A 105,392-nucleotide genomic window follows, 5' to 3' on the forward strand; every position below is an offset into this window, starting at 1 on the left:
GTGACCCCACATGTCCCTCTGGCAGATGCGCCCCTGATATGTAGCAAGCGCTTTACTCACTGGCAGGATTCACAAGGCGCATCCTTATGCAACCGGAAGCCAGACTGAAGATTGAGACAACAGTCTTCCAGGCTCAGCCCATCTCCAAGCACCTCCCTGCAGGATCCGAAGGTCTCGTCAAATATCTCATAGCAAAAACCGGCCTCTGTTCATGAAATAAAGAAGCAGGTTGAAACATTGCTACAAACAGCGTGATGGGAATCCCCCACACATGCAGACGCACCAGTGAATATTTATTTGTTTATCAGGAAAAACGCATGCACCAGTTTTTTCCCCAGAAGTCTGCTGGAAAAGCCTGGCGAATTAAAGCAACAAAACCAAACCCTTTCCTGCTTGGTGCTCAGAATTGCTAATGCGGTCATGGAAAGGGCCCCAAAGTTACCGGCAACTTATGGTGACCCGGTAAGGTTTTTAAGGCTAGAGGTAAACAGAAATCGTTTGCCATCGCTTGCCTTGATGTAGCAACTGTTTACTTCCTTGGTGGTCTCCCATTCAAGTAAAAACCAGAGCCAGCCCTGCTTAGCAAGCAGCCAATGGTCCATTCCACTTGCACAAAAAAAGATGTCTGCCTCTTTTCACTCTGCACACCCAAAATAAGACATTCAGGGGACATCTTAAAAAGAGGTGGTTTCTGGTGTGCTGTCCAGACAGCAAAGGTGTCAGACAGGAAAAGAGGCTGTTTCCCACTCAACCATTTTGCTCTCTGGTCATTTTCACCCTCAGTTTGCAACCAACTTTTTCTGTGCAGCTGAAGGGATTCTCCCTGCCACCATTTGCTGAAGGCTGCCCCATGGAGAAGAGACGTCTGAGGGGGGATATGATTGAAGTCTATAAAATTATGCATGGGGTAGAAAATGTTGACAGAGAGAAATTTTTCTCTCTTTCTCACAATACTAGAACCAGGGGGCATTCATTGAAAATGCTGGGGGGAAGAATTAGGACTCATAAAAGGAAACACTTCTTCACGCAACGTGTGATTGGTGTTTGGAATATGCTGCCACAGGAGGTGGTGATGGCCACTAACCTGGATAGCTTTTAAAAAGGCTTGGACATATTTATGGAGGAGAAGTCGATCTCTGGCTACCAATCTTGATCCTCCTTGATCTGAGGTTGCAAATGCCTTATCAGACCAGGTGCTCGGGAGCACCAGCAGCAGCAGGCCATTGCTTTCACATCCTGCATGTGAGCTCCCTAAGGCACCTGGTGGGCCACTGCGAGTAGCAGAGTGCTGGACTAGATGGACTCTGGTCTGATCCAGCAGGCTAGTTCTTATGTTCTTATGACGTTTGCTATGCAGGCTCCAATCACAGGCACATGTTCAGCCCAAAAAGTACATAGTTGTTCTGAGATGGTCCTGCCAGTTCTGGCCATATATAGTTTTCCTATTTTTTTTATTTTTGAGGAACTATTGTGACACATATATGAGAAACTTAGTCACTCAGAAGACCTGTCTACCTCCCACTGAGTAGCATTGGGTTGACCTGCCCTCTGCAAACCGACTGTTTTTTCTTTCTGTGCCGTAAGGAAAAAAAGAAGTTGGTCCACAGAGGGCAGATCAACCCAATCCTTCTCAATGGGTGACACACCCATCTTCCAAGCTACTACGATTCTTGTATTTGTGGCAGCTAAGCTACAGAGATTGAAAAAACATAGGAAAACTGTATATTGCTGGAATTGACAAGACCAGCTGAGTAGAACTCTACTTTTTGGTCAGAAAAGGCACTCAAGATCAGAGCCTGCAGAGCAAACATCCTGGGGCAACCTTCAGCACATGACAGCAGGGAGAATCCTTTCAGCTGCAGACAAAATGTCAGGGGCAAGCTCAGTGGCGTAGCCACCAGGGGAAGGGGGCACCAAAAATCAAAAATGTATTTTTAAAAATATTTTAGTGTTTTTACTTTGTCGGCCGGCAGGGGGCGCAGTTTTTAGACTAGCGGCACCAAAATTTCAGGTTCTCATCAGGTGACACTCCCAATGATACCACCCAAGTTTGGTAAAGTTTGGTTCAGTATGGATCTCCTGACCTAAACTTCACTAAACCTGGGTGGTATCATCAGGATAGTCTCTTGCTGATACCAGCCAGGTTTGGTGAGGTTTGGTCAAGTTTGATACCAGCCAGGTTTGGAGAAGTCTGGACACAGTGTATAACAGACTTCTCTCTGTGATAACACCTCTGCAGATGCCAGCCACAGATGCAGGTGAAACATTAGGAACAAGATCTACCAGACCACAGTCACGCAGCCTAAAAAACACACAACAACCAACATTGAAAGTGATGCTGGCGGGGCGGGGGGGGGGTGGATCTACCCTGAAACAGCATCATTTTCAATGTTGTTTAAACTAGGGAGCCCAGATTCTCCCTTTAAGGTGGATTTAAAAGGAGAATCTGGGCTCCCTTGTCTAAACAATATTGAAAGTGATGCTGTGGGGGGGGGTGGAATCCTCCCTGAAACAGCATCATTTTCAATGTTGTTTAAACTAGAGATCCCAGATGCTCCCTTTAAGGTGGATTTAAAAGAAAAATCTGGGCTCTCTAAACAACATTAAAAGTGATGCTGTTTCAGGGTGGATTCCCCCCAACAGCATCAATTTCAATATTGTCCAGATTTGTGAGTTGGGGCATGTTCTATAATGTGATTGTGACTTTGAGATGATACGGCGCAAAAAACTGTTCTTTTGTCGTAGTGGGGGAGAGCGGCCTTTGGTCGTGCAGAGGCCGTCCATACGGGGGGGTGGGGGGGGGGTGGCGCAAAACTTAGATTTTGCACCGGGCTCCATTTTCCCTAGCTACACCTCTGGGCAAGCTAAGGGTAAAACTGATCAGAGAGCAAAATGGTTGGGCAGGAAAAAATAAGGTGCCTTTTGAAGTCTGCATTCCACACAGCCAGGTAGGAGACATCTTGCAGGTGGTTTAGGGGGAAGAGATGCACTTTGAAGCGTTCTCCCGAAAAAGATGCCTTGAATTCAAATAAAGTGTCTTGAGGACGTCTTGGGAAGAAAGCTGCGCAGAGTGCCTTCCCAGGATGCCTTTTTTAGCATCCTCGGGAAGTCTTATGTAGGCTGTGTGGAATGAACCAATATCCGACAAGATCAGACCAGCCAGGACATCTGGGTCAGGGCTATGTGGATTAAACTTCCTATATTACCCATTAGCCAGTATTGAAATTGCAGAGGAAAAGACTGTTGTGCAGCTCTTATGAGTTTCCTGGTTCTATTACACGGCTCATTTAAGTTTCTGGATTCCGGAGCACAAGGTCGCCAGTTATAGCCCTGCAGAGAAACCAGCTGATCAGAACAAAATGACCACCATGCCTGATCCCAGGCTTTGAACAGAGGCTGGATGGGAACGAATCAGCCAGCAAAGCTTTCCATAACTGTGAAAAACCACAAAGCCGTATCGCTTCCATAATTTTGGCACAGCTTTCCAAGGCAGAGGGCTGATTCCTTGCTAAAAGCTGCAAATAAAGGACTAATAAAAGGAAACACTTCTTCACGCAACGTGTGATTGGTGTTTGGAATATGCTGCCACAGGAGGTGGTGATGGCCACTAACCTGGATAGCTTTAAAAGGGGCTTGGACAGATTTATGGAGGAGAAGTCGATCTCTGGCTACCAATCTTGATCCTCTTTGATCTGAGATTGCAAATGCCTTAACAGTCCAGGTGCTCGGGAGCAACAGCCGCAGAAGGCCATTGCTTTCACATCCTGCATGTGAGCTCCCAAAGGCACCTGGTGGGCCACTGCAAGTAGCAGAGAGCTGGACTAGATGGACTCTGGTCTGATCCAGTTGGCTTGTTCTTATGTTCTTATGTTCTTAACCAAACTAGAGACAACTACAAGAGTTGGCTCAAGACCTGGCTCAGAAGTCCAACCCTTTGCCTTAAATCTTGGAGGAGATGAGAGATTGTTACAGCCAATGTTTCTCTTCCTTTTCCCTTGCCTATCCTTCCGACTGCAGTGGACGGCGGTCAAAGTTCTGCTCACAACCTGAGTTTGATCCCAATGGAAGTCAGTTTCAGTATTTCTACCCCAACCTTCCCATCCAAAGCTGGGCTCAGGGTGGCTGACCCAGTTAAACAGAAAACATTAAAATCCAGTAATAAGTCAATTTTTTTCCTTTTTTATAGATGCATAGAAGATTCAAGATGGCTCTTTACATAGGGTCATTGACCCCATGCCTAAGTCTACACCATCCCACATCCCAATCTAATCCTTTCCACGAGAAACTTTCTGGGCAGAGGAAAGGGATGGAGGTTTGCACACTAAAGTGTCAGTTGGAAATTCAAGAAGGCCAGCTTCAGATGGAAAGTATGGACCTAGTGGGTGGCCTCAACTGGAAGAAGAAGAAGAAGAAGAAGAAGAAGAAGAAGAAGAAGAAGAAGAAGAAGAAGAAGAAGAAGAAGAAGAAGAAGAAGAAGAAGAAGAAGAAGAAGAAGAAGAAGAAGAAGAAGAAGAAGAAGAAGAAGAAGAAGAAGAAGAAGAAGAAGAAGAAGAAGAAGAAGAAGAAGAAGAAGAAGAAGAAGAAGAAGAATTGGATTTATATCCCCCCTTTCTCTCCTGAAAGGAGACTCAAAGGGGCTTTCCCTTCCCCCTTCACAACAACCACCCTGTGAGGTAAGTGCGGCTGAGAGAGCTCAGAAGAACTGTGACTAGCCCAAGGTCACCCAGTTGGTGTGTGTTGGAGCAGACAGGCTAATCTGAATTCTCCAGATAAGCCTCCACAGCTCAGGTGGGAGAGCAAGGAATCAAACCCAGTTCCTCCAGATTAGAGTACACCTGCCTCTAACCACTACACCACTGCTGCTCCACTGAAGCTCAGTGGAACATCTCTGTTTTATAAGCCCTGCAGAACTGATTAAAATCCCACATGGCTCTGGTGTCAGCCAGCAGAAAATTCCACCAGGTTGGAGCCAGAGCTGAAAAAGCCCTAGTTCTAGTTGAGGCCAACCTAATGTCTTTGGGTTCCAGGACCACCAGTAGATTACTATCAGAGGACTGCAACGTCCTCCAAAGGCAATATGGGGACATGCAGTTTCTACGATAGGAGGGCCCCAGACCGTTCAAAGCCTAAAGGTCAAAATTCAAGTTGACTCAGCCTTTGTTAGGTCCTGGACACTGAATCAACTAAAGAACTCTGTATTGTTGATTAGCAGCGTTCATTGGAAGGCAACTAAGCACCCAACTTGTTAAAACCAGTTCTGCCAAACCTGGCTTTTGCTATCCCCTTTATCCAAAAGTTGATCCCCCCTCCCGAATTCCCAAAGAATGTGAGAAAGAGTTATTTTGGAGCTTAGGTGTCCCAAAGTCGGTGATAGGTAGAGATATAGCCACCTGGCCTCCTGCCTCCACAGAGCAACGGAAACATCCCCTTTCCCCTGGGACCAGAAAGTGTCAGGGGTAAGCCTAGTTATCTACTCAGAGTGTGAAGCCATAAAATAAAGATCAAGGAAAGAATGTTCCGTTACAGCAGTGGTAACATATAGCAGGCTGGTTATGTATATCTTGTAGTGGTTACATTGAGTGGGAATGGATCTCAATCAACTAGGTGCAATCCCTGACAGCCTTCCATCCTTCCAAGGTCAGTAAAATGAGCACCCAGCTTGCTGCGGGTAAAGTATAGATGACTGGGGAAGGCCATGGCAAACCACCCCGTAAACACTCTGTGACAAATGTCCAGCTTGTTCAGATAAGTCTCATTTAGAAAAATTGTTAATTGATGAAAACTTGAATATTTTTAGGCATGTGGCAAATTTCTGTGCACCTGTGATTAAAAATCATGGCAACCTTGGTCATAAAACACTTTAACACAGAATTTTATAATTATGTAAGAAATGTCTTTCAGTTTAAATAATTTTACACCGACATTAGTGGTATATATAAATAACATAAAATAACCACTAAATTTAGATGATGGATGGATGGATGGATGGATGGATGGATGGATGGATGGATGGATGGATGGATGGATGGATGGATGGATGGATGGATGGATGGATGGATGGATGGATGGATGGATGGATGGATGGATGGATAGGTAGATAGGTAGATAGGTAGATAGGTAGGTAGGTAGATAGGTAGATAGGTAGATAGATAGATAGATAGATAGATAGATAGATAGATAGATAGATAGATAGATAGATAGATAGATAGATAGATAGATAGATAGATAGATAGATAGATAGATAGATAGATAGATAGATAGATAGATAGATAGATAGATAGATAGATAGATAGATAGATAGATAGATGGATAGAGGGAGGGAGGGAGGGAGGGAGGGAGGGAGGGAGGGATAATTTTCTTTTCTTTTGTCATTTTGAAATTAGTACTGTTTTATTCTATGTCTGTCTAGTAAACATTATGATGCAACAATAATAACCCTGTGCTCATACCAAAGAACTACCTTTACCTGGTTTTTTTTTTAAATCCTTCCAACTGCTATTCTCCCACCTGCTGTGTAATGCACCTGGAGTCCGGCTTGGAGAAGCTGTGCGTCATTGGGGATTTGAAAGGCATCAAATGCAACTCCAGCTTGTAATCTGAGTTTGTAAACCCCTTTGTGTCTCCTTACAGGAGAGGAAGGGGATACAAACTCTTCTTCTAGATTTACCCACATTCTTTGCTGCCCCAGTCTTCTACAGCTGCCATGGGAGGGGGAGGGGGATTGGATTTTTATTTTTAATTAGCGCTTGAGATATCATTATGATATCTCTCACCTTTTCTGCATTCTTCTTCTATGTCATCGTGACCCTTTCCTTGCGGCCACTAAGAAAACAACCACCATCCAAAATTTGATCCTAAACAATGTCAACCTGTTGTTTGTAGCCAAAGGGGCAGGTACCACAGGGAGAGTTGAGTCGGCAGGAATAGCTATATAGCCCAAAGGAATTCCAACTCAGTTACCAGTGGCCCTCTTTACCTTGTGTTTGGTAGCAACAACAGCTTGGAGATTTTGTTGCTGTATCGTTCCCCCTGCTTCCTAGGAGACTCTCTAGCTCAATTGAGACATAATGCAACACCACACTTAATTTTAATTACAGCTCCTTGGTGATGACTCTCAGGTGATCATGGACAACAACAACAACGACAACAGTCTTTATTAGGCAAATAAAATAACCTCTAGAACGTTTGTGATGTACAAAGCAAGAATATGATCAAAACACAGACAGAGAAACTGCATCTAGCATTAGACATTGCTTAGAAAGTTCGGTCACTTTTAAAATGATCATGCTAATCTTGGTGCACTTTGTCAAAAATGCCAATTTCATTGGCTTCCTATTTTTCCCTCCTGCCCCCGCACAAAAAGCCAACTGTATTCCAGCCGGAATTGCAACTATGGAAGTGCTCGAGAACAGGTTGTTCACATTTATACATCAAGCAGAATCACAGTTAGTCATAACTATGGTTAATAAGACAACTTTGAATTACAGCGTCTGATCCCAGTTCAACACTCCCTAATCATGTTTAGTTGGTGGGCCACATTTGGAGAATCGTAATAACCATCACTAGCTTAATCAAATCCTGGTCTCAACTGAGATCTAAATGGGATCTTAGACATGGTCTTGGAAACACTCATGCTTTGTGGGACCATTATACATATTGGCCAATTATGCACAAGGCATCTGCCGCGTGATTGGGGCAAACGTGCATCACCACAAGATTTCTTGTATGGACATATTTCCTCAAGCCCCGCTTTCACTTCGTATTCTCCCTGTGGCAAGCGAAATCACTCCTAGCACAAATTTAATTTTGCTTCGCAGTCAAAGCAGTCAGCGTTGCCAGGGAGCACAGATTAACCCCGGATCTCTTCCCTCCATCCACAGCCAGCCCGCCTACTCTCACCCCCCCCCCCCACACACACACACACTCCCTTGCCCTGCTTTGCGTGTTTTGCCGTCCACCTCTCTAAAAGCTTTTATTGCTACACTGATAGGAACAACGCAAGCAGAGTCTCTTTCTGGCTCCACTTCTGGCTCCACCTCACCGCCCTGCTTCTGCCTTCTCCTGTACACAGGAGGGCATTTTTAAAACTTTCATTCAGACAAGCTTCAGTTTTAAAAACAAGCCTCTCTTTGGCTTTTGCAAAGGAACAACGCAAGCGGTGGTCTCTTTTTGTCTCCGCCCCACCTCCCTTGCTCAGTCAATCTATCATGACCTGGTGCAAGGGTTGCCACTTTAAAAGAAATCGCACTTTCTCTGGTGCCTTTAATGTTTGCAATGTGAAGAACATAAGAAAAAGCCTGCTGGATCAGACCAGAGTCCATCTAGTCCAGCACTCTGCTACTTGCAGTGGCCCACTAGATGCCTTTGGGAGCTCACATGCAGGATGTGAAAGCAATGGCCTTCTGCTGTTGCTGCTGCTGCTGCTGCTCCCGAGCATCTGGTCTGCTAAGGCATTTGCAATCTCAGATCAAGGAGGATCAAGATTGGTAGCTATAGATTGACTTCTCCATAAATCTGTCCAAGCCCCTTTTTAAAGCTATCCAGGTTAGTGGCCATCACCACCTCCTGTGGCAGCATATTCCAAACACCAATCACATGTTGTGTGAAGAAGTGTTTCCTTTTATGAGTCCTAATTCTTCCCCCCAGCATTTTCAATGTATGCCCCCTGGTTCTAGCATTGTGAGAAAGAGAGAAAAATTCCTCTCTGTCGACATTTTCTACCCCATGCATAATTTTATAGACTTCATGTTGTCGTTTGCATCCCGATTGTGCATTTATGCACTGTAGGGTCACAATTCCCTCTGACCCCACTTATAGCGATAGTTGGACCATGAACAACAGCAATCTGAAAAAATGATTGTGGCTGGCCCTAATTTATCCCACTATTGAAGAGGGAAATATTGGATTAATGAACCGACCTCATTTCTTATGAACGCCTTTAATGTCTGCACCAAAATAATACAAATGCTAACAGTAATACTAATACCGCTAATAATGATCATAAATAAACTTCTTCCCCCTAGCATTTAGATCAGTGGCTGTGTTCTTAGGCGGCCAGCCAGGATGCTCTTAAGGACATAGGAGTTGAATTCCTCTCTATAACCTGCTCTCTCCCTCCCCTTACCTGCAGGGGTCTCCAGACCGCTCAGTGTCCAGACCACCACTAGCAGGAGACAAACCCAATTCAGTCGGGAGAGTTCCATTGCTGCTCTTGGTTGCAAACTGAGCAAAGATCTGGCATGGCTAAGAATGAGGAAATTTTAAGCCACAGGACAGGGAAGTCCCAGGCCAGCCTCTCCTGTGAACCTCCAGCTGACTCAGCCCCCTGGGAAATCCCTCCCTCCTAGGGATCCTGCCTGTTTTAAATCAGTAGGGCAGTGATGGCGAACCTTTTTGAGACCGAGTGCCCAAACTGCAATCCAAAACCCACTTATTTATTGCAAAGTGCCAGCACGCCAATTTAACCTGAATACTGAGGTTTTAGTTTAGAAAAAATGGTTGGCTCCGAGGCGTGCATTACTCAGGTGTAAGCTTTGAAGCAACCGTGCATCTCTAGGGTGAATCACGACCCTAGGAGGGTTTACTCAGAAGCAAGCCCCGTTGCCAGCAACTGAGCTGACTCCAGGTAAAGGATTGCGCTTTTGTTCTTTGCATGAAAATCAGGGGGTTTAACAGTGCTTAACAGGGTTACCTACACTGCTTCCCCAAAACTTGGTCTTAGGTTTAATGCTAATAATTGAACCCAGCGGCCCAGGCCAGCCTAAATGGGGGGGGCACTCTGCGCGTGCCCACAGAGAGGGCTCTGAGTGCCACCTCTGGCACCCATGCCATAGGTTCGCCACCACTGCAGTAGGGGATCTCTATTGTGGATTGGATTGTGCAACATCTGGAGGCTGGTCTGTGGCATTTGAGTGACAGAAACAGCTGGGCAATGCTTCCCTTTTATGATGGGTGCCCCAAGCATTTCGAGCAGGACAGGATAAGCGCAGGAATCTTCGAGCTGCTGGATATCTATGGTTGCCAACCTCCAGGTGGAGGCTGGAGATCTCTGAGAATCACAGCTGATCTCCAGACGCCAGAGCTCGGTTCCCTGGGAAACCGGGCTGCTTTGGAAAGGGGCCTCCATGGCGTTATACTCAGCGGAGGATTCTTCTCTCCCTAAAACCTGCCCTCCCCGGGTTCTACCCCCAAACCTGCAGGAATTTGCCAGCTGATTCGTTCCCATCCAGTGCCGCCAGCCCCCGCCCCAGAATGCCCGACCACACCCTGGTCACACACCCCTTGTGGCGAGCGCCTAGGGCATTGCACACACACACACACACCCTGTTGGTGGTACGCCACTTTTGGCTGCTGTAGGTTTCCAGGCTATGTGACCATGGTCAGATAGTTTTTGCTCCTAACATTTCACCCGCATCTATGGCTGGCATCTTCAGGCCATAAATAAGAAATAAAAACTACCAGTCCAGGAACAAAAGCCCTCTTAACAGGACACATGGCGTGGTGTAGTGGTTAAGAGCAGGTAGATTCTAATCTGGAGAACTGGGTTTGATTCCTCATTCCTCCACCTGAGGGCAGTCTTACCTGGTGAACCAGATGTGTTTCCACACTCCTACATTCCTGCTGGGTGAACTTGGGCTAGTCACAGTTCTTCGGATCTCTCTCAGCCCCACCTGGAAATAAAACCTGGAAATAAAACAGCAGCACTTGCTAAGTGTCCACCCAGTCCAGCTATTATTAACAGACCAGTTGTAGTGGATAGTTGGCAGTTACCACCAGCATGCTTATGCAAACACTTTTCAGAGCTACTTGTGGCAAATATTTACTCTTTGGAGCATCGGGGGTTTCAAATGTCACAATGCTGCAATTTGGAGAAGTGAAGGCCCCTTTTCGCTCCTCTTGCACAATGACTTCTGGGAACAACGACTGAATGATACTAATCGTAAAAGTCGGATCCAGCATCAGCCACCGGAGCAGCTGTTCGCAGTGACTGTTTCAGAATGAAAAGGGAGTGGAGAGAGGCTCGAGCCAAGAAAAGGGGATTAGGATCTGCAGAATGAGGAAGATGGCAAAGCATCAATTGGGGGGGGGGGGGTGAGAACCTCCTTGGCAGATCTCCCCTCCTCCAAAGCCGGAAACCCGATGAAATGTCACTTGATCAAATAAAACAGAGGTCAGTGAAAGGCCTCCGCTCTGCTCTAAAACTGGGGGGAAGCAAAAGGGACATTCTATCACCGTGAGGAGAGAGGGCCAAGAGCAAGACCAAGGCTCTCATCTTTCCTACAGTTTTAGGGTTAGAGCAATGAGAGCGAACCTTTTTGAGACCGAGTGCCCAAATTGAAACCCGAAACCCACTTATTTCTCGCAAAGTGCCAACACGGCCATTTAACCTGAATACAGAGGTTTTAGTTTAGAAAAAAACGTTTGGCTCCGAGGCGTGCGTTACTCGGGAGTAAGCTTGGTGGTAGTCGGTGGCCTTGCTTTGAAGCAACCGTGCAACTCTTCCAATGGGTGAATCACGACCCTAGGAGGGTTTACCCAGAAGCAAGCCCCATTGCCACAGCTTACTCCCAGGTAAAGGATCGTGTTTTAGTTCTTCGCATGAAAATCAGTGAGGTTTAACAGCGTTTAACAGGGTTACCTACACTGCTTCCCCAAAACTAGGTCTCAGGTTTAATGCTAATAATCGAGCCCAGCAGCCCAGGCCAGCCTAGATGTGTGGGGGTGGGGGGCGACTCTGTTTGTGCATGCCTACAGAGAGGGCTCTAAGTGCCATCCATGCCATAGGTTCATCATCACTGTGTTAGAGGAACTGAGAAGCAATGACTGAGATGCTGGTAGAGTTGATAGCCTCAAATTAGGGGCAGAATTACAACTGATCTCGAGACTACATAAATCACTTGTTTAATGATTATAATTATTTTTTTAGAAAGGTATTCCACTTCTTCTGGAGTGAATGGCTGCTTTGGAAGGCAAACTCTATGCTGGGGATCATTAGGAAAGGAATTGATAATAAAACTGCAAAGATTGTCATGCCCTTATATAAAGCAGTGGTGCGACCGCACTTGGAGTACTGTGTCCAGTTCTGGTCGCCGCATCTCAAAAAGGATATTGAGGAGATAGAAAAAGTGCAGAGAAGGGCAACAAGGATGATTGAGGGACTGGAGCACCTTCCCTATGAGGAGAGGCTGCAGCATTTGGGACTCTTTAGTTTGGAGAGGAGACGGCTGAGGGGGGATATGATTGAAGTCTATAAAATTATGCATGGGGTATTCATTGAAAATGCTGGGGGAGGGGGAGAATTCATCCAGGGGGCATTCATTGAAAATGCTGGGGGGGGAAATTAGGACTCATAAAAGGAAACACTTCTTCACGCAACGTATGATTGGTGTTTGGAATATGCTGCCACAGGAGGTGGTGATGGCCACTAACCTGGATAGCTTTAAAAGGGGCTTGGACAGATTTATGGAGGAGAAGTCGATTTATGGCTACCAATCTTGATCCTCTTTGATCTGAGATTGCAAATGCCTTAACAGACCAGGTGCTCGGGAGCAACAGCCGCAGAAGGCCATTGCTTTCACATCCTGCCCGTGAGCTCCCAAAGGCACCTGGTGGGCCACTACGAGTAGCAGAGAGCTGTACTAGATGGACTCTGGTCTGATCTAGCTGGCTTGTTCTTATGTTCTTATGAAGGTGAACTGCGTGGCATTACACCAAAGTCCCTCCCCTCCCTAAGCCCCACCTTCCTAGGCTCCACTCTGAAATCTCCAGGTGTTTCCAAACCTTGGGGCTGACTACTCTACTACAGATATCATGTCCACTGGGGGAAATGGCAGCTTTGGAGGGTAAACTTTATGGCACTATGCTCCGTTGAAGCCTCTCCTCTCCTCAATCTCACCCTCCCCATAACTTACCAGGAATTTCCTAACCCAGAGTTGGCAGCCTTAGATGCTAAGTTGCTAGCTGGCCAGGCAAATGGCCTGCCTTTCTCCTGTGCCTTGATCTGCAGAAATCAGCAAGGACAGCTTTAATGATGTTAATAGCATTTGTATAGCACTTTAACAGGGAGAAAGTGCTATACAAATGCTATATCAGTGATGGCGAACCTTTTCGAGACCGAGTGCCCAAACTGCAACCCAAAACCCACTTATTTCTCGCAAAGTGCCAACACGGCAATTTAACCTGAATACTGAGGTTTGAGCTTAGAAAAAATGGTTGGCTCTGAGGCATGCGGTTACTCAGGAGTAAGCTTGGTGGTAGTTGTTGGCTTTGCTTTGAAGCAACTGTGCAACTCTTCCAACGGGTGAATCACGACCCTAGGAGGGTTTACTCGGAAGCAAGCCCCATTGCCAGCAACTGAGCTTACTACCAGGTAAAGGATTGCGCTTTAGTTCTTTGCATGAAAATCAGCGGGGTTTAATGCTAATAATCGAGCCCAGCGGCCCAGGCCAGCCTAGATGTGTGGGGGGGGGGGGGCGATTTCCTCCCCACATGATGAACTCTGTTTGTGCGTGCCCACAGAGAGGGCTCTGAGTGCCACCTCTGGCACCCGTGCCATAGGTTCGCCATCACTGTGCTATATTATATTAACATGGGCTTTTCCGCACAATTCATTTAAAACATTTTAAGGCAGGAAATAAGGTGTTTCCTCCAAGGAGGTCTGCATTGTTTTTACCCCCAAAACATTTTATTTCCAGCCTCAGAATGTTTTAAATGAATCCTCTTTTAAAACAGTTCTCTGGTTTGAAACATTTTGAAAACATCTTCAGTTGCTGTGTGATCTGTTAACAATGTTTCCCAGGCTTCTCTGCTTCCCTGAACTTTGTCAGAACCAATACAGGTGGCATGCCGGCTCCCAAACATAACAATTGTTGCATATACAGAAATCATAGACAGACACCTTTGTAGCTTACAAAGGAATTATTTTATAATGAGCTGCAATGGGCGGTCAGCCCCTGGCTGAGTTTGACTTCATCGTGACTTCTAATTGGCCTCAAATGAACGTTGTTTATTAAATATTGTCAGAGTAAATTTCTGTCTCTCTTTCTCTTATTCACCTCCCCGTAACAGCCAAGGACAGTTTCATTCCTGCACCCTGCTTGTGTTCTCAGAAGAGTCCTTCTGAGCCCATTATAAATGTAATTTCTTTGTAAGTTCTATTTATGATTTCTGTTTATATGCAGCAGTTGTTATGTTTGGGAACATGCGTGCCACCCTGTATTGGTTCTGAGAAACTTATTGACTACTGTAAACCATAAACATAGTTGTACATACAGTTCAATTTGATATAGGAAAAAAAAAGACTATTTTTGGTCTGTGTTATAGTCTCTGTAGAGATATTTTATTTAGATGCTTTAATCTGAATTTGGAGACATTAAAAAGGTAAGTGGGTTCACTTGTTTAGCCATTTGGTGCAGAATGGGGTGTGGATAGCTAAAGGCTGAGGTCTAAGACATCTTGTCTAATGTAAGTTCATAGAGCAAAGCATATGTATATATATTGTTGATGCCATGTAATATGTAATTAAGAATAATGTTGTATGATATGTTATTATTTTTCGATTACAGCCGGTTGGCTCAATTAATTTATAATAAATTGCATGTTCCTGAAGAAGATGGATGATTGAAAACGCAAATACGCGATTGCGTTTGAATTGAACTGTTCATATCATCATTAATCGAGGCTTGCATTGCCACAGCGGAGAAGCTTGTAAACAGTGACGCTTGAATTTCGCAACAGCTGAGCAGCACTCGAACTCTTTGGCAAGAATTTGCCGGCACCACATTCTGTTATGGACTTTTGTGGTTTGCATTCTGCTGTTTTTGATACATAGCACTGAATAAGGAATCTAGCTTCTTATGAACTATACCTCTTTATATTTAAGAATTGTGATGCAATTGTACCAATAGTTTAAGAACTTATGTCAATAAGATACATTTCAGTTTTTGGAACGATAGTGGATTATTTATTTGACCATAATTGTTTATGTTTTCACTACCAGCCAGCTGGTGTGCTGCGCAATTTCCTGGGTTAATTAGTTTCACGCAGCACACCTGTTTGTGTTCATTTTGGACTCACATGAATAACAAAAGCCAAAACCCAGACCTTGGCAAATGAAAGTGCAATTGCTGGATTTGGCCACAAGAGGGAGGTGCCAAACCACAACACATGCCGTGTGTGGCAATAAACGAAATTCAGAAGGGGGCAGCTTGTGGGTAAAACGTCCAGAGCGTGGGTGCCCTCTGGTGGTTTATTTATACCCCTGACTTTCTCCCCAGTTGGGGTCCAAAGCAATTGACATAGTTCTCTTCTCCTCCATTTTATCCTCACAACAATTTTGTGAGGTCAACTAGTATCTGCATGCGTGCGTGCGTGCGTGCGTGCGTGCGTGCGTGCGTGCGTGCGTGCGTGCGTGCGTGCGTGCGTGCGTGAATGGCCCAAATTCACACAGTGAGCTTCCATGGCAGAGTGGGGCCTCAAACAAAGTTCTCCCAGGTTTTAGCCCGTTGCTTCGCCATCCAGGCCACATCTTCCAATCTAGAGGGACTTTGCGGCATGCTCGGAGTCACTCCAAATGGAAAGTGGTCTCAGATCTCTGGCAATGACTGCTAACACATATTCATTATATTGGCTTGAGTCATGCTGTCATGTTGCACAAAGGGGAGAGATGAGTCTTTCCTTTAATGTTGGTGTCGCTCGGTAATCGAGGGAGGATAATGGACAGTCAGGGGCAGATGTCAGCTCTGAGGCTCAGATTGCAAACTGTTGCAACCTGCTGGGATGGACACCAGAACCCACGTTTGTTTGCTCTGGCAGAGTTCCTGAAAGCTCTCCAGGGAGAAACCTGTGAGACTGGAAGCCACAGCCCTGATGCTGCTTTGGGTCTAGCACTACCTGCAGGACAGACTGTCCTAGGTTGGGGGGGGGGGGGCGCTGAGCCTTCCTCTCTTCTGCCAGATCTAGGGTTGCCAAGTCCCCCAGCCACCAGAGGGGAGTGAGGAGGTAGGGCTGCCAGATTCATGTTGGGAAACTCCTGGAGAAATGGAAGTTCAGCATAGAAAGGACAGGGGCCCCATTGGGGTACAATGTCATAGAATCCACCTTCCAAAGCTTCCATTTTCTCCATGGAAACTGATCTCTGCAGTCCAAAGATTGATGGGATTTGGCAAGTGCCAGTCACACAATCCAGTAATGAAGGAGTTAATTGTTGCATGCCAATTAGTTAGTGAGGTCAGAAGTCAGTGACCAGGTAACTGATACCTATTGGTTGGGTGGGCTACATGCAGGCCTGCACGCAGGCTTTAGATATATGTTCTTTGTTGCACTCTGCACGTGGTCAGTTAAGGTCAGTTCAGTCTATCCATAGCTTAGTAGCCATGTAATAGTCTAAGCAGCAAGCTGGCTGTTGGTGCTAGCTAGTAAGAAAGATGTTTATTGTTTTTCATCCAAGTTTCCCTTCCCTGTAGTAAGTAAACTTTATTTCAGTAAAGCAACTGGTCTCTGCCTCATTATTGCATTAAGAAGAAGAAGAAGAAGAGTTTGGATTTATATCCCCCCTTTCTCTCCTGTAGGAGACTCAAAGGGGCTGACAATCTCCTTGCCCTTCCCCCCTTACAACAAACACCCTGTGAGGTAGGTGGGGCTGAGAGAGCTCCGAGAAGCTGTGACTAGCCCAAGGTCACCCAGCTGGCGTGTGTGGGAGTGCACAGGCTAATCTGGATTCCCCAGATAAGCCTCCACAGCTCAAGTGGCAGAGCTGGGAATCAAACCCGGTTCCTCCAGATTAGATACACAAGCTCTTAACCTCCTACACCACTGCTGCTCCTGATGGAAGTTTAATTAACTCTGCTAATTAAGTATTTGTCCACACGACAAAGATGCACTGTAATTCCAGGGGTTCACCCGGCCCCACCTGGAGGCTGACATCTTTAGCCAGATCCCCAAGTTTTCCTCTGATCCTGTCCCCCCATGTTCCCCTCAACCTGCCTGTACATTTCCCTCTGCCCTATTTGTGATCCTGTTCACAAACCATGCCGGCACTGCCCGTGTCCCTTTCCCTGACGGTGCTGGGCAGCGCATGCAGCCGTGTGCACACAGGAAGTATTTGCAAGCAAGGGGGTGGGGAGGGGGGGTATTAACAGCAGAGGGCCCTGCCTGAAGCCCTAGAAACCACCCCATCTGAAGGCAGAGGTGGGATCCTGCAGGTTCTCACAGGTTCCTGAGAGTAGGTTACTAATTATTTGTGTGTGCCGAGAGGGAGTTGCTAATTGGTGATTTTGCCACGTGATTTTTGCCCTCCTCCGCTCCTCAGCAGTAGCGCGCAGAACTGGAAGCAGTCCAGCAGGAGGTGCACTGGCATGCATGGCAGCCTGCGCCCACGTGCATTCATTTCCCGCCCAAGGACTAGCGCAGCGGCTGCGTCCTTGCCACAGCCCCGCCCAGCAGTGCCCCATCCCTGGAATGCCCAGCCACACCCCCGTCGTGCCCCGCCCAGCCCCATTGGTGCCACGCCACTGTTTGAATCCCACCACCATGGGAACCTGTTACTAAAATTTTTGGATCCCACCACTCTCTGAAGGTATGCTGACGCCAGCCCTGCCTGCTTGGATGTCCTTCTTCCTAAACCCCCACCAACTCAGCAGCCCTAGACAGCCGACCCAAATTGATTGGCTGATCAATACCCCGTCTTTCTCCTCAAAGGGGACTTTTGTCATTCTCCTCTCCATGCCAGAAAGATCTGGACATGAGGGGGGGCGGGGGGGCTGGGCTGAATAAAGGTAAGGGATGAATCATAACAATAAAGGTAAGGGATGAATCATAACAAAACAGTAGCTAAGAGGGGGAGAACAAGGAACCCTCTGATTTCCCCTGTAATTTGATTAGCTGGATGGACCAGGGGTTTAATTCAATTTGAGACAGATATATGTTCAGTCACAGACTGCAATAGGCATACTTGGAGCTAAGGCGGATTCCGCACGGGTCAAAAACAGCAGGGTGAAAACAGTGTAAAAGGGTTTAAAACAGCATAAAAGGGTTTGCACCATTTCCCCCACCGTTTTCACACCCCTGTTTTTGGCCCAAAGCAGAATCCACCAAAGGTCTGCATCCTCTGTATCTATATCTCTAATATTCAATAAACACTTAAAACAGTGCGAAATAAGCTTTTATACTGTGTTAAACGTAACAAAACATAAACAAACATGCACACAGGCTTATAATCATGTAATAATTTACACAGAAATTCCTTAACAAAATAGTCCCTCTGCAAAGGGCTCACGGCAACAAATTAACACGAATAACGTGCACACGGGCGGTCGTTCCCTGGTTGTTGAATGACTTTGTGAAACCTTCACAGTGGTCCGTTATCCTGTGTATAATTAAGAAATAATTATTGTCAAAACACATTGACATTTGGCGTAGGAATCTTTGTGTAAATGATCACACAATAATAACCCTGCGTACGTGTCTTTTAGGTTAAGTTTAACGCAGTATAAAACCTTGCTTCTAATTGTTTCAGTGTTTATTGAATATTAGAGAGACTGGGATGACAGTGCCATTAGCCGTACAGGTGCGTGCTTGGCCTGCTAACTTTTGAGCAACCTTTCATTAGGACCGATCCTCCTGCTGAGGCATGGAGCTTTTCTGGAATTACCCCTGTGTCCAGACTACAGAGACCAATCTCCCTGAAGGAAATGGCTGCTCTGAAGGGTGGACTCTATGGCAGAGCTGAGCAAGCTGCTATCTGCGAGCCTCGTCATCTACATTCTGGGGCTAGCCTATGAAGCTTTCTTGGACTGACTCAGACCTATGATCCATCTAAATAAGTTTTGTGTATGCTGACTGGCCACCAGGAGCAGCAGTGGCGTAGGAGGTTAAGAGCACGTGTATCTAATCTGGAGGAACCGGGTTTGATTCCTCGCTCTGCCGCCTGAGCTGTGGAGGCTTATCTGGGGAATTCAGATTAGCCTGTGCATTCCCACACACGCCAGTTGGGTGACCTTGGGCTAGTCACAGCTTCTCGGAGCTCTCTCAGCTTCACCTACCTCACAGGGTGTTTGTTGTGAGGGGGGAAGGGCAAGGAGATTGTCAGCCCCTTTGAGTCTCCTACAGGAGAGAAAGGGGGGATATAAATCCAAACTACTACTACTACTCCTCTCTTCCTCCTCCTCTCTTCCTCTTCCTCTTCCTCTTCTTCTCCTCTGGGGTCTCAGGGAGGGCTTTCCCAACCCCTTGCATCCACATCCCATTGGATACTGCAGTATTATTGTGCTATAGTAATCATGTGCAACTGGTTTAGCTCCTCCAGAATCCAGCTCTGTATGATTGCTATAGCACTACATGTGAATGACCGCTATAGTACGACAATAGCAGTGGACCTGGATTTTTTGCTGCAGGCACTAAAATGTCTTGGACCATCTCTGTATTGTATTTTTAGTGTTTTGTCAGTTTTAAGCCTCCAGGGGGCGCAGTTTGTAGGCTAGCAGCATCAAAATTGCAGAGATTTGTTTGGAGACTCTCCTGATGATACCACCCAGGTTTTGTGAAGTTTGGTTCAGGGGGTCGAAAGCTATGGACTCCCAAAGGGGGTGCCCCATCCCCCATTGTTTCCAATGGGAGATAATAGGAGATGGGGGCTACACCTTTGAGGGTCCATAACTTTCGACCCCCTGAACCAAACTTCACCAAACCTTGATGGTATCATCATGAGAGTCTCCTAAAGATACCCTGAAAGTTTGGTGATGCTAGCTTAACAATTGCACCCTGACAGCAGCCACCCCCTAAATTTCCCCAGATTCTCTTTTTAAATCCACCCCCTTCGGCATGGATTTAAAGGGAGAATCTGAGGTCCCCAGTTTAAACATTGAAAGTGATGCCATTTCAGGGTGGGGGACAATCCATCCCAAAACAGCATCACTTTCAATGTTGTTTTAATTGGGGACCCCAGATTCTCCCTTTAAGGTGGGACCTTTCCCCACTCCCTTCCATCTCTCTCTATGTCAAGGCTAAGCACTCCTCTCATGCTGCTTGTGGCATCCCAGGCACGCACTCCAGAGCGTAAGCCTCCCACGACTCCTCCCGCTGCCTCTGTGCTGGTCGCCAAAAGTGCATGCCGCTCAGAAGAAAGCGCTTGGGATGTCAGCAAGGCTTGAGGGGGCGCGACAGCGGCAGCGTCGGGGCGGCTGCGCTGTGGCCGCCCCTGCCGTGGGGAGGGAGGAGGAACCCCGCGCTACTCTCCTCTAGTAGGGTGGGGCTTACGGTAAGTGGGGAAAGGCCCGTGGATTTAAAAGAAGAATTTGAGCTCTCTACTTTAAACACCATTGAAAGTGATGCTGTTTGGGGGTGGATTCCAGTATCACTGCGGGGGGGGGGGGGGGGCGCAAATCTCAGATTTTGCACCAGGCTCCATTTTCCCTAGCTACGCCTGTGCCCAGAGGGGAGGGCAGAAGGGGCTGCCGGCTGCCGGCTGGGAGCCCAGCTGGGGGTGGGGGCGGGGGATGGCAGGGCAGGGCAGGGGAGGGGAGGGGAGTTTGCCATCCCGGGCTTCGGAGAGCTGCTTTTATAAGCACTGAGCCCGGGGTAGGGCTTGGGAAGGCGTGGCTCCCCCCAGGGTCATGGGGGGTGGCCCCACCCCTGAAAACCCCCCCATAAAAAATCTATACCTACGTCCCTGGATCTGACTAGTCTGGGCCATCTCCATTGTAGTCTATTACCGCCCATATCCAATATGTCCTTGATCGACTCTAGCACTCTCCCCTGGCGCCCACTAGGGGCTCGAGTCTTTTAAACAAAACAGTTGGCACCTCACTATCTGTGTATATTTAGAAGTGGTAAGAAGCAGAGAGGCTCCCCAGATTCTGGAATGTGCCAGCATGGTGTAGCAGTTAAAAAGCACACGGACTCTAATCTGGAGAACTAGCCTTTGATTCCCCACTCCTTCACATGAGCGGCAGATTCTTATCTGGAGAACTGGGCTTGATTCCCTGCTCTTCCACATGAAGCCTGCCTGCTGGGTGACCTTGGGCTAGTCGCAGATCGTTCAGAACTCTGTCAGCCCCACCTGCCTCCCCAGGTGTCTGTTGTGAGGAAGGGAAGGCGCTGCTTTAAGGCTCCTTACAGTTGAGAAAAGCAGGGGATAAATCCAATCTCTTCTCCTACCTACAGCAGCCTGTCTATCTCTGAAACAGTCGGCTTTTACACACAACTGAAACAAAATTTGCGTGCTGACCGATATAGTTTGTAGAGGTTTATTTATTTGGATCTCTGGATTATTGTTAACTAGCACTAAAGCCCATTTTCAATTAAACTCAATGGTTCTAGATTAAATTCAATTTCAATTCAATGGCTCTAGAGGGAGGGAGGGAGGGACCCCCTCATCCTCCCCCCCCGCCCCGCCAGGAGAGCGGCCCCAGACCAACCTCCACCTCAGCCCCAGCTGGGCTTACCTAAGGTTGGTGCTTGTCATCTTTGTAAGGTAGGTCCCATGGTGGGATTCAGCCGGGTTCGCACCACTTTGCCAGAACCGGTTATTAAAATGGTGCTTGTAAACAACCAGTTGTTAAATTATTTGAATCCCACCACTGGGCAGGTCCTGCTGTTTGTTTGGGGCGGGGGGGGGGGGGAAGAGTGGTGGGGCAATGTGAGCTCCCAAAGGCACCTAGTGGGCCACTGCGAGTAGCAGAGAGCTGGACTAGATGGACTCTGGTCTGATCCAGCTGGCTTGTTCTTATGTTCTTATGTTCTTAATGTGCTGCCGTGACAGGCTGGGCTGCAGTAAAACCATTTTGCAGTATTCCACTGGGTTGCTTTTGGGGGCAGGGGAAGACAGCAATTGGGTGGCCAGTGGCAGGTTTGGCAGGGCAGCTTGTTGTTTGTGGCAGGGGGAGGCTCCTGAGTTGGGGAAAGTCTTCATGAGTCTTGTGCACTCGTTGGCTGGGGGTTCGTCGTTGGATATTCCATCCCTTAGGCAACTGTGTATAAGGATCCGATGGTAGTAAAGCAAATCGAGTATAGATACCTGTGGAATGTCCAGGGTGGGAGAAAGAACCATTTTCCTGTTAACAAGTGTAAAAGGGTGCAATTAGCAAGCTTGATTTGCACGTGTGGGTGAGATCCACCCATTTAACATGTGAGTAACCATGAAGATAGCACAATTAATTAGTGTGGCCATCTGCATTGTAGTAGCCTGGTCTTTTGATCCACTTGCTTTACTACCATCAGATCCTCTGAAGACGGCAGCCACAGATGCAGGCGAAACGTCAGGAGAAAATGCTGCTAGAGCACGGCCATACAGCCTGGAAACCACACAGCACCCCAGTGATTCCAGCCGTGAAAACCTTCGACAATACATGTGTATAAGGATTTTTTAGGCCAGCTGATGTTTTGATGGTTTTAATAATTCATCACTGTTTCTTTTTAAAACATGATACACAAAATAAGTTTTTAAAAATGACAGAGCATTCGAAAACATCGCCGTATCATATCAGAGTGAAAACAGAAAGGGATGTCACAAGGATAGCCGAGAACTAGAATGAAAATCAACAGGCAGAAGTAACTGGAGAATGTCAAACGCAGTCCTCTGCATAGGTAAGCCGGTTCTGGGTAAATATGGCAGAGTTTTTGCCAAGTGGCAAAGAACAATAGCTTCTTTCTAGATGAGAAAGCCTAGGGCAACAGTTTTTACCACTAGTCCATTCAAGAAGAAGAAGAAGAGGAGTTTGGATTTATATCCCCCCTTTCTCTCCTGCAGGAGACTCAAAGGGGCTTACAATCTCCTTGCCCTTCCCCCCTCACAACAAACACCCTGTGAGGTGGGTGGGGCTGAGAGAGCTCCGAGAAGCTGTGACTAGCCCAAGGTCACCCAGCTGGCGCGTGTGGGAGTGTACAGGCTAATCTGAATTCCCCAGATAAGCCTCCACAGCTCAGGCGGCAGAGCTGGGAATCAAACCCGGTTCCTCCAGATTAGTTACATGAGCTCTTAACCTCCTATGCCACTGCTGCTCCTTTCACCTTAATTTCCAGATGCATCCTTTCACCTTAATTTCCAGAGCATATATTAGGACAGTTGCCAACTTTGAGATGGAAAATTCCTGAAGATCTGGGGATGCTGGCAACACTAAGGATACCTTTGGCTGTAGGGGACACATATATGAGCGGGGGGGGGGGGGGGGTGACCTGGAAAACATTCCCTCACGTCCACACAATGGAGAAGAGCAGTGGTAATGCTAGAGCTCTGTCCGCCGGCCATTATCAATTTTCTCCCAGAGGAACCCACGATAAGCTTCAGAGGGGCACTAGAGCTCCCCGGGGCTCAGCTAGAAAAGCACTCATCTAGCCCCCTCGGGATTCATCCCTGCTCCAGCCTCTGAGATAACTTTCTGGGTCGATGATCCCAGTCAGCTGAGGCGGAGAAAAATCCCACTGCATTTGCGTTTGGCAGTTTGGCACGGCAGTAATAGAATCTATGGGCTACAGCTTTAATTATTGTCACTAGGCGAAATTAGAATAAAAAACCAGCTGGGCCTCTTTCGCTGTTTTGGTAGGACCAGAATTAGTCAGCAGTTTCCAATGCCATAGATGCTCAGCCCGAAACTTCCATGTTTCTATTGTGCAGGGGTGGTGGGGGTGGGCAAATAAATCCTCATTAACACAGACTTGGGGACTTCATATTCTAAACCTCCATCTCTTCCGTTTTGGAACTCCCTCCTCCTATTTCCGCAAAAGTTAAAATGTTCTCTTGGTCGTGCTGTCAGATAGTAATGAAAGGTGATGTTCAGTGGTGGGATCCAAAAATTTTAGTAACAGGTTCCCAGGGTGGTGGGGTTCAAACTGTGGCGTAGCGCCAATGGGGCTGGGTGGGGCATGACGGGGGCATGGCCAGGCATTCCGGGGGCGGGGCATTCCTGGGCGGGGCTGTGGCAAAGAGGCAGCCGCTGCGCTGGTCCTTGGGCGGGAAACGGATGCACGCAGGTGCAGGCTGCCACGCACGCTGGTGCATTTCCTGCTAGGCTGCTTCCAGTTCTGCGCGCTACTGCTGAGAGGAGGGGCGTAACTAAGGCAAAAATCACGTGGCAAAATCACCAATTAGTAACCCCCTCTCGGCACACACAAATAATTAGTAACCTAGTATTGTCGAAGGCTTTCACGGCCGGAATCACTTGGGTGCTGTGTGGTTTCCGGGCTGTATGGCGTGCTTCAGTAGTATTTTCTCGATGCTGGTTGCCAGATTGTGGCTGGCATCTTCAGAGGATCCTCTGAAGATGCCAGCCACAGATGCAGGCGAAACGTCAGGAGAGAATGCTGCTAGAACGCGGCCATACAGCCCGGAAACCACACAACACCCAAATTAGTAACCTACTCTCGGGAACCTGTGAGAACCTGCTGGATCCCATCTCTGGTGATGTGTGTATCTCTAGCATATGTCCAGACAGAGTTTCAGCAAGCACAACTTCTCTGACGCCTATGCAAATCTGTACCTGCTAAGCTATCCTTTGCCACACAACTACTGAAGAAAGGAGGCCATCTGTTCTTGCCTTCTTGGGTTCTGACTGGGGTTTCCAGCCTCCAGGTGAGGCCTGGAGATGTGGAATTACAACTGATCTCCAGACAACAAAGATCAGCTCCTTTGGAGAAAACAGTTGCTTGGGGGGGAGGGGGTTGAATTCTATGGCAATTTATCTCAACAAGCCATTTCCCCTCCCCAAACTCAACTTTCCCCAGGCTCCACTCCCTAATCTCAAGGAATTTTCCAAAGAAGAGTTGGCAACCATACTATTGACCCTCCACAAAGACATTAGGAATTCTGCTTCCAAGCCACAGGTCACAACACACTATATCACATTTGTAGCAACTTCATGGCTGTTATGGGACATTGTGGTGGTGGTGGGAAAAATATGACTCTGTAGGGTTTTCAAGGCAAGACACATTCAGAGGTGGTTTCCCATTGCCTGCCTCCATGTGGGCTGAGAGACTCCTGAGAGAACTGTGACTAGCCCAAGGTCACACACGCAGGCTTAATGCAGAGGAGTCCAACCCTGTTTTCCATATTAGAGTCCACTACTCTTAACCACTATACCACGCTGGCTCTCATGAGACTGTATAGCTATAACGTAAATAGAAATCATAATTAAGTGCCCTGGGCTTTCCCTCAATGAATCCTGGGAATTGTAGTTTGGTTACAGCTTACCAACCTGCCCGATGGAACCACAGTTCTCCGGGAAGAGAGGAAATTATCATTAATTTAAATTAAATTTATAGTCTTTAGATCAGGGTTGGCAAACTGGCAGCCTGTCAGATCTAGCCTGAAGGCATTTTTATCATGTGACCCTCCCAGTAGATCTACCAAATTTTAATTACAGCGTGATCAAAAATTTCTACGCAGCTTCACTCATGATAAGTTAGGAAACCGTCAGGTGGCTATAAATAGCAGGAACAAAGGAACGGAAAGGTGGCCAGGTTGTTCACTACATGGAAGAGACAATCCCTGCTTTGCTGTTCATTCTCTTCCTGTTCTGATGTGCAATCTGTAATGATGACTAACTGAAGTGTGAATGTAGGCCTGAGAACCTGTACTGGGCAACTGTGACATCCTGACAGACGAGGGTTGCCAACTTTGGTTTGGGAAATACCGGGAGATTTGGGGAGGGGAGAGTTTGAGAAGGGGAGGGATTTCAATGGAGTATAGGCCATCTTCCAAAGCAGCCATTTTTCCCAGAGGAACTGAAATCTGTCACCTGTAACAGTGGGAGATCTCAAACTACCTCACGGAGGTTGCCGGCCCTACTGACAGATGGGGACAGCACCCACATCTCTAAGGAGACTGATAACTTGTGAGGTGGTTTTATTTGGAGGCTCGATGTGATATTGGCCTTTGGACCACTGCCTAGAAGAAGAGGAAGAGGAGGAGGAGGAGGAGTTTGGATTTATATCTTCCCTTTTTCTCCTGTAGGAGACTCAAAGGGGCTTACAATCTCCTCTCCCTTCCCCACTCACAACAAACACCCTGTGAGGTGGGTGGGGCTGAGAGAGCTCCGAGAAGCTGTGACTAGCCCAAGGTCACCCAGCTGGCATGTGTGGGAGTGCACAGGCTAATCTGAATTCCCCAGATAAGCCTCCACAGCTCAGGTGGCGGAGCGGGGAATCAAACCCGGTTCCTCCAGATTAGCTCACACCTGTTCTTAACCACTACGCCACTGCTGCTCCCTAGAGAATAGGGTAGCCCATCAGTATAGAGACAGTGGCATTCACTGAAGGGGTTACACCCCATAACTTCACTCTTTAGAAGGAAGTTCAAGTAGCGGTTAGAGACTCTGCGATTGAACCCTGTCCAAGTGGACTACTGCAAAATGGTTTTACTACAAATCCTGCAAAATGGTTTTATGTGAGAGGTCCTAGAAGCACTAATAATATTTCGAGCCAGCAAAGATTCAACAAGATCAGGCATCACCTGGGAGCCAACTAGCGCGATATTACCTATTTCAAACTTGAGAATCTGCAGCAAACCATAAAGCTTGTGGGTGAGGTATAGGCTGCAGTATACAGTATTAATACCCTGTGGAGACTGAGAGACGAGTCTCACATTTTCGAACTGATGCTACTTAAGTGTCAGTGGAGACTGAGATGACGTCCCATATATTTGTATACTGTAATGATACTAGTTAAGTATCAGTGGAGACTGAAGAATAAGCCCCGCACAATCCTATACTGTGCTGAAACTTTGGAGATTTGCTTTGTATATAGTAGTAAAGTATGTAATAGTAAAGTATTTCAAAGCTTTTATAAGATATCCGGTCTTGCGACTGCCAGCTTTTGTTGGTGCAAACTGCTCTCAGAGGTCTGCAACCTGCGGCTCTCCAGATGTTCATGGGCTACAAATCCCATGCTGGCAGGGGCTGATGGGAATTGTAGTCCATGAACATCTGGAGAGCCGAAGGTTGCAGACCCCTGGTCTAGTTTAACCTCCAGGTGGATCCCAGAGATATCCTGGAATTAAAACTGATCTCCAGATTACACCGATCAGTTCCCCTGAAGACAATGGCAGCATTGAAGGGTGAAGTATGGCATTATATCTTCCCGATATACCTACCCCCCCAAGCCCCACCTTCCCTATGCTCCTCCCCCGGAATCTCCAGGAATTTCCCAACCCTACTCGAGACCCAGAACCTCCTCCCTCGGTCATGGCCCTATTTCTTCCAGTATGGCACCTCTGATGTTACAATTCCTATTCCCAACTTTTTTAATTAAGTACTTAAAGATATACGAAGAGCAATGTAAATGACCTGGAAGTAGGGGTGGGTAGCGTGGTGGCCAAGTTTGCAGATGATACCAAATTATGTAGTGTGGTGAGAACCGCAAAGGATTGCAAAGAGCTCCAAGCGGACCTTGATAAATTAGGTGAGTGGGCTCAGAAATGGCAAATGCAGTTCAATGTAGCAAAATGTAAAGTGATGCACATAGGGGCAAAAAATCCAAACTTCACATACACGCTACAGGGGTCAGTGCTATCAGTCACAGACCAGGAAAGGGATTTGGGCGTCTTAGTTGATAGTTCCATGGGAATGTCAACTCAATGCATGGCAGCTGTGAAAAAGGCAAACTCTATGTTGGGGATAATTAGGAAAGGAATTGAGAATAAAACTGCAAAGATTGTCATGCCCTTATATAAAGCAGGGTGCTGTAATCAAGCACTTGGAGTACTGTGTTCAGTTCTGGTCGCCACATCTCAAAAAGGATATTGAAGAGATAGAAAAAGTGCAGAGAAGGGCAAATGAGGATGATTGAGGGACTGGAGCACCTTCTTATGAGGAGAGGCTGCAGCGCTTGGGACTCTTTAGGCTGTGTAGGAGACGTCTGAGGGGAGATATGATTGAAGTCTATAAAATTATGCATGGGGTAGAAAATGTTGACAGAGAGAAATTTTTCTCTCTTTCTCACAATACTAGAACCAGGGGGCATACATTGAAAATGCTGGGGGGAAGAATTAGGACTAATAAAAGGAAACACTTCTTCACGCAACGTGTGATTGGTGTTTGGAATATGCTACCACAGGAGGTGGTGATGGCCACTAACCTGGATAGCTTTAAAAGGGGCTTGGACAGATTTATGGAGGAGAAGTCGATTTATGGCTACCAATCTTGATCCTCTTTGATCTGAGATTGCAAATGCCTTAGCAGACCAGGTGCTCGGGAGCAACAGCAGCAGAAGGCCACTGCTTTCACATCCTGCATGTGAGCTCCCAAAGGCACCTGGTGGGCCACTGCGAGTAGCAGAGAGCTGGACTAGATGGACTCTGGTCTGATCCAGCTGGCTTGTTCTTATGTTCTTATGTTCTTAATGTAGCACTTAGCGATCGATGTCACCCATATAGATTCACTAGCTAAGAGCTCTTTGCAGAAAGGAATGAGGTAAAAAAAAATTCCCATCATTGGGTGACATCATCCCTACGAAATCATCCGTACACCGCTCCTCCCTCACAGACACCAGAGTTGAACATGTTGCTATAAATGGCAGCATGGCATCACCAGAGGTCACTTGTCAGGGTGTTCTCTTCCCAGCTGATACGTAATCACTGCCCCAAATCCCACAATTCATAGGAGCTCAGAACCAGCCTGACCCTAAATGCTGGCACTGGGGAGAACAGGAGGCATATTATAGCCATATGTGGATGGGATATAGGGGGATATGATTGAAGTCTATATCCGGACAGGATATGGGGGGATATGATTGAAGTCTGTAAAATTATGCATGGGGTAGAAAATGTCGACAGAGAGAAATTTTTCTCTCTTTCTCACAATACTAGAACCAGGGGGCATCCATTGAAAATGCTGGGGGGAAGAATTAGGACTAATAAAAGGAAACACTTCTTCACGCAACGTGTGATTGGTGTTTGGAATATGCTGCCACAGGAGGTGGTGATGGCCACTAACCTGGATAGCTTTAAAAAGGGCTTGGACAGATTTATGGGAGGAGAAGTCGATCTATGGCTACCAATCTTGATCCTCCTTGATCTGAGATTGCAAATGCCTTAGCAGACCAGGTGCTCAGGAGCAGCAGCAGCAGAAGGGCATTGCTTTCACATCCTGCACGTGAGCTCCCAAAGGCACCTGGTGGGCCTCTGCGAGTAGCAGAGAGCTGGACTAGATGGAATCTGGTCTGATCCATAGTTCTTATGTTCTTATGTTCTTAAGTGAAAAATTTTTGGACAACCATATTGTTATATATCGAGAAACTGGTGAAGATTAATATTGGGATAAATAATGATTTAATGTTCATGGGTGTAATGGAGGCTAGAAGGGTAAATTAAAAAATATAGCTATATGTATAAAATATTGATCAAAGCAGCACATGCAACAATAGCTTCAGGCTGGAAAGAAAATTTAAAAATGGACAATCCAGAAATGGTTGGAATATATCTGGGAACAAGTGACACTGGACATTTTCGATATAATAACAAAAAATAAACTGTGGCAGGATAAACAGGGCGAAATTTTGAAGATATGGACAATATATGCGGACTGGATGAAAGAAGCTGGAGTCAATGAGGAGATATGGGAGAAGAGATTACAAAGAATGAACTTACTGCTGTTTGTTTCATAAAACTATGAAGAAAATACAGGGGGGAAAGGGGAAAATGTATTGTTTGAAAACGAATGAAGAAAAGTATTAATATAAAATGGAATATTCAAATGATACAATAAAAATAATAATAATAATAATAAAAAGAACCAGCCTGACATCAGTCCCCAAATTTATACCCCTTCAGCCTTGCCACATCCATTAAGGTCAGTCTCCCATGTTCAGACCCTTTCAAGTCTACAGTGCCGTTCTCTTTATCTACCCCAAGGGTCTGCAACCTGAGGCTCTCCAGATATTTATGGACTACAAATCCCATCAGCCCCGTCAGCACGGCCAATTGGCCATGCTGGCATGGGGCTGATGGGAATTGTAATCCATGAACATCTGGACAGCCACAGGTTGCAGACCCCTGATGTACCCCATTCAGTGTGAAATAAAGTGTGCCAGCTAGGATTTGACCTTTAGGCATGTGCCCATTTGTTTCTGGGCACAATTCAAATTTTCTGGTTCTTACCTTTCAAGCCCTAAACTGGGAATTTCCAACCTATGGCCCTCCAGATGGTCATGGATTACGATTCCCATTGGCCTCTGCCAAAATGGCCAATTGGCAGAGCTGATGGGAATCCGTGAACAGCTTGCAGTGGTGGCAAACCTTTGGCACTCCAGATGTTATGGACTACAATTCCCATCAGCCCCTTCCAGCATGGCCAATTGGCCATGCTGGAAGGGGCTGATGGGAATTGCAGTCCCTAACATCTGGAGTGCCAAAGGTTCACCACCACGGAGCTAGAGGACCAAAGGTTTTGGGTCAAGGATCTTGAAGGACCACCTCCTCTCATATTGTCCAGCCTCCTCTCCCAGTTAAGATCTGCCATATACAAGCCCTGTTCTCTGTACTCCTGCCTTCAGAGGTGAGGCAGATGGCAGCCGGCAACAGGGCTTTCTCAGTTGTGGCCCCTTGCTTGCAGAATAGCCTTCCTCTTGAAGCTTTCCTGGCTCTTACATTGATTTCTTTTAGATGCCAGGCCACAGTGTTTCTTTTCACCCAGGCTTACAATTAAGAAGTTGCTTTTTAAAAAAACACTATCCTAAGTTTTTAAACTGTCATGTTAAGTTGTTTGTGGTCTGTTATTACAGCCTATGTTTTTATTCTGGGCTGGAGCTTTAAAGCTAGATTTTAATCAGTGTCTTTTAATTTTGTGAACCACCTTGTGCTGGTTCTTCTAGAGGTGGCATAATTTTTTTCTAAATTGAAAAAAAAAATCTGGTACTAGAGAACCTATGCGTCTTGAGATCCGTACCTCAACCATCAAATAAGATGCAGGTATGTATATCAGATTTGAAATTATGACCACAATTTATCTTGTTCTGTTGTGTTCAGTTTTAAATTTAAGTGAAGTCCAATATCTACCTGATTATTTGATTACTTTCACAGCTGTTTGCAAGTGGATTTTGCCATTCCGCACAGCTTCAAAGAGCACTGAAAGCAGTTTGAAAGTGCATTATTCTGCATGTGTGGAATGAGCCTCTGACTACTACCGGTATGCCACACTGGCGCTCAAGTGTATGAGTTGGACATGCCTGGGTTCAACTAAGTCCTGTTCAGCTGTGAAGCTTGCTGGGTAGTTGGGGGCCAGTCCCCCCCTCTCCTTTTCAATCTGACCTACTTCACCAGGTTGTTGTGAGGAACACACGGCGTCAACAGCACGTATTGCACTTTGAAAAGGTTGGATATTTCATTATTTACTTCATTTATGCTAGGGGTGGCCAACCTATGGTGCTCCAGATGTCCATGGATTACAATTCCCATCAGCCCTTGCCGGCATGGCCAATTGGCCATGCTGGCAGGGGCTGATGGGAATTGTAGTTCATGAACATCTGGAGCACCATAGGTTGGCCACCCCTGATATATACCATGCTTTTCTCTCTGATGGGGATCCAAAGCAGCTTACATTGTGCTCCTTTCTTTTATTTTATCCTTACAATAGTCCTGTGAGGGAGGTAAGGCTGAGAATGTGTGACTAGCCAAGGTCACCCAGCCAACTTCCATGGCAGAGTGGGGAGTTAAATAATCAAATCCTTGTCTGACACTCTGGCCCCTTCCGCACACGCAAAATAATGCGTTTCAAACCACTTTCACAGCTGTTTGCAAGTGGATTTTGCCATTCCGCACAGCTTCAAAGAGCACTGAAAGCAGTTTGAAAGTGCATTATTCTGCATGTGTGGAATGAGCCTCTGACTACTACCGGTATGCCACACTGGCGCTCAAGATATATGTGAGAAATAAATAAGCACAAGAAATACTTATTTGAACCCAAATCCGTTATGAACCTGCTCTCCCCTTCTATTCTTACATGCTATCTTTTGTGTAAACATTTTTCTTGGTGGGTTCAGGAGGCTATTTACTTAACCATTAATGCTTATTTTGTTTGCCTGCCTTGTAAACACCTTAATAAATCTCTGCATTTAAAAAAAAACAGTGGCTCCTTCTCAGAAAATAAAAATATATTTAGCATTTATTCAACCCATCAAGTGCTCAGAAAATTTCCATATAGTATGTCATACTAGTCTTTCCAACAACTCTATTGGGTATAATATCATTATTAATTATTATTTATTTTTAATTTATTTATTATTAGTTTTATATACCGCCCTCCCCCTGAGGGCTCAGGGCGGTTCACAACAGGTTAAAACAAACATTAAAACATAATTTAATATCAATTATATAAAAACAGAACCCATTTTAAAATGTGGATGGCGTCTGACTACTCCCCTCCCCCTATTCAGTTTTATGCACTATATTATGTAGTAGTAGTTGTTGTTGTTATTGTTATACTGTTATTATTATTGTGCCCATAGTGCAGATAGGAACACTAAGGTCAAAGTTTGCCTCCTGCCACCTACTAAGATTCCAACCCGGGACTTCTTGATCCCTTGCTCCCATCCTTGCAGCCCGCTGCTGTGCAGGTCTACTTGGAAGTAAGTCACGCTGTGATTAATGGGGTGGATTTCGAGTCAGCATGCTGAGGATTGCATCCTCTACCACTGAAAAGGGAATTCTCACCCACTCCTAAACCCAGCCCTAATTTTTTCCCCCATTTTGTTTGCTGTCAAGTCAAAGCGGACTTACAGAGACCATATAGGATTTCTTGGGAGGTGATTTGCCATTGCCTGCTTCTCACATTGTTATTCCTGTTGTTCCTTGCAGGCCTCCCATCCAAATAGCAGCCAAGGTCAGGGCAGAGAGTATGTGACTAGCCCAAAGTCACCCAGCAAGTTTCCGTGGCAGAGAGGGGATTCAAACCTGAGTTTCCCAGATCCTAGTCCAACGTCTTAACCACTACACTACAACATCTGAACCACTTACATCACACTGACTCTCTGCCCTAATATATAGCTGCCATAGATAACATGACTTGCTATTTGTTCCCCAAATCTAACGTACCCATTTCCCATCCTTTGGGAAGGCAGGTGGTCTGAGTCCTTCTCCCCAGCTCAGCTGAGACCATCAACCTCTCCCTCAGAGCCAGGTGAGTAAGGCAAGGCATAATCAATATGCAATTAGCCAGCCCAACTAAGAACTGCAGTATCCCCCCTTCCCAGAAGGAGGACTGGGGAAGAGGCTGAAGTCACAGCCTACCGTCATCCCAAAATCATCCCCTGCCCCTCCCCCCATACATCATGACATCATCTGCGTCCCTTTGCCCACCCCCACAGAGCGGTGATCTCCATCTGGGCGGCCTCTTGCCTCCCCATTGGCTGAGCAGAGCTGCCTGTCATCCCTTGAAGTAGGCGGGCCCCACAGCATTCACCCTATACCTCCCCCCCCAAAAAAATCTGAGACTTCAGAGTGTGGCAGCTGGTAGCAGGAGTTGAGGAACGACCCCCACGAGAGACACCAAAGTCCAGCTCAGCTATAAGCAAAGCAGTGGGTGAGTGAGCTTGGATACCCCATTCCATCGCTCGGGATGCGGTTGCCGGGGGAGACGGGATGCAGGGAGGTGGGAGGGGAAAGCAGCTGGGCGGAAAGTTTCCCCGGTTTCATCTCGTCCTCTGTACTGACCTAATTCTTCAGCACCCTTTTCTTGCTACCTCTGCCATCCTCCCAGCCTACTGGGACATTCTTCTGTCCCTTCACCCATTCTCCCAACCCTGCAGGATCTATAACACCCCCACTCATCCTCCTGATTCACGGATACGGTCCAGGGATTTCCTGGCTCCCAATCCACCTTCTCAAAGCTCCTGAGGTCCCATTACTCATCCGAAAGAGGGAATACAACCCAAGCTCGCTTGCCCACTAGCCCTTCCAGGACATGAAATCAGATCTAACCTTCAGATTTCCATCAGAAAGAAGAGGTAAATGGGGAGGGTCTCCTGTGGATGACAGAAGCAGCTATATCTGCATTTGGGCAAAAGAGCATCTTAGAACTCTCCTAGACCGCTCTTAGTCAGTGTACCAAGATGAGCACGGGCTAGAAAACAGGACTTTGGACATTGACCAAAACCTGCAAGGTTGGACAGGAAACTGGATTTTGATCATTTGCAGAGTCCCACTGGGTACAACTATTTCCCCTTGTAGTACAGAGATGCCTAAACCCAATTCTCAATGTATCTACTCAGAAGAAAGTCCTATTGTGTTTAATGGGGCTTACTCTTACATAAGTGTGCACAGGGTTGCTGCCATGTTCAGTGTAATTAAAGGTTGCATTTTGACTTAATTTTCTCCAACCTGTTCCCCCCCACCCCACCGTATAGAATGACCGTGTAGCCTACTTAAAAGGCATTGTAACAAGCTCTTGGTTTCATTCCAAGTGCATTAGAGCTAACTGAACAGCCTCGGAATTGCTTTGAAGTGCACTGAAGGCAACAGGCAGGATTGTAACTCTGCTGTAATGTTTGCTCTGGTTAATAATGGCCAAGCACCCCTTCCCACCCACCCCTGGCTCTAATAGAATGAAGGGAAGAAGTTTCATAGTTGTGCTTTAGGGAATATACAGTCCTAGAGAAGGAAGAGATTTTACCTGAAGAAGAAGACTATCAGCTTGGGATGAGTTTCTGCAGTTGTGTTAATGCTCTGCAAGAAATATAGGGATTAGCTGAAGGGGGTATATACTGGGGGGCAGGACTTCCTGGATTTGTCCCAGAGACTAGGGCAGTGGTGGCGAACCTATGGCACGAGTGCCAGAGGTGGCACTCAGAGCACTCTCTGTGGGCACGTGCAAACAGAGTCCCCCACACACACACACACACATCTAGGCTGGCCTGAGCTCGATTATTAGCATTAAACCTAAGACCTAGTTTTGGGGAAGCAGTGTAGGTAACCCTGTTAAGTGCTGTTAAACCCCACTGATTTTCATGCGAAGAACTAAAGCGCGATTCTTTACCTGGAAGTAAGCTCGGTTGCTAGCAATGGGGCTTGCTTTTGAGTAAACCCTCCTAGGGTTGTGAAAACGAAAAGGTTCACCATCACTGGACTAGGGGCTTCCCTGATTTGTCCCAGAGACTAGGAATGTGGGTCCACTGGGAGATGGACCTATGGACAGCCCATAAGTTGTGAAAGAGGATGGAAGCCAAGTCTGCTATCTGGGCACAACTGACTCCTGAGACTCACCTGATCTGATACACACACACTCCGTTTCTTTCAGTTTTATCCTCTGAGAAGGCAAGAATGGAAATCACTTCACATTAGAGGAGGCGTGAAGGGCAACATGAGTCCTTTCAAAGGAGTAGGTCTTCTCAGAAGGTACCCACTGGCAGGGCTGTCTTAACAGCATTATAAGTCCCCAGGCAAAACAGTATGTGAGACACAGACACACACGTGTAGGTGTGGTAGCACAGGTTACCGTGATACAAAATCAGAGGCAAATGCAAATGTCCATCTGTTACCACTGAAAAAAATCTTTAATAGTGTTCATTATCTTTAGCAAAGCAAATGCTAAATATGCATTGTCCAGCAGGGGCGTAATGCCCATTGGACAAGGTGGGCAGCTGCCCAGGGCATCACCTTGTGGGGGGCATCAAAATGCAGGGTTCGTTTTTGGGTATTTTTTAGTGGTTTCCCATTTTTGGCCTGCGGAGGGGGGGGCAGTTGGAAACAATGGGGGATAAGGGCACCCCCTTTGGGAGTCCATAACTTTGGACTCCTTGAACCAAACCTCACCAAACTTGGGGAGTAGCATAAGGACAGTCTCCTGATGATATGCTGAAATTTTTGGTGCTGATATGTCTAAAAATGCACCCCCTGCAGGCACCAATGTCCTGGTGCAAAAAAAATTGGTCGTGGTGGAGTGGCCGCCCGGGGGGGGGGGGGGCATCCAACTCAGGTTTTGCCCAGGGCTACAGTTTGCCCAGGGCTGCCTCGTACGCCCCTGTTGTCAAGTAACAAATATTTGTAAGTATAGTATAGTATTTATTTATTGACAGCATCACAACATATGTAGATTAACATAGGGCCCTTATGCTCATGGGGCCCCCCAGCAATTGCCCAGAATGCCCATACATTGAGACAGCCTTTCCCAACTAGGGTGGAAGATCCTGATTTGCTTTAAAAGAAACAAACAAGGCCGTTGGACACCCAAGCCACGCTCCCTTTTGAGCCGGCATCAACAATTTGAAGCACATGGGATCATCAGCCGGACAAGGAAGATGACCCTTTTGGGGTCACCCAGTTGTGGTTTGTTCCATTAACCCTCAATTCGGGGTTTCGCTTCATTCTGCCGCCCAATCAAATCTTCATTGATTCAGCATCAATTTTTGCCTGCGCTCCCCTTTCCTTCGCCCTGCGGCTATGTGACAGGTCGCCGTTCGGAACAATTTTCCCAGTGCCCTTGCCTGGGGCGATTGGATTTCAAGGTCCCTGCCCCATCAGGAAATAACTCCCCACATGGGTGCTGTGTGGTTTCCGGGCTGTATGGCCGTGTTCTAGCAGCATTCTCTCCTGACGTTTCGCCTGCATCTGTGGCTGGCATCTTCAGAGGATCTGATGTTGGGAAAGCAAGTGGAGTATATATCTGTTAGAGTGTCCAGGGTGGGTGGGGAAACCTTGTCTGTGAGACAAGGTTTCCCCACCCACCCTGGACACCCACCCTGGACACTCTCTTCCGTGGCAAAAACCACCGCCGTTCTATGACAATCACTGCTGTTTACTCCCAGAAACAATTTAGTATAATTTTCTGTTTGCTGTTTTAATGCATGGCTTCCCCTCCCCCTCCCCCCCTTCACCCCACAACATCCTCCCTTGCAAAGCTGGTTCCCTAGATCTCTGTATTGTTCTCATTCTGCGTGTCCCCATTTTTCGCTCTTTATTACAAGACTCGTTGGGGGTCTTTTCAACCAAACTGCTCGAGGCGAAGCCAATCGGGCCCAAACAAGCAAGAAATCACAATGCCATCTCAACAATGAGATTCTTTTAAAGCAGGCAATTGGCACTAAAAGACTGGCCAATGCAGGAAATGCCTGCAAGAATAAAACAATATTTAATTGGTCGCTGGAGGTCAAATCTGGCCCCTGATTGATTGATTAGGTATATCTTTGTCTCACCTTTTCACCAAGGAACTCAGGATGGCATATATGGATCTCCCATTCCCCCATTTTATCCACACAACAACCCCTGCTGGGGACTTCAAACTGTGGCTCTCCAGATGTGCATGGACTACAATTCCCATCAGCCCCTGACACCATGGCCAAGTGGCCGGGCTGATGGGAATTGTAGCCCATGAACATCTGGAGAGCCACAGTTTGCAGACCTGCTAGCTAGACCAAGAGAACCTGACTGCTAATAATCAAGCCCAGCGGCCCAGGCCAGACTCTGCTTCACAGCAGAGTGTGACTTTCCCAGATCCTAGCCCAGTGGTGGTGAACCTATGGCACGGGTGCCAGAGGTGGCACTCAAGAGCCCTCTCTGTGGGCATGCGCAAACAGTCACCCCACCCCACCCCCACACACATCTAGGCTGGCTTGGGCCACTGGGCTCAATTATTAGCATTAAACCTAAGACCTAGTTTTGGGGAAGCAGTGTCGGTAACCCTGTTAAGTGCTGCTAAACCCCACCAATTTTCATGCGAAGAACTAAAGCGCAATCCTTTACCTGGGAGTAAGCTCAGTTGCTGGCAATGGGGCTTGCTTCTGAGTAAACCCTCCTAGGGTTGTGATTCACCTGTTGGAAGAGTTGCATGGTTGCTTCAAAGCAAAGCCACCGCCTACCACCAAGCTTACTCCCGAGTAACACACGCCTTGGAGCCAACCATTTTTTGTAAACTAAAACCTCAGTATTCAGGTTAAATTGCTGTGTTGGCACTTTGCAATAAATAAGTGGGTTTTGGGTTGCAATTTGGGCACTTGGTCTCGAAAAGGTTCTCCATCACTGTCCTAGCCTGACATTCTAACAAATTCACTATGCTCACTCACTTATCAAATGATTTATATTTATACCCTGTTTCTCTCCCTAATGGATTTCTTTTTAAAAAATATAACATTTATGTTCTCACTCATAAAACAAACAAACAAAACATACGAACACAAAGAAAACGAAACTCTCTGCACATCAAATATTGACTTCTAGCTAGTTAATCTTTGACTAAAAGTTATCTCTAGGTTCATCATGCATAAATAATTAAGACATTAATTCAATAGTTATTTCTTAAATGTTTTCAAATTGATTGCTAAAATGCTTTACCGTGTTATTCCCCCCATTTTATCTTCACAACCTCCCTGTAAGGTAGGCTAGAGTGACTGACCTAAGGTTACTGAATGAGTTTCTATGCCAGATTGTAGATTCAAACCAAGATTCCAGTCTGACACACTAATCCAGGGGTTCCCAACCTTTTCAAGACTGACAGAACCTTGGAATTCTGTCACAGGGCAGTGGGTGTAACCCCAAAATGCTTGCCACGGGAGACAGAATGAATAACTGAATGTCAGGGGATGAGGTTATACATGAATCTGATAGTAAACTCTCAGCATTTCAGGCCCAAGTACAGTTTAACAGGAAGCCTTGTTTAAAAAGCTTTTCTTGCATAGACACAGCTTGCCTTCAGTGATCCAGTGAAGATCTTTGTGCTATGGGGCAGCTGCCATTGAAGCAACTTTTACAAAACCCACACAACCAATCAGAAGCCCGCTGGACAAAAGCCCCACGTGACCTTCGCCCACTTCCTAAAAACACTTGGCCGCTGCCAGAAATATGTCAGCGGGTACCATGGCACCCATGAGAGGTTATGCTATAACCCAGTGATGGCGAACCTTTTCGAGATCGAGTGCCCAAATTGCAACCCAAAACCCACTTATTTATCGCAAAGTGCCAACACGGCAATTTAACCTGAATACTGAGGTTTTAGTTTACAAAAAATGGTTGGCTCCAAGGCGTGTGTTACTCGGGAGTAAGCTTGGTGGTAGGCGGTGGCTTTGCTTTGAAGCAACCATGCAACTCTTCCAACAGGTGAATCACAACCCTAGGAGGGTTTACTCAGAAGCAAGCCCCATTGCCAGCAACCAAGCTTACTCCCAGTTAAAGGATCGTGCTTTAGTTCTTCACGTGAAAATAAGCGGCGTTTAACAGCGCTTAACAGGGTTACCTACACTGCTTCCCCAAAACTAGGTCTTAGGTTTAATGCTAATAATCAAGCCCAGCGGCCCAGGCCAGACTAGACATGTGTGCGGGGGAGGGGGTGGTGGTGCTCTGTTTGCGTGTGCCCACAGAGAGGCCAAAGGTTTGCCGTGCCATAGGTTTGCCACCACTGCTATAACCACTTCACTCCTCACCGGTGTAAATGGGTAGGCTAGCAAACTAAATGTCCTCCTGGTCAGTTTTTCTGCCATTAGAAGCTGGCCATTTGGGTTTACCTAGATTGTTTTAACAGAAAGAGTTCAGCTTCTGTAGTACAGGAAGTTTAAGAGAGAATGCAGAAGAACGATGCCTCCAAAGTCAGGATGCCAATCTCCTGGTGGGGCCTGGTGATTACTTGGATTGATAGCTCATTTCCAGACTACAGAGATCAGTTCCCTGGAGAATATGGATATAAGGACATAAGCGCATAAAAAAGAGCCTGCTGGATCAGACCAGAAGCCATCTCATCCAGTGGTCCACCAGATGCCTTGGTCCACTCGCAGTGGCCCACCAGATGCCTTGGGGAGCTCGCACGCAGGATGTGAAGGCAATGGCCTTCTGCTGCTGCTGCTCCCGAGCGCCTGGTCTGCTGAGGCATTTGCTGAAGGGCAACAGGCATATTTGGTATATATAATCCTGTCAAGCAGCAAAGGGATTTAGCGGTATGGAAATGTGTAATTGTCCGGCACATCGAAGCTAAAAATAGTTATCTATCAATAGAGCCAGCCCGTTTTAACACCTCCGAAGTTCATGAAAAACATAAGCAGAGAACTTTACCCAACCTGAGAGAGAGATTTACATTTATATCACGCCAGTATCACAAATGGCAATTCGTGCACTGCAGCTTATGGTTTGTTACACACAGTTTGGTGGTTAGCGTCACAATATCTTTTAGAAGTCTAGTTCGAGGGAATTTAGGAACCTCACGGCTCTTGAATGTTCAGGAGCTACAGATTCCCATCGGCCCCTACCAGCATGGGCCAATTGGCCATGCTGGACAGAAACTGATAAGGGAATTCAGGATTCTGAGCATCGGAAAACGCAATTCCCTACCCCCCGGTTCTAATCGAAGCACATTCCTATATCATTTGGTTTACAACAGTATACAGAGCACAGAGAACATCTTTTCTCTTAGTCAGGCAGTCTGGCAGTCTCAGAGAGTGTGTGTGAGGGAACAGAACACTACCAACGGACTTTAACTGTCACCCTTAGAATGTTCGTGCAGCTTCCCAGAATTCCATGCTGCTCTTGCTGCTGCTGCATGCAAAGCAAGGCTGGAAATTCCAACATTTGCAATCTAAGATCAAGGAGGGTTAAGATTGGTAGCCATAGATCGACTTCTCCTCCATAAATCTGTCCAAGCCCCTTTTAAAGCTATCCAGGTTAGTGGCCATCACCACCTCCTGTGGCATATTTGGGTGGGTGGGCTGTTTTGTACCCCCTGAGATACCAGGGCTCCCCAGACTCCATCCTCAAATCCCCAGGAGTTTCCCAACCTGGGTCTGGAAACCAGATTCCAAAGCAAAGCGCTCTGAGGCTTTGACGGCACCAGAACTGGGCTGTTGCGCTCCAAACAGTTTAAAATAGATGACCGATAAACAAATAAAACTGCAGCCCATGGGGCTTCCTAAGAACATGTACTTGGCTATGGCCTATCCCAGAAAAAGATATTAGTAGGGTTGTATATTCCTCCATCCAGTGGTGGGATCCAAAAAATTTAGAAACAGGTTCCCATGGGGGTGGAATTCAAACCGTGGCGTAAGCATAATAGAGACGCTGGGACAGAGACGCGGCGAGGCGTGGCCGGAGCATTCAGCGGTGGCTGGCGGGGGCATTCCTGGGCGGGGCTGTGGCAAGGATGCAGCCGCTGCACCGGTGCTTGGGCAGGAAACGAATGCACACAGGCACAGGCTGCCACGCACGCCGGTGCACCTCCTGCTAGACTGCTTCAAGTTCTGCGCGCTACTGCTGAGAGGAGGGGCGTAACTAAGGCAAAAATCACGTGGCAAAATCACCAATTAGTAACCCCCTCTCGGCACACACAAATCATTAGTAACCTACTCTCGGGAACCTGTGAGAACCTGCTGGGTCCCACCTCTGCCTCCATCACAGAACTCAACATGCCGGACCTTCTTTGTTGTAGAACGCTCCTCCTGCGTCCAAGTGCCAACTCCGCCCTGCTCCCCACCCCCATCCATTTAAAAGTAAAATGACTTACAAATGCTCTTGTATTGAAGTCCCACGTTCAATAATGCACTGGATAATTGTTTTGACAAAGGCAGCACATAAAAATGTTTACATTCTAATGCAGGACTATTCTAATGCGGAAGCATACAATTTTCCCATCTAGTGCACCGCAACGGACAGTACTAACATCTCTTATGCTAAGTGCATAAGTGCACGTCTTTTGCTAGCACCTGGGGTCCTTCAAGTTGGATCCTCAGTGGTGTGGCCCTAGAACAGGTAAAATTATTCCAATACCTGGGCCTGAATTACCATTTTAGAGCAGGGTGGTTTACTCATAGGAATAAAGCCATAGTAACTAGTAGTAGTAAGACTGAAGGGCATACCAGTAGTAACTAGTAAAACTACTACAATGGCAATTCTACGCTTCTTTTACAGAAAAGGACACAAGTATCTCCCAGCAGCATTGAAAGTTTTTAATGCCAAAGTGTACCCACAACTTCTCTATGGCATTCCACTGGGAGCAGCAGTGGCGTAGTGGCTAAGAGCAGGTGCATTCTGATCTGGAGGAACCGGGTTTGATTCCCAGCTCTGCCACTTGAGTTATGGAGGCTTATCTGGGGAATTCAGATTAGCCTGTACACTCCCACACACGCCTGCTGGGTGACCTTGGGCTAGTCACAGCTTCTCGGAGCTCTCTCAGCCCCACCTACCTCACAGGGTGTTTGTTGTGAGGGGGGAAGGGCAAGGAGATTGTAAGCCCCTTTGAGTCTCCTGCAGGAGAGAAAGGGGGGATATAAATCCAAACTCTTCTTCTTCTTCATTCTAAATCCAGGCATGGAACTGGGACATTGAATGTATTCAGTCTAATTTCCTGTATAAAGCACTGGGCTTGCCTCATTCAGTGCCCTATGTCTGGAAACCAGACAGCATCTACTTGAAATCATGGCCTGGTGCATCACCTTTAAATACTGAACCTGCCTCTGTTGCACCTGTGAGAGCAAGAGTTTTTCATACCAGGCCCTGATGATACTGCATTCCTCAGAATGGTGGACCCATCTTGAGGGCTAGCTAGAAAGGATGGGACTTCCAGTAGACTCCTTAAGTTATGCTGCCAGGTAATGAAGAGTTCAGCCAAAATCAGAGACAAACGCTATGATTTAGAGTACCAGAGTCTGATTGATCAGGCTACCTTGGTGGCGAACCTGTGGCACTCCAGATGTTCATGAACTACCATTCCCATTGTAGTCCATGAATTGTAGTCCATGAACATCTGGAGTGCCATAGGTCCGCCACCACGGGGCTAGTAGATTCTGCTCACCTCTGTATCTAGGTATTTCTTTGGGGAAAACAAATATATCCATCTATTTATATTTATTTCCTGAACCCAAACTGTGACGTGCAGTCTCCTTGGCAAGATGTAGCAATCATGCCATCTCCCCTGAGATCTGGTAGGTAAATGAAAATACCAAGCCATGAAAGGCTGTGCATTTGTAACATGAATTGTGAAGAGCCAGTTCATCATATCCTGCACCATTGTCCTCTATATAATGCAGCCAGGAAGAAGTTCCCGGCTCCTCTGTTGATTGACAACAGCATTCTCACAGACCAACAGGAAATCCTCTTCCTTCTGGAGAATGGCTCAAGAGTTGACTGCCAGGTTCCTGTGTACTGTAATTGCAAGGCACTCTTAACGTAACTTTTAAAACATTTTATTCCGTTTTTAAATCATCCTTAGAGGATTTTTAATATAGATCTCTTTGTTCTTTTATACTTTTTTATTTTTTAAAGAATGTGTCTTTGTTGCTATCCGAATGCCATTAAAGGTTTCAGTTCAGTTCAGCACTAAAATCTTTTTCTGAGACAGAGTATAGTGTGCTTCAGTGAGGACATAAAAGGTCACTCAGAAGGGCTTTTGCCACATTTTGGACAAGTCAAGGCAGGGGGTGCATGGCCATCCTGCCGTAAACTGTGTATAAGGAGCAGCAGTGGCGTAGTGGTTAAGAGCAGGTGCATTCTAATCTGGAGGAACCGGGTTTGATTCCCAGCTCTGCCGCTTGAGCTGTGGAGGCTTATCTGAGGAATTCAGATTAGCCTGCGCACTCCCACACACGCCAGCTGGGTGACCTGGGGCTAGTCACAGCTTCTCGGAGCTCTCTCAGTCCCAACCCGCCTCACAGGGTGTTTGTTGTGAGGGGGGGAAGGGCAAGGAGATTGTAAGCCCCTTTGAGTCTCCTGCAGGAGAGAAAGGGGGGATATAAATCAAAACTCTTCTTCTTCTATATTCTCAAACCCACCACAGAACCCCTGAAAAGCCTGAGGTACACTCTGTTTATACAGAGATAGCATTGCAGTTCCATTTTAATGGTGCTGTTCCCCATTCCTAACCCTGGACTCATCCTTGGGTCTGCGGGGGGTGGGGGGAGCTGCCAGAACCCTGCATCCTGCCCTGCTTTGTGCAGCCCGCTCCAAGCTGCAAAGAATACCACAGAACCAGACGGATGCAAAAATTGTCTTTGAAAAACCTGCATTTTATTGCAGCCCCCCAGATGGGAGCTGATACAAAGGCAACTATTCCATCATTCAGTTACCCACCTATAATTATTGGGGGGGGGCAGTTTTGGGTGATTCCTGGAGATTCAGGGTGGAGAGCCTGTGAAGGGCAGGGTTTGGGAGGGAAGGGACTTTAATAGATCATCATCATCACCACCACCACCACCACCACCATCACCATTACTATTATATTGATACTAAAACAGATACATAGCAAACAAGATCAATATGCTGGATTATTTATATTTGTATACCCCTCCCCCGGAGGGCTCAGGGCAGTGAACAACAAGATATACAATAGAGCACAAAATAAAATCAATAATGCCAAAGTTAATTAAATAAATAAATATGGCTCTATATACATTAAAACCAACCCTATTAAAAATGCAGCTTCCAAATACCAACATAATAGATGGCGACCTACTATCAGATCCCCTAAAAGTCCCCTAAAAGAGGGGAGGAGGGGGCGGCAGGTTCCACCGATGTTATTGGGGGGGGGGGGCCATCAGCGACTGGCCTCTCCAAAGGCCCAGTGGAACAGCTCTGTCTTGCAGGCCCTGTGGAACTCATTAAGATCCCACAGGGCCTGCACAGCTGGAGGGAGAGCGTTCCACCAGGCAGGGGCCAGAGCTGTAAAAGCTCTGGTCCGAGTGGAGGCCAATTAGGGACATATGGGGCAAGATAATGCCACATAGTTCACCCTTCGAACTAGCCATTTTCTCCAGGGTAACTGATCTCTGTAGTCTGGAGATCAGTTGAAATTCTGGGAGACTCCCGTCCCCACCTGGCAGGTGGGGACGGGAGCTCGGGGTCCCCTGGCACTCCCCACTACAGGGGCGGTGACAACACAGCCACCCCGAGGCTGCCGCTGTCGCGCCCCCTCAGCACGCGTCATTCCTGGCGCTCTTCCAAATGGCATGGGGTCGTGGGGAAGCCCAGGCGCACGCCAGAAATGACAGCAGAATGAGAGCAGCGCAGGGGCATAGGGGGGTCGTGGCAAGTGGGAAAACGCCCTAAGAAAGCTTAATCCACAATAAAACTGGTTTAAATGCAGCTGAACTCCGATTCAGTTTACAGTGGTATCTGTCCAGAAATTCAAAGGGGTTGCAAAAATTCCTCAGAATTTGCTAATTCTCTGGGATTTTTCTGAGTCACTGCCTTTTATATTTCCCTCCTTGGAGCTGGGGGAAACATTGAAAGGTAGCTTTGAAAAAAAATAGTGGATGAGAGGAAGTCAACAGTTTTCACTGATGTGGGGTTATTTTTCTGGTGCAGTTCCTAAATCCTTCCAAACATAACCTCCAGTAACCTTACTGTTTAAGCTCAGAAATTTCTCCCAGCAGCTGTTCTTTCTCTGGATTAGCATCAGGGCAAAGCTGGCCTGAGACATCAAATCTCTCAATTGGACAATGCAATCTCTGAACTGTGATATGTTAAAAAGCAGCCACATAGACTACATCTACCACAGTGGTGATGAACCTATGGCACGGGTGCCAGAGGTGGCGCTCAGAGCCCTCTCTGTGGGCACGTGCAAACAGAGCACCACCACCCCTCCCCTGCACAAACATCTAGTCTGGCCTGGGCCGCTGGGCTTGATTATTAGCATTAAACCTAAGACCTAGTTTTGGGGAAGCAGTGTAGATAACCCTGTTAAGCGCTGTTAAACCCCACTGATTTTCACGTGAAGAACTAAAGCACGATCCTTTAACTGGGAGTAAGCTTGGTTGCTGGGAATGGGGCTTGCTTCTGAGTAAACCCTCCTAGGGTCGTGATTCACCCATTCGAAGCGTTGCATGGTTGCTTCAAAGCAAAGTCACAGACTACCACCAAGCTTACTTTTGAGTAATGCATGCCTCGGAGCCAACCTTTTTTTCTAAACTAAAGCCTCAGTACTCAGTATCCCCTTCGGGGATCGGGCGGTATACAAATTAAATAAATAAATAATAATAATGATAATAAAATAATAATAAATTGCCGTGTTGGCACTTTGCGATAAATAAGTGGGTTTGGGGTTGCAATTTGGGCACTCGATCTCGAAAAGGTTCGCCATCACTGATCTACCATGATCAATGTTGGACATTTTCCACAAAGATGAAACAGCCCCTCCATCCACACTGATGGCGGAAAGTGCCATCAAGTTGCAGCTGACTTATGACCAATAACCAACTCAGCATAGCAACCCCTGGAATTCTTTGGTGGTCTCCCATCCATTTATTAACCGGGGCTGACCCTGCTTAGCTTCTGAGATCTGGTGAGGTTATGTTAGCCTGAGCCACATAAATCAGGACAGAGATGTTCAGAGGTGGCTTGCCATTGCCTGCCTCTGCACAGCAACCCTGCACTTCCTTGGTAGTCTCCCAGCACTCCCCATAGAGAATAATGGAGGACAGCATTGCCCATAGGATAACATGGATATGGATATGTCCCACGTCGGTCTCTGCACTCGGCAGAGGCCAATTTGCTGGAGATCCCTGCCCCCTCCATGATGCGGCTGGCCTCCACTAGGGCCAGGGCTTTTACGGCCCTGGCCCCTGCCTGGTGGAATGCTCTCCCTCCAGCTGTCCGGGCCCTGCGGGACCTAAATGAGTTCCGCAGGGCCTGTAAGACCGAGCTATTCCGCCGGGCTTTTGGGGAGGCCGGCTGCTGATATATGTGCCCGTTAACAGCTAAGACCCGCTGTTCCCCTCTTAGAGGAGTTTTAGAGGAGTTTTAATGGTCGAACGCCATCTGCATTTTAAATGGTTAAGAAACTTGAGCGCTGCATTTTAACTTGATTACCAATATTTAGCATTGTATTTTGTTTATCCACTTGTTTGTATTCATGTTGTAAACCGCCCTGAGCCCCTCGGGGGAGGGCGGTATATAAGTGGAAGGAAGGAAGGAAGGAAGGAAGGAAGGAAGGAAGGAAGGAAGGAAGGAAGGAAGGAAGGAAGGAAGGAAGGAAGGAAGGAAGGAAGGACAGCACTGCCCATAAAGAATAATGGGCTACTTAGCTTCCAAGATTTTACAAATTAGGGATAGCCTGGGCCACGCATGCCAGATCACACAATTTTTGCAGAAGCTAAACTGTTTAAAATAAACAAATTTCACATTGCTCATTGTTCAGTGTTATGTTGTTTAGAACTGTGACGTTATTTAGAAATAACGAGATAGCATTTTTTGATCATCTGGCCGTTAGCTTATTTTATGTCTTGCAGATTTAAATCCTAGCCTTAGGAAGAACCCTGCCTTCATAAAACAATCAATACTGGTTTTTCTGTGAATGTTTGATGTATTATGTATGTACATTAAGCTTGCACTAGGGAAGCGTAGTGTGGCCAACTGCCTAGAGGAAAAACCCCGTGCCCCTTTAATAAAAGTTTGGTGGGATATTTTCCAGGTGAGGTCACTTCCTCCATTCCTTGAGAAATTACAGCTGCCTGTTTCACACACTGGTTCTTTTTGCACAACCAAATTAAAATGTTTCCTCTGAGGAGTTCCACATGGTTTTTAGCCCAAAACGCTTTGTTTCAGCCTCGAAACATTTTATTGGTGAAAATATTTTCACATGCGTATGTCTTTAAAATGTTTCCCAGCCTCACTGCAGTGCCCGGACTTCCCCCTTGGCGCCATTTGCGTCGTTTTGCCGAACTAAGTTTTGTCAGTTTTTCTTTTAAATTTGGAAGGGAGGTGATATCTTTGAAGCTACAAAGACGTGACCCAGTCGCAGCGTGAGGCTTTGAGGCATTGAAGCTACGAATCCACAGTGAAGTCAAAATAAAATGGAAGAATCACAAAATGATGGCCAGGAAGCATTTCGAGGGAGTGAATGCAGACAAAGGGGGGGGGGGGGTTTGAAAACGTTTTGCAATGTTTTCAGTGGCCTGTGTGGAAATGGCCACTGAATCTCTATTAAAGGGGCAGGCAGGGCTTTTTTTTTCTCCAGGCCTGTTGGCAACCCTTCAGGTCTCACCTGTCCCCTTGTTTGGGCTGAATATTTACCATTGTCTGCAGCAGCAGCAGCAGCAGGAGGAGGAGGAGGAGAGGAGGAGGAGAAGGAGGAGGAGGAGGAGTTTGGATTTATATCCCCCCCTTTCTCTCCTGTAGGAGACTCAAAGGGGCTGACAATCTCCTTGCCCTTCCCCCCTGACAACAAACACCCTGTGAGGTGGGTGGAACTGAGAGAGCTCCAAGAAGGTGTGACTAGCCCCAGGTCACCCAACTGGCGTGCGTGGAAGTGCACAGGCTAATCTGAATTCCCCAGATAAGCCTCCACAGCTCAAGTGGCAGAGCGGGGAATCAAACCCGATTCCTCCAGATTAGAATGCACCTGCTCCTAACCACTACGCCACTGCTGCTTCTGCATTGCGCCCGGCCATCAGGAGCATGAGAGGGGACTGGCCGCTCCTCCCATACGAAGCTGCCATATACTGAATCAGACTATTGGGTGCATCCAGATCATTATGCTTTACTCCGGGGGTCTGCAACCTGCGGCTCTCCAGATGTTCATGGACTACAATTCCCATCAGCCCTGCCAGCATGGCCAATTGGGGGAGCAATGGTGGATCATAACTATTTGGGGACACTCCTTGGAGTCTTTATTTTCAGGGAGATAGCCTCTGAGGGTTGCCAACACTGGATTGGGAAATCTTGGAAATTTGCAAATGGAGCCTAAGAAGGGACCTCATCATGATATAATGCCATAGAGTTCACCCATCAAAACAACAATTTTCTCTATGAAGATTGGTCTCCATAGTCTGAATTCAGAGATCTCCAGGCCTCACCAGGAGATTGGCAACCCTACCTTCCAGATACTTAGTCATCCCAAGGTGTCCTCCATCAAATGTCCTAACTTTGGCAAGAGTGCTCTTGTAGGGTAACTTCCATCGATTGAAATGGTCTTCTACATAACGGCTTAGGGACACTGCCGGATTTAGATGAATAGCCCTAGGCGATTTAGATGGATAGGGCTAAATCAGGGGTTGGCAACCTTTACCACCCAAAGAGTCATTTGGACCCGTTTTCCATGGCCCCAAAGATCTACCGAGCCAGAGAGGCGGCGGTTCGGCCCCTCCACTCACCTTTCCTTCCAGTGCTGCTCTGGAGGGCTGGTGGGACACACCCACGCTACCCTCTGAACACTGGGCCATGCAGAGCTGCAGTATAAGGCTGAAAGAGCCGCATGCGGCTCTGGAGCTGCGGGTTGCAGACCCCTGGGCTAATTGAATAGCTCTAGGCCCGTGGTGGCGAACCTTTGGCACGCCAGATGTTATGGACTACAATTCCCATCAGCCCCTGCCAATTGGCCATGCTGGCAGGGGCTGATGGGAATTGTAGTCCATAACATCTGGAGTGCCAAAGGTTCGCCACCATTGCTCTAGGCTATTCCACTTGTGGGGAGCCCTCCCAATCCCCCATCCACACAACCAGAGGAAGATGGGGTCCACAAAATGGGGCCCGCTTCAGTGAAGTCCTGGAAGGACAAAATCAATATAGAAATCAGTACTAGAGTTAAGTTATCAGCTTAAGACAGTATTATTCTGAAATGGAGTGCAAGGAAAATGACTAAAGGGTTGTTTAGAGACTGAAGTGCATTATGACAGCATGTGTAAGAAAGGCCTATGACAGTGTCAAAATATTATACCCCTCGGCCAGAGACCCCCTAGATTTTGAGGCCTCAGGCTTTGGCCTGCCAAGTCCATTGGTAAATCCAGCACTGCTAAGGGCACTGTCCTTCCATATATCACACTAGATAACAGCCCCAGAATCTTTTCAAGAGTTGTGGGGGGGATGAAGGTAGAGAAAAGAGTCAACAATTTTTCATTGGGCAAAACCTCATCTGCTCCCCACCCCCGCTTTGCCCTACGCCTCTGTAGTGCCTGCAGCTCTAAGTGTACATACATATGTAAGCATCATCTAGTTCAGTGGTTCTCAACTTGGGGGTCAGGACTCCTTTGGGGGTCGAACGACCCTTTCACAGGGGTCGCCTAAGACTCTCTGCATCAGTGTTCTCCATCTGTAAAATGGATAAATGTTAGGGTCGGGGGTCACCACAACATGAGGAACTGTATTAAAGGGTCGCGGCATTAGGAAGGTTGAGAGCCACTGATCTAGTTGCAGCCAACTCATGGCAACTCCAGCAAGGGGCTTTCAAGGCAAGTGAGAAGCAGAGGTAGTTTGCCATTGCCTTCCTCTGCAGAGTCTTTCTCAGTGGCCTCCCATCCAAGTACTGACCCTGCTTAATTTCCAAGATCTGAGGAGACCAAGCTATGCCATGCCGCTTTCCTTTTCCCTGAATAGAAATATGCAAAGCTCAGTTGATTAACACTGTACATTCGAGGAAGGAAGCTCTGACTCACAAATCTTATGTCTGAATATATCTGATCCGTCTTCAATGCAGGACAAGCATTTTGTTGCTATGGGCCATTTTATCCACTTGTGGTCTGCTTTGCATTGAGCATACCATACACTCCCTTTTGGGTTGGATTCTTTGCAACGCACGCATTTTCCCCTCTCCCAAACTCACTGCACCCAGATCAGAGAATCTCTATGGATGCGCAGAAAGAATGGATGGGTAAAATGGCAGATCAGCTGGCCATTTTGCAGCAGGAGAATCCTGGTTAAATTTTAAAAATTGGGGGGAAACCCACTGTGAAGCTGACAGCTATGGGATAACACTGCATGCATAAAGGACCATTGATTAACATGGCCACTGACCTTATTGTGATCACCCTCACAACAATTTTATAAGGTAGGCCACGGTCATTTCCATTAGCAACAGTAAGGAACTGAGACTAAGGCCCCTTCCGCACACGTAAAATAATGCGTTTTCAAACCACTTTCACAACTGTTTGCTAGTGGATTTTGCTATTCCACACAGCTTCAAAGAGCACTGAAAGCAGTTTGAAAGTGCGTTATTCTGCATGTGCGGAATGAGCCTTAGTGTCCATCAGAGAGTAACACCCACCCAAGCATCCCAGATAAAATTGTTCAAACCTTTTTAGCTTGCCTTTCTAACCTAATGGAGAACTGCACCTGCTAGCAGCCCATAATTTTCTAGTAAACCATTACAGAGGGAAATAAGCATTTTTTAAAACAGTAGCTTTCAAAATACAACAGCTGATCCATATGCCAGCAATAAAACTCGAAGTTTGTCGCTGCTGCTGCTCAGATCAGAGATTCACTGAAATGGCAGCATCTTGAACTGTTGCTGGAAATTTTACAAGGAAACTTCCAACTGGACCTCCCAGGGCAAAGTGTTGTAAAGTCTGGGCAAACGTCCAGCAAATGAGTGCCATAGACACATTCCTCCAACGACAGCAAACTCCCACACAAAAGCAGAGCCACAGACAGACAACCATGTAAATGCGTTCAATGCGCAGGCTGGCGTATTATTAACCACAAAATGCACAGAGCCGCAGCCTTTACAAAAGGAAGATGCAGAGGACAAGGTATAAAGATGAACAAGCATGACAAGAGATCTGAAATGCCTATTACCTTACACCCTAGAACAAGCCCTTGAATTGTGCAAGGTCAGAACCCTGGATAGCAACGGCTGCTCTGTCATGTAGAACAAGGTACCATAGCACAGCAACACGAAAGGGAAACAGCAGCCACAAACAAAGAAATGGGAGTTTGTTCAGCATGTGCGTGTGCACAAAATAATATGCAGAGATTCTGGGGCTTGACCATTGAAAGGGGGGGGGCTCTGGGGATTTTTCTGAAACTGGAGATCAATTGGTTTTTGAGGAACACACACCAATCGTTTTCCTTCAGCCTCTACCAACGGAAGGTATCACCAAATTCCAAAACAACAAAGACACTGTCGCTGTGGCTCTATTGACTCTCTTACCCATGTCCTCCTAGAGTGCCAAATAAATGCAGATGCGCGTCTCAGATTAATTCACCCTTTATTAGTGGTGAGGAAAATTTCTAACCCTACTGTTGCCATACGTTTTCTTCTTGGAGATTACAATGCTCATACAACACGTATGGTAGCTCTATACCTGACAACCATTTTAAAGTGCTAACTTATTCCTATTTTATTACTTTTAACTGTGAGTTGTTGTTTTTAAATATACTATACCAGTACACTAAACCAAATTGGTTCATTATTATTTGGCACAGAATCAAATCTTTAAATATCAAATATGATACATAAAACAAATGTAGAACTTCTTATAAAAGATAGGTATCTTCTCCAATTTAACTGAAACACACTGTCTAATATTTAGGCATGGTAGGATACCTATTGTTGTATTATTTTGCTTTTAACTTGCTAAACAGATCTATTTATATTGCAATTTTATATTAGATTGCTGTGTAGGGGTATTTACTGTCATTTGCTCTGGCTGTTTCTTTTTTTAAAAAATCTGAAGTGATCTGAATCCCTTGAAGTCAACCATCGAGTTATGTGGACTATTTTCTTGCTATTGAACTATATTTGAGACTGCAGATTGTGTCTGTGTAAATCTTGATCTATCTATGCCTATTAAAGGTTAATAAAGATAAAGAGGAACACACACCCTACTGTAAAACTTTTCTAGTACAGTGGAACCTCAGTTTTCATTGCCTTCGGTTTTCATCAATTTTTTCAATGAAAAATTTGTCTCATTTTCATCGATTAGCCTCAGTTTTCATCGATTTGCAGTAAGGTGCAGGGGTTTGTGGAGAAAAATCACCCGGACAAAGCTGTTGCGGGCCGTGTCTGCAACTTGTTTAATGCCAATGTCTTGCCCCATTTCAGACAAATCTTAAAGAGGCGTCAGAAACAGACCTCTTTGGACAGCTTTCTGGTGCGACCTTGGTCCACTGGCTCTGAAGCTGATCCTAGTGTTATTGTTTGTTACTGTTTTCAGCATTAAACACTATGTTTAGTCACCAAAAAATGTATTTTGGTATGTTTTTTGGAGTGCCTAGAACGGATTAATTGGATTTACATTGATTCCTATGGAAAAGTTTGCCTCGGTTTTCATCGGTTTCGGTTTTCATCGATTCTTTTCGGACGGATTACCAACAAAAACCGAGGTTCCACTGTAATTAGCGTGGCCAGCCTCCTGGAGATTTCCCTGCAAGTACAACTGATCTACAGATGACCAAGATTAGTCAAGGGTGTGACTACAGGAAATAGCACCCAGAGCAAACACTGAAATTGTGCCCTCCAACATATGGCTTTGCAAAGGTGCGGGGAGCCAGCAGGGTGCCTGCGAAGATGGGGAGAGTTCTCCACATCTCCATAGACATCCTTCCTGGTTTGCCAAGCTAGATCCCGGCTTTGCGAAAATGGGCGAGCCAGCAGTGTTACCTTGAAGATGGGGAGAACTCCATAGGCACCTCCCCTTTGCAAAACTGGATCCCGCCCCAGGCAGCTGGCATCCAGGACAAGAGCTCTGGCTTGCCCCACCCACATTATGCCCCGAGATCAAATTCCCCAGAGAGTGAGTCTATCGCAGTCAGTGGCGTATCCACCTAGGGACAAGGGGTACCCCTTGTCCCCAGGCGCCACTCTTCTGGTCACATGGGGTGCACAAAATCTGCCCCCCATGTGACCAGGAAGTCCTGCTGCCTTGTCGTTTTCACGTGCCTCAACCCCGTCCTGGTCCATGTCAGTCGAGGCACACAAAAACGACGAGGAAGCAGTCCCACCCCTTCCTGCTCCCCAAGCCCCACCCCCTTGCCTCAGTGCTTATAAAAGCAGGTCTTCGAGGCTGGGACTGCAGTCTCTTCTGGCCTGCCCCAAGAGGAGGTCAGAAGAGACTGCAGGCTGCCAGGAGCCCAACTGGCAGGGGGAGTGGGGGATGGGCACCCTAGACCTTGCCCATGTTGGCATGGGTGGGGTTGAGGGCAGTGGGGGTGTGCAGCCTGGGGGCATCAGGGGGTGGAGCTGGGCTGGTGGGGGGCAAAACCTGGGGGGCATCCTGGAGACAATTTGTCTCCGGGCGCGATTTACCCCCGGTACGCCTTTGATCGCAGTATAACCTGCTGCAGTCTCTTCCCTCCACAGACGCCATCCCCAAATCCTCAGATATTTCCCAATCCAGAGCTGACAACCCTACTTGTGGGGTGTTGTGTGGTTTCCAGGCTGTATGGCCGTGTTCTAGTACCATTTTCTCCTGACGTTTTGCCTGCATCTGTGGCTGGCATCTTCAGAGGATTTCGTCAGCCACAGATGCTGGCGAAACGTCAGCAGAAAATGCTACTGGAACACGGCCATACAGCCTGGAAACCACACAGCACCTCAGTGATTCCAGCCATGAAAGTCTTCGACAATGCAACCCTGCTTGTAGTCCAGTAGTCTAGGCTTAAATTAAAGGAAAAGAGGGAAAGAAACATTCTGGATAACTGAGGCCAGCCTGATCTTGCCAGATCTTTTGACTGCTAAGCAGGTTTAGCCCTAGTAAGCTCTTGGATGGGAGATATAAGAACATAAGAACAAGCCAGCTAGATCAGACCAGAGTCATCTAGTCCAGCTCTCTGCTACTCGCAGTGGCCCACCAAGTGCCTTTGGGAGCTCACATGCAGGAGGTGAAAGCAATGGCCTTCTGCGGCTGTTGCTCCCCAGCACCTGGTCTGTTAAGGCATTTGCAATCTCAGATCAAAGGGATCAAGATTGGTAGCCATAAATCGACTTCTCCTCCATAAATCTGTCCAAGCCCCTTTTAAAGCTATCCAGGTTAGTGGCCATCACCACCTCCTGTGGCAGCATATTCCAAACACCAATCACATGTTGCGTGAAGAAGTGTTTCCTTTTATTAGTCCTAATTCTTCCCCCCAGCGTGTTCAATGGATGCCCCCTGGTTCTAGTATTGTGAGAAAGAGAGAAAAATTTCTCTTTGTCAACATTTTCTACCCCATGCATAATTTGATAGACCACCAAGGAAATCCATGGTTCCTACACAGAGGCTTGCCGTGGCAAACCACCTCAGTGCCTTGAAAACCTTATGGGTTCACCAAGCCCTTCAGGGATGGGGCGGTATAAAAGTCTAATAAAATAATAATTAAAAAAAAGTTGGCTGCAAAAATAAATAACTAAAGAAATGTTCTAGCTGTAGTGTGAGATTCTCGGCAGGGTATCCAGCACACCGCTCATTTTGCCCCATTGTACGATTGTTGAAATATAGAGGTGGGCAAAAAATCTTCTCAATTTAATCATTGAGAAAAAGAGAGGATTTTGGTGCGAGTAGCCTCTCCCATCCCTGGGCATGCCCCCAATTTCTATTCTGTATGTTCATAGAAACATAAAATCCCTCTCCTCTTTTGCACCTGGTTCCCCACACTAATAAGCACAACACAAATGAACGCGCAGACACATGGACACTGTACATTACATGTATGCATAGCCATAACCTCACAAGCCCCATGCTAATGCACACTAAGCAAACACATTCTTACACTCACGTGCCCTATGGGTTTTGCTAGAAGAGGGTCAGCTCAGGGACTGGATTGATGGGGAAGAAAAAATCAATTATTCAAGAGTCCCAATTAATATTTATAAGCCTCCGGCACCAAACTGTCAAAGATGAGAAGGGGAAATGAGAGCAAACTACCGGGTGGCAGAGAGGGAGCCCTGATTTCCACTCCCTGGATCTATACCAATTAAAGTTGCCAACTGACCTGGAGAAAAGTTGTCCTGGCCCTTTAATAGGGATTTAATATAACGGGCAGCTGATGATTTTCGTGGTATGGAAGCAAATCACTTAATCTCCTTCAGCCTGTATTAAAGGGGCAGGACTTTTTTTTGGCCCAATGGCAACTTTATCTAATAGTCACCCCAATAGCTCCCAATAGTCACCTCTTAAGTCTCAACCCATTAGGACAACCCATTAGGACACAGGTGTCAAACTCGTGGCCCTCCAGATGTTATGGACTATAGTTCCATATAGTTCCATATAGTTATGGACTATAGCAGGAGATGATGGGAACTGTAGTCCATAACATCTGGAGGGCCACGAGTTTGACACCTATGCATTAGGACAGTGGTGGCGAACCTTTGGCACTCCAGATGTTATGGACTACAATTCCCATCAGCCATGCTGGCAGGGGCTGATGGGAATTGTAGTCCATAACATCTGGAGTGCCAAAGGTTCGCCACCACGGCATTAGGATATTAAGACAGACCCTTTTCACACATTACTGAGATTATACACTTCCCCTCCCTTTCCCTCTGCTGCCCCCTGTTGGCTTAAAATAATTTCATATGCATCTCTATGGGCATTAGACAAGGGGAAATACACCACACTGCCATTAGAATCATAGACTTGGAAGAGACCCCAAGGGTCATCAAGTCCAACCCCCTGCCATGCAGGAACACACAATCAAAGCACTCCCATTAGTTCCAGATCTGCTGTTGATGGGACAATAATTGCACCTCGCAGTTTGAGCCTGATAGAGTTTTGACAGCATCTAAGAATTGTCCTCATCTCTATGGTATTGACCACAGAGGTCGAGGGAATTCTTCATACCCCCACCCCCAAAAGCTCCTGAGATTGCCAAGTGATGGCCAGGCACCCTTAGATAATTGTGTAGTACACGGTCTGACACTATAACGTGTGAAGAGCATGAAGTCCATTTCCTGCCCTGCCTCCTATGCATGTAAAAATACGACAGTGTTCCAAAGCTTAGTTAACCCATATAGTTGTGTTGCTACCCTCTGACTAGGGCCGGGAGATCTCCTGGAATTACACCAACTCTTCAGGCTGCAGAGATAAATTCTCCTGGAGAAAATTGAAGCTTTAGGAGACAGGTTGAACTCTGCTCCTCCAGATGTTGACTGATAGTTCTCATCATCCCCCTGCCAAAGCTGATGCCAGTAAGCAGGATGATGGGAGCTGTAGTCCATACCATTTGCAGGGCCGCGAGCTTGACACCTGTGCTTTAGAGGGTGGACTTTATGGCATTATACCTTCTCTCCCCAAATTCCATTCTTCCCAGATCCTACTTCCCAATCTCCAGGAATTCCCCAATCCAGAGATAGCAACCCTACTGCCTTCAGAGCAAATACCAGCTGTGGGCTGGCTGGAATAAGGTGGAGAAAACAGTGTGGGGAGGGAAAGGTTAGCCCCGCTCCTTGTCTGCCATGACTGTGATCCCGTCTGTCTCTGTACTCTGTTTTATCTCTGAAACAATGCGGTAGATCCGTTCAGTGATTTCACAGTGTCGTGGCCTAGTTTGGCCCTTAGATGTAAGCCTTACAGAATCCAGCAGCAACAAACAGCACAGTAGTCATTAAAATTCAGTCTGCTTGCCAACTGCAGCTGAGTGGGAAGGTGAACACCTGGGGCCTCTAGCTTTGCCATGAGCCTGCAGACTGAGACACAAGGGGACACATACTCTGCCTTCCCCCCACAGGTTTAAGCATCTGGGAGGCAAGACCTGGGCTGGCAGTTGGTCCATGGGGTTTTCAATCTCCAGGTGGTGCCTGCAGATCTCCTGGGATTACAAACTGTCTCCAGGGTGACAGAGATCTGCCGCCTGGAGAAAACGGCTGCTTTGGAAGGTACACTGGTACATCTGCTTTGCAGGCAGGAGAGTGCCGGTTCGGTTCCCGGCAACGCCAGTTTAAAGGGACTCAGGCAGTAGGTGATGTGATGGTCTGATTCCCTAAATGGCAGCTTTGGGTATTCCTGTGCTTGTTTGGAAGGTCACTTAGGTCCCTTCCGGACATGCAGAATAATGCACTTTCAATGCACTTTGCAGTCAGAGGTGGGATCCAGCAGGTTCTCACAGGTTCCCGAGAGTAGGTCACTAATTATGTGTGTGTGCCGAGAGGGGGTTACTAATTGGTGTTTTTGCCACGTGATTTTTGCCCTAGTTACACCCCTCTTCTCAGCAGTAGCCATTGCAGAACTTTGAAGTAGTCTAGTGGTGGAGGGTGCACCATTGAAGGCATGCTGGTAAAGCCTGTGCTCATGCTGCATTCATTTCCCCTCACTAAGGATTCCAGCTGCTGCATCCCTGCCAGCCCCTGCCCAGGAAATGCCCCTTCACTTCAGAATGCCTGGCCACACACCCATCGTGCCCCACCCAGCCCCATTGGCGCTACGCCACAGTTTGAATCTCACCACCAGGGGAACCTGTTATTAAAATTTTTGGATCCCACCACTGTTTGCAGCTGGATTTTACTGTGCAAAATAGCAAAATCCTCTTGCAAACAATTGTGGTTGAAAGTGCATTATTCTGCATGTGCGGAAGGGGCCTTAGGAGGTCAGGAAGTGGTGCAGTTTTTGCCTATGCTGTTCCCATGGACCTGGGAGCAACCCCCCCCCCCCCACACACACACACACACGCACACACAGTACTTGTTCATTGTGCACAGAGAAGTTGCAAGAAAGGAAGACATTTCTCCTATTGCACTGGACTTATGAGATCAAGAAAATGGAACGGGGAAGAAAAGGCTGAAAGAAAGCTAGCATGGATAGATGGATGGAAAACTGTACTCCCCCTAGTAGCTGTGAATAGCCCTCCTCGTGTTGATTTATCCCGTTTCCACAGCTTTGGGCACCAGATGAAAACTGTCCTGGCTGCTTTTGGCTTATACCTATAAGTTTTCTGTGGACGTTCATGCACTTTTACACGCACTGAATATTGCAGTTTCCCTGCACTTTAGTGATCCTCTGCAAGTGGATCTTTACGCCATCTATATATTTGACTGAACGCTGCTTTTAATGGGGTAGTTTTAACATTTATAGAGCCACTGTTTAATGTTTATTTAATCCAATTTGATATTACTGATTTTATTGTGCTCTATTTCTATAGCCTTTGTTCATCACCTGAGTTCTTCGGGAGGGCGGGTTTTATAAATACAATTCACATAATAATAATAATAATAATAATAATAATAATAATAATAATAATACATAGTAAAATCCAGCTGCAAAGTTCATTGAAAGTGGATTGAAAGTGCATTATTGAGTACCTGTGACATTCCCCCCACCCCACCCCGCCGCCTTTCAGCAGATTTGGATTGTTCCACGGTTTTCATCTAAACTGTGTTTTTTCCCTCTTGATGTTCTGCCTCATGTCCTTACTGCTACCTCTTTGGATCTTAGGATTTATAGGAGTGTCTTTTATGGATCATTTTTTAATGTAAGCCACCTCCAACATTTAATTTGAGTCATTTCTTTATTACGTATTAAAATATTTATACCCTTGTGGATCATGCAGCTGGAGGTTCCAAAAATTAAAAGCAGACAAAATATGATTAAAACCACGTCTACCAGCCTTCTAAAGAAAAGGTTTTGCTGCTTATTTATGTATGGGATGTGTTTGTGAGATGATCACTGTGGAGGGGGGAGTATGCTGCCCACTTTCCACCCCTCACCAGAGGAACTTGACATGGATCTGAGATTGATGTGGAAACCACCCATGGTTAGAATGCAAGGGAGCAGAAGTTTCCCATAACCTTTGCAAAGGAGAGAGGATTCGAGCAGTTGTGACCCCTTTTTGACAAAATTCTCCCTTCTATTTAACTGGTTAAAATAATCTAGACTTGAGTCCAGAAGCACCTTTGAGGAGGGCAGGGTTTGGAGAGGCAAGAAACCTCCGTGGGGGTACAATGTCACATATTTCCCCTTCCAAAGCAGGGGGGTGGATCTGATATCTGGAAGTCAACTGTCATTCTGGTAGGTCGCAGTACTTACCTGGAGGTATACCTTAGAGGCCAAGAAGATTTGGGAGGTAAGTAGAAGTTTTCCAAAGCTCCTTTAGAGCAGAAATAATCTCAGGGTTTCTCCAAAGTAGACTACAGTCTCCTCCATCACCCCCCTCACAACACATAGCTGGCAGGGGTTGATGGTAACTGTAGTCCATAACATCTGAAGGGCCTCGAGTTTGACACCTGTGCTTTATTGGATACAAGAACTGATTCTTCATGAATACAAGAGAGTTTTCTCTGTGCAAAACAAACAAGTTCTGGGGTGTTTGTGGGGAGGGGGGGGGGGTCCCCAGGACCATGGGAACATTGAAGGTGAAAACTGTACCACATCCCAACTTCCTAAGTGACCTGCCCAAACAAGCACATGAACACCTAAAACTGCCCTAAACAGAATCAAAAGACTGGCCCATCAAGGCCTGCCTTTGACTCGTTTGTTTTGATGGAATGGGATAGAAGAACTTAGTTGCATGAATGGCCTTGCAGAAGACCATGGCTCTGAAGAGAAAGTTGCCAGCCATTTTGCCCGACGCAGACCTAGCAGCGGCGTAGCTAATGGGAGTGCAATTTTGAAAAGTGGCACTTTTTTCAACAGTTTTTTTTTAACTCTTTCGTTCACTTGTGCGATCAAAGTCTAACCTTATTTTTTATTTGGGGAGGGGTCGAGCTAATCGCATGCTTTTGAAAGAACTGTCTGAAGTCATGATTTGACCAACCTCCCAGTATTACTCATTACCTCCTTTCTGATGCTGGGTAGTTCCGTGGAGTTTCTCTTCTTCAGCCCAACAATAAAGTCACAACTACACCACTTTGTCCCCTATGATCAAGCAGGGGTTAGGGCAAGAGGTGGGATCCAGCAGGTTCTCACCAGTTCCCAAGAGTGGGTTACTACCATTGGTGTGTGCCGAGAGGGGGGGTTACTAATTGGGTCTGTTTTTCCTGCTAGAAATTCCATTAGGTCCAAAAACATACAAGTCCTTGTTGTTTCCTATGTGGCTGGTTAGCTTAAGGTAGAAAATGGGATAATTCTCCTGTTGGGCTGTTTTAAAACATGTTTTAGAAATATGGGTAAAGTTCCCTTGTTTAAGGAAAGTATCCCTTCTTTTGGATTTCTGTGAAAGTTCAAAATTAAGTATTTGAAAGTATTAAGCATTTGACAGGCAGTCAATTAGAGGAGAAGTAGTTGTTTGTAAGCGGTAGACCTATAGGACTCTGGCTATAATGAGTTTGAAATTAAGTGGACAGAAAGATAGCAGCTGGAAATTAGGAACTTTGCTTTTACAGTAAGAGTTTTTTACAGTAACACAGAGAAATTATTAATGCCCCCGCTCGAATGCCTGCTGGCCACTTCCCATCGCGGTTCTCCCCAGCTCCCATTGGTTGGCAACACTGTTTGGAATCCCCCACCACCATGGGAACCTTGTTACTAAATTTTGGATTCCCACCACTGGTTAGGTGCATGGTGCCCCCCTGGTCCCACACAGTCTGGAAAAAAACCATGAGAAAAATCTCCCACTCCAGCCCTCGGGTGCCTCCCACCCCCCCCCAGAGCCACAGACTCTTCTTTCCTCCCCAGCCCTTGGCCCATGCCAATGCCTCCAATACTCATTCTCTACCTCCAGCAGCTTCAGGAACTTCTGGTACAACACAGCCGCCTCACCTGCATAGAATTTACAACTGTCTCATAGTAGGCTGCTATCAATTATATATTGCAAAGGCAAGTTTAAGTTGCTTTTTCGTATTATGGCAAGGGTGTAATGTCTAGAAAAACTACCAGATTGTCTAGAAAAAGTACCAGATTGTCTAGGAAAAACTACCAGATTGTCTAGAAAAACTACCACAGCTTTTTTTCCTGATATGGAATGCCGTGGAAAAAAACACAAATAAGTGTTTTGATTTTAAACACAGTATAAATGTATAATGAGTTTAAAACTGTTTGGTATGTGTCACGGCACCTTTTATGCCAAGCCCCCCTAACTTTTTGGTAGAACCTGGCTAATGCCCGGGCTCCCGACACCTGGGACACCTCACCCTTTTGCCCCAGCCGTGCCCCGTGCTTTATTATATATTAAGATATTAAAAGAAGATGAGGCAGGTGCAGCTTGACACGGTAGAGTGATGGAAAACGGCTGCCAAAATTGGCTCCCCTCCAATCCTTCTCTGCGAGAGTTGTGTTTGCCTTTTGCATCTGGTCCACCTAGGTCAGCAGTTCTCAACCTGTGGGTCGAGACTCCTTTGGGGGGGTCGAATCTATCTCTTCATTAGGTCACTAAGACCATTATTGGAAAACACATATCGCATTGGTCTTAGGGAACCAGACACAAATAATTTTTTATGGTTGAAGGGCAGTGGTGGGATCCCAAAAAGCACTTTAGTGTAACAGGTTCCCATGGTGGTGGGATTCAAACTGCATGTGAAAAGCCAATGGGGGGCTGGGTGGGTAATGACGGGGCTGGGTCGGGCATTCTCGGGCGGGGCATTCCCAAGGGCTAGGCTGTGGCAAGTTCTAAGTGGCAGCCTACTACTGCTGAGAGGAGCTTTAGAGGTGTGGATTACAGTTTCTGGAATCAGGCACCTGCTCACAAACTTTTTAATCAGGTTTCTTAGGTCTTAAACCAGTGGCCTTCTAGATCCACTCTTTAACTCATCAGGGCTGTGGCTCAAGGGTTGAGCATCTGCTGGGCACGTAGGTGGTCCCAGATTCAATTCCTGCCATTTCCAGTCAAAAAGGATGAGGTAGTAGGTGATGTAAAAAAATCTCTACCTGACACCCCGGAGAGCTGCTGCCAGTCCGAGTAGGCAATACTGGCCTTGAAAGGTCTGACTCAGTATAAGGCAGGTTCGTAAATATTCATGGAGATGCGATTGTAATTATTTTTTGAAGACTTGTGTTACAAGTTGAACACATAAAGCTGCCTTATACTGAATCAGATAAGGTCATTATTGTCTACTCAAACCCACACTGGATCTCCGGGCTTTCATATAGTGGCGTAGTGGTTAAGAGCAGGTGCATTCTAATCTGGAGGAACCGGGTTTGATCTCCTCCGCTTCTGTCAGCTTTGAGCTGTGGAAGCTTATCTTAGAATTCAGGATTAGCCTGTACACTCTCCAACACATGCCAGTTAAGGGACCTTGGGCTGGGGTCCAATCAGCAGTTTTCAGAGCTCTTTCAGCCCCACCCACCTCACAGGGTGTTTGTTGTGAGGGGGGAAGGGCAAGGAGATTGTAAGCCCCTTTGAGTCTCCTACAGGAGAGAAAGGGGGGATATAAATCCAAACTACTACTACTACTACTACTACTACTACTACTATTCTTCTTCTTCTTCTTCTTCTTCTTCTTCTTCTTCTTCTTCTTCTTCTTCTTCTTCTTCTTCTTCTTCTTCTTCTTCTTCTATTACATGGTTCTTTTCTAAACTGGAGGTGCCAGCGATTGAACACAGGATCCTCTGTAGGCAAAAGAAGAAGGCAAAGAATTGGATTTATACCACACTTTTCTCTATCGTAAGGAATCTCAAAGTGGCTTACAATTCCTTTCCCTCCCCTCCCCACAACAGACACCTTGTGAGGTAAATGGGGCTGAGAGAGTTCAGAGAGAACTCTGACTGCCCCAAGGTCATTCAGCAGGCTTGATGCTAAGAAGTGGGGAAACAAATCCAGTTCACCGGATAAGAGTCCGCTGATCATGTGGAGGAGTGGAGAATCAAACCTGGTTCTCCAGATCAGAGTCCACCTCCTCTTAACCACTACACCCCACTGGCTCTCCATTCAGGGGCGGTCCCTCCCCAACAATTTCCCTTTAATCCTCCTTCTCCTTCCTTCCCACTCTCCATGAGATGGTCCAGGTGTGACCCACCATAAGGCATGCATTGCTTTCTCACACACTTTCAGCACACTTTGCAACTAGATTTTACTATGTGAAGTGGCCAAACCCACTTGCAAACAATCACCAAAGGGCATTGGCAGTACATTATCTAGCATGTGTGAAGTCCAGTTGTGGGTCACAGCCTACCAGTTGGAGGTCACTCAGTGGTCTGAACCTAGCAATGTGTCAACAGTGTACGCAGCATAGTTTCCCTGTCACAACCAGTGGGGCAATTGCTGCCACAACACATAGACAGAGGTGGGATCCAGCAGGTTCTCACAGGTTCCCGAGAGAGTAGGTTACTAATGATACCCCCCAGGTTTGGTGCAGTTTGGTTCAGGGGGGCCAAAGTTATGGACCCTCAAACCAGGTAGCCCCTCTATCTCTCCTATTAGCTCCTAATATTGTTAGCAATGGGGGATGGGGTATCCCCTTTGGGAGAGTCCATAACTTTGGACCTCCGAACCAAACCTCACCTCAACGCTGAAATTTTAGAAAGGCTAAGTGAAGCTAGCTCTAAAAACTGCAACTCTGCAGGCCAAAAATGGAAAACCACTAAAAAATACTCCAAAAATGAACCCTGCATTTTGATGTTTCCCCCACAAGGTGGTGCCTCTGGCAGTTGCTGCCCACCCTAGTCTAATCGGGCATTACGCCCCTGGGAGAGGCACAATTTCAGTGTTTGCACCAGATGCCATTTCCTGTGGATATGCCCCATCCATATCTCTTGCCCTGGGAGGATTAGCTTTCTACATCCTGTTGTATTTTTTCACACAATGGCTATTTATATTATAAAGCACTTTATAATATAAAGTGCTTTACTACAGTGTCCTTAGATATAGATCTTGTATTCATTTTTGTGATACTTAGTCTCTACATTAGGGGTATCTGTCAACCCCATTTGTTATGAGGGCCAGATATACTATAAATGTGACTTGGTTGGGCTGGGCCCTGTGTGTGGGGGGGGGGGTTGCTGCCTTGGCTGGTAAGCCCCCAGCAAGCACCCCAGTCCAAACTGGCACCGGGGGGGTTACCCCTGCTTGAGAGGGCTTATCAGGCTTGTGAGCCAATGAAAACACACATGCCCTCGCTCCCAGTCTGATCAATCATATTGATTAGATTAGATCAAATTGGGAGTGGGAGTGGGGGGGTTGCCTCAGCTGGCTCGCAGGCCTGGTGAGTCTTCTCAAAGGGGCAGATCCGCCCCCCAGGCCACATGTTTGACACCCCTGCTCTTCACGGTTGTTTTATTTGTGCTATTGACCTTCGTGGCACGAGAAGATTCAACTGCCCCTTTCCACGCATTCATCCTCTATTAAAGAGGCAGTTCATCTCTAGGCCTCTTGGCCACCTTAGACAAGCAGCTGTTCTTCCCCAGATTGCTCATCTCAGTGGTGTTTCCAGATGTTCATGGACCATCAGTTTTCGCCAGCATGGCCAAATGGCCATGCTGACAGGGGCTGATGGGAATTGTAGTCCATGAACATCTGGAGAGCCGCAGGTTGCAGACTACTGTTCCAGATGGAGAGTTCAGTCTGTGGCAACAGTGGGGCAAAATCCCCCAGCATCTCCCCGCAACAACTCACTACTTCCGTGACTCACTGTGGCTTCTACCCGGCCCGCTTTCCCTAAATCGATTTCCCATCGAGGCTCCTTTTACGACCAGCCCGAGCTGTCAGCTCAGGCCAAGGCAGGAAGGGACGGCAGGGTTAGGACGAAGATCACTCATGGGCACAGAATAAACGTGCCTCCCCAGGCCCGGTCAGTGACCGCAAGCAGCCAGCCCAAGCAGATGTTCCCCTCACAGAAATTCACAAGGGCAGTGGCCGCTGTAGAAGTCAGGGCCGGGTGGGTGTCGTGCTCATTCTGGATCGACACCTCCTTGGGGGCCCGGCCTACACCCACCCCTTTCTTGAAGTCCCACTCCGCGTCTGCGGTCTTCTCCCTTCTCTCTTTCTCTGTGACACATATCTATTTTTAGCTTTCTCCTTCACGACGCTTGGCTGCTGCCTCCGCTCTCGGCCCTGCTTGTGCAAATGAGCGCACGCTCCACCTCACAGGGCTAGATCGGGATCGCAGCACCTTCCAGGCCTGGTGCCAGCGCACCAGCAGGGCAGTGGCAGTTGAAGGGCGGCGAAGGAAGAATCCCACATCCTCCGCTGGTTTTTGAACCGGTCCCTCCGAGCTGTTCCTTTAAGATTCATTTGAGCCTCCTTCATCTTCCTGTTTCCACTCGTTAAACCTCCCCATCAAGTCAAGTTCTGGGCTGCGGAGCTGTCGCCACTTGGCTCCACACCTTGCTTTCCTTCTTGTGCTGCCCTTAACGGTTTCCAATCTCCAGCTAGGGCCTGGAGATCTCTTGGAAGTCAACCTGATCTCCAGATGACATAGATCAGCTCACGTGGAGAAAATGACTACTTTGGAGGGTGAATTGTATGGCATGGAGCAGCAGTGGCATAGGAGGTGAAGAGCTCATGTATCTAATCTGGAGGAACCAGGTTTGATTCCCAGCTCTGCCGCCTGAGCTGTGGAGGCTGATCTGGGGAATTCAGATTAGCCTGTACACTCCCACACACGCCAGCTGGGTGACCTTGGACCTTGGACAATCTTTTTCTGAGACAGAGTATAGTGTGCTTCAGTGAGGACATAAAAGGTCAACTCAGAAGGGCTTTTGCCACATTTTGGACAAGTCAAGGCAGGGGGTGCATGGCCATACTGCCATAAACTGTGTTTAAGGAGCGACAGTGGCGTAGTGGTTAAGACCAGGTGCATTCTAATCTGGAGGAACCGGGTTTGATTCCCAGCTCTGCCGCCTGAGCTGTGGAGGCTTATCTGGGGAATTCAGGTTAGCCTGTGCACTCCCACACACGCCAGCTGGGTGACCTTGGGCTAGCCACAGCTTCTCGGAGCTCTCTCAGCCCCACCCACCTCACAGGGTGTTTGTTGTGAGGGGGGGAGGGCAAGGAGATTGTCAGCCCCTTTGAGTCTCCTGCAGGAGAGAAAGGGGGGATATAAATCCAAACTCTTCTTCTTCTTCTTCATTACAACCCTCCCCTACTCGAACCGTTCCCTCCCCAGGCTCCAGAAATTGTCCAACCCAGAATTAGCAACCCTAGCTGCCCTCATGGCCAAAATCACACCCCTGCCTGCATATTTTGGATTGACTTAGGTCGGGCAGGGTGGAATCTGAGTATTCCAGCAGGATACACTTGTCAGCCCCTGCCAGCATGGCCAATTGGCCATGCTGGCAGGGGCTGATGGGAATTGTAGTCCATAACATCTGGAGTGCCAAAGGTTCACCACCACTGCCCTAGGGCACTGTTTCCTCACCACATGGTTATATTCTATAATGGTGGCCCTTGTGCTTACTGGGGACTGTCCCAATTCTAAGCATAAGAATCGTCCAGAAGAGCCATAGCCAGTTTCTGTGACAAATTGGATCAGGAGCCTAACTGAAGTAATGTGAAAATCAACACCAGCCTATGTTTACCAGAGCATCCTGTCCCTTTTAAGAACTGCATGAATTTCATTGTGGGTTTTCCCATCATGCCAGGGGCGGAACACCCACGGGGACACTTAGGGTCATATGTCAATATGAACTGCGATATCAATACCAGGTGTGAAGGACAGTTTAATATTAGGAATATATTATTGTCCCCCTGACCAAAGTGCACAAGAGGATTCTGAGATGGAAAAAGAAATTAGAGAAGCCAACAAAAACAAAAATGTAGTGGTAATGGGTGATTTCAACTATCCCCATATAAACTGGAAAAATGCATGTTCAGGTCATAGTAAGGAGAGAGCATTCCTGGATATGCTAAATGACTGTGGCTTAGAGCAGATGGTTGTGGAACCAACCAGGGGAGAGGTGATCCTAGATCTAATTCTATGTGGGACCCAGGACCTGGTGCGGGAAGTCAGTGTTGTTGAGCCATAGGGAACAGCCAATTTCACAATGCTGTCAGATTCAGTATCTCAGCATGCGAACAAGTGGCAACTACTAATGTAGTTACATTCGCCTCCAGAAAGGGAAATTTCTCAAAGATGAGGGGATAGTGCGCAGGGAAGCTGAAAGGGAAAATCAAGAGAGAGTCAAACTGTCCAGGAAGCTTGGAGGTTATTTAAAACACAGTAATAAAAGCTCAGCTGGAATGTGTTCCACAGGTTAGAAAAGGCAGCACCCAGTCCAAAAGAAAGCCCCCATGGAGCAATGCAGAGAGGTTGAGGAAATTATCAGAAAAAAGAAATTGTCTTTGAAAATGGAAGTCCAGTTTAATGGATGAAGAATATGAGAGGGAACACAAAATGGTGGTAAAAGAGAAGCAAGTTAGCTGTAAGGGAGGCAAAAGGATTATGAGGGAACGATGGCCATGTAACATCAAGACCAGCAACAAACAGTTCTTCAAGTACATCAAAAGCAGGAAGCCAGCAAGGGAAGCGGTAGGGTCTGCTAGGATGACAAAGGAACAAAGGGTGTGCTAAAAGATGGCAGGGAGATTGCAGAGAAGCTGAATGAATTCTTTGCATCTGTCTTCACCAAGAGGAGGTGAGGAACATTCCTGCACCTGAACCAAGCTTCTTAGGAGGCTTAATCCGAGGAACTAGCTTAAGATAGTGGTAGACAAGGAAGAAGTTCTGGCAGCCATTGATAAATTAATGTTACCAAATCCCTGGCCCAGATTGTATCTAACACCCAAGAGTTCTTAAAGAGCTCAAGCATGAAATTGCTGATCTTCTCACTTTAATATGCAACTTATCCCTGAAATAAGCCTCCATCCCCAAAGACTGGAAGATGGCCAATGTCACACCAATCTTTAAGAAAGGATCTAGGGGGGGGACCCTGGAAATTACAGGCCAGTCAGTTTGACATCTGTTCCTGGTAAATTAGTAGAATCTATCATTAAAGATAAAATTATTAAACATGTAGAAAAGCAAGACCTGAGAAAGAGTCAGCATGGTTTTTGCAGAGGCAAACTCTGTCTCTACAAACTTACTAGAGTTCTTTGAGGGTGTAAACAGGCATGTGGACAGGGTGAAACCGGGTGGACATTGTCTACTTGGATTTCCAAAAGGTTTTGACAAAGTTCCCTTACCAGAGACCGTTGAGAAAAACTCAGCAATGAAGGAATAAGAGGGGAAGTCCTCCATGGATTAAAAACTGGTTGAGAAACAGGAAACAAAGAGTAAGTGTAAATGGGAAGTTCTCACAATGGAGAGATGTCGGGAGTGGTGTCCCCAAGGATCCGCTTTGGGACCAGTGCTCTTTAACCTATTCATAACGACCTGGAAGTAGGGTGGGTAGCGCAGGCCAAGTTTGCAGATGATACCAAATTATGTAGGGTGGTGAGAACCACAAAGGATTGCTAAGAGTCTAAGCCGACCTTGATAAATTAGGGTGAGTGGGCTCCAGAAATGGTAATGCAGTTCAATGTAGCAAAATGTAAAGTGATGCACATAGGGCAAAAAATCCAAACTTCACATATTGCCATACGCCTACAGGGGTCAGTGCTATCAGTCACAGACCAGGAAAGGGATTTAGGCGTCTTAGTTGATAGTTCCATGGGAGTGTCAACTCAATGCATGGCAGCTGTGAAAAAGGCAAACTCTATGCTGGGGATCATTAGAAAAGGAATTGATAATAAAACTGCAAAGATTGTCATGCCCTTATATAAAGCAGTGGTGCGACCGCACTTGAGTACTGTGTCCAGTTCTGGTCGCCGCATCTCAAAAAGGATATTGGAGGAGATAGAAAAAGTGCAGAGAAGGGCAACAAGGCTGATTGAGGGACTGGAGCACCTTCCCTATGAGGAGAGGCTGCAGCGTTTGGGACTCTTTAGTTTGGAGAGGAGACGACTGGGGGGGGGGATATGATTGAAGTCTACGAAATTATGCATGGGTAGAAAATGTTGACAGAGAGAAATTTTTCTCTCTTTCTCACAATACTAGAACCAGGGGGCATTCATTGAAAATGCTGGGGGGAAGAATTGGGACTAATAAAAGGAAACACTTCTTCAACGTGTGATTGGTGTTTGGAATATGCTGCCACAGGAGGTGGTGATGGCCACTAACCTGGATAGCTTTAAAAAGGGCTTGGACAGATTTATGGAGGAGAAGTCGATTTATGGCTACCAATCTTGATCCTCTTTGATCTGAGATTGCAAATGCCATAACAGACCAGGTGCTCGGGAGCAACAGCCGCAGAAGGCCATTGCTTTCACCTCCTGCATGTGAGCTCCCAAAGGCACCTGGTGGGCCACTGCGAGTAGCAGAGAGCTGGACTAGATGGACTTTGGTCTGATCCAGCTGGCTTGTTCTTATGTTCTTATGTTCTTATGTCCCCAGGCGCACGCCGTCCTGTCACGTGGGGGACACAAAATCGCCCCCGTCCCTCCGCCCCTGTGCCGACTCAGCTCCTGGGTCAGTGTGGGGGAGGAGGGGTGTGCCATGTGGGTGATGATTTTGTGCCCCCCATGCCTCCCCTGTGCCAACTTGCCGCCCACACCCCTCCTTCCCCACGCCAACTCGAGGGTGAGGAGGGAATGTCGCCCGCGGAGGAGGGGTGCAAAATCACCCCCTCCCCCTTTCCTCCTCAGCCAGGCCTGCCCCCACCAGGCCACTCCTTCAGCTGGTGGAGTCTGAAGGAGCAGCCTAGCAGAGCCACTGCAGGGCGCCGCTCAGCCTGCGTCACCAGGCCCAACGGAGACTGCAGTTGAGCACCCCTCAGCTCCGCCCTGCCAGATTGCCTGGGACTGCCACCATCTTAGGTAAGTGGGGTGTAGGGGGCATAGCCAGAGGTGGGATCCAGCAGGTTCTCACCAGTTCCCGAGAGTGGGTTACTAATTATTTGTGTGTGCCGAGAGGGGGTTACTAATTGGGTCTGCTTTTCCGTCTCCACGCCCTCGCCTCCCCGAGAGGCATACTGCCTTTGAACGTGGAGGTTCCATATAGCAACTGCAACTAATAATATAACTCCCTGAACTGGGTTAATCCCTTTCAGGTCCTGCAATTCATGGATTCTCAGCCTTTCGTACCTTTTATCTCACCAGTCTCTATCAAAGAACCTGCGTGTTTCACCATTGCTGTGTTCAGATTTGTGAGTTGGGGCATTTTCTATAATGTGATGATGATTTAGGAATGACCTGGTGCAAAAACATTGGGGGGGGGGTCGTGGTGGGGTAGCTGCCCATGGGGGGGCATCCAACTCAGGTTTTCCCAGGGCTCAGGTTTGCCTAGGTACGCCTCTGCCCCCTTTGCTGAGGGGGGGCTGGCGAGGGAACCTGTTACTAAAATTTTGGGATCCCACCACTAAGCGTAGCTACCACAGGGCATGGGAGGGCGCCATTTTGCCCCAGGCACCATTTCCCCCTGCTACGCTTTGCATCATGCTACGGCGAGGGAAAAAGTCCCATCTGATGGAATTTTCCTCCTTGCCAGTGCAAGAGGACAAGGAGTCCTCCAAAAAGGGCATATGGATCCAAGAGTTGGCTGAAGGACCCCTATCTCTACTTGGGTGGGGCCCTGTCCATGCCAGACTTTCATAGTTGGGACATAATTCCCTATCAAATTTTACTCCCCCTTCCACCCAGTGCTACTCCCTTCCCCCATTTCAGCATCACAACAACCTTTGTTTTTATTTATTTTATTTTACTGGGTTTGCTATCCCATCCTTTCCCAGCCAAAGCTGGGCTCAGGGCAACCAACACACATAATTATACAATGTACAAAACTCAGTATCAAACATAAAAAGCATAAATGCTAAAAACACCAATGACTGGCTCAAAGGTCACCTAAGACACCTTATATGGCTGACGATGTCTGAACACTGGTCTCCTTAGGCCTAGACTAGCCACAACACCAATTAGAGTTGGTGGCTGCAGATGTCCTAGAGCAGTGATGGCGAACCTATGGCATGGGTGCCAGAGGTGGCACTCAGAGACCTCTCTGTGGGCACGTGTAAATGAAGTGGCCCCCCTCCACACATCTAGGCTGGCCTGGGCCACTGGGCTCGATTATTAGCATTAAACCTAAGACAGTGATGGCGAACCTATGGCCCGGGTGCCAGAGGTGGCACTCAGAGCCCTCTCTGTGGGCACGCACAAACAGAGTGCCCCCCCCACACATCTAGGCTAGCCTGGGTTGCTGGGCTCGATTATTAGCATTAAACCTAAGGCCTAGTTTTGGAGAAGTAGTGTAGGTAACCCTGTTAAGCGCTGTTAAACTAAAGTGCGATCCTTTACCTGGGAGTAAGCTCAGTTGCTGGCAATGGGGCTTGCTTCTGAGTAAACCCTCCTAGGGTTGTGATTCACCTGTTGAAAGAGTTGCTCGGTTGCTTCAAAGCAAAACCATCAACTACCACCAAGCTTACTCCTGAGTAATGCACGCCTCTGAGTCAACTGTTTTTTTCTAAACAAAACCTCAGTATTCAGGTTAAATTATTGTGTTGGCACTTTGCGATAAATAAGTGGGTTTTGGGTTGCAATTTGGGCACTCAGTCTTGAAAAGGTTCACCATCGCTGACCTAAGACCTAGTTTTGGGGAAGTAGTGTAGGTGACCCTGTTAAGTGCTGTTAAACCCCACTGATTTTCATGCAAAGAACTAAAGTGCAATCCTTTACCTGGGAGTAAGCTCGGTTGCTGGCAATGGGGCTTGCTTCTGAGTAAACCCTCCTAGGTAAACCCTCCTGAGTAAACCCTCACCCGCTGGAAGAGTTGCACGGTTGCTTCAAAGCACAGTTGCTTCAAAGCAAAGCCATTGACTACCACCAAGCTTACTCCTGAGTCATGCATGCCAACCATTTTTTCTAAACAAAAACCTCAGTATTCAGGTTAAATTACCATGTTGGCACTTTGTGATAAATAAGTGGATTTTGGGTTGCAATTTGGGCACTCGGTCTCGAAAAGGTTCTCCATCGCTGTCCTAGAGTTATCATTGGTCTCCAGGCAACAGAAATCTGTTCCCATGGAGAAAATGGCTGACGGTGGACTCTACGGTATTGTACTTGACTGAGGTTCCTCCCCTCTCCGTATCCCACTTTTTCCAGGCTCCACCCCCAAAACCTCCAGGTGTTTCCCAACCCAGAGCTGGCAACCCTATATGCCATACTCACTTAGTTCGAGGGAATTTGGTGAAGGAGGATACTGTCATGCCATTTGGGCCTAGTGACAAATGGGATCCAACTAGGGCAGTGATGGCGAACCTTTTCAAGACCGAGTGCCCAAATTGCAACCCAAAACCCACTTGTTTATCGCAAAGTGCCAACATTATTTATTTATTATTTATTTATTACTTAAACTTTTATACCGCCCCCATCCCCGAAGTTCAGGAACCGGTCACTGATGGCAATTTAACCTGAATACTGAGGTTTCAGTTTAGAAAAAAACAGTTGGCTCCGAGGCGTGCGTTACTCAGGAGTAAGCTTCGTGGTAGTCGGTGGCTCTGCTTTGAACCGTGCAACTCTTCCAACGGGTGAATCACGACCCTAGGAGGGTTTACTCAGAAGCAAGCCCCATTGCCAGCAACCGAGCTTTCTCCCAGGTAAAAGATCGCACTTTAGTTCTTCGCATGAAAATCAGTGGGGTTTAACAGCGCTTAACAGGGTTACCTACACTGCTTCCCCAAAACTAGGTCTTAGGTTTAATGCTAATAATCGAGCCCAGTGGCCCAGGCCAGCCTAGATGTGTGGAGGGGGGCCACTTCATTTGCACGTGCCCACAGAGAGGTCTCTGAGTGCCACCTCTGGCACCCATGCCATAGGTTCGCCACCACTGAACTAGGGGAAAGGAAGGTGCCACTTAGGCAGTCTGACTCAGAGGCGTAGCTGCAATGGGGATATCCATGGCAGCTTGTCCCAGGTGCCGCCATTGCAGTCACGTGGGAGGGGCAGGGGTGTGTTGGGGGCGTGTGGGGGTGTGGGGGTATTTCAGGGCAGGGAGGGCATGTCGGGGGCGGGGAGGGCGCGTGCAGGCAGTTCACGTCCTGGCACAGTTTCCCCTCCGTCACTGGTCTGACTGGGGTTACCAATCTCCAGTTAGGGCTCAGAGATGCCTTAGCACCACGGTGGCGAACCTATGGCACTCCAGATGTTCATGGACTACAATTGGCCATGCTGTCAGGGGCTGATGGGAATTGTAGTCCATGAACATCTAGAGTGCCATGGGTTCGCCACCACTGCTTTAGCATTACAGATGATTTCTAAACTATAGATATCCATTCCCTTGGAGAGAACGGCGGGGGGGCTCTATATAATTATGCCACACTGAGGTCCCTCCCTTCCCCAAACCCTCCCTTCCCCAAGTTCCACCCTCAGATCTCCAGCAAGTTCCCCGAGTTGGCAACCCTACAAGTCCACTAATAACCCTCCCTCAGGGAGGGAGCAGCAGTGGCATAGGAGGTTAAGAGATCGTGTATCTAATCTGGAGGAATCGGGTTTGATTCCCAGCTCTGCCGCCTGAGCTGTGGAGGCTTCTCTGGGGAATTCAGATTAGCCTGTGCACTCCCACATACGCCAGCTGGGTGACCTTGGGCTAGTCATAGCTTCTTGGAGCTCTCTCAGCCCCACCCACCTCACAGGGTGTTTGTTGTGAGGGGGGAAGGGCAAGGAGATTGTCAGCCCCTTTGAGTCTCCTACAGGAGAGAAAGGGGGGATATAAATTCAAACTCCTCCTCCTCCTCCTCCTCCTCCTCCTCCTTCTTCTTCTTCTTCTTCTTCTTCTTCTTCTTCTTCTTCTTCATAATCCATTACTTGGCTCGCCAAATCCAGCCCCTTTGAGTGAGCTTCTACAGTCCATTCAACATCAGTATCAAAGAACTTGGCTTCCTTCTTCACAGTGCTGCTGTTTCAGGAGAAGTCACACAGGGTGACCTCACCCTTCGACACAACGCTAGAAAGATTTGAGTCCGCCTGGATTTGATCCCTCTCCTTCCGTTAGCTCTTCTGTGCTGGGGCATGAGTTACTGTCTTCCCTTTTCGGGTTCTGAGATCTCCTCCCTTGCCACAGCAAATTATCCCTCCTCCTGCTGCATCCCGTAGTTGATCAATCCTGCGCTCCAGGGGGTCCTCCCCCTCCCTCGGAAATCTGTGAGGTTTGTCACACCCCAGCTGTTCCACAGAGAGGTTTATTTAGGTCACTCAGTACCCAGCAGGCCTTGCTCCAGCGGCTGCCAGCGTTTTGCATATCCCAGCTGCACAGATGGGACACATCAACAGCGCTGGAGTTCAGGAACCGGTCACTGATTTTGCTTCTCTGAGTGAGGAACTCATAATCGTGTCGCTCACCTTCTAGCTTCCAAAAGGGGAAAGGATGCACCAACTTTTCCTAAAATAGAAGTCCCTGCAAGACACCCTTAAAAAACTGGTAAATGCACATGACTCTTGGTGACGGCCCCGTTGGGATCCCAGCTCAGGATTTATTTATTTCATTCAGTCATTTATACCCTGCCTTCTCCCCCCCCCAAAGCAGCTGACGTCAATCTCCTCTCCTCTTTTTTATCCTCACAACAACCTTGTGAGGTAGGTTAGCTTAAGAGAATGTGTTCCCTCGAAGGAAAGAGCTGGCACAGCAAGTTGTAAGTAGCTCCCTCTCTGAAATTAATGTCTAGGGCAATGTTGTTTGATCCCATCTCCTAGAGTTGGAGTCTCCAAACTATGGTCTTTCAGATGTTTGTGGACTACAATTCCCATCAGCTCTGCCAATTGGCCCTGCTGTGAGGGGCTGATAGGAACTGTAATCCATGAACATGGAGGGCCAAAGCGCTAGACATAACCTCTGTTTAGATGTAACAATAAAGTTGCTTCTGTGGCTTGTTTGCAGATGATCGTTTTTGCTTGCATTTTACCTGCTGCAGTGGCACTTCCTAAATCCAGAGACTTGCACTGCAATCCTAAACAGAGTTACATTCTTGCAGCCAGGAGGAGTCCGAGTCCCCATCCTCCTGGCTAGGAGCTGGCATGGAGAAGAAGAAAGGAAGGACCCCAGGATCACCCAGTGAGGTTCCATGACCCAAGTGGGGATTTGAACCTGGGTCTTCCAATAACAACCTAACACAGAGCCGTAGCGAGGGGGAACTGTGCCCGGGGCATGTGTGCGTCCTGTACCCTTGCCATGCCCACACCCACGCCCATCCTTGCCGCACCCCAGCTACGCCCCTGCACCTGCGCATGCTCAGTGCGACACCCCCCTCTGTCCCCTTGGCGGTACGCCACTGGCCTAGCCCTCTTCGCAACTACACTACACTGGCTCTCAAAACGTTTCAATGCATGGTTCCTGATGCTTCAGGTAAGAAGCAATATGCTCCCCTGCAGAATTCTTCGTCACGGTGGGCGTTTCGGGTTGCCAGCCTTCCGGTGGAGCCTGGATCTTTGGGAATTACAGCTGATCTTCAGACTACACCGATCACTTCCCCTGGAGAAAATGGCAACTTTAAAGGGCAAATATGGCTCCCCCTTCCCCAAACGCCACCATTTCCAGTCGTAGAGTTGTCAGCCGAGGCTCTGAGCTCAACAAGATTGGAGACTTTGGTGCTACAGCAGCCATTCTCAACCAGGGTTCCCTGGTACCACGGCAACACTACCACTTCCCCCCCCTCATTTTTGTGGCGTCTCCCACCGGCGCCAGCAAGGACATGGAGCTGGCCCATGGGGCAGGACCTGCCACAAGGTCAGCAGCCACCCCCCCCCCCAATGCTTCCCTTCACCCTGGGAGGGGAAGGTGGGGTGTGTGGCAAGCAGGGGCAATGGGAGGGGAAGGTGGAGCGTGGCGGCAGGGGTACCGTGAGATATGAAGAGTGAGGTCAAGGGTACCCTGACCTCGAAAAGGTTGGGAAACACTGTGCTACGGACTCAGCCCAGGACTGGGGTAAATCCCCACCCTGCAGCGAGTCACAAGCAGGTGACTTTTGACCAGTCACTTAAACCCTGTTGATAAGTGACAGAGAATGGCCATTTATGCATGCACTGCTTACCCATGGCTGTTCCCTTTGCTGTAGGATTTTCCCGCAGCTTTTTGTTTGCACAGGGATTTCCCTCCTGCAAAATGTCCCTAGCCAAGCCAATCTGCCATTTTGCCCACCTATCATTTCCTTCGTATTTCTGTGCAACCTCCCTTTGTGGACGTTGGCTGCCACTGTTTTCTTGTGGTCATCTACCATTCAACATTACTTTGCTAGACCATGTCAACTTCAGCATATAAAAACAAGTTACAATTATTTGGGGTTTTTTTAAAAAAATAAACCTTTCTTATCCTTCTAAAATGGTGGCCCAAAGAGTGGAAGGAGCTGCTGTGGTGTGGACAGAGGAAGAAGAAGAAGAGTTTGGATTTATACCCTGCCTTTCTCTCCTGTAGGGAGACATAAAGAGACTTACAGACTCCTTTTCCTTCCTCTCCCCACAACAGACACCTTGTGAGGCAGGTGGGGTTGAGAGAGTTCTGAGAGAACTGTGACTAGACCAGCAGGCTTCATGTGTAGGAGCGGGGAAACAACCCAGTTCACCAGATAAGAGTCCACCACTCGTGTGGAGGATTGTGGAATCAAACCCGGTTCTTTCACGACTCTTAACCACTGCACCACAAGGAGTGAGAAAACTCATAGAAAGTTAAACACATTATGAGCTCATTTGCTTTCCCTGCAGTGGGAGAGGAAAAGTCACACATTAGGACCTTTAGAAAATCACAGGGACTGGCAGGGAGGGGGAAATGTGCATAACCAAGGGTCAAACCCATAGGGAATGGATGCTCACTGTGAAGGAGACCCCATATGCATAAAAGCCCAACATGTGTGCAATCTTTCGAGGCCCGGCCTCGACCCGGGCCAGGGCCTTTACGGCTCTGGCCCCTGCCTGGTGGAATGCTCTACCTCCAGCTGTCCCGGGCCCTGCGGGACCTTGGTGAATTCCGCAGGGCCTGTAAGACGGAGCTATTCCACTGGGCTTTTGGAGGGGCTGGCCGCGGTTCTATTGCCCCCCATTGAAACCGGAACTAACCTGCCTTTTCCATCTTGGTAGGGCCCTGATTCCATCCTGGGCCCTGCCTCTCCTCCCTTCTTCTCCTTTGGCTTTTAGACCGGGCGCCTGTGTGTGTGTTTTTACACAACCTTTGTTGTTTAATCTGTATTTATTGTTTCAATTTCTGCTGAATTTTAATGAGTTAGATTTTATGTTATATTGATTTACCGTTCTGGTAACAGTCATGTTGTGAGTCGCCTCGAGCCCTTCGGGAATGAGGCGGCCTATAAATTTAATAAATAAATAAAATAAATAAATCTGCATACAGCATACAGATTTTCCTTTGGCACGCTCACTGGGTAATTTTCACATTACATTCAACACATGTATGGCTAAACATGCCATTCAAACCCCAGATTTATCCAAGTGCTGACCTCGGTCACAAAGCGTACCTGCATTGGTTCTTTCCAACAGTCTTCAACCTTTGTAAGCCTGCAGGCCCCTTTGAAATCCTGACACGGGGTCGTGGACGCAATCACAAAGATGGCTGCCGCAGTAGGCGGAGCCAAGCACAAAATGTCAGGCAGTGAGACTGTGCATGACAGTCACTTTTCAGTATTTCAGGCAGAACTCTACTCAACGGGAAACCTTTTCCAATTAACATATTGTGGGGAAATATTTTCTTGCTTACAAAGGGTTTACCTTCAATCAGGCAGCGAAAGTCTTTGTACTGTGGAGGCAGCTGCTGCCAAAGCGTTGCTTTTCTTGTTTTAATCAGCACAGCCAATTGGACCACCACCTGGGCAAAATCCCCACCTAGTCCCACTTGACAGGCACCAAAAATGGTGTCATAAGAACACAAGAACATAAGAACATAAGAACTAGCCTGCTGGATCAGACCAGAGTCCATCTAGTCCAGCACTCTGCTACTTGCAGTGGCCCACCAGGTGCCTTTGGGAGCTCACGTGCAGGAGGTGAAAGCAATGGCCTGCTGCTGCTGCTGCTGCTCCTGAGCACCTGGTCTGCTAAGGCATTTGTAGTCTGAGATCAAGGAGGATCAAGATTGGTAGCCATAGATCAATTTCTCCTCCATAAATCTGTCCAAGCCCTTTTTAAAGCTATCCAGGTTAGTGTCAGCAGGCTATGGTGCCCATGAGCACCATGTTGTGAATCTACTGTGAGCATTAAAAAGGGGAAGAGGAGAGACCCTCTCTGCCATCTTGGTCAGGATAAAATAGCTAAATTAATTTGCAAAAGTGGAAATGAAAAATGAGGTCAACTTCACCTTGATTGGTTTTCCCCAGCAACGCCAGCCACCAGAAAGTCATGCAGCTGTTTCTCACCCCCGTGCACCCCACGTCATCTGCGGCCCTGTTCAAATGTTACAGCAAACACACGTACATCCGACGTGTGCGCGTGCGCATCTGTTTGTTCAAAAGAGCCAACATGCATTCATTCTACAAAAGAAACTGGGGACTAACTAGGTATCTAGGGCTGCTAATTCAGGACTGAACAGTTCCAGGAGATATGAGCGGGCACAGTCTGGAGAGGGGAGGGATTTCAGAGAAGTAGAATGTCCTGGGACTTTTGCACCCATTTGGTCTCCTTGTGTCAAGTGTACATTACCTTCAGGTCAGGTTCTCAATTGTCCACATGTTTTCCCCTCTTCAGAACTCACCATTCTGCAGATCAGAGAAGCTCTGTGGTTTTCAAGAGCGGGCAAAGCGCAATCGTTTTCCTGCCTGCGCAGGGAGAGCAAAAGCACAACAGTATGCGTTTTGCTTCCATCAGCTTTTCCGCTCCTCCGCACCTTCCGCCATCCGCACACACAGGAGCAGTTCCACCAGCATTTCCGGGGGTCAATAGGCCCCTTTGTTTGTTTGTTTGTTTTTATTTAAACACTCACGATGTATCCCAGAAGCAATAGATCGAAAGAATGGCATTTTTACTTTGAATTTTTTAAAAAAAAAACAGATGGCAAATTACCACCCAAATCTGGAAGCAGGAGAAGCAGGGGACAGGAAAAAAATGGCAGCTAGGTACAGGGGAAGCAATGGGGCACCTCCATGTGTATAAACAAGGAAACATGGGGAGACCCCACTGTGAAGCACATAGCCATGCCAAAATCTGTAAATGCACAAAAGGCCATAGAGCAGACCTGGGCATTATACGGCCCGCGGGCCACATCCAGCCCGCCGGATGACCCTGACTGGCCCCCTCAATAAGGCTGGGGAGTTTATGCTTGAGGTGCCCCTCAGCATAGGCCGGGTTGCCTTGCTGTCGGGGCTTCTGCGGGCTTCAAAGCCGCCCTGTTGTGTTGGGGAGCGAGGCGCCTTTGAAAGCCCTCAAGCAGAAGCCGGGTTGCCTTGGCTGTCGGCTTCATGCGGCTTTCAAAAAAAGCTACTCCTGCCTTTTGGCCCGGCCCTTCACAATATTTTCTGTTTCTTATGCGGCCCCATGGAAAAAATAATTGCCCACCCCTGCCATAGAGTCTATCATCCAAAGCATCCATTTTCTCCAGTGTAACTGATCTCTGTCCCCTGGAAATTAGTTGGAATCCCAGGAAATCTCCAGGCCCCAATAGAGGTTGGCAGAGCTAGATCTACCTGGACAAACACAGGGCTTAAATTGCACACTCTGCTGCTGTCCTTACATTGAATATAAGATGAGAATTACTCAGTGCACAAATAAAGAAAAATCAAGCGTATATTATACATGGATTGTATGTGCATTCACTGCCATTTGGGAGCAGGACTCTTCTCTGTGCCCTTCCAGTGTGCATAGCTTCTTCTGTAAAATCTCTGTGTTGACATTAAGCCATTTCACCGAACCATCTTCCTTCCTGTCCCCGTAACAGAAGCTTTATGTGCAGTTATTAGCAAGTAATAATTGTTATGGCCGTCCAGTGGGAAGCTCCATATGGTGGTTCCTGCAAACCAAACTACTTCTACAAGCACAAAAACAGGCCAGCTGGGAACCTTATTAAATTCATGATTGCATGCAGGAATTATACAGGAATTATGTTGGATCATGAGAACAAGATGGAAGGGCAGCTTTTCCAGGCATGCACAACCTTCTGGTAAGGTCTTGTGGCCATTCTGTACAGCTGGTGAAGCCAGATGTGCATAATCTCTGCTTTTATTTTAGAACTTCGTACCTTCGGGACTCAGACAATTACCCCCCATATGTCCTCCGGAAATGCTGACCTCTTGGCGCCTCAGCAGAGGCCAATTTACTGGAGATCCCTGGCCCCTCAATGATGCGGCTGGCCTCCACTCGGGCCAGGGCCTTTACGGCTCTGGCCCCTGCCTGGTGGAACATTCTACCACCAGCTGTCCGGGCCCTGCAGGACCTTGGAGAGTTCCTCAGGGCCTACAAGACTGAATTGTTCCACCGGGCCTTTGGAGAGACCAGCCGCTGAGGGTGCCCTGCTCTGCTCTGCCCTCCCCCGCCCCGCTGCATAGGGTCCCTAACATCATCGGGACCCATTATTCTCTTCTGGGAGGGTTGCTTATAGGTTTCATGGGATACTATTGTAGAATGTACATTTTTAAAACTTTTTATATGTTTTATATATGATATTATATTGTTCACCGCCCTGAGCCCTTCGAGGATAGGGCAGTATATTAAATCAAATAATAAATAAAAAAAATAAACTTGTTCTCAACATGTGAGCCAGCATGGTATGGGGGTTAAGAGCACTGGATTCTAATCTGGAAAATCCGGTATGATTCCCCACTCCTCCACAATAGCAGGTAGACTGTAATCCAGAGAACCAGGTTTGATTCCCTGCTCCTCCACAAGAGTAGGTGGACTCTAATCTGGACGACCAGGTTTGATTTTCCCCACTCCTCTATATAAGCAGCGGATTCCAGTCTGAAGAACTGGGTTTGATTCCTCACTCCTCCACGTGAAGCCTCCTGCGTGACCTTGGGTTAGACACAGCTCTTTAGAACTCTCTCAGCCCCACCTACCTCAAAGTGGGGAGGTGAAGGCAAGGTGTTTGTAAGTGCCTTGAGCCTCCTTAAAAGAAGAGAACAGCAGGTTATAAAAACCAAACCATCCCTCCTCTTCTTCAACTTTGAATTGTGAATTAAGTGCCCTAAAATGGCACCCACAGTAAACGGTGCGTTCAAAATATAGGCTGAGGGCACCGAATTTAGTGCTGTGAATGATGGAACCTCTGTACAGACAGCTGCATGTTTTCTTCTATTCTGTTTCAAAGGCCAGGGGTTCAGGAAGAATTTGGAATAGCAAGAACTTGACAAGAGTTGGGAAATGTGTATAGCAGTGTTTTCCAACCTTTTCGACGTCACAGTACCCTTGACCTCACTTTTCGTATCTCACAGAATCCCTGCCATTCTCCCCCACCTTCCCCTCCCAGTTCCCCTGCTTGCCACCCTCCCACCTTCCCCTCCCAGGGTGAAGGGAAGCACGGGGGGTGGGGGTGGGAAGTGGCTGCTGACCTTGCGGCAGGCCCTACCCCCTGGGCTAGCCCCATATCTTTGCTGGTGCCGGTGGGAGACACCGCAAAAGTGAGGGGGGCCAGTAGCGTTGCCGCAGTTCCCCTGGGACATGCTCACGGCACCCCAAGGTACCATGGAACCCTGATTGGGAATCGCTGGTGTCTAGTGTACAGTAGGTAGACATAAGAGAACAGTAGGTGAGCAAACAGGGAATTGGAGAGGCGTGTGGAACAGTGTTGGTGGAAAGTGGCATCAAATCACAGGAGACTTATGGCAACCCCTTAGGGCAGGGGTGGGCAATAATTTTTTCCATGGGGCTGCATAAGAAACAGAAAATATTGTGGCGGGCCGGGTCAAAAGGCTGAACTCAATTCTGCATAATAGGGGCTGATAAGTGACAGACAGGTGCACAGATCAACTTGGAATCAGTGGCAACAGTTCTGCATACAACACTATTTGGCACAAAGAATCACAGGCTTAACCTACCTGCATAGTTGTCCACTGTGACAATCAAGCAAAGTGGAGAGAGACTTAAGTCCCTTTTGACCTACTTTTTTTCATCGACTGGTGTTTTTTTGAAAAGCCCCACAGCAGCCGGGTTGCCTTGGTTGCCGGGTTCTGCGGGGCTTTCAAAGCAGCACCTCGGCCCCCCCAGCAAGGCAGGGGGGCGAGGCGCTTTTGAGAGGCGCTTTGGAAAGCCCCGCAGAAGCCGGCAACCAAGGCAACCAGCTTCTGCAGGGCTTTCAAAGGAGGGGAACACCCCAGAAGCCACTGCGCAAGGGGAGTGGCCTTTCTCAGAGGCTCTTTCCGGCGCAGTGGCAAGGTGAGGAGGGAAGGGGGAGGGTTAGCGGAAGAATGAGCAGTGCGGTTCTAAACAGGTCCTCTTAGGCCAGGGCCAGGTCTGTCATACGGGCCAGTCAGGGTCATCTGGCGGGCCGGATGTGGCCCGCGGGCCGTATAATGCCCAGGCCTGCCTTAGGGTTTTCAAGGCGAGGGGAGAATAGAGGCGATTTGCTATTGCCTGCCTCTGCAAAGCAGCTCCACTGTTCCTTGGTGGTCTCCCATCCACGTATCAACCCAGACCTGCCCCTGCTTCAGCTTTCTGCAATCTGTCCCAAACCTGCTTTGCTGCGATGTTTTGAGAAAGACTGCAGAAAGCCCAGGTGGCACCGGACGTGCATGAGAAAATCTGTTTTTGGTCCTGATCTCCTTGGCACCGTTTCCCCTGCAGCAGCCATCCTTACCTCCGCACCCTTTTTCTGCTTTAAATTGGCAATTGGCATCTGTTAATAGTGTTATGCCCTATAAAGAAGAAGAAGAAGAGTTTGGATTTATATCCCCCCCTTTCTCTCCTGCAGGAGACTCAAAGGGGCTTACAATCTCCTTGCCCTTCCCCCCTCACAACAAACACCCTGTGAGGTAGGTAGGCCTCGACAGAGAGACATTTTTCTCTCTTTCTCGCAATACTAGAACCAGGGGGCATTCATTGAAAATGCTGGGGGGAAGAATTAGGACTAGTAAAAGGAAGCATTTTTTCACGCAACGCGTGATTGGTGTTTGGAATATGCTGCCACAGGAGGTGGTGATGGCCACTAACCTGGATAGCTTTAAAAAGGGCTTGGACAGATTTATGGAGGAGAAGTCGATCTCTGGCTACCAATCTTGATCCTGCTTGATCTGAGATTGCAAATGCCTTAACAGACCAGGTGCTCGGGAGCAACAGCCGCAGAAGGCCATTGCTTTCACATCCTGCATGTGAGCTCCCAATGGCGCCTGGTGGGCCATTGCGAGTAGCAGAGAGCTGGACTAGATGGACTCTGGTCTGATCCAGCTGGCTTGTTCTTATGTTCTTATGTTCTTAAAGCTGGTATGATGATTGAGGCTGAGATCAAGCTTGGGAGAGCCACACTATCTCGCCCCAATCCCGGGTCCTTTTCCCTCCAAATGACTCCAGACCAGCTGAGTTCTCAAAGATTTATTGGAAAACAGAAATCAAAGAAATAAAACAAAAATGCAGTTACAGAGATTGCTCAGCTGAATACATTCTTACGGTTCCATTGGGACCTTCCTGCTAAGAGGTGCTCATCTTAGTTTATCCCATGATAGAGTGATCTGGTCTTTGTTCTTTTAGTCTCCAAAACAACTATTACTACCATGCGGTTACCCCAAAACCTTTGAAGTACCTTATTTGGGCATCTTCCTGTCCTGGGTAAATTTCCATTGCCTTTTGGTTTCTCCATCCAGGAGATCAAAGAGCCTTTTAACATGTAGCTGTGATGCTGCTAGGTTTTACAGTACAATTCCATCACAACTGGAAATTCAAAGAACCTGTCAGGCTGGTTGTTATAATGTCACAATTCTATAATCAATAGTCCCTCTAACCAGGTTAGGGGATTGCACAAAAGTTCCCTACCGCTGAGCGGCACAGAGCTGCCTGTGAAAGCTCCCCCTGCTGGCAGCTGCCCAATCTGCACGACACCAATATGGTGTCTGCATGACAGTGTGGCTGTGCCTCTTACACTGGCTATAACAGTTCATCAGTTGTGGATTTTTAAGAAATGAGAAAGCTCCTGGTGCCATGGGGGGGGGGGGGAATCACCAACTTGATGGACAAAGACAAGGAAGAGGCAGGGAAAGGAACTCCTATTACCACTGTCCTATATCAGCAGCTGCAACAGAGAAACCGCATAAGTCTATCCACATGTGAAAACACCAGTTAGCCTACATTCAGTGGCATAGCGCCTGGGGGGAGGGGGGTGTTTTGCCCCAGGTGTGCACCAGGGCGGGGGCGGGGACGTTCCGGGGACATTCTGGGGCGGGCAGGGGCGTGGCAGGGGTGCAGGGCACACATGTGCCCCCGGCGCAGTTCCCACTTGCTACGGCTCTGCCTACATTCATGTCAAATTCTGTTTCAGAGTGCATGCTGGCGCACAGAATCTGTGAACATGTCAAAATCCCATGCAGATGGCTCTTCTTGCATACTGTTAGACCTCAGACCTTTAATCAATAAGCAGACTCTAGATTCTTGATCAGTAGTGTTTATTGAAAGGCAGCGAAGCACCTAGCTTTTCCAAACCCCTTTGTCCCCAGCAAATCCCCCCTCCTGTTTTCCCAAAGAACATGTGAAAGGAGTTAATTTGGAGCTCAGGCACCCCAAGGTTGGAGCTAGCAACAGATACAGCCACCTGGCTTGCTACCCTCACAAGGCAACAGGCATATCCTGTTTTCCCTTGGGAGTAACTCAACAGGGTCAACCTAGTTATCTACAATCCGTGTGAAGCCATAAAGTTCATGAGGGAAAGGAAAGGCCCATTACATATAGCAGGCAGGTTACATATATCTTGCAACAATTACACCAAAGTGAAATTACCCCTCTGTCATAAGAACATAAGAACATAAGAACAAGCCAGCTGGATCAGACCAGAGTCCATCTAGTCCAGCTCTCTGCTACTCGCAGTGGCCCACCAGGTGCCTTTGGGAGCTCACAGGCAGGAGGTGAAAGCAATGGCCTTCTGCTGCTGCTGCTGCTCCTGAGCACCTGGTCTGCTAAGGCATTTGCAATCTCAGATCAAAGAGGATCAAGATTGGTAGCCATAAATCGACTTCTCCTCCATAAATCTGTCCAAGCCCTTTTTAAAGCTATCCAGGTTAGTGGCCATCACCACCTCCTGTGGCAGCATATTCCAAACACCAATCACATGTTGCGTGAAAAAATGCTTCCTTTTACTAGTCCTAATTCTCCCCCCCAGCATTTTCAATGAATGCCCCCTGGTTCTAGTATTGCGAGAAAGAGAGAAAAATGTCTCTCTGTCGACATTTTCTACCCCATGCATAATTTTATAGACTTCAATCATATCCCCCCTCATCGGTCTCCTCTCCAAACTAAAGAGTCCCAAACGCTGCAGCCTCTCCTCATAGGGAAGGTGCTCCAGTCCCTCCAGTGTCACCCAGATGCTATCTCTAGCAATGTAAACTGTTGCAAAAGCAATAAGCTAGGAATGCCCCTCAATCACCAGGTGCAGTACCTGACACGTACCTATCTAATACCTTCTCTCTTTCTCTTTCAGAGATGTCCTCGTTCCATGGAGTGCCCTAGATCTGATTCTGACGGACTGTGATTGGTCTTTCCACTGCCCTTGAGTGACACCCCAGTCTCCGGGTGGTCAAGGGAACTCATCCGGGGAAGACACAATGTCCTGCTTCCCACTCTGTGTCCTGTTAGCACTGCTCCTACAAGAGTCACTGTCCGGCTCTCACACCTGCCCCCCGCAATGTGTCTGTGAGACTCGTCCATGGTTTACCCCCCAGTCTGTGTACCACGAGGCCCGCACGGTGGATTGCAACGACCTGCTGCTGACTCACGTCCCCAGCAATCTCTCCTTGGACACGCAAGTCCTCCTGCTGCAGAGCAACAAGATATCCAAAGTCAACGGGGAGCTTCAGCACCTGTCCAACTTGACGGAGCTCGACCTCTCGCAGAACCACTTCTCCAGAATTAGCGATGCCGGGTTGGCCAACCTCTCCCGCCTCATCACTCTTTACTTGGAGGAAAACCAGGTGGAAGAGCTGCTAGACCATTGCTGGAGTGACCTGGACTCCCTCGAGGAACTTTATATAAATCACAACCGCATCTCCTCCATTGAGCCCCTGGCATTTGCTGGCTTGACCAGTCTGCTCCGGTTACACCTCAATGCCAACCGCCTCCGGGCCATCAACCACCGCTGGTTCCTCTCTCTCCCCAACTTGGAGATCCTTATGATTGGAGAGAACCCCATCGCCCAGCTACAAGCTGGTAGCTTCCAGCCACTGGGACGGCTCCACAGCCTCGTCTTGGCTGGAATGGAACTAAGGGAGGTGCCCTCTGATGCTTTCCAAGGGCTGGACTACCTGGAGAGCTTGTCTTTCTTTGACAATCACCTGACACATGTCCCCACCGGGGCCCTGAAAGGTCTGCCTCTCTTGAAGTTCCTGGATCTCAACAAGAACCCTATTGCAGAGGTAGAAGCAGGGGACTTCCGGGACATGCTGCACTTGGAAGAATTGAGCCTCAACGGCATGGAGGAACTGACGGGCATTCACAAAGGCGCTTTTGAGAACCTTCCCGAGCTGGCCAAGCTCGAACTGTGCAACAACCCACGACTCTCCTATTTGCATCCCGGGGCATTCGAGGAAGTGCCTGCTCTTCGCACTCTGCTTGCCAGCAATACAGCCCTCGGCCTGCTCCCTCTAGGAGTGACAGATGCCTTGCCTGCCTTGGCCGAGCTCAGTCTTTATGGAAACCCACTGCGCTGCGACTGCCCAGAGGCTTGGCAACCATTAGCCACAGGGGCCACGCGGCTGATTGAGTCCCAAAGTGCTCTCTGCACCTCCCCTCCAATGGCTGCTGGGCAGCAACTCCAAGAAGTGCTGAAGAATGGCATGGCTGGTGCTTGCTTGCCAGAGATCTCTTCCAAGGGTCTTCCAGAGCAGCTGGAGGTACCCTCGGGCTCGACAGTAGCTTTGGATTGCCAGGTCAGCTCAGAACCACCAGCTCAACTCCATTGGATCGCACCATCTGGGGAAAAAGTAACCACGGGGACAGGAAAGCTGCACCTGAGGGTAGGGGGAACTCTAGAGATCAGCCCAATCAGCCCAGGAGATTCTGGAATCTACACTTGCGTGGCATGGAATAGACTGGGCTCGACCAGCCGGAGCGTGGCCGTGGCCGTGATCAGCGAAAGGCCCATCACCCCTGCCAGACTGCTGGTCCTCGCTAAGAAGGTACAGTCACATTTTGTGGTGGTGGAGTGGACAATGTCCTTCTCGGATGGGCAGGGAAAAGAGAGGAGTGGCGCGCCGGCAACTCCCCAACCGCCTCCTTCATCGCTGTGGTCTTCGGCCACCATGCGCATCCATAACCCCCACCTGAGCTACACAGCACGGGTTCCAGTGGGTATCCGCGAATTCAACCTCACACACTTGCAGCCTGCCACCCATTATGAGATTTGCCTCACCGTGATGTCCTCCGTCCCGAAATATTCAGGGGCTGCCAGTTACACCACTGCTCCCCAGTCCTCAGCCGATGCCACAGGCCCTTCAACATCTTCCACGAGTTCTTTCGAAACGGTCTTGGCAACCACAGGCGCCTCTCTGGACTCTCCGGCAACCTCCAAAGGCTCTTCAACGTTCCCCAGGAGTCACTTGGCAGCGATGCTTTCCTTAGTACCCGCCAAAAACTCCTCAGCTCCTCCAACGTACCCGTCAACCCTCCCCAGCTTTCCTCCGCTCCTTCCGCACCTGCCTCGCGTGCAGCGCTCTTGCCTCAACGTCACCACCAAGGAAGCGCCGCTTTCCGTGGAACGAATGAGTGGGTGGGCTGGGGGCACGGCCCTGGCAGCGGTGACCGGCTCCTTGCTAGCGGCCCTGAGCGCGGTGCTTCTGCTCCTCTACGCCTCCCGATGGCTCAAGGAGAAAGGCTGCCGCCATTCGCTAAAGAAATACATGCAGCACGCCGCGGCCATTCCGCTCAACGAGGTGTATCCACCCCTGATCAGCCTGTGGGACACCGAGGGAGACCCTCCTATGCCAATGGCCCCGCTTTCACAACTAGCTCCGCCCATGCCTACGCCCCCTGCCACAGTAGGACACTCTCTTCTGCTGTCGCCCCCTTCTGGTCCGATTGATACTTCCAAGACCTATCTATGGCAACAGCCATGAACGAGGAACAAGATGGGTAGGCCCACACACCTCTGACTCCGGCCATTGGCGGGAAACTTCCCTTCCCCACAGATGTTAGGGTATAGGAGTGGGACTTTCAGGCCTTCCCAATCCATGTCCTTGCCTTCCACCTTAGCCCTTTGCACACCCAAACGCACGACCACATAGACAGCACCAGTATCGGGGGATGTTTTTAGCGAAGGCCTCACTGTGTAGTTGTAGCCGAATCAGGAGGGGAATGTCAGGTGGATGACAGGACCCCTGGGACAGAGTAGCCCCTGGAGGGCAGGAAAACAGTTTTGAATAAAGTGTTGAGTTGGAGAACACTGAGAGTGTTTGGGCGTATTCCTTGGGGAGAGAGCGGCCCTTTCTGCACAAATCTCCCCAAACGTTTGTAAAACATTTTCAAACCCCCCCCCCCACATTTTGTTTGCACTCACCCCCCTTGAAACAATTCCTGGCCAGCATTTGCTACTTTCCCCCCGTTTCCCCCCAGTGTGTGGACAAATCAGTACTTCTATGCTTCCCAGTCTCGTGCTGCAATTCCGCGAGTCTTCCGGAGTCGACGCTGCGAAAATTAAACCCCCACAAAATCTTTCAAATGCTCTAAAATGATCCAAAAACATGGGAAGGGGCTTCCGCAGGCAAGGAGTGAGCTTACAAAATGATATCTCAAAGGAACAGCACACGAATGGAGCCTTTTTTAAAAAAGTTTCAATGAAAAGAATTGCAGAAAAGAGGATGCATTTAAAATGTTTTGAGGCTGCAAATAAAACATTTTGGGAGAACAATAGTGCAGGACCTCTTGGAGGAATTTTTTTTTATTTCCTGCCCCAAAACATTTTAAAGTGTCTTTGTGGAAAGGGCCAGTAGGGCAGTGATGGCGAACCTTTTCGAGACCGAGTGCCCAAATTGCAACCCAAAATCCACTTATTTATCGCAAAGAGCCAACATGGCAATTTAACCTGAATCCTGAGGTTTTAGTTTAGAAAAAACGGTTGGCTCCGAGGCGCGCGTTACTCAGGAGTAAGCTTGGTGAAGCAACCATGCAATTCTTTGAACGGGCCGTGCCCAGTGGCCCAGGCCAGCCTCTATGTGTGTGTGTGTGGGGGGGGGGTGATTTTCCGCTCCCCTCCACATGATGAACTCTGTGCGTGAGTGCCCACAGAGAGGGCTCTGAGTGCCACCTCTGGCACGTGTGCCATAGGTTCGCCACCACTGCAGTAGGGTAATAGCCACAGGGAAAAACCAGCCTCATGGAGTAATGGAATGAATCCGTTTTACCCCAGAGCGAACAGACGTTGCTTGCCCAAAACAAACAAAAAAGCTGATATACCCCCCTCTAGTAGCCATCTGAGAAGTAGCCGGCCACATTCCCTTGCTGGGCTGGAGCCACATTTAAAAATGGTACTATAATTACAGGCCTAAACAGCCATCACATGCTCTGAACCTGAAATCCCGCCCTCTAATCCCAGATTTGTGCAGATGGGCAGATGCGACGTACAAGAAAAATCTATAATCGGCATAGTCCAGATCTGCACCGCCTGATCTCGGGAGCTAAACAGAGTCGGCCCTGGTTAGGACTCAGATGGGAGACCACCAAGGAAGGCCAGAGTTGCCACGCAGGGGCAAAACTGTGGCAAACCACCTCTGTCCACCTTTTGCCTCGCAAACCCTGCAGGGTCACCAGTCAGCTGCAACTTGATGGCACTTTCCGTCACTAAAGGAAAGGGGCCTCTTCAAAGGCCAATTTCCTTTTCAACAAAAGGACGTCACCCAGAGGTGGGATCCAGCAGGTTCTCACAGGTTCCCGAGAGTAGGTTACTAATTATTTGCGTGTGCCGAGAGGGGGTTACTAATGGGTGATTTTGCCACGTGATTTTTGCCTTAGCTATGCCCCTCCTCTCAGCAGTAGCACACAGAACTTGAAGCAGTCTAGCAGGAGGTGCACCGGCGTGCGTGGCAGCCTGCACCTGCGTGCATCCGTTTCCCGCCCAAGGACCAGCGCAGCGGCTGCGTCCTTGCCACAGCCCCACCCAGGAATGCCCTGCCCCAGAATGCCTGGCCACGCCCTGTCGTGCCCTGCCCAGCCCCATTGGCGCTACGCCACAGTTTGAATCCCACCACCATGGGAACCTGTTACTAAAATGTTTGGATCCTACCACTGACATCACCTATCCCAATCTGAAGTGCCACAGCAATTCGAACAGGCTCTGGGGCTAACCCTGGGCCAGCCATGATTAAGCCCTCAACCTGCTCTGTATCTTCCTGACTCCTGGGTAAGCCAAATCAAGCCCCACCACTATTTTTGTTTGAACAAGGTTAAGGTTTTCCGCTACCAGACCTGATCACTATATAGGACAGTGGTGGCGAAACTATGGCACGCGTGCCAGAGGTGGCACTCAGAGCCCTCTCTTTGGGCATGCACAAACAGAGTCCCCCACACACACAAACATCTAGGCTGGCCTGGGCCACTGGGCTTGAATATTAACATTAAACCTAAGACCTAGTTTTGGGGAAGCAGTGTAGGTAACCCTGTTAAACGCTATTAAACCCCACTAATTTTCACGCGAAGAACTAAAGCATGATCCTTTACCTGGGAGTAAGCTCAGTTGCTGGCAATGGGGCTTTCTTCTGAGTAAACCCTCCTAGGGTCGTGATTCACCCGTTGGAAGAGTTGCACAGTTGCTTCAAAGCAAAGCCACCGACTACCACCAAGCTTACTCCTGAGTAACACCTGCCTTGGAGCCAACCGTTTTTTCTAAACTAAAACCTCAGTATTCAGGTTAAATTGCCGTGTTGGCACTTTGCAATAAATATGTGGGTTTTGTGTTGCAATTTGGGCGCTCGGTCTCGAAAAGGTTCGCCATCACTGATATAGGATTACGTACTCTGGGTTGGGAAGTTACTAGATTTGTGGGTGGAGCCTGGTGGAGGGTGGAGTTTAGGGGGGACCTCAGTAAGGTATAATGCCGTAGAGTCCACCCTCCAAAGCAGCCGTTTACTCCTGGATATCTCACCTGTATCATCCAGCGATCAGTTGTGACCAGCTGGAACGGAAGCCACAGGTCGATCAGAGAATATCAGCCTATCTCTTCTCTGGTGGAAGAGCACTGTTGCTACTGAACCAGTGGAGTGAACACATTGGCTCTTTCCGCTAAAACGTTTCTGAAATGTTTTCAGTCCTCCCCTTTACAACAATGTATGTCTGCACTCACTCCCTTGAAACTATTCCTGACTGCCACTGTGTGATTCCCCTCCCCCGTTATTTTGAGTTCTGTGTTGAATCAATGCTTCACAGCTTCATGCTGTATTCTCTACTCCTCAAATACTTTATGCTTTGGAGATTATGTCCCCACTCCCCCCCACCCCCCGTAAAATAACAAACAGAGAAATGCTGCACATAGACAGATGAGGGTGGGGAACTGAGTGAGCTCAGAAAATGTTACCAAGGAGAAAGTTCAGGGAAGCAGAGAAGCGTGAAAAACGTGGTCAGTTGATCGCACAGCAGCTGAATCCATTTTCAAACAATTTCAGCCAGAGAATAGCAGCAGTGGCGTCGGAGGTTAAGAGCTCGTGTATCTAATCTGGAGGAACCGGGTTTGATTCCCCGCTCTGCCGCCTGAGCTGTGGAGGCTTATCTGGGGAATTCAGACTAGCCTGTACACTCCCACACACGCCAGCTGGGAGACCTTGGGCTAGTCACAGCTTCTCGGAGCTCTCTCAGCCCCACCCCCCTCACAGGGTGTTTGTTGTGAGGGGGGAAGGGCAAGGAGATTGTAAGCCCCTTTGAGTCTCCTGCAGGAGAGAAAGGGGGAATATAAATCCAAAACTCTTCTCTCTCTTCCCTAAAAGGGTATTCATTTAAAACGTGTTTAGGGTGGACATAGAACGTTTGGGGGCAAAATCAATGCAGAACTCCATGGAGAAAGCGTTTTATTTCCTACCGCAAAAGGTTTGTGCGGAAAGGGCCACCTTCTCTCATATGTATATCTGATATTCAAACACAGTGCAGGGCAAAGTAAAAAAATGAGAGGATGTGTTTTACATAGTGAAAACACTATAATGCACTTCTGGTGGTGAATCTGCACAAGGTGATTGGCTAAGCTGGTACAGTAGTACAGAATTCCGTGATGTGTCCAAACTCTTAGCAACAAAACTGTCAATGTTTGCAATCCAGTTTCTGTGAAGGGAACGTCTGGCTGGCTGAGATTAAATTACATCGCAGGATTTAGGTCCAGGAGGAGCTTTATGGGGTAAGGCTATGGGTAAGCTCTGAGGGAACAGCATCTTTTCAGACAGGGTGAGATTAAGCTAGTGCAGGGTCTGTAGCAGTGGTGGGATCCAAAAAATTTAGTAACAGGTTCCCATGGTGGTGGGATTCAAACTGTGGCGTAGCGCCAATGGGGATGAGTGGGGCACGACGGGGGCGTGGCCGGGCATTCCGGGGGCGGGGCATTCCTGGGCGGGGCTGTGGCAAGGACGCAGCCGCTGCGCCGGTCCTTGGGCGGGAAACGAATGCACGCAGGCGCAGGCTGCCATGCACACCGGTGCACCTCCTGCTAGACTGCTTCAAATTCTGCGCGCTACTGCTGAGAGGAGGGGCGTAGCTCAGGCAAAAATCACGTGGCAAAATCACCCATTCGTAACCCCCTCTCGGCACACACAAATAATTAGTAACCTACTCTCGGGAACCTGTGAGAACCTGCTGGATCCCACCTCTTGGCTGTGGCATGTATTATAAAGGGGCCCTGTACCATCAGATAGAAGAACCAGACACATGGGTAGGGGCAAGAGAGAGGGGCTAGGGAAAAGGTCAGAAAAGCTAAAGAAAGGGCTGGAAAGAAGAGAGAAGGTAAATTTAAAAAATGACGCAATAGGTTGTGTCCACATTCAGCTGCCACATTGTTCTGACCTCATTCAGTTAAGGTCAGTATTGTCTAGTCCAGGGATCCTCAACCATTTTGAGCCTGTGGGCCTATCTGGAATTTTAACAGGGGTCGTGAATGCCACCCCAAAAAATGGCTTCCAATAAGAGGCAGTGCCAGATCTCAAATGGGTTCCACGGGAGGTGGAACCAAAGGGAATCCCTCCTTCCTTGCACCTCCTGGGAAGAAGGAGAGCCAATAGGGGGAATGGACTGGGAAAATCCCGGGTGCTTACCAAGTCTCCTGGTCCTCCAATGGAAAACCCTTCTGTTTGAATGACGGCAGCCAATTGCGAGCCCTGCCTCACAACAGCCCCACCCACTTTCTGAAAAGTTCGGTGGGCATCAAGGGAAGCAGTGGCGGGCACCACATTGAAGAACCCCAGTGCAGTCTGATCGGCAGTGGCTTTCCAGGCAGGGCCAGATTAAGCTAGTGCAGGGCGGACTCTTGCCACAGGCTCATCGCAGTGGCACAGACATGCCCTCCAGCAGCATAACAGCGCACGCTGCAGCGACGAGAGAGTGAGAGATAGGCCAAACGACACCATGCCTGTGCGCACAGCACAGTAAGGCACCAACACGCACCTGTACACACCCAGAGCGCACAACACATATTATGCAGTATGCAGATTCCCCAACATGTAAACAGCAGCATTGCCACATAGTGAGAATACGGTACGAGGCCGATTTCAGAAGACAGCTTGCAGCACACGGGCCTCAAACATGTGGCGCCCGCAGCATATGTTACTTTTGTGACTAGTTTCACCTGGCACTGTTCGCAGGGTCTCCGCTGGAAGGCTTTCCCACCATTCACTACCAGCTTCTCTCAACAGGAGTCCCAAAGAAGGAACCTAGGAGGACTTTCTGTCCATGTACAAAAAGATGCTCTACCACTGAGCCACAGCTCCGCCTCGAGGGAAAACTGGGTGGTGGGACTCACGAAACCAAGGAAAGACAGTTTGCAGGGGTAGACACTTTGGGCCCAGAGTCTGCTCTGCTTGTTGAGAGTAGCACCCGGGTGGGGGGAGGAATTCAACCTGGACGCTTTTGTTCCTGTGATATTGTGGCTTGGGAACATTAATAAAGATCAGAAAGGATGCAGGTTTTGATTTCACACTTCTGTCTGAATTTAGTAACCAATTTCTCAGCTGCCGGCTGAGAGGGATCATCGCAATGGAAGAAGGGGACTAGCCAGTGACCCGCTGTTCCCAAAATGGGGTGCAGGGCATAATTTGCACCTTGAGAAAAGTAGAGTTGCCAACCTCGGCCCCCCCCCCCCCCCCCTGAGCTTCTGCTGCCTTTTCCCACTCATCGTAGCTCTGTTAGAGAGAAGGCAGCCTGACCTCATCAGATCCCGGAAGCTAAGTAGGGTCAGTATTTGGAAGGGAGAGTTTCAAGGAAAATTCTGTAGAGGAAGGGCATGGCAAACCACTGCTGCTTCTCACTTGCCTTGAAAGCTCCTTGCTGAGGTTGCCATACGTCAATAGAAAGAGGACAGACGATATATTTTAGTTAATCAATAACAGTCTAATCCCCCCTACCGTCTTAGCCAGGTTTCAGAACACAAACTAACCAGGTTTGAGGGATGACCTCCCCATTGTTTGCATGGCAGATTCTGTTTCTGGCGCTCGTTCTCCCCATTAATCCACGTTCCGGCAGGACATGGTTGCAAGTGGCATAGACCCCATTAACACGGTTCAGAGCTGATCCGAGGGGAGGGATGAGGGTTGAAACCCTGACTCGTTTCCTGCCCTGGAGTGTGACGCGGAATTCGGGCAACCAATCAGCGCTGCGATGCGCGCACAGCCTTTCCTTGGTTTCGTTTCCACTTTTGCGATTGGCCTGCAGAAGGGGACGCAAACTTTAAACAGTCAAACGTGTAACTTTGAACCATTCATGGTTTACATAGGTAATGATGAACTGTTTGCACAGTCAAACAGTTAAACGTTAAACTTTTACACTCTGGTTTTTTTGATCATGCTCCTACAATGTACGTTTCCGCAGTGGGAAAAGGTCCCGCCCCATCAAGGCACGCCAGCCAATCAGGAGAGACTGGCAAAGCGAGCTCGCCTGGTAGTGGGGATTGCTAAGAGTTCTGCAACCGGGTGTGTCTGCTGTGTGCTCGCTGCGGTGGGGAGGGAGAAACTCCGATGAAGAGGACACGGTTTCACAACGAACAGGTTTGGATCTGCGTGCAAATTTCAAGTGGGGATTCGACCAATGTTTATTCCCAAGAGGCACCAGGACTGGGACCTCCAGGGATTTATGCCTTCCACTTGGAAACAGGGTTGCCAACCCCCAGGCAGAGCCTGGAGATCTCCCGGATTAACAACTGATCTTCAGACAATAGAGATCAGTTCCCCTGGAGAAAATGGCAGCTTTGGGGGGGTGGACTCTATGGCATTATCACCCCCAAAATCTCCAGAAATTTCACAATCCAGAGTTGGCAACCGTACAGGAAATCCTCCTGCCTCTGCCTTCTCTCCCCCCCACCCAGACCAGGAAGCTCCTGGAGCCCTGGCATTGGGTAAGGAGTGGACTGAGAAGGGCCTGGGCAGCCCCTGAGGGGGCACTTTGGCTGGAGATGAGGCGCGGTGGGCTCCCCCTTTTCTGCCTTAGGCCTATTGCCTTGGTCCCTCACTTCCGCTGGTGGCTCTCTCCCTTCTCTCACCAGCTGTCTGCCTGGCAGCCAAGTGGGACTCACCATCAAGGAGCCTTCGCCACTCACCCAGAGCCCTTCTTGCACACTGCAGGGACTCAGCTTAGGGACTTGGGCTGGAAAGGGGGGGATTTTTTGTGTGTGTTTAAAAATGGTTGAAAAGGCACCACTTTTCACAAATGTCCTCAAGGGGAGCAGTTGCTCCCCTTTCACCCCCATTAGATACGCTACTGCCTTCCCCCCCATCACAGACCTATGCAGAAGAGTCTGGCCACAGTGCTATGCACGCTCCCAAAAGAGTGCCCTCCTTGAAGAAGAGTTTGCAGGAGAGAGAACTCAGGATTCGGGAGCTGGGGGAAGGAGCCAGGAGAATAGCAATTTTTTTTCATCTCAGCCAAATTTGGCATCCACCCACTCATCCCAGGAACACTGGCATAGGTCAGAAATATATCCGCATGAATTAAAGAACAAAGGAACTAGTGCAGCGGTGGCTATGAATTTGAGCACATTTTGCAAGCAAGAAGCTAATGAGCCTCTGAGGAACGGAAGGAGAGGAGGAGCAAGAACCCCCGGCTAGGTAGGCTCGGGATGGCCACGTTTCCGATTATGTGCCAGCTCCTCTCCTGTGAGCAATGGCGTGACAAGCAGCAATTCAACCTGTGAAGTGCTCCCCGGCTTGTCACCCGCTTGCCAGGAAGAGCGGCACCTATTGAGTTACTGCCAGTTGCCCAGAGGTGATCTTGACCCAGATAAAGGCTGGTAATCCTAACGAAGTCTAATGCTCAACTATGTAGGCCCAGGGGTCCTCAACCTGGTGCCCGCGAGTGCCATGATGCCCGGTGGTCTCCAGGTGCTTCAGAAAGCGGGCAGGATTAGGTCGTGCTTTTGCCCAGTAGGGTTTCCAGTTGGCTGTGCAGATAAAAAGGTGTCATCTGAAACGCAGCTTCTGCCTCAAATGTTGAAGAGTTACCATTAGAGTTCCCCAGGATTACACGCTACAACATGTGGGTACGTGAAAAAAGCATGTAATGGGTTTGTTAACATGGAGGTACCCTTTCAGGGAAATGAATTGCCAAGGGGTACACGAGTGAAAAAAGGTTGGGAACCACTGCTCTGGAGTGCACCTGGTGAACCAGGTTTGTTTCCCTGCTCCTCCACATGGAGCCTGCTGGGTGACCTTGGGCCAGTCACAGTTCTCTCAGAATTCTCTCAGACCCACCTACCTCGCAAGGTATCTCTTGTGGGGAAGGGAAGGCAATTGTAAGCTGCTTTGAAACTCCTGAAAGGTAAAGAAAAGTGGCACATAAAAACCAGAGTCGTCGTCTCCTCCTGTGATCCAATTGTTATCGTCTTTTATCTGCCAATTTCATTGTTTCCTTATGCTTTGTTTTTAATATTTACACTCTTGTCACACCCCTTTTATGTTCCCATAGGCCAGTAGATCCTTTTATATATTTATAGTTTTAATATATTTTTATCCTTTTAATTGTTGTATCGACCTTATTGCTGGTCTCTGCTGGCCTATGATCATAATAAAGATTGAGTGATTGATTTAACCTTGCTTTTTGACCTTTTGTGGGTTTTCTCCTCCTCCATCAGCTATTTTGTAATTATGCCTACGTCCTTGAGTCAAAATTCCAAAAGTGGCCTCAAGCTCCAAAAGGTTGGGGACTCCAGGTGTGAACAGAAATAATGAGGGTTTCATGGGGGGAAAGGTGAACCATCAATGTGGGGTGAAAAAAGAATAGGTAAGAAAATCCAAGATTTAGCCCCACGTAGGTGATGTTGCTCGCCTTCTGGAGGGCCCTAGAGTTCCATTGAATCCCCCTTACACAGAGATCAGGTCCCCTGGAGCAAATGGTATTCAGAGGCAGATGCTTTGGCATCCCATCCGCACTGAGCTCCCTCCCTAAATTCTGCTCTGTTTGGGCACTCTCCTCTAATTTCCAGGAATTTCTTAAATCAGCTTTCAGACTCGTATTAAGGAGCACGAAAGACACTGTTGGCTTAACCATCCTGAAAAATTTGCAGTTGCAGAACATGTCATAAACAAAACTGGACCTAACATTTTATTTGAAACCACTGAAATTCTGGACAATTCAGAAGGTTACTTTGTCAGACTGCACAGGGAGGCCACTGAAATTCACAAACACCCAGACAACTTCAACAGGAAAGAAGAGACTCTGAGAATTAACAAAGCTTGGCTACCAGTACTTAAAAACACCAAAAGCAAACCCCAAGGGTATGCTAAATTCATGAACAATTGACTCCACCCAAACACAGGATTTGCATTCACCAATACTACTGCTGCTGCAAGGCATGAAAAGGTGAATTACTCCCTGGACTGATAAGCTCCACCCACAATACAATACTATCAACCACATCTTTGCATAACAAGTTCTACCCAAACACTTATTGATTGGTTCCCCACCCTGGGACATTGTTAGGAATGGGACTGCAGTTGGAAGAGTTGGGAAGAGCTGAATGGGGATTGGTTGGAACTGTTGTTGTTATGTTGCTAGGCTACCACATTGGAGCCTATAACTGTTAAAGCAGAAGAGCCCGATCACTGATTGGCAGTGATCGTGACAGTTAGCATATAAAGGCCAGAGCTGAGGGGCAGAGGTCTCAGTTCTGGCACCTTGTACCTTGGGTGCACCAACTCAATAAAGTCGTTGAGAACGAAGCAGCGTGGTTGAGTGGAATTGATCCTAACATTGTGCCAGAACTCCTTCAAAGTGCCTAGCATCGATTAAAGTCATGCCTGGGACAGAATCACAATTTCGTTACCCAGGACTTTCGCCAATAGGGCGAGGGACCCTGAGGAACATCCCCCCCAACAAACATAGCAACGGACACCCTGGGCCGCTGCATGTCTTGGACGGGGGTTGGGCCGCTGCGCACGGAGATGGATGAAGAAAGAGCCCAGCTGACAGCCTGTTTAGTCGCAGCTCAACCATTCACAAAAAGATCTACTCAGGAGGCAGAAATGCTACTGAGGGATTACAAGACCCTCCAAGAACACACCGAAAATGTGAGTCGGGAGAGAGATCAGCTGAGGGAGGAGCTGGGGGCACTGCAGCGGCAGGTAGTGCTTCTTATGGATGAAAGAGCTGCGAATCTCCCTAGGCACAGTGAAGACATAGCGACAGACATTGCCATGACCAGGGGAAAGTGAAGAACCTTTCCAGGGGGGAGAATAGCTATGGAGGAAGCAGAGCACGTGGACAAGAGAGCGGCCACCAAACCCCAGGTTCTGAGGGAAGGAGGGGGGAATACCCCATCCAAACCCCAGGTTCCATACAAAACCCTGACCTACGACTGGTGAGAAAGGGACTGAAGGCAGAATTTGCAGGGGATCCCGAGGACCTTGCCGTTTTCATGATCCAGGCTGAATCGTATATGGAGGTGTTTGGGGCAAGCTTCAGATCAGAACGGGAGAAAGTCTTTCAGGTGGGAACCAGGCTCAGGGGTGAAGCAGCTACCTGGCTGGTCGGGCTGGTTGAAACTGACGGCCCTGAACTGTACCAGCTAGATTCTTTTATCATGGTCCTACGCAGGCGGTTCGAAGACCCATTGGCAGAGGAGAGGGCTAGAGCTCAGCTACACAGTCTACGCCAGGAAAATTCCTCTACGCCAGGAATTTTCCTCTATGCCAGGAAAATTCATCCATCTCCGTGAATTTGCAGCAAAATTTTGGAGATTAGCAAGCAGGTTGCATGGGTGGCCGGAATTGGTATTGGTACAAATGTTCAAAGATGGCCTCCATCCGAGAGTCCTACAGTGGGTGCTGGTTCAAGGAGACCCTGACTCATTGATGGATTGGATTGGATTTGATGTGCTGGGGAGGCTGAAGTACAGATTAAGCAGGTAGAATGGTCTGAAACGCATTGGAACTTAATACAGAAAATCTTGCCCATGGTGAAGCCCAGCGGTAGAGACAGCAGCAAAGATAGTAGCAAAGAGGAACCACTCATGACCCAACGGCGCCGGATGGGACTGTGTTTCCACTGTGGGGAGGGAGGACACCAAATGGTGACCTGTCCAAGATGGCAAGTCCCAGCTGCAGGCAACTTCAACCCAACCAAGAAAGGTGGGTCGTTGAAAGATCAGGCATGCATAAACCCAGCCTCAGCCAAGGTTGCTGTCGAGTTCAATTACTCGTCCGGAGACTCGTCTGATTCAGAGAGGGTGAAGGACTGTAGGGCGACACCAAAGTTGGGAAATGGAGATGACCTGACCTGAAAGGCTCCACAGACCAGGTCGCCCAGGTTGGCGCTGGAGTGAGGGTGAGTGGGCCCTCCATTACCCCAGTTGTTATTTCCATCTCCCTTGCATTTCCGGGATCTGAGGTTTCTACTAGGGCTGAAGCTCTTATCGACTCCGGATGTTCACGCTGCCTTATTCATCCAGCGTTGGTGGAGGTGTTGGGAAGTTGGAGTAAGAAACTGAAACGGCCGCTTACGTTCAAGCAAATGGACAGGTCCCTCATGGGGAGGACGGTGGCTACGCATAAAACTGAGGGATTACTAATGATAAAGGGCATGAGGAAATCAGACAGTTCATAGTGGCCACATTGGGGAGATTCCCAGTAGTGCTAGGGATGACGTGGCTCTCTTCTCATGACTCAGAGATCGGGTGGTTGGCCAAAACGGTAGCTTTTACAAATAAGGATGACAATGATCCTACTGCAACTCATATCCGGGCAGAGGACACTACAGAGGGGAGTAATCTGTTAGCAGTGGCATTGACGACTCCCGAGGCTGTTTCCCCCTACCAAAGCAATATTGGGACTTAGTTTTGGCATTTGATTAAAAGAGTGTGACAAACTATCTCCTCACTGCAGTTCGGACTGTTCAATAGAGATTGTTCCAGGGGCGCAGCTCCCGAAGGGTAAGCTGTATCAAATGAGCCCCCTTGAATTAGCTGCACTTAGAGAATTTGTGGATAAGAATCTCCAACGGGGCTTTATTAGGCCAACCAAGTCACACATGGGGGCCCCTGTGTTGTTTCGAAAGAAGAAGGACTCCCTACGGCTATGTACAGACTACCAGGGTTAAATGCTGTGTCGTTGACCAACAAGTACCCTTTGCCACTCATAAAAGACCTGTTGGGACATTTGGGCAGGGAGGTGATTTTTACCAAATTGGATTTGTGGGAGGCATATTACCAAGTCAGAATTGTTGAGGGCCAGGAATGTCTCACGGCATTTAATACACAGCTGGGGCAGTTCGAATATTTAGTCATGCCATTCGGATTGAGCAGAGCCCCTGGAGTCTTCATGAACCTGATTAACGAGGTGTTCCATGACCTACTATTTAAGGGGGTGGTCGTCTACCTTGATGATGTTTTAATATACACCAGGGGCTTACCAGAGCATATTGGGTTAGTGAGGGAGGTTCTCCGCAGGCTCATAAAGCATGGGTTATACGCTAAGTTGACAAAGTGTGAGTTTCACAAAACCCAAGTAGACTTTCTAGGATATTGGGTATCAGAGAAAAGAATAGAGATGGACCCCAGCAAGATACAGGCAGCAGTGGACTGGGCAGTGCCGCGAACTCGTAGACAACTACAATCATTTCTGGGATTCGTGAATTTTTATCGGGATTTTATCCCCGAGTTTGCTAAGATTGCACTTCCTCTGACAAATCTGCTCCGCACAAAAGGGGTGAGCCTGAACCAAGCAAGACCAGCAGCACCCCTCCAATGGTCGGCAGCATGCAACAAAGCGTTCCAACACCTTAAGGAAAGATTTACGTCTGAACCCATCCTGGTGCACGCGGACCCGGACAAACCATTCATAGTGCATGTAGACACGTCAGACGTTGCGCCTTGCTCCAACGGGGAGTGTGCATATTTATCCAGGAAGTTTACAGGAGCAGAACTGAACTGGACGGTGGGGGACAAAGAAACGTGTGCGATTAGGAGGGCTTAAAGCACTTGGAGGCACTGGTTAGAAGGGGCTAAACACCCTTTTCAAGTGTAGACAGACCATAAAAACTTAGAGTACCTAAAAACGCCCAGCCGACTCACAGCCAAACAGTAACGATGGGCAGATTTTTTTTGCTAGGTTTAACTTTGTCTTGAATTTTTTTCCAGGGAAAAGCAATTCACTGGCGGACGCCCTCTCTCGCCCCAAACATTCCCTTCTCTCTGGACACAGTGTGTAACAGACTTCCCTCTGTGATACACCTCTGAAGATGCCAGCCACAGGTGCAGGCGAAATGTTAGGAACAAGATCCACCAGACCACGGCCATGCAGCCCAGAAAACCCACCACAACCAGTTGAATCCAGCCGTGAAAGCCTTTGACAATAAATTGTGAAAGTGGATTGAAAGTGCATTATTCTGCATGTGCAGAAGGGGCTTTGGTGTTGTCTATTCTTGCAGGTATGGACTCTCTAAGGCAGGGGTAGGGAACCTGCGGCTCTCCAGATGTTCAGGAACTACAATTCCCATCAGCCCCTACCAGCATGGCCAAGGTCTCTGGTGGAGGTTCTTTCACATGCTTTCTACTTGGCCCTTTTAACTGGAGATGCTGAGAATCCTCTGGGATCTGTCAGCAAAGCAGATGCACAAAGCTACAGCCTCCACCCTAAAAGTTGGAGGCTGGTTCACCTGTGCCAAACGTACCTGACCTTTCTGATCCTAACTATGACTAAGGGTCCATTGCCTCCCTCTGACATTTTTATCATTCCCATTGAAGTCAGTGCACTGAAGCACACCTGATGAGCTGCAGCGAGTCCCTCCTGTGCAAACTTAGTGAGAATAACCAGGATTTATTTCCTTCTAGTAAATGTGTTTAGGAACACCAGGTTCTCAACTTCAAAGGTGGGGAATCAAATCAATGCTGCTACTGTTGCCAACTCTTGAAGCCAAAAATATCCAATTGGGCCTGTGGGCAGAAGCTGACGTCTTTGAAGATCTGCGAGTGAAATCTGGTAGTCAATTGCCCTTTCAGTTAAAGTGCAAAGCTTGAATTTTAAAAACAGGCCTGGTTGGCTGCCAACCTTACCAAGGTTTTAGTTACTCATTATATGCACATCCCCCCCTTTGCTTTCTGCTCCAGAGCCTCCTTGTCCAAAGGTGACATTTCTTGGTGGAAAAGAAGGCTGCTTTCTCAAAGAAGAGCATATCAAGGAAGTTGTTTATGGACTTATTTTCCTTCCACTATAGCAGTGATTCCCAACCAGGGTTCCGTGGTACCCTGGGGTGCCATGAGCACGTGCCAGGGGTACCATGACAATGCTACCGCCTGCGCCCCCCCCCCCCCCGGAATCAAATGGATTTTGAAGGGGGAGGTTGGAAGCCTCATGGGCTCCCTTTAGACAACATTGAAAAACAGAATTGTTTTATTTGCCTAAATTTGCCGTGGATTGGGGGGTAGATTTAAAGGGAGCTCTCCCTTTAAATCCCCCCAATCTATATCAAATTTAGGCAAACAAACAACGCAACTGTCAATGCTGCTTTCCCTCCCCTCCCCTCCCCCTGCTTGCCACTCCCCCCCACCTACAGGCCAAAAATGGAAAAAACCCTAAAAAATTCAAAAAAAAAATCAAACGAACCTCAAGGGTACCCTGAGATATGAAGAGCGAGGTCAAGGGTACCACGGCATTGAAAAGGTTGGGAAACACTGCACTATAGCCTCAGTTGTAAAAGAAATAGGTTATAAGGAACAAAAGGTTGTTCCAGTTGTTATTCTGGTGCCTTGCACATATGGTTTTGCACAGCACAAATAAGACGTCCTTTATGACGTCTTAAAAAGAACTGTATGTGTTATTTTCTCTCTGCACAGCACAAATAAAACGTCCTTAGGACATTTTAAAAAGAACCTCTTGGATTTTTCGTTCTGCATAGTGGACATTGTATTTTTCCGGTCTTCCATCCCCCCTTCTTTCGTGCTCCTTTCGTGCACGAAAGAAGGAGCAGCAGTGGCGTAGTGGTTAAGAGCAGGTGCATTCTAATCTGGAGGAACCGGGTTTGATTCCCTGCTCTGCCGCCTGAGCTGTGGAGGCTTATCTGGGGAATTCAGATTAGCCTGTGCATTCCCACACACGCCAGCTGGGTGACCTTGGGCCTTGAGCTTTTCGGAGCTCTCTCAGTCCCACCTACCTCACGGGGTGTCTGTGTGAGGGGGGAAAGGCAAGGAGATTGTCAGCCCCTATGAGTCTCCTTGCAGGAGAGAAAGGGGGGATATAAATCCAAAACTCTTCTCTTCTTCTCTCTTCTCACGTTAGAGCACTTACTCTCATTTTCGCAGCAGCTTGTGCCCGCCATTTTCTATAGCTAGAAAGTCCACGCTGCTGCCATTTGCTGCATTTGTTTCCCACAGGTTTCCTCTGCTTGCAGTTTATCCAATTGCTATTTCCTTGTATTTCCTTGTTCATGAATAAAGTTTGTTTTCCGTGGCGATCCTGCGCATCTGTTGTTTTTTCCTCTTTTTCGTTTATTTAGAGGGAGCTGTATTCGTAGCAACAACGACACGGATAAGAGAACTGCAGCCGCTCAGAGAACTTGTCTACCTCCCATGAAGAATCATTCGGTAGACCAGTCCTCCATGGACCGCCTCCCATGGCCCCCCCACGGTGCACGCACACACACACACACCGCCCCCCTTCCCACACTTACCTACGTTCCTTTTCTATTTCTAGTACTTTTTGAGGCTGAAAAAAGCAGCCTCTTCACAGTTCAGGGAAAAAACTGCCTGACGAACTATACTTCCCAGGAGACCTTGTGAGCCCCAAGGGGAACTGTAGTTCTGCCTTCAGAATGTAGTTCCTCAGGCAGTTTTCCCCCTGAACTGTAAATAGGCTGCTTTTTTCAGCCTCAAAAAGTACTAAAAAAGAAAAGGAACGTAGGCAAGTGTGGGAAGGGGGGTGGAGGGGTGTGCCGCGGGGGGAGGCACCGTGAGGGGCTGCGGGGGGCGCAGGGAAAAGGGGGAGGGGCTGGGGGCAATTTTCCGCCCCCAGGCATGCGCCCAATGCATGACGCAACCCCAGCTTCCTTGGCGCTGCGCCACTGCCCTCCCCAATACTGTGCATACACACCTGAGTGGGCTTAGAAGGACATAACATCGCTTAAGACTGTGCACTTAGGTTTCTGGTTCGCCAAACAGGTCCACCCACAAGTGTTGTGTGTGCGCACATATGTGTACACCCCCCACCCCCACCCCCAAAGGAATTGGATTTAGTGTTTAATACACTTCATCAGTCACACTGGCTTACGTGAAACAGTCGAGAAAGAAGAGTCCAAAGGTTAATGGAACCCAAAGCGGGTGGAAGAAAGAGTCAGCAATCAAAGAATTTTG

At 48.0% G+C, this 105,392-nt stretch overlaps 2 protein-coding genes across 2 annotated transcripts in view; one reads left to right on the plus strand and one right to left on the minus strand.

Moving 5' to 3' along the window:
* The window catches only part of LOC125429554 (complement factor properdin), a 28,859-nt gene extending 19,627 nt beyond the window's left edge, over window positions 1–9,232 (minus strand). The window contains exons 1-2 of the mRNA XM_048490764.1: window positions 9,125–9,232; window positions 61–205 (exon numbers count right to left, since the gene is read on the minus strand). Of these exons, the coding sequence (XP_048346721.1) occupies window positions 61–205; window positions 9,125–9,203 (224 nt within the window). The 5' untranslated portion in view covers window positions 9,204–9,232. The remainder of the gene's footprint in view (window positions 1–60; window positions 206–9,124) is intronic.
* Window positions 9,233–33,401: 24,169 nt separating this feature from the next.
* Window positions 33,402–88,826, plus strand: LOC125429647 (leucine-rich repeat neuronal protein 1-like). Its single transcript, XM_048490938.1, has 2 exons — window positions 33,402–33,500; window positions 85,872–88,826. Exon 2 carries the CDS (start codon window positions 85,996–85,998, stop codon window positions 88,498–88,500), a length of 2,505 nt encoding a protein of 834 aa, XP_048346895.1. The 5' UTR covers window positions 33,402–33,500; window positions 85,872–85,995; the 3' UTR covers window positions 88,501–88,826.
* The last annotated feature ends 16,566 nt before the right edge of the window (window positions 88,827–105,392 follow it).

This window comes from Sphaerodactylus townsendi, linkage group LG03 (assembly GCF_021028975.2).
Source record: "Sphaerodactylus townsendi isolate TG3544 linkage group LG03, MPM_Stown_v2.3, whole genome shotgun sequence".
Lineage (NCBI taxonomy): Eukaryota > Metazoa > Chordata > Lepidosauria > Squamata > Sphaerodactylidae > Sphaerodactylus > Sphaerodactylus townsendi.

Bases quoted from the DNA above. Each gene is read 5' to 3' on its own strand.
- LOC125429647 (XM_048490938.1), top strand. From the start codon at position 85,996: ATGTCCTGCTTCCCACTCTGTGTCCTGTTAGCACTGCTCCTACAAGAG.